Source organism: Oncorhynchus mykiss, chromosome 17 (genome assembly GCF_057628025.1).
Source record: "Oncorhynchus mykiss isolate SJ-2025 chromosome 17, ASM5762802v1, whole genome shotgun sequence".
Classification (NCBI taxonomy): Eukaryota; Metazoa; Chordata; class Actinopteri; order Salmoniformes; family Salmonidae; genus Oncorhynchus; species Oncorhynchus mykiss.
In genome coordinates this window covers 77620379-77764557 of record NC_143038.1, presented here as the reverse complement: position 1 = coordinate 77764557, position 144179 = coordinate 77620379, and the positions used below count along the sequence as shown (strand labels likewise).

Here is a 144179-nt window from a genome sequence, read left to right as displayed (position 1 = left end):
CCTGGTCACTGGGGCACAAAGCTGACCTATATCATGAAGCCTGGTCACTGGGACACAAAGCTGACCTATATCATGAAGCCTGGTCACTGGGGCACAAAGCTGACCTATATCATGTAGCCTGGTCACTGGGACACAAAGCTGACCTATATCATGAAGCCTGGTCACTGGGACACAAAGCTGACCTATATCATGAAGCCTGGTCACTGGGACACAAAGCTGTATTCTCTTCTATTCAAACGATGTATTCTTCTTCTTCTGTGTTCAGGATTTAAAATCAGTGCTTTACTTTTCTTCACTGGGTTGGAGTAGTTCAAAATGGAGAGTAAAATATTACAGTATGTTGTTATGCTTTAGATTGAGATTGTGTGAGTCGGAGTCTCCTGTTTTCCTGAGCATTTAAAGACTAATTAAACTAACACACACACACACACACTCACTCTCTGTTCTCACACGTCATCAAATCGCATCTGCTCTGAAACCTTGGGCTTTCGAAGTACAGTATGGGAGTGAACACCTCCGGGAATGAGGATTGTGTTTTCGTACGAGGTGAGGTATGCTTTTGGTTGTTCAGACTATTCAGGTTTCAAATCTTCCTAACATGCAAAGTTTAGTCTGATGTCCTCTCTATATGCAGGATGTGTCTGGGTGTTTTCACATGACACTGTGTGCACGTTTTTTGTAATGTGCCGAAACTGTCTGGCCTCATTTCAGATCAAAGAGAGATGGTCAGAGGTGACTGGCTGACTCATTGAATGGCTGACTGACTGACTCATTGGCTGACTGTCTGACTGGCTGAATGACTGGCTGGCTGGCTGACTGACTGACTGACTGACTAACTGGCTGGCTGGCTGGTTGACTGACTGACTGGCTGGCTGGCTGGCTGGCTGGCTGACTGACTGGCCCAATGACAGGTAAATCATGGGATGTGAAGTTGACATTGCTGCTTTTCAGATTAAGATTAATTATGCTCATTTACCATGAATGTGATTTCAGCAGGTGTTTCTGTCATTCAGCGGGTGTTTCTGTCATTCAGCAGGTGTTTCTGTCTTTCAGCAGGTGTTTCTGTCTTTCAGCAGGTGTTTCTGTCATTCAGCAGGTGTTTCTGTCTTTCAGCAGGTGTTTCTGTCTTTCAGCAGGTGTTTCTGTCATTCAGCAGGTGTTTCTGTCATTCAGCAGGTGTTTCTGTCTTTCAGCAGGTGTTTCTGTCATTCAGCAGGTGTTTCTGTCATTCAGCAGGTGTTTCTGTCATTCAGCAGGTGTTTCTGTCATTCAGCAGGTGTTTCTGTCTTTCAGCAGGCGTTTATGTCATTCAGCAGGTGTTTCTGTCTTTCAGCAGGTGTTTCTGTCTTTCAGCAGGTGTTTCTGTCATTCAACAGGTGTTTCTCTCATTCAGCAGGTGTTTCTGTCTTTCAGCAGATGTTTCTGTCATTCAGCAGGTGTTTCTGTCATTCAGCAGGTGTTTCTGTCATTCAGCAGGTGTTTCTGTCATTCAGCAGGTGTTTCTGTCTTTCAGCAGGCGTTTATGTCATTCAGCAGGTGTTTCTGTCTTTCAGCAGGTGTTTCTGTCATTCAGCAGGTGTTTCTGTCATTCAGCAGGTGTCGATGTTGTTCATCGACTACAGCTCAGCGTTTAACACCATAGTGCCCACAAAAGCTCATCACTAAGCTAAGGTTCCTGGGACTAATCACCTCCCTCTGCAGCTGGATCCTGGACTCTGCCCCCAGGTGGTAAGGGTAGGCAACAACACATCTGCCATGCTGATCCTCAACACTGGGGCCCCTCAGGGGTGCGTGCTTAGTCCCCTTCTGTACTCCCTGTTCACCCATAACTGCATGGCTAAGTACGACTCCCACACCATCATTACGTTTGCTGACGACACAACAGTGTTAAGACTGATCACTGACAACGATGAGACAGCCTATAGGGAGGAGGTCAGGGACCTGGCCGTGTGGTGTCAGGACAACAACCTCTCCCTCAATGATGAGACAGCCTATAGGGAGGAGGTCAGAGACCTGGCCGTGTGGTGTCAGGACAACAACCTCTCCCTCAACGATGAGGAAAAACAAAGGTGATGATCGTGGACTACAGGAAAAGGAGGGCCGAACAGGCCCCTATTAACATTGAAGGGGTTGAAATGGAGCGGGTCGAGAGTTTCAAGTTCCTTGGTGTCCACATCACCAACCATCTATCATGGTCCAAACACACCAAGACAGTTGTGAAGAGGGCACGACAACAACTTTTCCACCTCCGGAAACTGAAAAGATTTGGCATGGGTTCCCAGATCCTCAAAAAGTTCTGCAGCTGCAACATCGAGAGCATCCTAACTGGTTGCATCACTGCCTGGTATAGCAACTGCTTGGCATCTGACTGTAAGGCGCTACAGAGGGTTAGTGGGTACGGCCCAGTACATCACTGGGGCCAAGCTTCCTAACATCCAGGACCTATATACTAGGTGGTGTCAGAGGAATTCCCAAAATATTGTCAGACTCCAGTCAACCAAGCGGTACCGGAGTGTCAAGTCTAGGACCAAATGGCTCCTTAACAGATTCTACCCCCAAGCCATACATTTGCTGAACAATTGATCAAATGGCCACCGGACTATTTACATTACCCCCCCCCCCCCCCCCCCCCCCCCTTTGTTTTTACACTGCTGTTACTCGCTGTTTATTATCTATGCATAGTCACTTTACAAATTACCTCGACTAACCTGTACCCCTGCCCGCACATTGACTTAGTACCGGCACCCCCTGTATATAGCCTCGTTATTGTTGTGTGATTTTGTTGTGTTACTTTTTCTTTCTTAAAAAAAATGAATAAAATCCACTTCACTTTATTTAGTAAGTATTTTCTTAACTGTATTTATTGAACTGCATTGTTGGTTATGGGTTAGTAAGTAAGCGTTTCACAGTCTACAATGTGATCCAACAAGACTCCAGCTATAAATCCTTTGGCAGGTGCCCGGCTCCGAAGTTCCATTGTATCAAGTCGGACTTCGCCTGCATATTTTCTGCCATTTTCTTCAAATCTGAAAACGTTGTGAAGCCACGGCCATTTTCTGAATTGCATTATGGGCCCTAAAAGCACAGAAATAGTGTCCACTGCTTGTATACTTTGTACTTTGGCAAATGTAGAATGACATCCGGGAACTTTTGGCATGCTAACTCTATTCATACTATGACCAATAAGCATTATCTACATACTAAATTTATGTCACAAATAGTATTGTTAGTGTGGTTGGTATGAGTATTCGTACACAGCTTCGATTTGTATTGCTAGTACTCTATGGATTGAAATGTTGGTTAATTCTTTAGCTAGCTAGCTGGCTACATGTCTAAACAAAAGGCCCCAAGTTAAAGTATACGGTTAGCTCGCCTGCTAATGTTATGTGCATGATCTGTGTTGTAATATTATCTCAAAAAGCCCTTTCCATTGCTAGTTATAGCCTAATGTTAGCTAGATAATTAATATTAAACGTAGCTGGTTAGCTTTAGCTAGCTTTGACAATCGGTTTGTATTGCTAGTACTCTATGGGCTAAAGTGGTTAGATGTCCACACACAATGTGTTAGGCCGGGGTTAGAGTCAGGGTCATTGTTATTGTGTTATGGTTGTGACTGGGGTTAGAGTCAGGGTCATTGTTATTGTGTTATGGTTGTGACCAGGGTTAGAGTCAGGGTCATTGTTATTGTGTTATGGTTGTGACCAGGGTTAGAGTCAGGGTCATTGTTATTGTGTTATGGTTGTGACCAGGGTTAGAGTCAGGGTCACGGTTAGGTGTTATGATTGTGACCAGGGTTAGAGTCAGGGTCATGGTTAGATGTTATGGTTGTGACCAGGGTTAGAGTCAGGGTCATGGTTAGGTGTTATGGTTGTGACCAGGGTTAGAGTCAGGGTCATGGTTAGGTGTTATGGTTGTGACTGGGGTTAGAGTCAGGGTCATTGTTATTGTGTTATGGTTGTGACCAGGGTTAGAGTCAGGGTCATTGTGTTATGGTTGTGACCAGGGTTAGAGTCAGGGTCATTGTGTTATGGTTGTGGCTGGGGTTAGAGTCAGGGTCATTGTTATTGTGTTATGGTTGTGACTGGGGTTAGAGTCAGGGTCATTGTTATTGTGTTATGGTTGTGACTGGGGTTAGAGTCAGGGTCATGGTTAGGTGTTATGGTTGTGACTGGGGTTAGTCAGGGTCATGGTTAGGTGTTATGGTTGTGACTGGGGTTAGTCAGGGTCATGGTTAGGTGTTATGGTTGTGACTGGGGTTAGAGTCAGGGTCATGGTTAGGTGTTATGGTTGTGACTGGGGTTAGTCAGGGTCATGGTTAGGTGTTATGGTTGTGACTGGGGTTAGAGTCAGGGTCATGGTTAGGTGTTATGGTTGTGACCAGGGTTAGAGTCAGGGTCATTGTTATTGTGTTATGGTTGTGACTGGGGTTAGAGTCAGGGTCATGGTTAGGTGTTATGGTTGTGACTGGGGTTAGAGTCAGGGTCATGGTTAGGTGTTATGGTTGTGACCAGGGTTAGTCAGGGTCATGGTTAGGTGTTATGGTTGTGACTGGGGTTAGAGTCAGGGTCATGGTTAGGTGTTATGGTTGTGACTGGGGTTAGTCAGGGTCATGGTTAGGTGTTATGGTTGTGACTGGGGTTAGAGTCAGGGTCATGGTTAGGTGTTATGGTTGTGACCAGGGTTAGTCAGGGTCATGATTAGGTGTTATGGTTGTGACTGGGGTTAGTCAGGGTCATGGTTAGGTGTTATGGTTGTGACCAGGGTTAGAGTCAGGGTCATGGTTAGGTGTTATGGTTGTGACCAGGGTTAGAGTCAGGGTCATGGTTAGGTGTTATGGTTGTGACCAGGGTTAGAGTCAGGGTCATGGTTAGGTGTTATGGTTGTGACCAGGGTTAGAGTCAGGGTCATGGTTAGGTGTTATGGTTGTGACTGGGGTTAGTCAGGGCCATGGTTAGGTGTTATGGTTGTGACCAGGGTTAGAGTCAGGGTCATGGTTAGGTGTTACGGTTGTGACCAGGGTTAGAGTCAGAGTCATAGTTAGGTGTTATGGTTGTGACCAGGGTTAGAGTCAGGGTCATGGTTAGGTGTTATGGTTGTGACTGGGGTTAGAGTCAGGGTCATGGTTAGGTGTTATGGTTGTGACTGGGGTTAGAGTCAGGGCCATGGTTAGGTGTTATGGTTGTGACCAGGGTTAGAGTCAGGGTCATGGTTAGGTGTTATGGTTGTGACTGGGGTTAGAGTCAGGGTCATTGTTATTGTGTTATGGTTGTGACTGGGGTTAGAGTCAGGGTCATGGTTAGGTGTTATGGTTGTGACCAGGGTTAGTCAGGGTCATGGTTAGGTGTTATGGTTGTGACTGGGGTTAGTCAGGGTCATGGTTAGGTGTTATGGTTGTGACTGGGGTTAGTCAGGGTCATGGTTAGGTGTTATGGTTGTGACTGGGGTTAGAGTCAGGGTCATGGTTAGGTGTTATGGTTGTGACTGGGGTTAGTCAGGGTCATGGTTAGGTGTTATGGTTGTGACTGGGGTTAGTCAGGGGCCTGGTTAGGTGTTATGGTTGTGACCAGGGTTAGTCAGGGTCATGGTTAGGTGTTATGGTTGTGACTGGGGTTAGTCAGGGGCCTGGTTAGGTGTTATGGTTGTGACCAGGGTTAGTCAGGGTCACGGTTAGGTGCTATGGTTGTGACCAGAGTTAGAGCCAGGCACATTGTTAGATACTGTCGTGAGTGAAAAGCCCAGGAAGGTGGGGTACCTAATTAACTGCCATGTATGCATGTGCCACATGTAAAGTGTTTGTCTCATGTTACCTTGAGCTGAAATTTAAAAAAATCCCATATATTTTCCATTCGTATAAAAAGCTTATTTCTCTCAAATTTTGAACACAAATTTGTTTATCGCTGTTAGTGAGCATTTGCCAAGATAATTCATCCACTTGACAGGTGTGGCATATCAAGAAACGTATTAAACAGCATGATCATTACACAGGTGCACCTTGTTCTGGGGACATTAAAAGGCCACTTTAAAATATTATGTTTTGTCACACAACACAACAAGTTTTGAGGAAGTGTACAATTGGCATGCTGACTGCAGAAATGTCTGTAATAAACCCCTTTTGTGGGGAAAAACTCATTCTGATTGGCTGGGCCTGGCTGCCAAGTGGGTAGCCCTGTGTCCTTGTAGGCCCACCCATGGCTCCACCCCTGCCCAGTCATGAAAAATCCATAGAATAGAGCCAAATTCATTTATTTCAATAGACTGATTTCCTTATATGAACTGCAACTCTTTCAAATATTTTAAATTGTTGCATGTTGTGTTTATTTTTGTTCAGTATAGCAATACTGATACAGCATTCACTGAGTTCACCAAACATTAGGAACACCTTCCTGTGATGGACTAGACAAGACAGAATAGGGTTAACACTGCCATCTGCTGGTCATGTGGTGGTACGGACCTTCACTCAGAAGAGCCTCAATTCGTCAGCGCATGGACTCGACAAGGTGTTGAAAGCTTTCCAACATGAGATGCTGTCCCATGTTGACTCCAATGCTTCCCACAGTTGTCTAGTTGGCTGGATGTACGTTGGGTGGTGGACTGTTCTTGATACACACAGGAAATTGTTGAGCTTGAAAAACCCAGCAGCATTGCATTTCTTGACACTAACCGGTTCGCCTGGCCACTACTACCATACCCCGTTCAAAGGCACTTAAACCAGGGCCTCCCGGGTCTCATCCTTGTCTCGACTCCTGTGGTGGGCCAGGCGCAGTGCCCGCTAACCAAGGTTGCCAGATGCACAGTGTTTCCTCCGACACATTGGTGTGGCTGGCTTCCGGGTTGGAGGGCGCTGTGTTAAGAAGCAGTGCGGCTTGGTTGTGTTGTGTATCGGAGGACGCATGACTTTCAACCTTCGTCTCTCCCGAGCCCGTACGGGAGTTGTAGCGATGAGACAAGATAGTAGCCACTAAACAATTGGATACCACAAAAAAGGGGTTTAAAAAAAAAAGAAAGGCACTTAAACCTTTTGTCTTGCCCATTCACCCTCTGAATGACACATATACACAATCCATGTCTTGGGGCAGCAGGGTAGCCTAGTGGTTAGAGTGTAGAGGCGGCAGGGTAGCCTAGTGGTTAGAGTGTAGAGGCGGCAGGGTAGCCTAGTGGTTAGAGTGTAGAGGCGGCAGGGTAGCCTAGTGGTTAGAGTGTAGAGGCGGCAGGGTAGCCTAGTGGTTAGAGTGTAGAGGCGGCAGGGTAGCCTAGTGGTTAGAGTGTAGAGGAGGCAGGGTAGCCTAGTGGTTAGAGTGTAGAGGCGGCAGGGTAGCCTAGTGGTTAGAGTGTAGAGGCGGCAGGGTAGCCTAGTGGTTAGAGCGTTGGACTAGTAACCGAAAGGTTGCCCCTGAACAGGCAGTTAACCCACTGTTCCTAGACCAGTTAACCCACTGTTCCTAGACCAGTTAACCCACTGTTCCTAGGCCAGTTAACCCACTGTTCCGAGACCAGTTAACCCACTGTTCCTAGACCAGTTAACCCACTGTTCCTAGACCAGTTAACCCACTGTTCCTAGACCAGTTAACCCACTGTTCCTAGACCAGTTAACCCACTGTTCCTAGACCAGTTAACCCACTGTTCCTAGACCAGTTAACCCACTGTTCCTAGACCAGTTAACCCACTGTTCCTAGACCAGTTAACCCACTGTTCCTAGACCAGTTAACCCACTGTTCCTAGACCAGTTAACCCACTGTTCCTAGACCAGTTAACCCACTGTTCCTAGACCAGTTAACCCACTGTTCCTAGACCAGTTAACCCACTGTTCCTAGGCCGTCATTGAAAATAAGAATGTGTTCTTAACTGACTTGCCTCGTTAAATAAAGGTAAATAAAATAAATGTCTGAATGCTTAAAAATCCCTCTTTAACCTGTCTCTTCATCTACACTGATTTGAAGTGGCTTTAACAAATTCCATCAATAAATCCTCATGGATTCACCTGGTCAGTCTGTCAAGGAAAGAGCAGGTGTTCTTAATGTTTTGTATACTCCGTGTGTATGTGTATATATATTTACGGTTAAAGTCAGAAGTTCACATACACCTTAGCCAAATACATTTATACTCACGTAGCTAGCTAGCTATCTAACCAACTTTACAGTTTTTATCTCAATCTCTTCATTCAAAGACACAATCATGGACACTCTTACTGACAGTTGTGGCTGCTTTGCGTGATGTATTGTTGTCTCTACCTTCTTGCTCTTTGTGCTGTTGTCTGTGTCCAATAATGTTTGTACCCTGTTTTGTGCTGTTACCATGTTGTGTTGCTACGATGTTGTTGTCAGTCTGTGTTGCTACCATGCTGTGATGTCATGTGTTACTGCCATGCTATATTGTTGTTGTCTCAGGTCTCTCTTTATGTAGTGTTGTGTTGTCTCTCTTTATGTAGTGTTGTGTTGTCTCTCTTTATGTAGTGTTGTGTTGTCTCTCTTGTTGTGATGTGTGTTTTGTCCTATATTTTTATTTAATTTATTTAAATTTACAGTGCCTTGCGAAAGTATTTGCCCCCCTTGAACTTTGCGACCTTTTGCCACATTTCAGGCTTCAAACATAAAGATATAAAACTGTATTTTTTTGTGAAGAATCAACAACAAGTGGGACACAATCATGAAGTGGAACGACATTTATTGGATATTTCAAACTTTTTTAACAAATCAAAAACTGAAAAATTGGGCGTGCAAAATTATTCAGCCCCTTTACTTTCAGTACAGCAAACTCTCTCCAGAAGTTCAGTGAGGATCTCTGAATGATCCAATGTTGACCTAAATGACTAATGATGATAAATACAATCCACCTGTGTGTAATCAAGTCTCCGTATAAATGCACCTGCACTGTGATAGTCTCAGAGGTCCGTTAAAAGCGCAGAGAGCATCATGAAGAACAAGGAACACACCAGGCAGGTCCGAGATACTGTTGTGAAGAAGTTTAAAGCCGGATTTGGATACAAAAAGATTTCCCAAGCTTTAAACATCCCAAGGAGCACTGTGCAAGCGATAATATTGAAATGGAAGGAGTATCAGACCACTGCAAATCTACCAAGACCTGGCCGTCCCTCTAAACTTTCAGCTCATACAAGGAGAAGACTGATCAGAGATGCAGCCAAGAGGCCCATGATCACTCTGGATGAACTGCAGAGATCTACAGCTGAGGTGAGAGACTCTGTCCATAGGACAACAATCAGTCGTATATTGCACAAATCTGGCCTTTATGGAAGAGTGGCAAGAAGAAAGACATTTCTTAAAGATATCCATAAAAAGTGTTGTTTAAAGTTTGCCACAAGCCACCTGGGGGAGACACCAAACATGTGGAAGAAGGTGCTCTGGACAGATGAAACCAAAATGTAACTTTTTGGCAACAATGCAAAACGTTATGTTTGGCGTAAAAGCAACACAGCTGAACACACCATCCCCACTGTCAAACATGGTGGTGGCAGCATCATGGTTTGGGCCTGCTTTTCTTCAGCAGGGACAAGGAAGATGGTTAAAATTGATGGGAAGATGGATGGAGCCAAATACAGGACCATTCTGGAAGAAAACCTGATGGAGTCTGCAAAAGACCTGAGACTGGGACGGAGATTTGTCTTCCAACAAGACAATGATCCAAAACATAAAGCAAAATCTACAATGGAATGGTTCAAAAATAAACATATCCAGGTGTTAGAATGGTTAGAAAGTCAAAGTCCAGACCTGAATCCAATCGAGAATCTGTGGAAAGAACTGAAAACTGCTGTTCACAAATGCTCTCCATCCAACCTCACTGAGCTCGAGCTGTTTTGCAAGGAGGAATGGGAAAAAATTCTCGTCTCTCGACATGCAAAACTGATAGAGACATACCCCAAGCGACTTACAGCTGTAATCGCAGCAAAAGGTGGCGCTACAAAGTATTAACTTAAGGGGGCTGAATAATTTTGCACGCCCAATTTTTCAGTTTTTGATTTGTTAAAAAAGTTTGAAATATCCAATAAATGTCGTTCCACTTCATGATTGTGTCCCACTTGTTGTTGATTCTTCACAAAAAAATACAGTTTTATATCTTTATGTTTGAAGCCTGAAATGTGGCAAAAGGTTGCAAAGTTCAAGGGGGCCGAATACTTTCGCAAGGCACTGTAAATACCAGCCCCTGCGGGAGGCCTTTTGCCTTTTGGTTGGCCACCATAGTAAATAAGAATTTGTTCTTAACTGACTTGCCTAGTTCAATTAAAAAAAGACACACTGTATAGATAGGTAGCTTGTGATATTTCATTATCTTAGCTAGCTAACTTCATATTAGCTAGCTATCATAATGTATTGATCACTGTAAAACAAACTCCAAATGCATTTGTACATAGCTAGCGAACAGCCATGGTGGGTGAAAGGTTAGCAGCACCAACTGTCAAAGTGAGAGCTATTCCTGATAGGGCAGGCACTTGTGTAGTTCCTGTCCCTAGAAGTGACGACAGAGATAATAATAACATAATATTCAGTGCCGTCTAATTTGAGTATAATGAAGTCTGTTTCTTGTGATGTTTTCTGTCCCTCAGACACAGAGAGCTGTGAGAGCCTGTCTGCAGCAGTTCTCAGTCCTGGTTCTGGGGACTCAAAGGGGCATATTGTTGTTTTTGCCTCAGCACTGCACAGCTGATTCAAATGATCTACTCATCATCACGCTTCCAGTGGTATTTATGGTCCTTGATATGATCCTGTTATTGTCACATGCACATGTGTTGTGTGCACATGCATCTATCAATCCAATGTGATCATAATTTGTCATCAGGGATATTATACTTTAGTAATCCACAATGACCTGGTGATGTAAAAGTCTAATAATGACATTATCTTCCATATCCCTACAGATACTTTGCAACTGGAGATTCCGTCAAAACGATTGCCTACAGTTACCGCGTAGGGCACTGCAGGGTTGGGTACATTGCTGCGAGTGTTACCAGGGCCATTTGGGACTGCCTCATGGGGGAATTCAGGTGTGTGAAGGCTACCTGTGTCCTGCATAACTTCATGAGGATGGACACGAGGACCAGGAGAGGATCTGCAGCTCACCGCCGTGTGCCAGAGGAGAAGTCTGATGCTTCAGCACCTGCATTGCTTGCTGTTTGGGGTTTTAGGCTGGGTTTCTGTACAGCACTTTGAGATATCAGCTGATGTACGAAGGGCTATATAAATAAATTTGATTTGATTTTGACGCTCTACAGAATGTTTCAAGGATGGGGTCCATCAACGCAGCAAGAGAGTCAATCCGTGTGCGGAAGATCTTCACCTCCTACTTCTTCGAAGAGGGTGCTGTTCCCTGGCAACACCACAGACTACACTACGCACAACCAAAGGGCATTTTAAGAGCCAGTCACATTGCAATAAGAGTATTCTTCCATTTACTTACATTTTTTACTTTTTCACTGCCTCCCACGCCACATTTGCACCACCGGAAGCCGGGAGAGAAGCACCTTGGAAGATCTGCTCAGATATTGTCCTAGTACATAGTAGGGTGCCCAGGTATGTACATAGTAGGGTGCCCAGGTATATCCAAGTAGGCCTCAAAAGTTTAATCCGACCTGTTTTGTCTCCTTAAAAACTCTGTATGCAATATTGCACTATTGTCCAATGCGTTCACAGCCAGATGAAACAAAGGTAAATGGAGAAAAAAAAAACACAAAACATTTCAGCTACAAACACTGATAGACAAACTTGAGAAGTGGGTGTGTCTCAATTATGTGACTTTGCATATTATGTGACTTTGCATATCGAACTGGCTCCCAAGTGGGTAGGCCTATGGCCACCCATGGCTGCGCCCCTGCTCAGTCATGTGAAAGCCATAGATTATTGTAACTCAGTAAAATCGTTGAAATTGTTGCACGTTGCGTTAAATGTTTTGTTCAGTATAGATCCTCTATGAGGCTGTGCAGGGATCCAGATTGTGGATTTAAAAGAAAATATGATTTGTAAGCGTACAATGACACATTTGTTTTTAAGTCTGGGATTTTCTAGCCCCTTGATATTATTGTTGGATCTGATTTTAATGGCTATAATAAATAGATATGCTGATAGTGGACAACCTTGTTTTACTCCTCTTGACAGTTGAATATACTCATTTACTGCCTTTAAAAAAAAAACATAGCTCATATGGCTGACTTGCTTAAACAAATGTGGTGGATAAGAGGCAATACTTAATTTTGATTAAGGCATTACTGAGCAAGCTAAGACGGACATAGTCAATATAAACATTTGTTCAGCACTTTTGAAATGTACATTCTCCCTGTACACCAAGTCAGAACCATAGGAAAAACGGCGGCATATAAGCAGACAATGAAAGCTCTTACAATATTCAACAATTACATTTCTCTAAAACAAGCTATGGGCTACATGTGCACCACCAAGTCAGAACATTTGGCTAAATTCTGAGGGGGAAAGGGACCAAATGATTAGGGTGAAGCACATGGGATAGTAACAGCTTACTACACAACATACACTTCGTATGACTTTCTTAGCTACAGTATACATATCTCCCTGGCATATTACATAATTTATGCAGCAGCATACAAGACATGATTGGACTCCCCTGGAGGCGTGGCCGTCCTTCTTGTGGGTACATTTTCATCAAAGTCCGGCATTCTCTAGATTTATGGTGCTTTCAAGAATCATGATGACATCATTGATCTTCATGTCAGAGCTCTAGAAAGAGGCCCGAGTTCCCGACTTGGAATTCCGAGTTGGATGACCGTTCAAAACATATTTTCCCAGTCGGAGCTCGTTTTTTCAGAGTTCCCAGTTGTCTTGAACTCAATGAAGTCTGATATTTCCCAGTTCCGAGTTTCCAGTTGTTTTGAACTCGGCAGAAGTCAAGCTGGATTGAAAGCATGGCCAGTGTATTCAACCATTTCTTTTCATGTAAATGCTTATCCTTTACAGCTTGGAAAAGAGACTTTTTCAGATAGATGTTATAAAGCCAGACTTGGACCACACACCCTCTCCACCGAATAGCAGAAAGTGGAAGCAAAATAATGATTGCTTTGCGACACTTGCAGTTAGCCATTGATTCCTTCCAAACCACTCATTGTTGAATTTATGATTTACGACTTGTGTAATGTTTATGTCCAATGGCTGATGAGCAAATCAAATCAAATCAAATCAAATCAAATTTTATTTGTCACATACACATGGTTAGCAGATGTTAATGCAAGTGTAGCGAAATGCTTGTGCTTCTAGTTCCGACAATGCAGTAATAACAAGTAATCTAACTAACAATTCCAAAACTACTGTCTTGTACACAGTGTAAGGGGATAAAGAATATGTACATAAGGATATATGAATGAGTGATGGTACAGAGCAGCATAGGCAAGATACAGTAGATGGTATCGAGTACAGTATGTACAAATGAGATGAGTATGTAAACAAAGTGGCATAGTTTAAAGTGGCTAGTGATACATGTATTACATAAGGATACAGTCGATGATATAGAGTACAGTATATACGTATGCATATGAGATGAATAATGTAGGGTAAGTAACATTATATAAGGTAGCATTGTTTAAAGTGGCTAGTGATATATTTACATCATTTCCCATCAATTCCCATTATTAAAGTGGCTGGAGTTGAGTCAGTGTCAGTGTGTTGGCAGCAGCCACTCAGTGTTAGTGGTGGCTGTTTAACAGTCTGATGGCCTTGAGATAGAAGCTGTTTTTCAGTCTCTCGGTCCCAGCTTTGATGCACCTGTACTGACCTCGCCTTCTGGATGATAGCGGGGTGAACAGGCAGTGGCTCGGGTGGTTGATGTCCTTGATGATCTTTATGGCCTTCCTGTGACATCGGGTGGTGTAGGTGTCCTGGAGGGCAGGTAGTTTGCCCCCGGTGATGCGTTGTGCAGACCTCACTACCCTCTGGAGAGCCTTACGGTTGAGGGCGGTGCAGTTGCCATACCAGGCGGTGATACAGCCCGACAGGATGCTCTCGATTGTGCATCTGTAGAAGTTTGTGAGTGCTTTTGGTGACAAGCCAAATTTCTTCAGCCTCCTGAGGTTGAAGAGGCGCTGCTGCGCCTTCTTCACGATGCTGTCTGTGTCCGTGATTGACTGTAGACCCTGCCACATGCCTCTTGTGTCTGAGCCGTGGAATTGAGATTCTACTTTGTCTCTGTACTGGCGCTTAGCTTGTTTGATAGCCTTGCGGAGGGAATAGCTGCACTGTTTGTATTCGGTCATGTTACCAGACACCTTGCCCTGATTAAAAGCAGTGGTTCGCGCTTTCAGTTTCACACGAATGCTGCCATCAATCCACGGTTTCTGGTTAGGGAATGTTTTAATCGTTGCTATGGGAACGACATCTTCAACGCACGTTCTAACGAACTCGCACACCGAATCAGCGTATTCGTCAATGTTGTTATCTGACGCAATACGAAACATCTCCCAGTCCACGTGATGGAAGCAGTCTTGGAGTGTGGAGTCAGCTTGGTAGGACCAGCGTTGGACAGACCTCAGCGTGGGAGCCTCTTGTTTTAGTTTCTGTCTGTAGGCAGGGATCAACAAAATGGAGTCGTGGTCAGCTTTTCCGAAAGGGGGGCGGGGCAGGGCTTTATATGCGTCGCGGAAGTTAGAGTAACAATGATCCAAGGTCTTTCCACCCCTGGTTGCGCAATCGATATGCTGATAAAATTTAGGGAGTCTTGTTTTCAGATTAGCCTTGTTAAAATCCCCAGCTACAATGAATGCAGCCTCAGGATAAATCGTTTCCAGTTTGCAGAGAGTTAAATAAAGTTTGTTCAGAGCCATCGATGTGTCTGCTTGGGGGGGGATATATACGGCTGTGATTATAATCGAAGATAATTCTCTTGGTAGATAATGCGGTCTACATTTGATTGTGAGGAATTCTAAATCAGGTGAACAGAAGGATTTGAGTTCCTGTATGTTTCTTTCATCACACCATGTCACGTTGGCCATGAGGCATACGCCCCCGCCCCTCTTCTTACCAGAAAGATGTTTGTTTCTGTCAGCGCGATGCGTGGAGAAACGCGTTGGCTGCACCGCTTCGGATAGAGTCTCTCCAGTGAGCCATGTTTCAGTGAAGCAAAGGACGTTACAGTCTCTGATGTCCCTCTGGAATGCTACCCATGCTCGGATTTCATCAACCTTGTTGTCAAGAGACTGGACATTGGCAAGAAGAATGCTAGGGAGTGGTGCACGGTGTGCCCGTCTCCGGAGTCTGACCAGAAGACCGCCTCGTTTCCCTCTCTTTCGGAGTCGTTTTTTTGGGTCGCTGCATAGGATCCACTCCGTTGTCCTGTTTGTAAGGCAGAACACAGGATCCGCGTCGCAAAAAACATATTCTTGGTCGTACTGATGGTGAGTTGACGCTGATCTTATATTCAGTAGTTCTTCTCGACTGTATGTAATGAAACCTAAGATGACCTGGGGTACTAATGTAAGAAATAACACGTAAAAAAACAAAAAACTGCATAGTTTCCTAGGAACGCGAAGCGAGGCGGCCATCTCTGTCGGCGCCGGAAGTCAGCAGAGATACATTGTATCTATAACTTCTCTTGATATGACAAGGATTGAAAAGGATTTGCCAGTAGGTTGTCGACGTGATTCATGATGACAACTGCTTTTCTAGCTTGCTAGCTGAGATTTGTATGATGTTGACATCATCAGTCCAATCAAAGCTGTGGTAGATATAACGTGATTTGACGTCATTTTATCTGTGGCCAATGACCTTGAGACTTCTTGGATGGGCACTTCTAATGTAAATCTATGGCAGCACCTAAGGGGATTGAACTTTCTAGCTCTCCCTGTAGATTTTGCGGTGACGTAATGTCCCCATGAGTGACAGAACACTGAGCCAATCAGGCTGCAACTAGAGAAGATTACCAACCCCTACGCTCTGTATTTTCCGCTGGCTGCCCCACCACCACAGAAAGCACTGAGCTAGGCTGCAACACCTGCATTTTGGAGCTGCCTTAATTAAGAAAGATACCATGATTTTATGCAGCTTTATTAACTCATTGTTTGCACACTGATATGTGACATGAATGAATGCCAAAATAACATGCAAAATAACACCTTTTTAGCTAAACAGGTGGAGCTCAAAACAGGTGGGTGCCTGAATGACGAGGGACATTCCCCAAAACATGCAGGGACATATTTATTTCTGACAACAGGCGTAGTTTGAAACAGTTGTATAATTTTTAACTGTAGATTCATTTTAATCACAGCAATATGTCCTAACCAAGGGAGTGATACCACCCAGGGGAGTACATTCATTTTAATCACAGCAATATGTCCTAACCAAGGGAGTGATACCACCCAGGGGAGTAGATTCATTTTAATCACAGCAATATGTCCTAACCAAGGGAGTGAGAATGACAACCAACTAGTCAAATCATCCTTAATCTATTGCAAAATTGGATTCAGATTCGATTTAACCACATCATCATGACAGTATTGAACCCGTATTCCTAAATATTTAAACCCATTGTATGAGAGCTGAAAGGGTGATGTGACTGGATTTTCTGGGTTCCTACCAATGCCCAATGGCCACAGCTTTCACGGTTTATATTATACTCTGAGAAGGAACTAAATGAATGAAAGACCTCCAGGACAGCTGGGACAGACTCGTTTGGGTCATTCAAGAACAGTAATACATCATCAGCATATAATATATATTTTATGCTCCTTCTTTTTAGTCTCAATACCCTTGATGCTAGGATGGGTTCTGATGGCTTCTGCCAGGGGTTCTATGACTAGGGCAATTAGCATGTGGAAAAGGGACAGCCTGGTGATGTGCCCCTTCCCAGAGCGAAGGGGGCAGATGTTGTTCCATCAACCATAATAGTAGCCTTAGGGGAGGAGTACAGAAGTCTAACCCTGTCTATGAATGTTTTACTGAGAAACACATTGAATAAGTACGGCCACTCTATTCTGTCAAAAGCTTTCTCTATGTCGAGTGAGACTGTTTTAGCTAAGACCTGGGCAAGGATTCTCTCATCAACTTTCAAAAGGGAAATGGGCCTATAGGAAGAAAGCTTTTCCGGGTCTTTGTTTTTTGGGGGTATTAACGTACTTGAGGCATTCTGAAGAGTCGGAGGTAGTGATTCCACTAAGCGTGAGAATATATTCTGGTTAATAATGAGGCAAGGCAATTTCTAAATACTTCAAATACTTCTGGGGGAAACCCATCTGAAGATTTTCCAGAGGGTAATTAATCGATTTATTCAGCTACTTCCGTACTAGCTATTGGCATGTTCAAAATTGAGCTGCCATGCTCCAAGATCTGACAAAGTTTTAAGCATTTATCAACAAGGTAGTTATGGTTTGAGAATTGTAAAGAGTATAGTAATTTATAGAACTGAGTAAACATACTGTTAATCTCAGAGCTGAAACATTGGTTGCCTGATGCATCTTTAATGCATGCAACAGAGTTGTGATTAAGGCGACAACAACTCAGATTAGCTCAGAGACTTCCATATGCATTGCCATGCTCATAGATTAGCTAAGAGACTTCCATATTTATTACCATGCTCATAGATTAGCTCAGAGACTTCCATATTTATTACCATGCTCATAGATTAGCTAAGAGACTTCCATATTTATTACCATGCTCATAGATTAGCTACTACTAAATAGCTTTTTTATGCTCTTTGAGAAAGTAGTGTGTTAAGAGCTGTCCTTGCCACTGTTGTTCAATGCATTTCTATTGGCCAATAGCAGTAAAGCCAAATTCAATGTTTCATCCAATATTTTATTTTCTTTCAATATTTTTTTTTAAAACTTATCCTTGGTATGACCATCTTAAAACAATTCCATGTGTTAGCTTAGAGCTGTTGTTAGCCTAGTGGATAGAGCATTGGACTAGAAACCAAAAGGTTGCAAGGTTGAATCACCGAGCTGACAAGGAACAAATCTGTCGTTATGCCCCTGAACAAGGCAGTTAACCCACTGTTCCTGGACCGTCATTGTAAATAAGAATTAGTTGTTAACTGACTTGCCTTGTAAAATTAAAAAACAGGGCTTGGACTCTAGGGTTAAGAGCTCTCTTTGCCACCAGTTGTACATGGACGGTTGCTGTTTATGTTCCTGTTCTAAATGAGAAAGTTGTAATTCGCCTGGTTCACCAACTACTTCTCTGACAGAGTTCAGTGTGTCAAATCGGAGGGTCTGCTGTCCGGACCTCTGGCAGTCTCTATGGGGGTGCCACAGGGTTCAATTCTTGGACCGACTCTCTTCTCTGTATACATCAATGATGTCGCTCTTGCTGCTGGTGAGTCTCTGATCCACCTCTACGCAGACGACACCATTCTGTATACTTCTGGCCCTTCTTTGGACACTGTGTTAACAACCCTCCAGGCAAGCTTCAATGCCATACAACTCTCCTTCCGTGGCCTCCAATTGCTATTAAATACAAGTAAAACTAAATGCATGCTCTTCAACCGATCGCTGCCTGCACCTGCCTGCCTGTCCAACATCACTACTCTGGACGGCTCTGACTTAGAATACGTGGACAACTACAAATACCTAGGTGTCTGGTTAGACTGTAAACTCTCCTTCCAGACCCACATCAAACATCTCCAATCCAAAGTTAAATCTAGAATTGGCTTCCTATTTCGCAACAAAGCATCCTTCACTCATGCTGCCAAACATACCCTTGTAAAACTGACCATCCTACCAATCCTCGACTTTGGCGATGTCATTTACAAAATAGCCTCCAATACCCTACTCAACAAATTGGATGCAGTCTATCACAGTGCAATCCGTTTTGTCACCAAAGCCCCATATACTACCCACCATTGCGACCTGTAAGCTCTCGTTGGCTGGCCCTCGCTTCATACTCGTCGCCAAACCCACTGGCTCCATGTCATCTACAAGACCCTGCTACGTAAAGTCCCCCCTTATCTCAGCTCGCTGGTCACCATAGCATCACCCACCTGTAGCACGCGCTCCAGCAGGTATATCTCTCTGGTCACCCCCAAAACCAATTATTTCTTTGGCCGCCTCTCCTTCCAGTTCTCTGCTGCCAATGACTGGAACAAACTACAAAAATCTCTGAAACTGGAAACACCTATCTCCCTCACTAGCTTTAAGCACCAACTGTCAGAGCAGCTCACAGATTACTGCACCTGTACATAGCCCACCTATAATTTAGCCCAAACAACTACCTCTTTCCCTACTGTATTTATTTTATTTATTTTGCTCCTTTGCACCCCATTATTTTTATTTCTACTTTGCACATTCTTCCACTGAAAATCTACCATTCCAGTGTTTTACTTGCTATATTGTATTTACTTTGCTACCGTGGCCTTTTTTTTGCCTTTACCTCCCTTATCGCCTCATTTGCTCACATCGTATATAGACTTGTTTATACTGTATTATTGACTGTATGTTTGTTTTACTCCATGTGTAACTCTGTGTCGTTGTATGTGTCGAACTGCTTTGCTTTATCTTGGCCAGGTCGCAGTTGTAAATGAGAACTTGTTCTCAACTTGCCTACCTGGTTAAATAAAGGTGAAATAAATAAAATTCCAGATATCTTTGTTCAGACATAAAACATATATATATTTTGCACAATAATATGATACAGGCCACGCAAATAATCTTTGGTGGTTTTCAATAACATAGATGGATTAGTGTCGTCATTGTCATTCTCTTTTAATAAAAAGTATAATGTCTTTACGTATGCTCTCACGGAAGTCAGGACAGCGTGATAACAAAGCCAGTTTGCTCTTTGGGGAGTTGTGTTCTTAAGGACAAACTCCATAGAAATGCATGTGTGATCAGAAACATGGATTGACCCTATTGTACATCTCCTGACCATATTAACAAGGTGTAAAGAGAAATAAGTCCAACCTCCAATTTGAACCATGAGGGTTAGTGAACAATGAGAACGTAGTCTTGTCTCCAATATGAACCATGACGGTTAGTGAACAATGAGAACGTAGTCTAACCTCCAATATGAACCATGACGGTTAGTGAACAATGAGAACGTAGTCTAACCTCCAATATGAACCATGAGGGTTAGTGAACAATGAGAACGTAGTCTAACCTCCAATATGAACCATGAGGGTTAGTGAACAATGAGAACGTAGTCTACCCTCCAATATGAACCATGAGGGTTAGTGAACAATGAGAACGTAGTCTAACCTCCAATATGAACCATGAGGGTTAGTGAACAATGAGAACGTAGTCTACCCTCCAATATGAACCATGAGGGTTAGTGAACAATGAGAACGTAGTCTAACCTCCAATATGAACCATGAGGGTTAGTGAACAATGAGAAAGTAGTCTAACCTCCAATATGAACCATGAGGGTTAGTGAACAATGAGAACGTAGTCTAACCTCCAATATGAACCATGAGGGTTAGCGAACAATGAGAACGTAGTCTACTCTCCAATATGAACCATGAGGGTTAGTGAACAATGAGAACGTAGTCTAACCTCCAATATGAACCATGAGGGTTAGTGAACAATGAGAACGTAGTCTAACCTCCAATATGAACCATGAGGGTTAGTGAACAATGAGAACGTAGTCTACCCTCCAATATGAACCATGAGGGTTAGTGAACAATGAGAACGTAGTCTACCCTCCAATATGAACCATGAGGGTTAGTGAACAATGAGAACGTAGTCTACCCTCCAATATGAACCATGAGGGTTAGTGAACAATGAGAACGTAGTCTAACCTCCAATATGAACCATGACGGTTAGTGAACAATGAGAACATAGTCTACCCTCCAATATGAACCATGAGGGTTAGTGAACAATGAGAACGTAGTCTAACCTCCAATATGAACCATGAGGGTTAGCCTTTGGTTGAGGGATGCGTTAAATGTTAAATATCAACCAGCCCTGTATTAAAACATAGCAACCCTCCTAATCAGTCATTTTCTCCACGTATACAGTGCCTTTGGAAAGTGTCCAGACCACCTGATTTTTCCACATTTTGCCTTATTCTAAAATGTATTTAAGAAAAATGTATACGCATATTCCTCATCAATTTACACACAATCAAAAACAGGTTTGTAGAATTTTTTGCTAATTTATTAAAAAAAAAAAAACGGGAATATCACAATTACATAAGTATTCAGACCCCTTACTCAATACTTTGTTCAAGAACCTTTGGCAGCGATTACAGCTTCGAGTCTTCTTCGGTTTGACGCTACCAGCTTGGCACACCTGTATTTGGGGAGTTTCTCCTATTCTTCTCTGCAGATACACTCAAGCTCTGTCAGGTTGGATGGGGAGCATTGCTGCACAACAATTTTCAGGTCTCTCTAGAGATGTTTGATTGGGTTCAAGTCCGGGCTCTGGCTGGGCCACTCAAGGACATTCAGAGACGTGTCCCGAAGCCACTCCTGCGTTGTCTTGGCTGTGTGCTTAGGGTTGTTGTCCTGTTGGAAGGTGAACCTTCACCAGAGTCTGAAGTCCTGAGCGCTCTAGAGCAGGTTTTCATCAAGGATCTCCCTGTACTTTCCTCCGTTCATCTTTGCCTCGAGCCTGACTAGTCTCCCAGTCCCTGCCGCTGAAAAACATCCCCACAGCATGATGCTGCCACCACCATGCTTCACCGTGGGGATGGATCCAGGTTTCCTCCAGACGTGACGCTTGGCATTCAAGCCAAAGAGTTCAATCTTGGTTTCATCAGACCAGAGAATCTTGTTTCTCATGGTCTGAGAGTCCTTTAGGTGCTTTTTGGCAAACTCCAAGCAGACTGTTATGTGCCTGTTACTGATGAGTGGCTTCCTTCCGTCTGGCCACTCTACCATAAAGACCTGATTGGTGGAGTGCTGCAGAGATGATTGTCCTTCTGGAAGATTCTCCCATCTCCACAGAGGAACTCTGTCAGAGTGACCATCGGGTTCTTGGTCACCTTCCTGACCTGGGCTCTTAGCCCCCGATTGCTCAGTTTGGTCGGCCAGCTATAGGAAGAGTCTTGGTGGTTCCAAACTTCTTCCATTTAAGAATGATGGAGGCCACTGTGTTTTTGGAGACCTTCAATGCTGCACCCTTCCCCAGATCTGTGCCTTAACACAATCCTGTCTCGGAGCTCTACGGACAATTCCTTGGACCTCATGGCTTGGTTTTTTCTCTGACATGCACTGTCAACTGTGGGACATTATATAGACAGGGGTGTGCCTTTCCAAATCATGTCCAATCAATTGAATTTACCACAGGTGGACTCCAACTTGTTGAAACATCTCAAGGATGATCAATGGAAACAGGATGCACCTGAGCTCAATTTCGAGTCTCATAGCAAAGGGTCTGAATACTTATGTAAATATTTCAGTTGTTAATTTTTAAAATACATTTTGTTTGTCATTATGGGGTATTGTGTGTAGATTGATAAGGAATGTTGTTTATTTAATACACTTTAGAATAAGGTTGTAACGTAACAAAATGTGGAAAAAGTCAAGGGGTCTGAATAATTTCTGAAAGCACTGTATGAGAGTTGAATGAAACAATGATCTACTATCATACCGGCAGTAATTTACTTTATGAGAGAATATCTTTATCCATAATAAGACCATATAGCCTTGTACTCCAGTTATTTCATTTGTTTGTTTGTTTCACACATGGGCATTATGATCCGTTCTGCGTGTAGGCTGCTGCAAACTATGAGATAGGCCTTATCATGCCCACAAGTGAGTCATTACTTACCCATGCAGAGTTGGTTTGATGGAATTGTTGTAATAGGCCTAGGTCTGGTAATAGGTCTTGATGGTTAAGAAAGGTTTTGGTAGTTCCTTGGAAAGTGATGATCAGGGCAGGGGTGGCAGGGGTGAATTAGCCCGTTCTGGATTTCTGCCTCACGTAGGTGCGTTCTGATATGATTGAACAGGGCTCTCTTTCTGGACATTTCGACGGTCATGTCGGGAAAGAACTTTACCTTCATCCCACGAAAGTTCATAGCTCCTTTTTTCCTTAACAGCTGTATGATTGGATGTTTGGATTTGGTACCTCTGCTTCCTCACGATCAAGGGGTCTGTCAGCATGTCTAGATGGTTTCGGTCCAATTCGATGTGCATTCTCCACGGCTGGTTCACCAGGAAGATCCTCAGCTTGGATAAGTTCTGTTAGAAAAGTTGTCATGTAAACCTTCGGATTTCCTTGTTAGATGTCATTATCAACTCCTATGACACGAAGATTACATTACCGACTGTGCATTTCCAAAACGTCAAGCTTGTCGCGAAGTTTGGCGTTTTCTTCTGAGAAAAGCATGGGATTCTTTAAATTCAGACACCCTGTCACCCACTTTAGAAATTGCTTTATCGACTATGGCTGTATTCTCATTACACTCCACGACTGATATTGTAGTGGTTTCCAGGCTTGGTTGGAGCTTGTTGTCTATTGCTGTCAGGGGTGAAAGCAGATGTAATTTCTTAGGCAACAGCCTAGAGTTTTTTAGGCGTGTTGTATTCATTGTTTTACCAGTACGGCATACCTCCACCATTACTTTTACTGGGATGCGGAACAGGTGTTGTGCCGAAAAGTTTCCCCTTGCCGGTTCGGTAGGCAAGAATATAGCCCTGCCGAAATCCTACCTCTCATTCTAATTTCCTTAATTTTGTGGCTAGAGACAAATAGTTTCTGTGAAACACATCAGAGTCAAATACTTTCCATAGAACAAACTTCATGTCATGATAGGCCACCGAAATGAATAATTAATGTATGTGTGTATATTAAACATAGGAGGGAGTAAAATGTAGACAAGCAATAAACATTTCAGAACAACTACTAGTCGAATAAGATATGGGAGAGATGACATTTATTTATAGACCAATACACCTGAAACAAATAGCCAAACCGAAAACTGCAGACATTACTAGTGTGCCTCCTCGTGATCAAACCGACCTAAAAAATAAAATGAAACGCAGCCTAACGTGATCAGAAATCTCAACTAGCAAGCAAGTCGTAGCAATGAAGAATAGAGTGAGTTCGCATTCACGCGAAGGGGGGGGGGAGCTTTTCGGTACAACCACCGGACCATACCACCTTACCACCCGACCATACCACCTTACCACCGGACCATACCACCTTACCACCATACCACCGGACCATACCACCATACCACCGGACCATACCACCTTACCACCGAACCATACAACCATACCACCTTATCACCAGACCATACCACCATATCACCGGACCATACCACCATACCACCTTACCACCGGACCATACCACCTTACCACCGGACCATACCACATTACCACTGGACCATAGCACCTTACCACCGGACCATACCACCATACCACTGGACCATATCAGCACTGGACCATACCACCATACCACCAGACCATACCACCTTACCACCGGACCATACCACCATACCACAAAACCACCGGACCATACCACCTACCACCGGACCATACCACCTTACCACCGGACCATAACACCATACCACCGAACCATACCACCTTACCACCGAACCATACCATATTACCACTGGACCATACCACCTTACCACCGGACTATACCACCTTACCACCGGACCATACCACCATACCACCGGAACATACCACCTTACCACCATACCACCGGACCATACCACCATACCACCGGACCATACCACCTTACCACCGGACCATATCATCATATCTCCGGACCATACCACCTTACCACCGGACCATACCACCTTACCACCGGACCATACCACCTTACCACCGGACCATATCACCACTGGACCATACCACCTTACCACCGGACCATACCACCTTACCACCGGACCATATCACCACTGGACCATACCACCATACCACCGGACCATACCACCATACCACTGGACCATACCACCTTACCACCAGACCATACCATCATACCACCATACCACCGGACCATACCACCATACCACACCACCATACCACCGGACCATACCACCATACCACCATAACACCGGACCATACCGCCATACCACCTTACCACCGGATCATACCACCATACCACCGGACCATACCACCATACCACCGGACTATACCACCATACCACCGGACTATACCACCTTACCACCGGACCATACCACCTTACCACCGGACCATACCACCTTACCACCGGACCATACCGCCTTACCACCTTACCATACCGCCTTACCACCGGACCATACCACCTTACCACTGGACCATACCACCTTACCACCGGACCATACCACCTTACCACCAGACCATACCACCATACCACCTTACCACCGGACCATACCACCATACCACCGGACCATACCACCTTACCACCGGACCATACCGCCTTACCACCTTACCATACCACCATACCACCGGACCATACCACCTTACTGGACCATACCGCCTTACCACCGGACCATACCACCGGACCATTCCGCCATACCACCTTACCATACCACCTTACCACCGGACCATACCACCATACCACCGGACCATACCACCATACCACCTTACCACTGGACCATATCACCTTACCACCGGACCATACCACCTTACTGGACCATACCGCCTTACCACCGGACCATACCACCGGACCATTCCGCCATACCATCTTACCATACCAACTTACCACCGGACCATACCACCATACCACCTTACCACCGGACCATACCACCATACCACCTTACCACTGGACCATATCACCTTACCACCTTACCATACCACCTTACCACCGGACCATACCACCATACCACCTTACCACCGGACCATACCACCATACCACCTTACCACCGGACCATACCACCTTCACCCTTGATTGCTGTGTCTATCTTTTCACTTACGATAGAGCGGATTCATTCAGCTCATGTTCTCCCCCTGCAAATTGTAAACCAGATTCGGTGCACGCCATTGTATCGACAGTGCAGTTTCTCCGTTTTCTCGCTGATCTTTGTTCTTTCTTCTGTTTGTCCCGTGTACACGAGTGGGCATCACCACATAAACTTGTTAATGTTACCTAAATTAAGATAACGAAAGATTAGTTTAGAATATTCTTGTAAATTCTAATTTAAGCGGGGGGAGGTCAACATTCCGTGCTCACTCCCATCTTCTTAAAATATAACCCTAACCTTAAATTAAAACCAAAAAGCACATTTTTGATCTCATACATTTTTTTTGTTGTTGATTTAGCCAAGTGTGACTTTGTGCTTGTGGTAACTAGTGACAACGGAAAACCAGAAGCATGCACTGCAGCGTGTCATTAATGTCTATTTTGATTGGACCCCAGGTTGTAAATCTGTTTGTCAAGTTCCCGCCTCCAATGACGTTTTGGGCATGTCGCGGACGCTATTGGCGGTTGCGCTGTCCGGTCGTTTGGTGTATATTGTTATGAGTATGGCGGCGGATACTAACGGACGACGGCAAGTTGTTAGAAATGTTCAGTTCAACTGAAGAAAGCTTTAATTTAAAAACTTTTTTTTTTGTGGTCGATAGTGTTTCGAGTGACATTTCTAACATCGACGCAACACAGTTTTAATTTTCTTTCTTGGGACTATTCAGAAGATTACTGGACAGGTGATGCTGCAGTCAAACCTGTCTCCGTTTCCCGAGTCTGCTCTGTCAGTCACCGAACTACCTAGTCTTTCCTATCTAACTCTTTCCGACTCGGCTAACGTTAACTTTTGCAATGAGACCAGTTTATTGTCTACTTGTTTTTTTGAGTTACTTGTCAAAAATAACACAAGTTTACCTGAGGTAACACCATTACACCCGTTCCAGAGCTAGTTGATCACGACTTTTCACCCGAAGAGGCCCGACTCCTATTCCAGCTAAATGACAAGTTCTCAGCGCGTTAGCTTAACTAGCCATATAGCTAATTACTCTTTATAACAGTGTTATTGCTCAAGGCCTGTCCAGCTCTACTTACCTCTACAATAGTCGTTTTAAGGCGTGTGTCTTTGAACCTGTTTGGAACATTATGCTTCACGATTAGAAGGATGTGTTGCTGGGACCCTGAAAGTAAATATTAGCCTGCTAGCCTTCCTAAATCGGGAGTGGCTAGAAGTTGCATTAGCTAGTTAAACATTTAGCTAGCAAACAACTTCAGATACTCACTCTTTAGCACCCGTCCATAGTGAGTATGATAAACAACTTAATGTTAACTCAGCCTCTATGGGGGAAAAAAAACACTTATTGATGACATATTAAACCACGGTCAAATTGTCAGCGGGTGTGTTTCAATGGCCAGCCGTATCATCAGCAGGCACAGGGATAGGAAACCGTGCAATGGTCAGATTGTGTAATATAGCTATCTGGATTTATCCGATGGGCTAAAGATTAGCTGCCTGCCGCTAACTTGCGCGGCATAATAACGCTTCTCTCGCTATACATTTTGATGGACGTGGGAAGATATTTTCTAGATTGCTACTGTTGCTATTGTCAAATGGTTTTGGCTGTACTGTATTGTGGCCTGTACGTAATCGTATTTAGTCATTCACTGGACGTAATGTAGCTCTGTAGAAAGATACCATAAATACATATTTATTTTGTATTTTTTTTTACATGAATACAGGAGGTTTTACGTGTCTCTTTGAATCAAAATAAGAAAACACGTCCATATGAATGGCTAGCTAGCAGTGCCTAACTTAAAATAGAAGAGCCAGACAGACAGCGAATAGCCAGGTTACATGGTTTATTAACACAACAGCCGAGGATTTAAGACTGAAGTTAGTCATTCTGGATCAAGAAACCTTGTCTTTCGTCGCTGATTGGAGTAACACTCCCAAGCCATCATCAATGCCTTCAGCACTGGCCGCCTTCTCCTGCCGCCCGAATTCACACCCTTTTCAGGAACGTCATGTCTACCTGGACGAGCCAGTCAAGATCGGGCGCTCTGTGGCACGATGCCGACCGGCTCAGAACAACGCCACGTTCGACTGCAAGGTTCTGTCACGGAACCATGCCCTGGTCTGGTTTGATCACAAGACGGGCAAGGTGAGTCTGACTCTCAACCATTCGGCTAACTACTAGCTTTTACTTTGCATGGTCATTGTAAAAATGTTTATTTCACCTTTTATTTAACCAGGTAGGCCAGTTAAGAACAAGTTCTCATTTACAACTGCAACCTTGCCAAGAATAAAGCAAAGCAGTGCAACACAACCAAAAACACAGAGTTACACATAACACAATGTAGAAAATCTATATAAGGTGTGTGCAAATGAGGTAACATTAGGGAGGTAAGGCAACAAATAGGCCGTAGTGGCAAAGTAATTACAATATAGCAATTAAACACAGGAGTGATAGATGTGCAGAAGATGAATGTGCAAGTAGAGATACTGGGGTGCAAAAAAATAGCAATATGGGGATGAGGTAGTTGGATGGGCTATGGACAGGTGCAATGATCTGTGAGCTGCTCTGACAGCTGGTATTTAAAGTTAGTGAGGGAGATATAAGTCTCCAGCTTCAGGGATCTTTGCAATTCGTTCTAGTCATTGGCAGCAGAGTACTGGAAGGAAAGGCGGCCAAAGGAGGAATTGGCTTTGGGGATGACCAGTGAAATATATCTGCTGGAGCACATGTTACAGTGACCAGTGAGCTGAGATAAGGCAGGGCTTTACCTAGCAAAGACTTATAGATGACCTGGAGCCAGTGGGTTTTCCTACGAGTATGAAGCGAGGGCCAGCCAACGAGAGCATCCAGGTTGCAGTGGTGGGTAGTCAAATCAAATCAAATGTATTTATATAGCCCTTCTTACATCAGCTGATATCTCAAAGTGCTGTACAGAAACCCAGCCTAAAACCCCAAACAGCAAGCAATGCAGGTGTAGAAGCACTGTGGCTAGGAAAAACTACCTAGAAAGGCCAAAACCTAGGATAAACCTAGAGAGGAACCAGGCTATGAGGGGTGGCCAGTCCTCTTCTGGCTGTGCCGGGTGGAGATTATAACAGTACATGGCCAAGATGTTCAAATGTTAACAGTTGTAAGGGTCAAGATTTAGCAACTCTCAGATCATCAGCTATCTGGATTTGGGTGAAGGAGAAATGGGGAAGGATTGGGCAAGTTGCTGTGGGGGGTGCAGAGCTGTTGACCGGGGTAGAGGTAGCCAGTTGGAAAGTATGGCCAGCAGTAGAAAAATGCTTATTGACATTCTCAATTATCGTGGCTATATTGGTGGTGACAGTGTTTCCTAGCCTCAGTGCAGTGGGCAGCTGGGAGGAGGTGCTCTTATTCTCCATGGACTTTACAGTGTCCCAGAACTTTTTACAGGATGAACATTTCTATTTGAAAAAGTTATCCTTAGCTTTCCTAACTGCCTGTGTATATTTTTGGTTCCTGACTTCCCTGAAAAGTTGCATATCATGGGGGCTATTTGATGCTAATGCAGTACGCCACAGGATGTGGAGAATTTGTTTTTAATTAACTGACTTGCCTAGTTAAATAAAGGTTGAATAAATGGTGGTCTCCTTCAATTACTCCCCTCCCCCTTCTTCCCCGTCAGGTCTGTCCGACAGTCTTCCTCAATAGCAAGGCTGTGGTCACTGAGTCTGTACATAGTCAAAGATTTCCTTAAGTTTGGGTCAGTCACAGTGGTCAGGTATTCTGCCACTGTGTTCTCTCTGTTTAGGGCCAAATAGCATTCTAGTTCGTTCTGTTTTTTTTGTTAATTACTTGACACATTGGAAATAATTATCTTTTTGTTTTCTCGTGATTTGGTTGGGTCTAATTGTGTTGTTGTCCTGGGGCTCTGTAGGACCTGCTTGCTTAGGGGACTCTTCTCCAGGTTCATCTCTCTGTAGGGGATGGCTTTGTTATGGAATGTTTGGGAATCGCTTCCTTTTAGGTGGTTGTCGAATTTAACCGCTCTTTTCTGGATTTTGATAATTAGTTCTGCTCAGCATGCATTATTTGGTGTTTTACGTACACAGGATATTTTTGCAGAATTCTAAATTTGGTGTTTGTTCCATTTTGTGAATTCTTGGTTGGTGAGCAGACCCCAGATTCTATAACTGATTCAAGTATTTTTAGCCAGATCCTAATTGGTATGTCAAATTGTATGTTCCTTTTGATGGCGTAGAAGGCCCTTCTTGTCTTGTTTCTCAGTTGGTTCACAGCTCTGTGGAAGTTACCTGTGGCGCTGATGTTTAGGCCAAGGTATGTATAGTTTTTGTGTGCTCTAGGGCAACAGTGTCTAGATGGTATTTGTATTTGTGCACCTGGCATCTGAACCTTTTTTGGAATACCATTATTTTTGTCATACTGAGATTTACTGTCAGGGCCCAGGTCTGGCAGAATCTGTGCAGAAAATCTAGGTGCTGCTGTAGGCCCTGCTTGGTTGGTGACAGAAGCACCAGATCATCAGCAAACAGTAGACATTTGACTTCAGATTCTAGTAGGGTGAGGCTGGGTGCTGCAGACTGCTCTCTCTCTCTCTCTCCCTTTCTCTCTCTCCTGCCTGAACAGTCACTGCCAGACAGGCATGTTGAACAGGCTTGTAATCAGCTGCAAACCAGGTAACTCCATGGAATCGGTCAGTCTGCCACCTTTTGCGAAATAATGGATTATAGCTGCAGGGTTGACACACAAGGACAGCTATGGCAACTGTACTGAGATGGAATATGAAGCCATTGGTCGAAGTTCTGTTTTGTATAGGGTTATAGGACAGTGCTATTTGTGTCTACTTGTCTGTCTCAAATCAAATTCTATTTGTCAAATGCTTCGTAAACAATAGTCTGACTAACAGTGAAATGCTTACTGACAGGTCCCAACAATGCAGAGAAAAATAATAGAAAGTAAACGTGATAATAAATACACAATAATATGGTACCAGTATTGACTCAATGATAACTAGGCTATATACAGGGTACCAGTACTGAGTCAATAATAACATGGCTATATACAGGGTACCAGTACTGATTCAATAATAACTGAGTCAATAATAACATGGCTATATACAGGGTACCAGTACTGACTCAATGATAACTAGGCTATATACAGGGTACCAGTACTGAGTCAATGATAACATGGCTATGCACATAGTACCAGTACTGAGTCAATAATAACAGGGCTATATACTGGGTACCAGTACTGAGTCAATAATAACAGGGCTATATACAGGGTACCAGTACTGAGTCAATAATAACATGGCTATATACAGGGTACCAGTACTGAGTCAATAATAACATGGCTATATACAGGGTACCAGTACTGACTCAATAATAACAGGGCTATATACTGGGTACCAGTACTGAGTCAATAATAACATGGCTATATACAGGGTACCAGTACTGACTCAATGATAACTAGGCTATATACAGGGTACCAGTACTGAGTCAATGATAACATGGCTATGCACATAGTACCAGTACTGAGTCAATGATAACATGGCTATGCACATAGTACCAGTACTGAGTCAATAATAACAGGGCTATATACAGGGTACCAGTACTGATTCAATAATAACAGGGCTATATACAGGGTACCAGTACTGAGTCAATAATAACATGGCTATACACAGGGTACCAGTACTGAGTCAATAATAACATGGCTATATACAGGGTACCAGTACTGAGTCAATAATAACATGGCTATACACAGGGTACCAGTACTGAGTCAATAATAACATGGCTATATACAGGGTACCAGTACTGAGTCAATAATAACATGGCTATATACAGGTTACCAGTACTGATTCAATAATAACTGAGTCAATAATAACATGGCTATATACAGGGTACCAGTACTGACTCAATGATAACTAGGCTATATACAGGGTACCAGTACTGAGTCAATAATAACATGGCTATATACAGGGTACCAGTACTGAGTCAATAATAACATGGCTATACACAGGGTACCAGTACTGAGTCAATAATAACATGGCTATATACAGGGTACCAGTACTGAGTCAATAATAACATGGCTATATACAGGGTACCAGTACTGAGTCAATAATAACATGGCTATACACAGGGTACCAGTACTGAGTCAATAATAACATGGCTATATACAGGGTACCAGTACTGAGTCAATAATAACATGGCTATATACAGGTTACCAGTACTGATTCAATAATAACTGAGTCAATAATAACATGGCTATATACAGGGTACCAGTACTGACTCAATGATAACTAGGCTATATACAGGGTACCAGTACTGAGTCAATGATAACATGGCTATGCACATAGTACCAGTACTGAGTCAATAATAACAGGGCTATATACTGGGTACCAGTACTGAGTCAATAATAACAGGGCTATATACAGGGTACCAGTACTGAGTCAATAATAACAGGGCTATACACAGGGTACCAGTACTGAGTCAATAATAACATGGCTATATACAGGGTACCAGTACTGAGTCAATAATAACATGGCTATACACATGGTACCAGTACTGAGTCAATAATAACATGGCTATATACAGGGTACCAGTACTGATTCAATAATAACTGAGTCAATAATAACATGGCTATATACAGGGTACCAGTACTGACTCAATGATAACTAGGCTATATACAGGGTACCAGTACTGAGTCAATGATAACATGGCTATGCACATAGTACCAGTACTGAGTCAATAATAACAGGGCTATATACAGGGTACCAGTACTGATTCAATAATAACAGGGCTATATACAGGGTACCAGTACTGAGTCAATAATAACATGGCTATACACAGGGTACCAGTACTGAGTCAATAATAACATGGCTATATACAGGGTACCAGTACTGAGTCAATAATAACATGGCTATACACAGGGTACCAGTACTGAGTCAATAATAACATGGCTATATACAGGGTACCAGTACTGAGTCAATAATAACATGGCTATATACAGGTTACCAGTACTGATTCAATAATAACTGAGTCAATAATAACATGGCTATATACAGGGTACCAGTACTGACTCAATGATAACTAGGCTATATACAGGGTACCAGTACTGAGTCAATGATAACATGGCTATGCACATAGTACCAGTACTGAGTCAATAATAACAGGGCTATATACTGGGTACCAGTACTGAGTCAATAATAACAGGGCTATATACAGGGTACCAGTACTGAGTCAATAATAACAGGGCTATACACAGGGTACCAGTACTGAGTCAATAATAACATGGCTATATACAGGGTACCAGTACTGAGTCAATAATAACATGGCTATACACATGGTACCAGTACTGAGTCAATAATAACATGGCTATATACAGGGTACCAGTACTGATTCAATAATAACTGAGTCAATAATAACATGGCTATGCACATGGTACCAGTACTGATTCAATAATAACTGAGTCAATAATAACATGGCTATGCACATGGTACCAGTACTGAGTCAATAATAACATGGCTATATACAGGGTACCAGTACTGCTTCAATAATAACTGAGTCAATAATAACATGGCTATGCACATGGTACCAGTACTGAGTCAATAATAACATGGCTATACACAGGGTACCAGTACTGAGTCAATAATAACATGGCTATACACAGGGTACCAGTACTGAGTCAATAATAACATGGCTATATACAGGGTACCAGTACTGAGTCAATAATAACATGGCTATACACAGGGTACCAGTACTGAGTCAATAATAACATGGCTATATACAGGGTACCAGTACTGAGTCAATAATAACATGGCTATATACAGGGTACCAGTACTGAGTCAATAATAACATGGCTATGCACAGGTTACCAGTACTGATTTCAATAATAGCTGAGTCAATAATAACATGGCTATACACAGGGTACCAGTACTGAGTCAATGTGCAGGGGTACGACTTAATAACTTGGCTATATACATGGGGAAACTGTACTGAGTGTGTGTGTAGGGGTATGAGGTAATTGAGGAAGATGCTGTATGTACAGTTGAAGTCGGAAGTTTACATACACCTTAGCCAAATACATTTGAACTGCGTTTTTCACAGTTCCTGACATTTAATCATAGTAAAAATTCCCTGTCTTAGGTCAGTTAAGATCACCACTTTATTGTATGTTTATTGAATGTAAAATGTCAGAATAATAGTAGAGAGAATGATTTATTTCAGCTTTTATTTCTTTCATCACATTCCCAGTGGGTCAGAAGTTTACATACACTCAATTACAATTTGGTAGGATTGCCTTTAAATAGTTTAACAAGAAATTGGTGGAGTGGTTGAAAAACGAGTTTTAATGACTCCAACCTAAGTGTATGTAAACTTCCGACTTCAGCTGTACATATAACTAGGAATAAAGTGGCCAGTCAACAGGATGGATAACGAACAGTACCAACAGCTTATGTGATGAGTCAAAGTTAGTGCAAAAAGGGTCAATGCAAATAGTCCGGATAACTATGTAGCAGTTTTATGGCTTGGGGTTAGAAGCTGTTCAGGATCCTCTTATTTATACACTTAGTGCATCGGTACCACTTGCCGTGTGGTAGCAGAGAGAACACTCTATGACTTGGGAGGCTGCAGTCTTTGACATTTTTTAGGGCCTCCCTCTGACACCGCCTGGTATTGAGGTCCTGGTTGACAGGGCGCTCGGCCCCAGCAATTTACTGGTCCGTACGCGCTACCCTCTGTAGCGCCTTGCGGTCGGATGCCAAACAGTTGCCATACCAAGTGGTGATGCAGCCAGTCAAGATGCTCTCAATGGTGCAGCTGTATAACTTTGAGGTCTGAGAGCCCAGTCAAATCTTTTCAGCCTCCTGAGTGGAAGAGGCGTTTTTGTATTTTTTTAAATTCACAACTGTTGGTGTGATAGATCCTTAGGGATTTGGACACTGAGGAGCTCTCAACCTGCTCCACTACAGCCCTGTCAATGTGACTGGGGTGTGCTCAGCCCTCCGTTTCCTGTAGTCCAAGATCTGCTCTTTTGTCTTGCTGACGTTGAGGGAGAGGTTGTCCTGGCACTACACTGCCAAGCCTCGGTGATGAGGTTGTTGTGTTGTCTGCCAATTAAATGATGGTGTTGGAATCGTGCGCGGCCGTACAGTCTTGAGCGGAGTACAGGAGGGGACTAAGCACGCTTGCCTACCCTCACCACCTGGGGGTGGTCTGTAAAAGTCCAGGATCCATTTGCAGAGAGTGGTGTTCAGTCCCAGGGTCCTTGACTTAGTGATGCGCTTGGTGGGACCTGTGGTGTTGAACACTGAGCTGAAGTCAATGAACAGCATTCTCACGTAGGTGTTCCTTTTGTCCAGGTGGGAAAGGGCAGTGTGGAGTGCAATAGAGATGCGTCATCTGTGGATCTTTTGGGGCAGTATGTGAATTGGATTGGTCTGGGATGATGGTGTTGATGTGAGCCATGACCAGCCTTTTAAAGCATTTCATGGCCACAGATGTGCGTGCTATGGGGTGATGGTGATTTAGATAGGTTACCTGGGTATTCTTGGGCACGTGGCTGTCAACTGTTGGCGAGTAAATAATCCACCTCAACCCTCCATTCTATTGGCGAACGTATGATCACCGGAGAACAAACTGGATGAGCTCCGTTCAAGACTCTTACCAACGGGACCTGAAGAACTGTAATATCCTATGATTCTCTGAGTCGTGGCTGAACAAGGAAATGGATAATGTTCATCTAGCTCGCTTTTCAATGCATCTTCAAGACCGTACAGCAGCGTCGGGTAAGGTTAGGGTAAGGGGTGTTAACAACAGCTGGTGCACAATCTCTAATATTTAGGTCTCGATGTTCTGTTCGCCTGAGATAGAATACCTCATGATAAACTGTAGACCATACTATACTGAACAAAAATATAAACGCAACGTGACGTGTTGGTCCCATGTTTAATGAGCTGAAATAAAAGATCCCAGGAATGTTCCATATGCACAAAAAGCTTATTTCTCTCAAACTTTGTGTGCAATTTGCAGTGGTATTCAAAGACAGATTCACCAAAATATGTGACAATTTTGTTGGCACTCTATTCCCCATAGGGCTCTGGTCTAAAGTAGTGCACTATGTAGGGAGTAGGGTGCCATAGGGCTCTGGTCAAAAGTAGTGCATTATTTGTGACCACACCCCAAATCTAATGAGATGACCTTAACTATAAATGTAGGTTTTTGTCATCAGCCATTGACCTTAAATTAATTGCGTTTAAATCAATTAACAAAATGAAAAGGAACCAATAAATACATTTACTCAAAATTGTCACATATTTTGGCGACTCTGTCTTTGAATACCACTGCAAATTGCCTGGGTCACAGTTGATAGGACATCTCAGGAAGCTAATGAGCTTCAATAAAGACTGTTAATGCAAGACCCACACACAAAACAGACGCACCCCCCCCCCCCCCCCCCCCCCCCCCCCAGCTGTCTGCTAGATTGACAACTCAAGACGGCACCCCACACTACGTGCGTTACATACCTCCCCCAAGGCCTTTCTCATGTACCCACATGCACATCGATCCAGTTCTGTAGTAGAATCAGCACGTTTCCTTGATGAAAAGGTTGTCGTGTTGTCAGGAGGTAATGTTTTTAGGTTACTTACACAGGGCAGTGTTGTGAGTGGAAAGTTAGAGGGCTGGAATTGGTTCATCTCACCGGACCTCCTGTTCAACTGAGAAACCCATCAGATCAGTGAGTCCTGGACTGGGTACAGTATAGCACAGTTGGCACAAACCAGCCTACCTGAGAAACCCACTAGGTCATGTGTCAGGGGTTCAATGTGATTAAAACTTTGACAGACAGATAATGTGTGGATTTCTCTGGATGTTTACCAAACCAGTTACTGTCCTCCGCCCTCTCCATATCAGTAGGCCTACAGTACATCATGAACTAGTAAGTTTGCTAAACTGATTTCGGTGCTGCTGTAACCAGTCCTCTCTCTCCCTTAAATCCCTGGAGAACTAAATGGCTGTTTTATAAGCTAGGTGTCTATGTTGTGCTTCCTGTTGCTATTAACCAGGCCTCTCTGAACGTTTTAGTTTGACCAGCGTTATAGTTGCAGCAGGCAGCGTCTGGAGTTGAATATAGTCAGACACACCCCTTACTTGAAATGCAGCCCGGTTCTTCCTGCTTGTACTAATACACTACATCCCCTACTCGCTGCTTGAAGGACAAACCAGATCGTGCTGATAAAGCAGCGGGTGTCCGTCCTATCTTCCCTGACCACTGAACATCAGCCGTAACGTCCTATCTTCCCTGACCACTGAACATCAGCCGTAACGTCCTATCTTCCCTGACCACTGAACATCAGCCGTAACGTCCTATCTTCCCTGACCACTGAACATCAGCCGTAACGTCCTATCTTCCCTGACCACTGAACATCAGCCGTAACGTCCTATCTTCCCTGACCACTGAACATCAGCCGTAACGTCCTATCTTCCCTGACCACTGAACATCAGCTGTAACGTCCTATCTTCCCTGACCACTGAACATTAGCCGTAACGTCCTATCTTCCCTGACCACTGAACATCAGCCGTAACGTCCTATCTTCCCTGACCACTGAACATCAGCCGTAATTCTATACTGAACAAAAATATAAACACAACATGTAAAGTGTTGGTCCCATGTTTCATGAGCAAAGATAAAAGTTTCCTCTAAAATGTTCCATACGCACAAAAAGCTCTTCTCATTTTGTGCACATTTGTTTACGTCCCAAAGCATTTCTTCTTTGCCAAGATATGCCACTCCTGTCAGTTGGATGGATTATCAAGAAACTGATAACACAGCATGATCATTAAACATGTGCACCTTGGGGCCTCCCGGGTGGCGCAGTGGTTAAGGGCGCTGTACTGCAGCGCCAGCTGTGCCACCAGATACTCTGGGTTTGCGCCCAGGCTCTGTCGTAACCGGCCGCGACTGGAAGGTCCGTGGGGCGACGCACAATTGGCCTAGCGTCGTCCGGGTTAGGGAGGGTTTGGCCGGTAGGGATATCCTTGTCTCACCAGCGACTCCTGTGGCGGGCCAGGCTCGGTGCACGCTAACCAAGGTTGCCAGGTGCACGGTGTTTCCTCCGACACATTGGTGCGGCTGGCTTCCGGGTTGGATGCGCGCTGTGTTAAGAAGCAGTCCGGCTTGGTTGGGTTGTGTATCGGAGGATGCATGACTTTCAACCTTCGTCTCTCCCGAGCCCGTACGGGAGTTGTAGCGATGAGATAAGGTGGTAACTACTAAACAATTGGATACCACGAAATTGGGGAGAAAAAGGGGTTAAATTAAATACAAATATTTTTAAAAAATGTGCACCTTGTGCTGCGGGGGGGAAAAGGCCACTCTAAAATGTGTGGTTTTGTCAACAAAATGCAAATGGCATGTTGACTGCAGGAATGTCCACCAGAGCTGTTGCCGGAGAATTGCATTTAAATTTCTCTTCCACAAGCTGCCTCCTATGTCGTTTTAGAGAATTTGGCAGTAAGTCCAACCGGCCTCACAACCGCAAACCACGTGACCTCCTCATCCGGCTTCTTCACCTGCGGGATCGCCCACGCTCCAGCAGGTATATCTCACTGGTCATCCCCAAAGCCTTTCCTTCCAGTTCTCTGCTGCCAATGACTGGAACGAATTGCAAAAATCACTGAAGTTGGAGACTTAGATCTCCCACACTAACTTCAAGCAATGGCTGTCAGAGCAGCTTACTGATCGCTGCAGCTGTACACAACCCATCTGTAAATAGCCCATCCAACCAACCACCTACCTCATCCCCATATTTGTTTAGTTTTTTTCTGCTCTTTTGCACACCAGTATTTCTACTTTCACAGGGTAAATTGATAAATTGTAATTACTTCTCCACTATGGCATATTTATTGCCTTACCTCCTTACTACATTTGCACACACTGTATACAGATGTTCTATTGTGTTAGTTGACTGTACGTGTGTTTATCCCATGCGTAACTGTTGTGTTATTGACTGTACGTGTGTTTATCCCATGTGTAACTGTTGTGTTATTGACTGTGTGTTTATCCCATGTGTAACTGTTGTGTTATTGACTGTACGTGTGTTTATCCCATGTGTAACTGTTGTGTTATTGACTGTACGTGTGTTTATCCCATGTGTAACTGTTGTTTTTGTCGCATTGCTTTGCTTTGTCTTGGCCACATTGCAGTTGTAAATGAGAACTTGTTCTCAACTGGCCTAACTGGTTTAATAAAGGTGAAATAAAACATTTAAGTCTGAGGGGGGTGGGTGCTGAGGAGTATTTCTGTCTGTATTAAAGCCCTTTTGTTGGGATAAACTCATTCTGATTGGCTGGTCCTGGCTCCCCAGTGGGTGGGAATATGCCCAACCATGGCTGTGCCCCTGCCTCGTCATGTGAAATCTATAGATTAAGGCCTAATGAATTTATTTCAGTTAACGGATTTCTTTATATGAACTGTATCTCAGTATATTCTTTGAAGTTTTGCATGTTGCATTTATATTTTTGTTCAGTATATTTCCAAATGTGTGCTCTCTTGTCCCTCTGCAGCAGACCTATGGTGAGCAATGTGTTTGGAACATCGCAATGCACATAGTTGTGAAAATCGCAATGCATATTGTATCGGCACCATAATATCGTGATAATATCGTATCGTAAGGTCACTGGCAATTCCCAGCCCTAAACTATAGTAACTGTAACTGCGTATTCCTCTTCTCTGTATTTCAGTTCTACCTGCAGGACACGAAGAGTAGTAATGGGACGTTCATCAACAGCCAGCGTCTGAGCCGGGGGTCCGAGGAGAGTCCTCCCTGTGAGGTCCTCTCTGGTGACTTCATCCAGTTCGGTGTGGACGTCACAGAGAACACCCGTAAAGGTACACACAACGATGATGTCCGCTGTACAGTTGAAGTCGGAAGTTTAAATACACTCAGGTTGGAGTCATTAAATTGTTTTTCAACCACTCCACAAATTTCTTGTTAACAAACTATAGTTTTGGCAAGTCGGTTAGGACAAGTATCTATAACCACAGTAAAACGAGTCCTATATCGACATAACCTGAAAGACCGCTCAGCAAGGAAGAAGCCACTGCTCCAAAACCGCCATAAAAAAGCCAGACTACGGTTTGCAACTGCACATGGGAACAAAGATGGTACTTTTTGGAGAAATGTCCTCTGGTCTGATGAAACAAAAATAGAACTGTTTGGCCATAATGACCATTGTTATGTTTGGAGGAAAAAGGGGGCGTCTTGCAAGCCGAAGAACACCATCCCAACCGTGAAGCACGGGGGTGGCAGCATCATGTTGTGGGGGTGCTTTGCTGCAGGAGGGACTGGTGCACTTCACAAAATAGATGGCATCATGAGGACGGAAAAGTATGTGGAAGTTGAAGCTTGGTCACAAATGGGTCTTCCGAATGGACAATGACCCCAAGCATACTTGGCGGCGGCAGCGTAGCCAAGTGGTTAGAGCGTTGGGACTAGTAACCGAAAGGTTGCAAGATCTAATCCCCGAGCTGACAAGGTACAAATCTGTCGTTCTGCCCCTGAACAAGGCAGTTAACCCACTGTTTCTACACCATCATTGAAAATAAGAATTTGTTCTCAACTGACTTGGCTTAAGAACAGCAAAGTCAAGGTATTGGAGTGGCCATCACAAAGCCCTGACCTCAATCATATAGAAAATTTGTAGGCAGAACTGAAAAGCATGTGTGAGCAAGGAGACCTACGAACCTGACTCAGTTACACCAGCTCTGTCAGGAGGAATGGGCCAAAATTAACCCAACTTATTGTAGGAAGCTTGTGGAAGGCTACCCGAAATGTTTGACCCAATTTAAACAATTTAAAGCAATACTACCAAATACTTATTGAGTGTATGTAAACTTCTGACCCACTGGGAATGTGATGAAAGAAATAAAAGCTGAAATAAAACATTCTCTACTATTATTCGGACATTATTCGGACCTAAAACATAATTTTTACTAGGATTAAATGTCAGGAATTGTGAAACTTGAGTTTAAATCTATTTGGCTAAGGTGTATGTAAACTTCCGACTTGTATGTGTGTTGTGTGTTATGGGTACAGAGTTGGAAAGAGCCCCCTAATAATGGCTTCTCCTGTGACAGCACGGGCAGGGCCTTATTCGTAAACAAACCAATAACTGTGCTGGACTTTGTGTAGTCTAAAAGCCTTCAATAGTGCTAGTACGTCCATCTCAGTGGTACACCTAGGGGGCCTACAAAACATGGCCTGCATCCCAATTATCTGTACTTCCTCCCAAAGTGTGCACTCGTTCACTGATTCGAAAGGAAATGACTGATATAAGAAAAGGTGAAAATTCCCCTTTTTATTACACCACCAATCCAATTATTTTAGATTTGTGAAAAGTAGTGAACGACTGGAGTGTGCAATTCAGGAGAAAGGAGCCATTATTGGGTGGGTTTTGAGGTTAGTTTGCCCTGCAGGTTGATGCCAATAGCGATGTGATAGAACTTGCCATCAGCTTTTTTGTCCCACGCAGCATTCAATCTGATCACTCTTTGTTGGCTTTGTGTTGTTTTTAAAGGTAATTTCCGATTGAGCTATGAGGTGTTTTTACTGTTTAACCTGTTGATCCTACTTGAGACGCAGACGTCTCAACTAGGCACCTCGAAATGCAAATGCGCTACGCTAAATGCGAAATGTACTCGTTAAAACTCAAACGTTCATTAAAACACACATGCAGGGTATTGAATTAAAGCTACACTCGTTGTGAATCTAGCCAACAAGTCAGATTTTTAAAATGCTTTTCGGCGAAAGCATGAGAAGCTATTATCTGAAAGCATGCAACACCCCAATATACCTGAAGGGGACGTAAACAAAATAATTAGCGTAGCCGGCGCTACACAAAACGCAGAAATAAAATATAAAACATTCATTACCTTTAATGATATTCTTTGTTGGCGCTCCTATATGTTCCATAAACATCACAATTGGGTCTTTTTCCCGATTAAATCCGTCCATGTATGCCCAAAATATCCATTTGAATAGCCTGTCTGGTTCAGGAAAAAAGCTCTCTTCCAACACGCAACGTCATTTTTAAAAATTATATAAGTTGCCTATATTCTTTGACAAAACACTTCAACCTATTTTTGTAACCCAACTTTAGGTATTTGTAAACGTTAATAAGCGATCAAATTGATCACTGGGCGATCTGTATTCAATAGCAGCTACTCAAGAAAACAATGTCCCTTTTTCTCTCTTCCAAAATCGATTGCTGCATGCTGGATGGAATGACGGATCTATTTGTCATGACACAAAGGATTTTTGTCAATGAAAATGACGTTTTTGGCTACATCGTGTGGAAGCTGTAGGAATTGCAATCTCGGCCCTATTAATTTGGTGCCCCTTAAACAATACATGCAAGTGGCGCATGGATATTTTTTTCAGTTTTCAGTGACCAGTTTTTCTTGCGCTTTTCGATGAAACACACGCTCTGTTATAGTCACAGCCGTGATTTAACCAGTTTTTAGAAACTTCAGAGTGTTTTCTATCCACACATACTAATCATATGCATATAGTATATTCCTGGCATGAGTAGCAGGACGCTGAAATGTTGCACGATTTTTAACAGAATGTTCGAAAAAGGAGGGGGTAGACTTAACAGGTTTAAAGGGATCGTTCAGGGTTAGCATGCTAGCAGATAAGCATAGACTTCCAGTCATTGCGCTAACGCTAGTTAGCATCGGCTCTTGAAACTACCTCTAACTTCCTTCACACTGGACACGGAGACATATAAATGGTATCAACTGTTCATCTGACTCTGGGGAACGTGAAGCTTCCAAGCTCTGCACATTAAACTGAAATGTCTGGACGGGAGCCCACTAGAATGTTTAGATGTCTGGACGGGAGCCCACTAGAATGTTTAGATGTCTGGAGGTGAGCCCACTAGAATGTTTAGATGTCTGGAGGGGAGCCCACTAGAATGTTTAGATGTCTGGAGGGGAGCCCACTAGAATGTTTAGATGTCTGGACGGGAGCCCCCCCCCCCCCACCCCTTAACTCTCTCTCTCACACACACACACACACACACACACACACACACAGTTTTGATGGTTGCGATCTAAAAATGGATACAAATGCTTTCATTTTTATTTTCTACTGTTAAATGAAGCGCTCCTCCCATTTGCCATTCAAGTGCATAGGCAACAGTAGGCAGGCTATCAGTGAGTTGGAGGCTGTATGCTTTTTGAAAACATACTGTACATATACAGTACCAGTCAAGTTTGGACACCTACTTATACCAGGGTTTTTCTTTATTTTTTAAAACTTTTTTCTACATTGTAAAATATTAGTGAAGACCTCAAAACTATGAAATAACACATTTGGAATCATGCAGTAACTAACAAAAGTGTTAAACAAGTATATATTTTACATTTGAGATTCTTCTAAGTAGTCACCATTTGCCCTGATGACAGGTTTGCACACTCTTGGAATTCTCTCAACCAGCTTCATGAGGTAGTCACCTGGAATGCATTTCAATTAACAGGTTTGCCTTGTTAAAGGTCATTTGTGGAATTTATTTTCTCCTTAATGCGTTTGAGTCGATCAGTTGTGTTGTGACAATGTTGGGGTGGTATACAGAAGATAGCCCTGTTTGGTGAAAGACCAAGTCCATGTTATGGCAAGAACAGCTCAAATAAGCAAAGAGAAATGAGAGCCAGTTTCATCATAGTGCTTGGTCTTTGCGACTGCACTTAAAGAAACGTTCAGTTCTTGAACTTTTTCGGATTGACCACTACTAAAGAAACCACTACTAAAGGACATCAGTAAGAAGAAGAGACTTGGTTGGGCCAAGAAACACGAGCAATGGACATTAGACCGATGGAAATCTGTCCTTTGGTCTGATGAGTCCAAATTTTTGATTTTTGGTTCCAACCGCCGTGCCTTTGTTAGACAGAGTAGGTGAACGGATGATGTCCACGTGTGTGGTTCCCACCGTGAAGCATGGAGAAGATGGTGTGGGGGTGCTTTTCTGCTGACACTGTCAGTGATTTATGTAGAATTCACTTAACCAGCATGGCTACCACAGCATTCTGCAGGGATACGCCATCCCATCTGGTTTGGGCTTAGTGGGAATATCATTCGTTTTTCAACAGGACAATGAACCAAACACATCTCCAGGCTGTGTAAGGGCTGTTTGACCAATAAGGAGAGTGATGGAGTGCTGCATCAGATGACCTGGCCTCCACAATTCCCTGACCTCAACTCAATTGAGAGGGTTTGGGATGAGTTGGACTGCAGAGTGAAGAAAAAGCAGCTAACAAGTTCTCAGCACATGTGAGAACTCCTTTAAGACAGTTGGAATTGCATTCCAGGTGAAGCTGGTTGAGAGAATGCCAAGAGTGTGCAAAGCTGTCAAAGGCAAAGGATGGCTACTTTGAAGAATCTCAAATCTAAAATACATTTTGATTTGTTTAACACTTTTTTTGGTGCGTGTTATGCTGCTGGCAATTTTAAAATGCACGGTTAGGCTATGATGTAAGCATCTTGGCAGGGAGTCAAGGGTGTGTGTGTGTACACGTGCACTCTCTGAGGAGAGGAGTGTTTTGGAGAGTTGACAGACTGCAGTAGTGTCTGATTGCAGCTGTGCTGAAACGAGAACACATGAAATGGCTGCTTTCTTCATGATGCAACAATAGCTTCTTATCAACTCAACTACACTATATTAGCTTTTTGGTGCTATCCAGATTTCCATACCGTTTCTGGACCATTCCGGGGTATACGATATTACCTAATGTGCACACAAGAGATGCTATTTTGGCAACAGGGATCTTGATCCAGGAAGGGTTTGAATGTCTCTGCTGTAACCAAGAAGCTTGACATTAATATCTAGCCATTTAGCTAGCAAGTTAGCAAACCAAATGTATAGCAGGAGCCCTTAGCTGGATATAATTTGACACTTTTTAGATTTCTTATATAGTTACACTTCATAGTTATAAGCAGTTCTGTAGCATGCACACTGCCTCAAATGTATTTATTATTTTAAACGGTATTGTCAATTTTGAAATCCCCTGGTGTATGATTAAACAGTATATTGCCCAAGCCTACACTATTTCATCACAGCTTCTTGGTAACTGACGGGTGAAGTCTGCATCAGTGTGGTTGTTTCTCCACTATGAATAAATTAGCCAAACCCAACATGTATACAGTTGAATTTGGATGTTTGCATACACCTTAACCAAATACATTTAAACTCAATTTTTCACAATTCCTGACATTTAATCCTAGTAAAAATTCCCTGTTTTAGGTCAGTTAGGAACACCACTTTATTTTAAGAATGTGAAATGTCAGAATAATAGTAGAGTGATTTAATTTTTTTCATCACATTCCCAGTGGGTCAGAAGTTTATATACACTCAATTAGTATTTGGTAGCATTGCCTTTAAATTGTTTAACTTGGGTCAAATGTATCGGGTAGCCTTCCACAAACTTCCCACAATAAGTTGGGTGAATTTTGACCAATTTCTCCTGACACAGCTGGTGTAACTGAGTCAGGTTTGTAGGCCTCCTTGCTCACACACGCTTACAGTTCTGCCCACACATTTCCTATAGGATTTTCCTCCAAACATAACAATGGTCATTATGGCCAAACAGTTCTATTTTTGTTTCATCAGACCAGAGGACATTTCTCCAAAAAGTACCATCTTTGTCCCCATGTGCAGTTGCAAATCATAGTCAAGTTTTTTATGGCGGTTTTTGAGCAGTGGCTTCTTCCTTGCTGAGCAGCCTTTCAGGTTATGTCGTATAGGACTCGTTTTACTGTGGATATAGATCATTTTGTACCTGTTCCCTCCAGCATCTTCACAATGTCCTTTACTGTAGTTCTGGGATTGATTTGCACTTTTCGCACCAAAGTATGTTCATCTCTAGGAGACAGAACAAGTCTCCTTCCTGAGCGGTATGACAACTGCGTGGTCCCATGGTGTTTATACTTGCGTATTATTGTTTGTACAGATGAGTGTGGTGCTTTCAGGTGTTTGGAAATTGCTCCGGAGGATGAACCAGACTTGTGGAAGTTTACCTTTTTTTTCTGAGGTCTTGAATGATTTCTTTAGATTTTCCCATGATGTCAGGCAAGAGGCACTGAGTTTGAAGGTAGGCCTTTAAATACATCCACAGGTACACCTCAAATGGACTCAAATGATGTCAATTAGCCTATCAGAAGCTTCTAAAGCCATGACATCATTTTCTGGAATTTTCCAAGCTGTTTAAAGCCACAGTCAACTTAGTGTATGTAAACTTCTGACCCACTGGAATTGTGATGCAGTGAAATAATCTGTCTGTAAACAATTGTTGGAAACATTACTTGTGTCATGCACAAAGTAGATGTCCTAACCGACTTCCCAAAACTATTGTTTGTTAACAAGAAATTTGTGGAGTGGTTGAAAAATGAGTTTTAATGACTCCAACCTAAGTGTATGTAAACTTCCGACTTCAACTGTATAGACACTGTTATAGATCCGTCTCCCCTTACAGCCCTTTTTGGAGTACTGCCCGTAGATACTCCCCTGTCAAGAATTCAGTCAGACAATTCTTTTAGCTAGACGGCTAATACTCCAGAAATGGAAGGTTGCAGCTCCCCCATCTTCTAAATATTGGGTGGGAGATGTGTTGTGCTCTCTGAAATTAGAAACATTTTTTATTCAATATACGTGGGAACCCCAAACTGTTTTGAGGCTTGGGCTCCATTCTGGTCTTACTTTGAACAGTCCATCCTCGGATGGAATTCTTATTAAAACCACAGTAAGTCTGTATTTGTCTCCCCGGTGACTTAAGGGCTGGATGAGGGGGGGGGGGGCATCAAGGTTAATGATGTGTCTTTTGATTCTTATTGAATGTGACATGCGGATGCATTGTTCATCTTGCCTTGTCAGAGACTAATGTGAGCTTGTTTTGCCCTGTTTTTAAATTTAGTTTACACTTGTATAAAAAAAATGAAAGATATGTATATACCTGCAAACATTTCTAATAACATGTTTTAACTTTGTCATTGTGGAGTATTGTGTAGACTGATGAGAAAATAACAATATAATCTATTTTAGAATAAGGTTGTGACGTAACAAAATGTGGAAAACGTCAAGGGGTCTGAATACTTTACTGTAGGAATGGGTCGTGCCATGAGGGTGTATAATGACACGTGTGTTCTGTGGGTGTGTTGCAGTCACCCATGGCTGCGTAGTGTCTACAATCAAGCTGTTTCTACCGGACGGCATGGAGGCTCGACGACGGTCAGAGTAAGTACTTAGTTACATTGGGAATACTAGTGAGGCAAACAACCAGGAAAACAGATAATTCCCAATGTCTGCCCATTCTGCCCAGATGTAAAATACATTTTACACAGTCAAATATGATTCTCCATGTACTGAGAATTCAGTGGGGTCTTTCTGTGACATGTAATTAACATTTATATCCAGAAAGTCATATTTCGTAACCTAATACATCCGATTAATTTGCACCATCTCTGACATTTTTCAGGATTTACATGTTGTGGTCGTCTGCTAAGTTCTTTCTATGTTTCGCAAAAAGCCAAATGAACATGAAATTAACCGAATTACATGGACCAAAACAGATTAATTAAAACATTTATATATTTACCCAGCAGAGTTAAATGGGGAAAAAACTTATAAATTAATACGACACGAACTGAATTACATGGAGAAACATCTAAATTAACATGACACAAACTGAATTACATGGAGAAACATCTCAATTAACATGACAAACTGAATTACATGGAGAAACATCTATATTAACATGACACAAACTGAATTACATGGGGGTATAAACTTCCAATTCAACCTGACAAGCTGGATTACATGTATAAAAAACAACTGCCAATTGTGATGACTGGCTCGATTATGGAGCAACATTTGAAGTGTTATTTTTTACATTGGATAAAAGTAGAGACTCAGAGCTAGAAAATGGTATCGTACACTGTAGTCGAGGAACAATGGGGAAAGTCATTCTGCCTTGATAGTTGATAAACTTGTAAACCCACTTTTGAGAAAATGTCCTTTTAAATATTTTGGTACACCTACTGGTGAGCTTTTTGTCTACACTCATTCAGCATTGTTCACACCCTGTTAAGCTTTAGCTCCACCCATCTCTTTAAAGATTCACATGTGAGGCTAAACGACCAAAGATTTCAAGACTAAAGGCTGGTTTATACTACGGGTGTGTTCATTCTGGAGTGCCAGTGTGTGCTCAGAGTGTGTTCAGAGTGTGTTCTGGGTGTTCGTAAACTCGGAGCGTTTCGCTCTCGGAGCATTCAGAGAGCACACTGGACGCTCTGGCTGAGGAGTAGGGTTGATCTGAGCGTTCTGACCTAACAGCACCCAAGCTAACTGGCTAACGTTTGCTAGCTACTTCCAGACAAATGAGGGAACAGCTCACACTGACCATTTTACTCGCTCAAGCAGAGCTGGTTAACTGTTTTTACATTATCCGGAGGGTTGGTGACTGCAACTGTGCTGCTGGCAAAAATTTGAATTAAACTGGATAAGGTCTCCTCTCCTCTTAGAGCCCATCTGTAGTACGGTAGACTGGATGAGGTCTCCTCTTAGAGCCCTTCTGTAGTACAGTAGACTGGATGAGGTCTCCTCTTAGAGCCCATCTGTAGTACAGTAGACTGGATGCGGTCTCCTCCTCTTACAGCCCATCTGCAGTACAGTAGACTGGATGAGGTCTCCTCTTAGAGCCCATCTGTAGTACAGTAGACTGGATGAGGTCTCCTCCTCTTACAGCCCATCTGCAGTACAGTAGACTGGATGAGGTCTCCTCTTAGAGCCCATCTGTAATACAGTAGACTGGATGAGGTCTCCTCCTCTTACAGCCCATCTGCAGTACAGTAGACTGGATGAGGTCTCCTCTTAGAGCCCATCTGTAGTACAGTAGACTGGATGAGGTCTCCTCTCCTCTTACAGCCCATCTGTAGTACAGAGACTGTTTAAGGTTGTGTGTTTGTTTGCTTGTCTTTGCAAGGTGTGTGTGTGGTTATGGGACACATGACTTCCCCACAGAATGTTTGGCAGACCAGACCTCACGCCCCCCACCCCTTCTCACTCACCCTCTCTCTCTCTTCTTCTCCCCCCCCCCCTCTCTCTCTCTCTTCCTCTACATGGAAACAGTGTGGAAACAGGCCAGCCACTCAGCCAGCAGGTTATGGAGTAGAGAGAAATCATACCCACGCAGGACCGCAATCTATAAAGACCTTTATGACATGAGCCTCAGGAAAACCATGTGTTGTTGTTGGTTTAATTATTTATTTATCTGTTAACTAAATAATAACATAGAATAAAAATACAGCCTTAATAAATGAGAAAAAGGTCCCTAGCGGACTGACACAACATATAGCAGCTTGTTACACAATGCGAGGGAGAGAGAAAAGAGAGACTTATCATTGATACATTTTTAGAAACTATTCTCACAGTAATCATATACTTTGCACACGAACCACCACCTGTTTTGAAGTAAGAAATCATGAATGTATTTAACGTTGCGTATGAATGCCTTCGTTCTGTGTTTATCTCTGTCGGAATCAGCCCTTAGGAAGGTTGTTGGCCTTTCAGCTGCACACTTGGATGGCTCTGATTGTCCTAAAGGGTCTTTCCTGTCTTCTACTGTTGTTCACTCTGGAAAATAGCTAGCCAGTCATGTTGACGGTTCCCATTGGTGTTAAGAGTAGTAGGATGGTCCAACTTAAATTCCCTTTTCTAGACTTAGAACAGCTAATCAGCCGTACCAGTGATTGTCCGAGAGGGGAGTTCTCTCCACCTCGGGTTGATAGTCAGAGTTTGAACCACTTTACACGTGCAGCTGCAGCCTGGCGATGTTCTGGTCTAGTCTGGGAGGTGAATTTATTTTCTAAACCTCGTGTTGAGGTTCAAAGTTCCAACCATTTCAAACGTGTAGTCTTTTCTGGTCTAGTGTTTAATTCTCCACCAATCCTTTGATGCACTCTGAAGGGGACTGCTCTATCAGTCTGACACGCTCTCTGGCCTCACTTGGGACGTGGCTACTTACTATGCACAGTTTTAGGAGATAGATTATCTCATGGCTTCTAATATCACATTCCTATTTTAACAAGAATACTTTAACAGTTTCCCATATTTTATATACAATGTTAAGGATGGAAACTTGACAGATAGGCTTTTAGTTTTAGAAATATTTAGGGCTAACTTACTCCTTGCCACCCATTCTGAAACTAACTGCAGCTCTTTGTTGAGTGTTGCAGTCATTTCAGTCGCTGCAGTAGCTGAAGTGTATAGTGTTGAGTCATCCACATACATAGACACTCTGGCTTTACTCCGTCAGTGGCATGTCGTTAGTCAAATTGAAAAAAAGCATGGGGCCTAAACAGCTACTCTGTGGAATTCCTGATTCTAACTGGATTATATTTGAGAGGTTTCCATTGAAGAAGAATGTTCTGTGAAACATGTAACTCTTTATCCACATTATAGAGTTACCTCTGCTGCAGAAGATACGTTCATTAGTTACCAGCTTCAGAAATTGCAGCCCAAATAAATATTTCAGAGTTCAATTAACAGACACATCTCAACATCAACTGTTTCAGAGGAGACTGCGTGAATCAGGCCTTCATGGTCGAATTGCTGCAAAGAAACCACTACTAAAGGATAGCAATAAGAAAAGACTTGCTTGGACCAAGAAACGCGAGCGGTGGACATTAGACCGGTGGAAATGTGTCCTTTTGGTCTGTAGTCCAAATGGGTGATTTTCATCTTTGTGAGACTCTGTGTGGGTGAGCTGATACCCACATGTGAATTTCCCACTGTGAAGCAGGGAGGAGAAGGTGTGATGTTGTGGGGGTGCTTTGCTGTGAGTGATTTATTTAGAATTCAAGGCACACTTAACCAGTAGGCTACCACAGCATTCTCTAGCGATATGCCGTCCGGTTTGGGCTTAGTGGGACTGTCATTTGTTTTTCAGCAGGACAATGACCCAACACCGTTTCAGGCTGTGTAAGGGCTATTTTTACTAAGATGGAGAGTGATGGAGTGCTGCAACAGATGACAAGGCCTCCACAATCCCCCACCTCAACCAACTTGAGATGGTTTGGGATGAGTTGGACTGCAGAGTGAAGGAAAAGCAGCCATCAAGTTCTCAGCATATGTGGGAACTCCTTCAAGACTGTTGGAATTCCTGGTGAAGCTGGTTGAGAGAAGGCCAAGAGTGTGCAAAGGGTGGTTGTTTGAAGAATGTCAAATATAAAATATATTTTGATTTGTTTTACACTTTTTTGGTTACATGATTCCATATGTGTTAGTTAATAGTTTTGATGTCTTCACTATTAATCTACAATGTGGAAAAAAAAATAAAAATAAGAAAAATCCTTGAATGAGTAGGTGTTCTAAAACTTTAGACCGGTAGTGTTTCAAACAGACCACCGTGATCCCTGTGTTCAAGAAGGTAACCTGCCAAAATGACTTCCGCCATGTAGAACTCACATCATGAAGTGCTTTGAAAGGCAGGTCATAGCCCACATCAACACCATCATGCCGGAAACCCTGGACCCACTCCAATTAGCATACCACCCCAACAGATCGACAGATTACACAATCTCAATCGCGCTCTGCACTGCCCGTTCCCACCTGACCTGGACAAAAGGAACAACTACGTGAGAATGCTGTTAATTGACTACAGCTCAGCATTCAACACCATAGTTCCACCAAACCTCATCACTAAGCTAAGGACCCTGGGACTAAACACCTCAGTCTGCAAATGGAGGGCCGAACAGGCCCCTATTAACATCGACTGGGCTGAAGTGGAGCGGGTCGTGGAGCGGGTCGAGAGTTTCAAGTTCCTTGGTGTCCACATCACCAACAAACTATCATTGTCCAATCATACCAAGACAGCTGTGAAGTGGGCACAACAAAACCTATTCCCACCTCAGGAGACTGAAAAGATTTGGCATGGGTCTCCAGATCATCAAAGTTCTTCAGCTGCACCATCGAGAGCATCCTGACCGCTTGCATCACTGCCTGGTACTGCAACTGCTCGGGCGCCGACGGCAAGGCACTGCAGAGGGTAGGGGGTACGGCCCAGTACATCACTGGGGCCAAGCTTCCTGACATTCGGGACAACTAAACCAGGCGGTGTCAGAGGAAGGCCCAAAAAATTGTTGGGAGACTCCAGTCACCCTAGTCATACACTGTTTCTCTACTACGCACGGCAAGCGATACCGGAGCGCCAAGTCTAGGACCAAAAGGCTCCTTAACAGATTCTACCCCCAAGCCATAAGACTGTTGAACAATTCATTAAATGGCCACCAGACTATTTACATATATTTACTGACCCCCCCCCCCCCCTCCCACCTTTTTGTTTTTACACTGCTGCTACTCACTGTTTATAATGAATGGATAGAGAACCAGAGCTGTTTTGCTATTCACTGTTATTATCTATTATCTATGCATAGTCACTACAAATTACCTCAACTAACCTGTACCCCCGCACATTGACTCTGTACCGGAAACCCTGTATATACAGTTGAAGTTGGAATTTTACATACACCTTAGCCAAATACGTTTAAACTCAGTTTTTCACAATTCCTGACATTTAATCCTAGTAAAGTAAAGTTTTCTGTCTTAGGTCAGTTAGGAACACCACTTTATTTTAAGAATGTGAAATGTCTGAATAATAGTAGAGTGATTTATTTATTTCATCACATTCCCAGTGGGTCAGAAGTTTACATACACTCAAGTAGTACTTGGTTGCATTGCCTTTAAATTGTTTAACTTGGGTCAAACGTTTTTGGGTAGCCTTCCACAAGCTTGCCACAATAAGTTGGGTGAATTGTGGCCCATTCCTCCTGACAGAGCTGGTGTAACTGAGTCAGGTTTGTAGGCCTCCTTGCTCGCACACACTTTTTCAGTTCTGCCCACAATTGTCTATGAGATTGAGGTCAGGGCTTTGTGATGCAGTGGCTTGTGAGGCCGGTTGGATGTACTGCCAAATTCTCTAAAACGACAATTGAGGCGGCTTATGGTAGAGAAATGAACATTCAATGCTCTGGTGGACATTCCTGCAGTCAGCATGCCAATTGCATGTTCCCTACATTTGAGACATCTGTGGCATTGTGTTCTGTGACAATTGAGTGGTCTTTTACTGTTCGCAGCACAGGTTCACCTGTGTAATGATCATGCTGTTTAATCACTGGAATTTTTTTTTGCAAAGGAGAAATGCTCACTAACAGGGATGTAAAGAAATGCACAGAATGTGAGAGAAATTCCCTTTTTGTGCATTTGGACCATTTCTGGGATCTTTTTATTTCAGCTCATGAAACAACACTTTACATGTTGCGTTTTCTATTTTAGTTCAGTGTTGAATAGCCATTCAGACACAGACTGTTATGTTAAACGTTGAATTATTGTTGTATGTTATAGAGGTCGACCGATTTATGGTTTTTCGATACCGATACCGATTATTGGAGGACCAAAAAAAGCCGAACCCATTAATCGACTGATTATTTTTTTTATTTGTAATAATGATAATTACAACAATACTAAATTAACTCTTATTTCAACGTAATATAATACATCCATACAAATCAATTTAGCCTCAAATAAATAATGAAACATGTTCAATTTAATTTAAATAAGGCAAAAACTAAGTGTTGCTCAGAACATGAGAAGATATGAAAGCTGGTGGTTCCTTTTAACATGAGTCTTCAATATTCCCAGTTAAGAAGTTTTAGGTTGTAGTTATTATAGGAATTATAGGACTATTTCCCTCTATACCATTTGTATTTCATTAACCTTTGACTATTGGATGTTCTTATAGGCACTTTAGTATTGCCAGTGTAACAGTATAGCTTCCGTCCCTCTCCTCGCTCCTACCTGGCTGTTGCATACACCCTGACTCTGCGTACAATGACACAATTTCACCTGGTTAATATTGCCTGCTAACCTGTATTTCTTTTAGCTAAATATGCAGGTTTAAAAATATATACTTCTGTGTATTGATTTTTAGAAAGGCATTGATGTTTATGGTTAGGAGCAACGACAGTCCTTTTTCTGCGAATGCGCACCGCATTGATTATATGCAACGCAGGAACGCTAGATAAACTAGTAATATCATCAACCATGTGTAGTTAACTAGTGATTATGATTGTTTTTTATAAGATGTTTAATGCAAGCTAGCAACTTACCGTGGCCTCTTACTGCATTCGCGTAACAGGCAGTCTTGGAGTGCAATGAGAGGCAGGTGGTTAGAGCGTTGGACTAGTTAACTGTAAGGTTGCAAGATTGAATCCCCGAGCTGACAAGGTAAAGAGCTGTCGTTCTGCCCCTGAACAAGGCAGTTAACCCACCGTTCCTAGGCCGTCATTGAAAACAAGAATGTGTTCTTAACTGACTTGCCTAGTTAAATAAAGGTGTAAAAAAAAAAATCGTCCAAATTGGTGTCCAAAAATACCGATTTCCGATTGTTATGAAAACTTGAAATTGCCCCTAATTAATCGGCTATTCCGATTAATCGGTCGACCTCTAGTATGTTATAAACTGTTGAATGAGCTTTATCCTCCTTCTGAACTGAACTCTGATCTCTGTCCTCTCCACAGTGTCATCCAAGAACCTTTACCACTTCCTGTTGATAAGGTAGGCGGATTCGTCTGTCTGTCCGTCCATCTGTGGTGACATGTGTGTGTGTGTTTGAGATGTGCATCACACCTTGTCTGCATCAGACGTATGTTTGTTGTTGTTGAAACGTTGAAACCTGAACTACAGACCTCAGTTAAATCTGCTTTGAAATACTTTTATTTTGGATTCTACGGCTCTGTTGGGCTAAATTGTTGTGAGCGCTACTGTCTGTCACGGGATCCTGCCAGTTTCCGCATAGGGGGAGAGACGTGAAAGCCTGCCTGACTCACCGGTCTCAAATGGAGGTCGCTATTGAACGTTTCCAGCGCTGCAGGAGCTGTGTTTACTTTGCTTTGTTCCGGGACAATGTGGACCGCGCTGACTTTCAATGTAGCAACTACTTGCTTGCACAGGACTATGTGAGCAAAGTGGCTAATCTTAGCAAGCAAGTAGCAATCCTACAGAAGCTACTGGGAACCCGCATACCTTTTCTTTTACCCCAGTAGCCGGACGGCGCTCTGGTCTGGTGGAAGTTTTGCCGCCGTGTCGGCTCTCTACAGCCAACTGGCTGGCAGGGTTCCATCCCCAAAGGGGGCTCCCCCCTTTCAACGGAGCTGTTCTCCACCCAACCAAACCAGTCATGGAGGTACGTCACTCGCTTTGGAAGTCGAAGAAAGCATCCTCTGGCAACGGGGGGCCCTTGATCCAGAGGTTCTGGCGCCTACTTCCTTGGGGGCTTCCCATTCAAGATCGGATCCGGAGGTACCTGCGTCTTCGTCCTCGGTTCTGTCTCCTTCTCCGGTGACTTCTACCTTGGGTTCAGATCCTCTGAGTTCCCAGCCTCACCAGACCGTGAGGCTACCTGAGAGACCGGCCCATTCAACATCACCAGCTGTCATCATAGTCAGCACTATGGTGAGAAACATCTCTGTCCCCAAGGCAATAACACTGTGCTACCCAGGAGCACGAATACATAACAAGGCTGCTTCCGACTGTTCTACCCCGGTTTCCTGGAGCTGACACTGTGGTATCCCTTGTGATGTCGTTTGACCCCACATGGACTCAGAACATTTTGAAAGGGATTTTAAATAACTGATTTTAGCACTAAAAGACAACAAAAAAAGGCCAATAACTTCAGGTCCAATACCCTTGTTTGGCCGCGGGTGTGAAAGATTCAGCAAACTGCTGGTGTTACACATCTGGCTGAAAGACTACTGTAGCTCTGTAGACTACTGTAGCTCTGTAGACTACTGTAGCTCTGCTGGACTCCCTTTTATTGATAACTTTGACACCTTCTGACATGCCAGCAACAAATGCTGACGCCACATCCAAGTATATATCGGACCAAATTATGAAAGACAAGAATTGTACTTTTGAATTCCGTAAAGTCAGTGTGGAAGAGGTGAAAAAATTGTCTATCAACTATGACAAGCCCCCGGGATCTTACAATCTGGATGGAAAATTACTGAGGATAATAGCAGACGATATTGCCACTCCTATTTGCCACATCTTCAATTTAAGCCGACTAGAAAGTGTGTGCCCTCAGGTCTGGAGGGAAATTGGTCATTCCGCTACCCAAGAATAGTAAAGCCCCCTTTACTGGCTCAAGTAGCCGACCAATCAGCCTGTTACCAACCCTTAGTAAACTTATAGAAAACATTGTTTGACCAGATACAATGCTATTTCACAGTAAACAAATTGACAACAGACATTTTTAGCACGCTTATAGGGAAGGACACTCAACAAGCACAGCACTTAAACAAATGATTGATTGTCTGAGAGAAATTGATGATAAAATGGTTGTGGGGGCTGTCTTGTTACATTTCAGTGCGGCTTTTGAAATTGTTGATCATAATCTGCTGTTGGAAGAACGTAAATGTTACGGCTTTACACCCCCTGCTATAATGTGCATATTGAGTTACCTGTCTAACAGAACACAGAGGGTGTTCTTTAATGGAATCTGCTCCAACATAATTCAGGTAGAATCAGGAATTCCCCAGGGCAGCTCTCTAGGCCCCTTTTTCAATTTTTACTAACGACATGCCTCTGGCTTTGAGTAAAGCCAGTGTCTATGTATGTGGATGACTCAACACTATACACGTCAGCTACTACAGCAACTAAAATGACTGCAACACTTAAAGAGCTGCAGGTAGTTTCAGAATGGTTGGCAGGGAATAAATTAGTCCTAAATATTTCAAAAACTAAAAGCATTGTATTAGGGATAAATCATTCACTAAACCCTACACCTCAACTAAATCTTGTAATAAATCATGTGGAAATTGAGCAAGTTGAGGTGACTAAACTGCTTGGAGTAATCCTGGATTGTAAACTGTCCTTTTCAAAACATATTGATACAACATTAGATAAGGGGAGATATGGGGAGAAGTCTGTCCTTAATAAAGCCCTACTCTGCCTTAACAGCACTATCAACAAGGCAGGTCCTGCAGGCCTAGTTTTATTCTCACATCTGGACTACTGTTCAGTCATGTGGTCAGGTGCTACAAAGAGGGACTTTTGCAATTGGCTCAGATCAGGGCAGCACGGCTGGTCCTTGGATGTACACATATAGCTAATGTTAATCATATGCATGTCCATCTCTCCTGGCTCAGAGTGGAGGAGAGATTGACTTCATCACTACTTGTATTTGTGAGAGGTATTGACATGTTGAAAGCATAGAGCTGTCTGTTGTTTAAAAAACAATCACACAGCTCAGACACCCATGCATACCCCACAAGACATGCCACCAGAGGTCTCTTCACAGTCCCCACGTCCAGAACAAACTATGGGAGGTGCACAGTTCTACATAGAACCATAACTACATGGAACAGCGTTCCACATCAAGTAACTCATGCAAACAGTAAAATCAGATTATTATTATTTTTAAAAACAACCTTATGGAACTGCAGGGACAGTGAAGTAACACATAGGCACAGACGCATTCATACGCACACAATAACATAGGCACTATACACACACGTACACATGGATTTTTTGTTGTAGATATGTGATAGTGGCCTATGGGCCTGAGGACACACACTCGGTGTGTTGTGAAATCTGTTCTGAATATATTGTATTGTTTTTAAAGTTGTTTAACTGCCTTAATTTTGCCGGAACCAAATAAGAGTAGCTGCTGCCTTGACAAGAACTAATGGGGATCCATAATAAACCCCAGGAAGAGTAGCTGCTGCCTTGACAGGAACTAATGGGGATCCATAATAAACCCCAGGAAGAGTAGCTGCTGCCTTGGCATGAACTAATGGGGATCCATAATAAACCCCAGGAAGAGTAGCTGCTGCCTTGACAGGAACTAATGGGGATCCATAATAAACCCCAGGAAGAGTAGCTGCTGCCTTGGCATGAACTAATGGGGATCCATAATAAACCCCAGGAAGAGTAGCTGCTGCCTTGGCAGGAACTAATGGGGATCCATAATAAACCCCAGGAAGAGTAGCTGCTGCCTTGGCAGGAACTAATGGGGATCCATAATAAACCCCAGGAAGAGTAGCTGCTGCCTTGACAGGAACTAATGGGGATCCATAATAAACCCCAGGGAGAGTAGATGCTGCCTTGACAGGAACTAATGGGGATCCATAATAAACCCCAGGAAGAGTAGCTGCTGCCTTGGCAGGAACTAATGGGGATCCATAATAAACCCCAGGAAGAGTAGCTGCTGCCTTGGCAGGAAGTAATGGGGATCCATAATAAACCCCAGGAAGAGTAGCTGCTGCCTTGACAGGAACTAATGGGGATCCATAATAAACCCCAGAAGAGTAGCTGCTCCCTTGGCAGGAAGTAATGGGGATCCATAATAAACCCCAGGAAGAGTAGCTGCTGCCTTGACAGGTACTAATGGGGATCCATAATAAACCCCAGGAAGAGTAGCTGCTGCCTTGACAGGAACTAATGGGGATCCATAATAAACCCCAGGAAGAGTAGCTGCTGCCTTGACAGGAACTAATGGGGATACATAACAACGTCTACATTCTCTTGTCATTGTGTGAACAAGCACCACATGACTGCTGACTACCGTTAAGTTTCTTAATGAAACATTTGACAGGTGAAGTGTAGAACGCAATCTAATCTCCTAACGTAACGTGTTGCACAACATTCTAAGAAATTGTTTTGACACTATTGAAAAACCATCCTGTGGCTATTTCCAAATACCCCGGCATACTGCCCTGCTCTATACATACATGGTAAACTGCTCAAACCTGCTCTATACATACACGGTATATTGCCCTGTTCTATACATACATGGTATACTGCTCAAACCTGCTCTATACATACATGGTATACTGCCCTGTTCTATACATACACGGTATACTGCCCTGTTCTATACATACACGGTATACTGCCCAAACCTGCTCTATACATACATGGTACACTGCCCTGTTCTATACATACTGCCCTGTTCTATACATACACGGTATACTGCCCTGCTCTATACATACATGGTACACTGCCCTGTTCTATACATACTGCCCTGCTCTATACATACACGGTACACTGCCCTGCTCTATACATACATCAAGGCACATATTGCCTGGAACAGTGACATCCAGCTAGTCAGGAAAATTCTCAGTGCCCTACCTATTTATCATAATCCATCCAAATTCACTTGTTATTATTTCACTCTGAGTAGGTTGTGAGCATGTCGTGAACTCGCTGCCCTTTCCAGTTGATGAGCCTAGGTCGTAGGCTGCCTGATAAGGTGTATGTGTGTGCATAGACCCAGTGTTCCTGTCTAACCTGATGTCCTGGCGTGTGTGTGTGTCTCTTCACCTGCAGGTTGCGGCCAACACCCCCATTATGTACTCTCAGGAACTCTTCCAGCTCTCCCAGTATCTGCAGGTATGTAAGCAACAACAGTGACACCTACTGGCCACACACTGCTACTGCATGGCACTGTGCTATTATTATTATGCTGATTTAACTTTTTGAAAATTTGAACTGTTTGCTCTTGCGATCAACGCTGTCTTATGCTGACTGACCCTACGTATTATTATGCTGACTGGGACCCTACGTATTATTATGCTGACTGGGACCCTACGTATTATTATGCTGACTGGGACCCTACGTATTATTATGCTGACTGGGTCCCTACGTGTTATTATGCTGACTGGTACCCTACGATGCTAACTGGGACCCTACGTATTATTATGCTGACTGGGACCCTACGTATTATTATGCTGACTGGGACCCTACGATGCTGACTGGGACCCTACGTATTATTATGCTGACTGACCCTACGTATTATTATGCTGACTGGGACCCTACGTATTATTATGCTGACTGGGACCCTACGTATTATTATGCTGACTGGGACCCTACGTATTATTATGCTGACCGGGACCCTACGTAGTATTATGCTGACTGGGACCCTACGTATTATTATGCTGACTGAGACCCTACGTATTATTATGCTGAATGGTACCCTACGATGCTGACTGGGACCCTACGTATTTTTATGCTAACTAGGACCCTACGTATTATTATGCTGACTGGGACCCTACGTATTATTATGCTGACTGGGACCCTACGTATTATTATGCTGACTGGGACCCTACGTATTATTATGCTGAATGGGACCCTACGATGCTGACTGGGACCCTACGTATTATTATGCTGACTGGGACCCTACGTATTATTATGCTGACTGGGACCCTACGTATTATTATGCTTTACATGGACCCTTTGATTCTGACTGGGACCCTATGATGCTGACTGGGACCCTGCGTAGAGCCTGGCTACCTGACCTGATTATGCGTAGAGCCTGGCTACCTGGCCTGATTATGTGTAGAGCCTGGATACCTGGCTTGATTATGCGTATCGCCTGGCTACCTGGCCTGATTATGCGTAGAGCCTGGCTACCTGGCCTGATTATGTGTAGAGCCTGGCTACCTGGCCTGATTATGCGTAGAGCCTGGCTACCTGGCCTGATTATGCGTAGAGCCTGGCTACCTGGCCTGATTATGCGTAGAGCCTGGCTACCTGGCCTGATTATGTGTAGAGCCTGGCTACCTGGCCTGATTATGTGTAGAGCCTGGCTACCTGGCCTGATTATGCGTAGAGCCTGGCTACCTGGCCTGATTATGCGTAGAGCCTGGATACCTGGCCTGATTATGCGTAGAGCCTGGCTACCTGGCCTGATTATGCGTAGAGCTAGGGTACCTGGCCTGATTATGCGTAGAGCTAGGGTACCTGGCCTGATTATGCGTAGAGCCTGGCTACCTGGCCTGATTATGCGTAGAGCCTGGCTACCTGGCCTGATTATGCATAGAGCCTGGCTACCTGGCCTGATTATGCGTAGAGCCTGGCTACCTGGCCTGATTATGTGTAGAGCCTGAATACCTGGCCTGATTATGCGTAGAGCCTGGCTACCTGGCCTGATTATGCGTAGAGCTAGGGTACCTGGCCTGATTATGCGTAGAGCTAGGGTACCTGGCCTGATTATGCGTGGAGCTAGGGTACCTGGCCTGATTATGCGTAGAGCCTGAATACCTGGCCTGATTATGCGTAGAGCTAGGGTACCTGGCCTGATTATGCGTAGAGCTAGGGTACCTGGCCTGATTATGCGTAGAGCCTGGCTACCTGGCCTGATTATGCGTAGAGCCTGGCTACCTGGCCTGATTATGCGTAGAGCTAGGCTACCTGGCCTGATTATGTGTAGAGCCTGGCTACCTGGCCTGATTATGTGTAGAGCCTGGCTACCTGGCCTGATTATGTGTAGAGCCTGGCTACCTGGCCTGATTATGTGTAGAGCCTGGCTACCTGGCCTGATTATGCGTAGAGCTAGGCTACCTGGCCTGATTATGTGTAGAGCCTGGCTACCTGGCCTGATTATGTGTAGAGCCTGGCTACCTGGCCTGATTATGCGTAGAGCTAGGCCTAGTATCAGATCCCCAAATGGGCACATTTGTATTTTTCTCATTGTTCTTCACTCACCATCACCTTGGCGCTTCTCAAAGTAATTTTATCTTTGCTTCAAACAGCAAGTAAACAAAGTGTTTTTTTATTTTTGACATCCATTGAGAATGACAATAGTTCCTCAATGTGGGAGGGAGTGAGGGAGAGAGAGGATCGCGGCAGACAGTCGGAAACATGCTCATAATTCAGTGCCTCTTTGCCTGACGTCATGGGAAATCAAAATAAATCAGCCAAGAGGAATTTCCAAATGCCTGAAGGTACCACATTGAACTGTACAAACAATAGTACGCAAGAATAAACACCATGGGACCATGCAGCCGTCATACTGCTCAGGAAGGTGACGCGTTCTGTCTCCTAGAGATGAACGTACTTTGGTGCGAAAAGTGCAAATCAATCCCAGAACAACAGCAAAGGACCTTGTGAAGATGCTGGAGGAAACAGGTACAATAGTATCTATATCTACAGGAAAACAAGTACTATATCAACATAACCTGAAAGGCCGCTCAGCAAGGAAGAAGCCACTGCATCAAAAAGCCCCGATCTCAAAATATTGTGGGAAGCTTGTGGAAGGCTACACAAAATGTTTGACCCAAGTTAAACAATTTAAAGGCAATGCTACCAATTACCAATTGAGTGTATGTAAACTTCTGACCCACTGGGAATGTGATGAAAGAAATAAAAGCTTAAATAAATCATTCTCTACTATTATTCTGTCATTTCACATTCTTCAAATAAAGTAGTGATCCTAACTGACCTAAGACAGGGAATATTTACTAGGATTAAGTGTCATGAATTGTGAAACTGAGTTTAAATGTATTTGGTTAAGGTGTATGTAAACTTCCGATTAACTATGTATGTGCCATGTTATGTTTCCTCATGGTTATGCCTTATTCACTGTATATTTATGTATGTGCATTTCACCATTAGTGTACACACCTGTTTACAAAGCATATGACATAACGATTCGATTTCAAATCACATTGTATTGGTCATGTAATTAGCAGATGTTACTCCAGGTGTAGCTAAATGCTTGTGTCCTTAACTCCGACTGCAGTTATATCTAACATCTCACAACAATACACACACCTAAAACTAGAATACATTGAATTAAGTCAAATATAAATATTAGGACGAGCAATGTTGGAGTGGCATTGACTTAATACAGTAGAACAGAATGCCGTATGTACATATGAGATGAGTAAAGCAGTATGTAAACATTATTATAGTGACTAGTTAGTAAATACAGTAGAACAGAATACCGTATATACATATGAAATGAGTAAACATTATTAAAGTGACTAGTTAGTAAATACAGTAGAACAGAATACCGTATATACATATGAAATGAGTAAACATTATTAAAGTGACTAGTTAGTGACTAGTTAGTAAATACAGTAGAATAGAATACCGTATATACATATGAAATGAGTAAACATTATTAAAGTGACTAGTTAGTGACTAGTTAGTAAATACAGTAGAACAGAATACCGTATATACATATGAAATGAGTAAAGCAGTATGTAAACATTATTAAAGTGACTAGTTAGTAAATACAGTAGAATAGAATACAGTATATACATATGAGATGAGTAAACATTATTAAAGTGACTAGTTAGTAAATACAGTAGAACAGAATACCGTATATACATATGAAATGAGTAAACATTATTAAAGTGACTAGTTAGTAAATACAGTAGAACAGAATACCGTATATACATATGAAATTAGTAAAGCAGTATGTAGACATTATTAAAGTCACCAGTGATTCCATGTCTATGTATACAGGGCAGCAGCCTCTATGGTTCAGGGTTGAGTAACTGTGTGGGTAGCCGGCTAGTGATGGCTATTTAACAGTCTGATAGCCTTGACATAGAAGCTGTTTTTCAGTCTCTCGGTTCCAGCTTTGATGCACCTGTACTGACCTCGCCTTCTGGATGATAGCGGGGTGAACAGGCAGTGGCTCGGGTGGTTGTCATTGATCTTTTTGGCCTTCCTGTGACATCAGGTACTGTCGGTGTCCTGGAGGGTTAACACTCTTAAATGTCTTACTCACTTCGGCCACGGAGAACGAGATCCCACAGTCCTTGGGAGTGGATCGCGTCGGTGGCACTGTGTTATCCTCAAAGCGGGTGAAGGTGTTTAGCTTGTCCGGAAGCAAGACGTCGGTGTCCGCAATGTGGCTGGTTTTCCTTTTATAATCCGTGATTGTCTGTAGACCCTGCCACATATGTCTTGTGTCTGAGCCATTGAATTGCGACTCCACTTTGTCTCTGTACTGACATTTTTCCTGTTTGCTTGCCTTACAGAAGGAATAACTACACTGTTTGTATTCAACCATATTACCAGTCACCTTGCCACGGTTAAATACGATGGTTCTCACTTTGTTTTGCATGAATGTTGCCATCTATCCACAGTTTCTGGTTTGGGTAGGTTTTAATAGTTTCTTTACCTCGCCTCCCTCCCTCCCTCTCGCCCCGCTCTCCCCTCGGCCCGTCCTCTCTCTTTCTCTTCCCCGCTCCCCCAACCTCTTTCCCTCGCCCCTCCCTCTTGCCCCGCTCCCTCCCTCTCGCCCCGCTCTCCCCTCGGCCCGTCCCCTGTCTCTCTCTTCCCCTCTCTCTCTCTTCCCCGCTCCCCCAACCTCTTCCCCATGCCAAACCTCTTTCCCTCGCCCCTCCCTCTTGCTCTCCTCTCTCCCTCCTTCCCTCTCCTCTCTCGCCCTTTCTCTCCACTCGCTCTCCCCGCTCTCCCTTTCTCTCCCGGTCTCCTTCTCTCCTTTCTCTCCTCTCCCCCTCGTTCTCTCTGCTCTCTCGCCCTTCCTCTCCTATCGCTCTCCCTTCCTCTCCTATCGCTCTCCCTTCCTCTCCTGTTGCTCCCTCGCCCCTCTCTCCTCCCGGCAGGAGGCCCTACACAGGGAGCAGATGTTGGAACAGAAGTTGGCAACGTTGCAGTGCCTACTGGCCACCACACAGGAGGCTTCAGAGAGCAGCTGGCAGGTACAATTACAGTGTTTTGGAATTATTTGTAAATATTTGTAAATATTTGTAAATATTAGCTGGTGCACGGTATCTAAGGAAGTCTCAAGGTTTTTCTCGCCTGATGTAGAGTATCTCATGATGAGCTGTAGACCACACGATATACCTAGAGCGTTTATCTGTATTTTTCGTAGCTGCTTACATACCATCACAGTCAGAGGCTGGCACTAAGACGGCATTGAATGAGCTGTATTCCGCCATAAGCAAACAGGAAAACGCTCACCCAGAGGTGGCGCTCCTAGTGTTCTGGGACGTTAATGCAGGGAAACTCAAATCAGTGATACCACATTTATGTCGGCATTTTAAATGTGCAACCAGAGGGAAAAAAATTCTAGACCACCTATACTCCACACACAGAGACGCATACAAAGCTCTCCCTCGCCCTCCATTTGGTAAATCTGACCATAATTCTATCCTCCTGATTTCTGCTTACCAGCAAAAACTAAAGCAGGAAGCACCAGTGACTCGCTCAATACGGAAGTGGTCAGATGAAGCAGATGCTAAACTACAGGACTGTTTTGCTGTCACAGACTGGAACATGTTCTGGGATTCTTCCAATGGCATTGAGGAGTACACCACGTCAGTCACTGGCTTTATCAATAAGTGCATTGAGGATGTCGTCCCCACAGTGACTGTACGTACATACCCCAACCAGAAGCCATGGATTACAGGCAACATACGCACTGAGCTAAAGGTTTGAGCCGATGTGAGTAAGACGTTTAAACAGGTCAACATTCACAAGGCCGCGGGGCCAGATGGATTACCAGGACGTGGACTCAAAGCATGCACTGACCAACTGGCAAGTGTCTTCACTGACATTTTCAATCTCTCCTTGACTGAGTCTGTAATGCCTATATGTTTCAAGCAGACCACCATAGTCCCTGTGCCCAAGGAAGCGAAGGTGTAAGCTGCCTATATGACTACTGATCCGTAGCACTCACTTCGGTAGCCATGAAGTGCTTCGAAAGGCTGGTCATGGCTCACATCAACAGCATCCTCCCGGATACCCTCTATAGCAGAATAGCCGCACACAAGCCTAAAATCACCATGCGCAATGTCAAGCGTCGGCTGGAATGTTGTAAAGCTCGCCGCCATTGGACTCTGGAGCAGTGGAAACGCATTCTCTGGAGTGACGAATCACTCTTCACCATCTGGCAGTCCTGACGGACGAAACTGTTTGGCGGATGCCAGCAGAACGCTACCTGTCCGAATGCATAGTGCCAACTGTAATGTTTGGTGGAGGAGGAATAATGGTCTATGGCTGTTTTTCATGGTTCGGGCTAGGCCCCTTCCAGTTTAGGGAAATCTTAAAGCTACAGCATACAATGACATTCTAGATGATTCTGTGCTTCCAACATTGTGGCATCAGTTTGGGGAAGGCCCTTTCTTGTTTCAGCATGACAATGCCCCCGTGTACAAAACGAGGTCCATACAGAAATGGTATCGAGATCGATGTGGAAGAACTTGACTGACCTGCACAGAGCCCTGACCTCAACCCCATCGAACACCTTTGGGATGAATTGGAACGCCGACTGCGAGCCAGGCCTAATCGCCTAACATCAGTGCCTGACCTCACTAATGCTCTTGTGGCTAAATGGAAGCTAGTCCCCGCAGCAATATTCCATCATAGAGTGGAAAGCCTTCCCAGAAGAGTGGAGGCTGTTATAGCAGCAATGTTCCAACATCTAGTGGAAAGGCTTCCCAGAAGAGGGAAGGCTGTAATAGCAGCAATGTTCCAACATCTAGTAGAAAGCCTTCCCAGAAGAGTGGAGGTTGTTATAGCAGCAATGTTCCAACATCTAGTGGAAAGCCTTCCAAGAAGAGTGGAGGCTGTTATAGCAGCAAAGTTCCATCATCTAGTGGAAAGCCTTCCCAGAAGAGTGGAGGCTGTTATAGCAGCAATGTTCCTACATCTAGGGGAAAGCCTTCCCAGAAGAGTGAAGGCTGTAATAGCAGCAAAGGAGGGACCAACTAAATAGTAATGGCCATGATTTTTGAATGAGATGTTCGACGAGCACGTGTCCACATACCTTTGGCCATGTAGTGTATGTAAAACACAGGAAAATCACATCTTTGACTGCACTGGGCCTTAATCTCAAGAGAAGACAGGTTAAAGGTTCAATGTTCTCTTACATATAGGCCTAGACAATGTCCAAAACCACACACCAAATTCAATGTTCAGTCATTTTAATTGTAAAGTCATGTATTTCTACCACAACACATTTTTTCCAAGAGGTAAACTCGATAAAGAATTCAATAATTTTGCCTAATTTTGCCTGGAATCAAGACATTTAGAATGTACCCAAAACAACCCCCCCCCCCCCCCCCCCCCCTTCTCTCTGTACTTCTGGTTATGGTGTTTATGGTTAGGTTATGGTTAGGTTATGGTGTTTATGGTTAGGTTATGGTGTGCTGACCTTTCTCTCTCTCGCTCTCTTCCAGGCTCTGATAGATGAGGACCGGCTTCTCTCCAGACTAGAGGTGATGGGCAGCCAGCTGCAGTCCTACTCTAAAGTAAGAACATTTACAAATATTTTGTCATGTATTTGGTTAGGAGTTGTTTTGAGGGGACGTCTTTTTCTCTCTCCCTCTCTTTCTCTTCAGAACCAAACAGAGAATGGTATGCGTAACGAGCTGGTAACTCTGCAGGAAGACAAGTACAACTATGAGATTACTGCCAAAGAGTCCCTGAGGAGGGTCCTGCAGGAGAAGATAGAGATGGCCAGGAAGCTGTCAGAGGTTGAGGTGAGACTGGCCTATCTGTTCAATCCACCTCATTTTCTAACAGTTTTAAAACACTGAAGCCAAACGTGGAAACAATGGATTCAACTTCCTCCATGCTTATGTATTGTTTTAATGAATATGCGCCTCTAGAAATCCCTGCATTAGTATGTTTCTGTTAGCTGATACGCCGTATTGTTTCTGTTAGCTGATACGCCGTATTGTTTCTGTTAGCTGATACGCCGTATTGTTTCTGTTAGCTGATACGCCGTATTGTTTCTGTTAGTTGATACGCCGTATTGTTTCTGTTAGTTGATACGCCGTATTGTTTCTGTTAGCTGATACGCCGTATTGTTTCTGTTAGCTGATACGCCGTATTGTTTCTGTTAGCTGATACGCCGTATTGTTTCTGTTAGCTGATACGCCGTATTGTTTCTGTTAGCTGATACGCCGTATTGTTTCTGTTAGTTGATACGCCGTATTGTTTCTGTTAGCTGATACGCCGTATTGTTTCTGTTAGCTGATACGCCGTATTGTTTCTGTTAGCTGATACGCCGTATTGTTTCTGTTAGCTGATACGCCGTATTGTTTCTGTTAGCTGATACGCCGTATTGTTTCTGTTAGCTGATACGCCGTATTGTTTCTGTTAGCTGATACGCCGTATTGTTTCTGTTAGCTGATACGCCGTATTGTTTCTGTTAGCTGATACGCCGTATTGTTTCTGTTAGCTGATACGCCGTATTGTTTCTGTTAGCTGATACGCCGTATTGTTTCTGTTAGCTGATACGCCGTATTGTTTCTGTTAGCTGATACGCCGTATTGTTTCTGTTAGCTGATACGCCGTATTGTTTCTGTTAGCTGATACGCCGTATTGTTTCTGTTAGCTGATACGCCGTATTGTTTCTGTTAGCTGATACGCCGTATTGTTTCTGTTAGCTGATACGCCGTATTGTTTCTGTTAGCTGATACGCCGTATTGTTTCTGTTAGCTGATACGCCGTATTGTTTCTGTTAGCTGATACGCCGTATTGTTTCTGTTAGCTGATACGCCGTATTGTTTCTGTTAGCTGATACGCCGTATTGTTTCTGTTAGCTGATACGCCGTATTGTTTCTGTTAGCTGATACGCCGTATTGTTTCTGTTAGCTGATACGCCGTATTGTTTCTGTTAGCTGATACGCCGTATTGTTTCTGTTAGTTGATACGCCGTCTTGTTTCTGTTCGCTGATACGCCGTATTGTTTCTGTTAGCTGATACGCCGTATTGTTTCTGTTAGCTGATACGCCGTATTGTTTCTGTTAGCTGATACGCCGTATTGTTTCTGTTAGCTGATACGCCGTATTGTTTCTGTTAGTTGATACGCCGTATTGTTTCTGTTAGCTGATACGCCGTATTGTTTCTGTTAGTTGATACGCCGTATTGTTTCTGTTAGCTGATACGCCGTATTGTTTCTGTTAGCTGATACGGCGTATTGTTTCTGTTAGCTGATACGCCGTATTGTTTCTGTTAGCTGATACGCCGTATTGTTTCTGTTAGCTGATACGCCGTATTGTTTCTGTTAGTTGATACGCCGTATTGTTTCTGTTAGCTGATACGCCGTATTGTTTCTGTTAGTTGATACGCCGTATTGTTTCTGTTAGCTGATACGCCGTATTGTTTCTGTTAGCTGATACGCCGTATTGTTTCTGTTAGCTGATACGCCGTATTGTTTCTGTTAGTTGATACGCCGTATTGTTTCTGTTAGCTGATACGCCGTATTGTTTCTGTTAACTGATACGCCGTATTGTTTCTGTTAGCTGATACGCCGTATTGTTTCTGTTCGCTGATACGCCGTATTGTTTCTGTTCGCTGATACGCCGTATTGTTTCTGTTAGCTGATACGCCGTATTGTTTCTGTTAGCTGATACGCCGTATTGTTTCTGTTAGCTGATACAGCGTATTGTTTCTGTTAGCTGATACGCCGTATTGTTTCTGTTAGCTGATACGCCGTATTGTTTCTGTTAGATGATACGCCGTATTGTTTCTGTTAGATGATACGCCGTATTGTTTCTGTTAGCTGATACGCCGTATTGTTTCTGTTAGCTGATACGCCGTATTGTTTCTGTTAGCTGATACGCCGTATTGTTTCTGTTAGCTGATACGCCGTATTGTTTCTGTTAGCTGATACGCCGTATTGTTTCTGTTAGCTGATACGACGTATTGTTTCTGTTAGCTGATACGCCGTATTGTTTCTGTTAGCTGATACGCCGTATTGTTTCTGTTAGCTGATACGCCGTATTGTTTCTGTTCGCTGATACGCCGTATTGTTCCTGTTAGCTGATACGCCGTGTTGTTTATGTTAGCTGATACGCCGTATTGTTTCTGTTAGTTGATACGCCGTATTGTTTCTGTTAGCTGATACGCCGTATTGTTTCTGTTAGCTGATACGCCGTATTGTTTCTGTTAGATGATACGCCGTATTGTTTCTGTTAGATGATACGCCGTATTGTTTCTGTTAGCTGATACGCCGTATTGTTTCTGTTAGCTGATACGCCGTATTGTTTCTGTTAGCTGATACGCCGTATTGTTTCTGTTAGCTGATACGCCGTATTGTTTCTGTTAGCTGATACGCCGTATTGTTTCTGTTAGCTGATACGCCGTATTGTTTCTGTTAGCTGATACGCCGTATTGTTTCTGTTAGCTGATACGCCGTATTGTTTCTGTTAGTTGATACGCCGTATTGTTTCTGTTAGATGATACGCCGTATTGTTTCTGTTAGCTGATACGCCGTATTGTTTCTGTTAGCTGATACGCCGTATTGTTTCTGTTAGCTGATACGGCGTATTGTTTCTGTTAGCTGATACGCCGTATTGTTTCTGTTAGCTGATACGCCGTATTGTTTCTGTTAGCTGATACGCCGTATTGTTTCTGTTAGTTGATACGCCGTATTGTTTCTGTTAGCTGATACGCCGTATTGTTTCTGTTAGCTGATACGTCGTATTGTTTCTGTTAGCTGATACGCCGTATTGTTTCTGTTAGCTGATACGCCGTATTGTTTCTGTTAGCTGATACAGCGTATTGTTTCTGTTAGGTGATACGCCGTATTGTTTCTGTTAGCTGATACGCCGTATTGTTTCTGTTAGCTGATACGCCGTATTGTTTCTGTTAGCTGATACGCCGTATTGTTTCTGTTAGTTGATACGCCGTATTGTTTCTGTTAGCTGATACGCCGTATTGTTTCTGTTAGTTGATACGCCGTATTGTTTCTGTTAGCTGATACGCCGTATTGTTTCTGTTAGCTGATACGCCGTATTGTTTCTGTTAGCTGATACGCCGTATTGTTTCTGTTAGTTGACACGCCGTATTGTTTCTGTTAGCTGATACGCCGTATTGTTTCTGTTAGCTGATACGCCGTATTGTTTCTGTTAGTTGATACGCCGTATTGTTTCTGTTAGCTGATACGCCGTATTGTTTCTGTTAGCTGATACGCCGTATTGTTTCTGTTAGTTGATACGCCGTATTGTTTCTGTTAGTTGATACGCCGTATTGTTTCTGTTAGTTGATACGCCGTAGCAAAAACCACGAGGCACGCAAAAACCACGAGGCACGCAAAAACCACGAAGCACGCAAAAACCACGAGGCACGCAAAAACCACGAAGCACGCAATGACTTGTAGAAGATGTGCAGGCTAAACAGCTACATTTAAATAGGTTGTATATTAATAGGCCTACATTTACATTGAGGTATTATGTGCAGTTGTCACTATGATAATGAACACACCCTGAAAGCACCGAATAGTCGGAACCAGTATCTGTGTTTTATAGACCCCATGAATGGTCTGAACCACTATCTGTGTGTTAGAGACCTCCTGAATGGTCTGAACCAGTATCTGTGTGTTAGAGACCTCATGAATGGTCTGAACCAGTATCTGTGGGTGAGAGACCTCATGAATGGTCTGAACCAGTATCTGTGTGTTAGAGACCTCATGAATGGTCTGAACCACTATCTGTGTGTTAGAGACCTCATGAATGGTCTGAACCACTATCTGTGTGTTTTATAGACCCCATGAATGGTCTGAACCAGTATCTGTGGGTGAGAGACCTCCTGAATGGTCTGAACCACTATCTGTGGGTGAGAGACCTCCTGAATGGTCTGAACCAGTATCTGTGGGTGAGAGACCTCCTGAATGGTCTGAACCAGTATCTGTGTTTTATAGACCTCATGAATGGTCTGAACCAGTATCTCTGTGTTTTATAGACCTCATGAATGGTCTGAACCAGTATCTGTGGGTGAGAGACCTTATGAATGGTCTGAACCAGTATCTGTGTGTTTTATAGACCTCATGAATGGTCTGAACCAGTATCTGTGTGTTTTATAGACCTCATGAATGGTCTGAACCAGTATCTGTGTGTTTTATAGACCTCATGAATGGTCTGAACCAGTATCTGTGGGTGAGAGACCTCATGAATGGTCTGAACCAGTATCTGTGTGTTTTATAGACCTCATGAATGGTCTGAACCAGTATCTGTGGGTGAGAGACCTCCTGAATGGTCTGAACCAGTATCTGTGTGTTTTATAGACCTCATGAATGGTCTGAACCAGTATCTGTGTGTTTTATAGACCTCATGAATGGTCTGAACCAGTATCTGTGTGTTAGAGACCTCCTGAATGATCTGAACCAGTATCTGTGTGTTAGAGACCTCATGAATGGTCTAAACCAGTATCTGTGTGTTAGAGACCTCCTGAATGGTCTGAACCAGTATCTGTGTGTTTTATAGACCTCATGAATGGTCTGAACCACTATCTGTGTGTTAGAGACCTCCTGAATGGTCTGAACCAGTATCTGTGTGTTTTATAGACCTCCTGAATGGTCTGAACCAGTATCTGTGTGTTTTATAGACCTCATGAATGGTCTGAACCAGTATCTGTGTGTTTTATAGACCTCATGAATGGTCTGAACCAGTATATGTGTGTTTTATAGACCTCATGAATGGTCTGAACCAGTATCTGTGTGTTTTATAGACCTCATGAATGGTCTGAACCAGTATCTGTGTGTTTTATAGACCTCATGAATGGTCTGAACCACTATCTGTGTGTTAGAGACCTCCTGAATGGTCTGAACCAGTATCTGTGGGTGAGAGACCTCATGAATGGTCTAAACCACTATCTGTGTTTTATAGACCTCATGAATGGTCTGAACCAGTATCTGTGGGTGAGAGACCTCCTGAATGGTCTAAACCACTATCTGTGTGTTAGAGACCAACATGAATGGTCTGAACCAGTATCTGTGTGTTAGAGACCTCATGAATGGTCTAAACCACTATCTGTGTTTTATAGACCTCATGAATGGTCTGAACCAGTATCTGTGGGTGAGAGACCTCCTGAATGGTCTAAACCAGTATCTGTGTGTTTTATAGACCTTATGAATGGTCTAAACCACTATCCGTGTGTTAGAGACCTCCTGAATGGTCTAAACCACTATCTGTGTGTTAGAGACCAACATGAATGGTCTGAACCAGTATCTGTGGGTGAGAGACCTCCTGAATGGTCTGAACCAGTATCTGTGTGTTTTATAGACCTCATAAATGGCCTGAACCAGTATCTGTGTGTTTTATAGACCTCATGATTGGTCTGAACCAGTATCTGTGTGTTAGAGACCTCATGAATGGTCTGAACCTGTATTTGCGGGTGAGAGCCCTCCTGAATGGTCTGAACCAGTATCTGTGTGTTTTATAGACCTTATGAATGGTCTGAACCAGTATCTGTGTGTTTTATAGACCTCCTGAATGGTCTGAACCAGTATCTGTGTGTTTTATAGACCTCCTGAATGGTCTGAACCAGTATCTGTGTGTTAGAGACCTCCTGAATGGTCTGAACCAGTATCTGTGTGTTTTATAGACCTCCTGAATGGTCTGAACCAGTATCTGTGTGTTTTATAGACCTCATGATTGGTCTGAACCAGTATCTGTGTGTTAGAGACCTCATGAATGGTCTGAACCTGTATTTGCGGGTGAGAGCCCTCCTGAATGGTCTGAACCAGTATCTGTGTGTTTTATAGACCTTATGAATGGTCTGAACCAGTATCTGTGTGTTAGAGACCTCCTGAATGGTCTGAACCAGTATCTGTGTGTTTTATAGACCTCCTGAATGGTCTGAACCAGTATCTGTGTGTTAGAGACCTCCTGAATGGTCTGAACCAGTATCTGTGTGTTTTATAGACCTCCTGAATGGTCTGAACCACTATATGTGTGTTAGAGACCTCCTGAATGGTCTGAACCAGTATCTGCATGTTTTATAGCCCTCCTGAATGTTCTGAACCAGTATCTGTGTGTTTTATAGACCTCCTGAATGGTCTGAACCAGTATCTGTGTGTTAGAGACCTCCTGAATGGTGTGTTGTGTAGTTTATCATGCTCGTTATTGGCTTGGTGGATGGCTCCGGGACTTAACTCTAGCACAACTAAGGTTATTATTATCAGAACAGGACTACTAGTTCAGTGGTTCTTCCTTTATAAAAGTTGTCGTACTGCAGCTCAGCTTGTGGGCTGCCGCAAAACTATATTCTGTCATTCAGTTCCCTATTGTCCTGCTGATAGTTGAAAAAAACATCAGCATTTTGAAAGAGTATTTTTATCATTATTTTATTAACAAATGCATAAATACTGTACAGTATGTGGTTGATCCGACATTTGTGCGGTTGCATAAGGTTTGGAGTTAGAAATGTAAACCTTTAGAGTACTTGATACATTCCAAGTTGGGGGACTACAGTAGCCGAGCTATTAGACTATCCTCTTGTAAAGGTTGAAGAGTCTATTGTCCTGCTAATAGCTCATCATGCAAACGTTGTTTGCAGAATTCACAGCCTGCTACGCTAGTGAAAAACAAAATGCCACGAGCTGTCATCACTACTGTAAATAAAAACACTGCATCTAGTGGTACAAATATATTATTGTATTTGATTTTTTTTTTAAATGACGCACATAATTTAAAAATGTTTCCTAACAAGTGGTTGCCATGGTAGATAATCCATTAATAATTGGTATGACACGGCTCTCGGAACTCATTAAGAAAATACTGGCAGATCAATAAAATGTCCCTTTAGATCTAATTACATTTTGAGGATTGGAGGATTCTAAATTAATATCCAAGGGGCAAATCTGGTCTGTGATATTGATTTAGAAATGTAAAACCCTACAGAGAATATCTAAGGGGAGTTTATATAATTATAATGCAGGGTTAATAATAATAATGGTTGGATAACAGATCGGCTCTCTGAACTCATTAGGAGGCGGCTTCTATCTTCAGTACAATCGTTAATTCAGAAGGTTAAACACATAGGTGTTAGGCCTGCAGTAGGTTATAATAATCTGCCTTCTGGGAATGTTAAAAAATCAAAGGTATGGGTGGAGTTAGACATTTGGCTGTCCAGAACTATTAAAATCAACCAATGTCTGCCTTTTAAATGCTTTATTATCCAAATGTTTAAAGTGCGTGTGGACGACAGAGAGAAACAAAATGGTGCTGTTTGAGGCCCTGAGGCAGAGTGATGCTGGAGATAAAATGAGTACAAAAAAGAGGAAATGAAGCTTGCATCTGATTATTCATTCTTAATTGTAACCATAATGTCATAAATAATTGAACACCCACATGAGCAGATTAACTTGGTCAAAACATTTCTTTATTCAAGACTATCAGAAAGAATGTTGGTACTTAATTATTTTGATCCAAAGCCAAGAATGAGGGAGTCACTCAAATCCTCGCTGGACTCTTTCATTCAGTTTCTTCTGTACATCAGCAAAGAAGGACTCCGTTTCAGAAACTCACTTTTTATATAGAGGGGCTATCACTCTTTCACTCTGGTAAATACAGACAGTTTGTTATTTAAAATGATTTCTTTCTGTTTTTAGTGGGAGAGAAACCAAAAGCACACAGTGCCTATTTTTCAAAAATCGTCAATCCACATGTCAAGTGACATTCCCCCATTTGTATTTACCCAAGCTCTGTCTTAATTCCAGGACCACCCACACTTTTTGTTATTGTTGCCTGATGCAGGACTCTAGTGCCAGAAGAGAGATTCTCATACTGAAAACACCTCCATTAATTTCTGAAAATATAATTTGTTCCACAGTTTAGACTACCGCTAGATCAGCGTTATAACTCCCCTGTGTGATAGTGTGGTGCAGAGACAGAATGCCACCATCTACCACTAACGGTCGCGGCATAAACTCAAAACATTTTCAAGCCAACTTCAATTCAATTATTATAAAATGACACTTAGACTTGTATACTTGACCTTTTATAGTCTAGACTTTCTAATAATTGACTCTGGCAAGTTTGCCACTGGCACTGCAGTAAGGAAGTAAAGCAGAAGTCGAATCCATTGCATCTGTTGTTTGGCTGTGCCCACAGCCATGTTCCAAAATGAGCTAGATAGGGTTAGATTGGAGACGAGGTAGAGGTGGTCAGGAAGCTGTCAGAGGTCGAGGTGAGACAGACCTTCATACCTGGCTGGGGCCTGTTCAGTACAGCACAACGTTGCTAAACATTTTAAAACATTTGTCTATTAGACATGGTAAAATACATGATTCAACTAGTCCTGTCTGACTGTAGGCTGGGTGGAGGGGTTAAATACATGATTCAACTAGTCCTGGCTGACTGTAGGCTGGGTGGAGGGGTTAAATACATGATTCAACTTGTCCTGGCTGGGTGGAGGGGTTAAATACATGATTCACCTAGTCCTGGCTGACTGTAGGCTGGGTGGAGTGGTTAAATACATGATTCAACTTGTCCTGGCTGACTGTAGGCTGGGTGGAGGGGTTAAATACATGATTCAACTTGTCCTGGCTGACTGTAGGCTGGGTGGAGGGGTTAAATACATGATTCAACTAGTCCTGGCTGACTGTAGGCTGGGTGGAGGGGTTAAATACATGATTCAACTTGTCCTGGCTGACTGTAGGCTGGGTGGAGGGGTTAAATACATGATTCAACTTGTCCTGGCTGACTGTAGGCTGGGTGGAGTGGTTAAATACATGATTCAACTAGTCCTGGCTGACTGTAGGCTGGGTGGAGTGGTTAAATACATGATTAAACTAGTCCTGGCTGACTGTAGGCTGGGTGGAGTGGTGGTTAAATACATGATTCAACTTGTCCTGGCTGGGTGGAGTGGTTAAATACATGATTCAACTTGTCCTGGCTGACTGTAGGCTGGGTGGAGGGGTTAAATACATGATTCAACTAGTCCTGGCTGACTGTAGGCTGGGTGGAGGGGTTAAATACATTATTAAACTTGTCCTGGCTGACTAGGCTGGGTGGAGGGGTTAAATACATTATTAAACTTGTCCTGGCTGACTAGGCTGGGTGGAGTGGTTAAATACATTATTAAACTTGTCCTGGCTGACTAGGCTGGGTGGAGTGGTTAAATACATTATTAAACTTGTCCTGGCTGACTGTAGGCTGGGTGGAGTGGTTAAATACATTATTAAACTTGTCCTGGCTGACTAGGCTGGGTGGAGTGGTTAAATACATTATTAAACTTGTCCTGGCTGACTAGGCTGGGTGGAGTGGTTAAATACATGATTCAACTTGTCCTGGCTGACTGTAGGCTGGGTGGAGGGGTTAAATACATGATTAAACTAGTCCTGGCTGACTGTAGGCTGGGTGGAGTGGTGGTTAAATACATGATTCAACTTGTCCTGGCTGACTGTAGGCTGGGTGGAGTGGTGGTTAAATACATGATTCAACTTGTCCTGTCTGACTGTAGGCTGGGTGGAGGGGTTAAATACATGATTCAACTAGTCCTGGCTGACTGTAGGCTGGGTGGAGGGGTTAAATACATGATTCAACTTGTCCTGGCTGACTGTAGGCTGGGTGGAGTGGTTAAATACATGATTCAACTTGTCCTGGCTGACTGTAGGCTGGGTGGAGGGGTTAAATACATGATTCAACTTGTCCTGTCTGACTGTAGGCTGGGTGGAGTGGTTAAATACATGATTCAACTAGTCCTGGCTGACTGTAGGCTGGGTGGAGTGGTGGTTAAATACATGATTCAACTTGTCCTGTCTGACTGTAGGCTGGGTGGAGGGGTTAAATACATGATTCAACTAGTCCTGGCTGACTGTAGGCTGGGTGGAGTGGTGGTTAAATACATGATTCAACTTGTCCTGTCTGACTGTAGGCTGGGTGGAGGGGTTAAATACATGATTCAACTAGTCCTGGCTGACTGTAGGCTGGGTGGAGTGGTTAAATACATGATTCAACTTGTCCTGGCTGACTGTAGGCTGGGTGGAGTGGTTAAATACATGATTCAACTTGTCCTGTCTGACTGTAGGCTGGGTGGAGTGGTTAAATACATGATTCAACTTGTCCTGGCTGACTGTAGGCTGGGTGGAGGGGTTAAATACATGATTCAACTTGTCCTGGCTGACTGTAGGCTGGGTGGAGTGGTTAAATACATGATTCAACTTGTCCTGGCTGACTGTAGGCTGGGTGGAGGGGTTAAATACATGATTCAACTTGTCCTGGCTGACTGTAGGCTGGGTGGAGGGGTTAAATACATGATTCACCTAGTCCTGGCTGACTGTAGGCTGGGTGGAGTGGTTAAATACATGATTCAACTTGTCCTGGCTGACTGTAGGCTGGGTGGAGTGGTTAAATACATGATTCAACTAGTCCTGGCTGACTGTAGGCTGGGTGGAGTGGTTAAATACATGATTCAACTTGTCCTGGCTGACTGTAGGCTGGGTGGAGTGGTTAAATACATGATTCAACTAGTCCTGGCTGACTGTAGGCTGGGTGGCGTTCCATATTGATGATGATAATCGGTCTCCTTTTTTTCCCTTCCTTTTAGCGAAGCCTCAGTAACACGGAGGATGAGTGTTCCCACCTGAAGGAGATGAATGAGAGGAACCATGAAGAGCTCAGAGAACTGGCTAATAAATACAACGGTGCTGTCAATGAGATCAAGGACCTCACTGACAAGATAAAGGTGAGGGTCAGAGGACTCTATCTCAATTAGCTTTATTCTTTAATCTCCTCGCCTCCTTCTCACCTGTACTGGAGAAGGTACAGGGTCCCTCCCCTCTGTGACCACCTCCAATAAGGTACAGGGTCCCTCCCCTCTGTGACCACCTCCAATAAGGTACAGGGTCCCTCCCCTCTGTGACCACCTTCAATAAGGTACAGGGTCCCTCCCTCTGTGACCACCTCCAATAAGGTACAGGGTCCCTCCCCTCTGTGACCACCTCCAATAAGGTACAGGGTCCCTCCCCTCTGTGACCACCTCCAATAAGGTACAGGGTCCCTCCCTCTGTGACCACCTCCAATAAGGTACAGGGTCCCTCCCCTCTGTGACCACCAATAAGGTACAGGGTCCCTCCCTCTGTGACCACCTCCAATAAGGTACAGGGTCCCTCCTCTCTGTGACCACCTCCAATAAGGTACAGGGTCCCTCCCCTCTGTGACCACCTTCAATAAGGTACAGGGTCCCTCCCCTCTGTGGCTACCTCCAATAAGGTACAGGGTCCCTTCCCTCTGTGACCACCTCCAATAAGGTACAGGGTCCCTCCTTTCTGTGACCACCTCCAATAAGGTACAGGGTCCCTCATCTCTGTGACCACCTCCAATAAGGTACAGGGTCCCTCCCCTCTGTGACCACCTCCAATAAGGTACAGGGTCCCTCCCCTCTGTGACCACCTTCAATAAGGTACAGGGTCCCTCCTTTCTGTGACCACCTCCAATAAGGTACAGGGTCCCTCATCTCTGTGACCACCTCCAATAAGGTACAGGGTCCCTCCCCTCTGTGACCATCTCCAATAAGGTACAGGGTCCCTCCTCTCTGTGACCACCTCCAATAAGGTACAGGGTCCCTCCCCTCTGTGACCACCTCCAATAAGGTACAGGGTCCCTCCCCTCTGTGACCACCTTCAATAAGGTACAGGGTCCCTCCCCTCTGTGGCTACCTCCAATAAGGTACAGGGTCCCTCCCCTCTGTGACCATCTCCAATAAGGTACAGGGTACCTCCCCTCTGTGACCACCTCCAATAAGGTACAGGGTCCCTCCCTCTGTGACCACCTCCAATAAGGTACAGGGTCCCTCCCCTCTGTGACCACCTCCAATAAGGTACAGGGTCCCTCCCCTCTGTGACCACCTCCAATAAGGTACAGGGTCCCTCCCTCTGTGACCACCTCCAATAAGGTACAGGGTCCCTCCCCTCTGTGACCACCTCCAATAAGGTACAGGGTCCCTCCCCTCTGTGACCACCTCCAATAAGGTACAGGGTCCCTCCCCTCTGTGACCACCTTCAATAAGGTACAGGGTCCCTCCCCTCTGTGACTACCTCCAATAAGGTACAGGGTCCCTCCCCTCTGCGACCATCTCCAATAAGGTACAGGGTACCTCCCCTCTGTGACCACCTCCAATAAGGTACAGGGTCCCTCCCCTCTGTGACCACCTCCAATAAGGTACAGGGTCCCTCCCCTCTGTGACCACCTCCAATAAGGTACAGGGTCCTTAACCTATGATCTTCTCCAATTGGTTTTGAGATAGAGGCGAGGAGATGGGATCCAGGAAACGGAGTAAGGATTCCTTGAGAAAAGTGCCAGTGGTTGGGGATGTGGAATAAGCCTTGACTTGGTGTGGCAGAGATGAGTGATATTGCTATTTAGTGACCATCCCAACCAAAAGTACCCATAGCATAATTGTGTGTGTGTGTGTGTGTGTGTGTAGCTGGCAGAGGGTCGTCAGGAGGAGTTGACTCAGAAGGGTCAGATGGAGAAGAAGGAACTGCAGCTTTGTATTGATGAGATGGAGGAGAAGGAACAGGCTCTACAGGCCCGCTTTGAGGCCTTACAGGCTGATAACGACTTCTCTAACGAACGCCTCACTGCCCTGCAAGGTAATATAACACACACACACATACTGGTGCTGCAGCCTTTTGCTGCGTAGGTTATCGGTCCATCTCCTCTCGATTTATGACTCTACCCCTGAGATGTCACTGTGTGGGGAAGAGTTTTCCCTAACCGAACCCCAGCAGGGGAAACGGGTCATCTAGGATTGGCTTATTTTAGTCACTCCACATCCTCTCTAATCTATTGTCGTTGTTTCCAGTTGGTTTAGAACAGCTGCAGGAGAAAAGCATCAAGGACAACAACAGTTTAGGTGAGTGGTGGTCTGGCGGTCTGGTTGGTCTGGGTGGGCTGGTGGGCTGGCGGTCTGGGTGGGCTGGAGGTCTGGGTGAGTGGCGGTCTGGGTGAGTGGTGGTCTGGGTGGGCTGGGTGGGCTGGCGGTCTGGGTGGGCTGGCGGTCTGGGTGGGCTGGCGGTCTGGGTGGGCTGGCGGTCTGGGTGGGCTGGCGGTCTGGGTGGGCTGGGCGGTCTGGCAGTCTGGGTGGGCTGGCGGTCTGGGTGGGCTGGTGGTCTGGGTGGGCTGCCTGTCTGGGTGGGCTGGGCGGTCTGGCAGTCTGGGTGGGCTGGCGGTCTGGGTGGGCTGGCGGTCTGGGTGGGCTGGCGGTCTGGGTGGGCTGGCGGTCTGGGTGGGCTGGTGGGCTGGCGGTCTGGGTGGGCTGGCGGTCTGGGTGGGCTGGGTGGGCTGGCGGTCTGGGTGGGCTGGAGGTCTGGGTGGGCTGGCGGTCTGGGTGGGCTGGCGGTCTGGGTGGGCTGGAGGTCTGGGTGGGCTGGCGGTCTGGGTGGGCTGGCGGTCTGGGTGGGCTGGTGGGCTGGCGGTCTGGGTGGGCTGGTGGGCTGGTGGTCTGGCGGTCTGGGTGGGCTGGCGGTCTGGGTGGTCTGGCGGTCTGGGTGGGCTGGAGGTCTGGCGGTCTGGGTGGGCTGGCGGGCTGGAGGTCTGGGTGGGCTGGAGGTCTGGGTGGGCTGGCGGTCTGGGTGGGCTGGCGGTCTGGGTGGGCTGGAGGTCTGGGTGGGCTGGCGGTCTGGGTGGGCTGGCGGTCTGGGTGGGCTGGTGGGCTGGCGGTCTGGGTGGGCTGGTGGTCTGGCGGTCTGGGTGGGCTGGCGGTCTGGGTGGGCTGGCGGTCTGGGTGGGCTGGAGGTCTGGCGGTCTGGGTGGGCTGGCGGTCTGGGTGGGCTGGCGGTCTGGGTGGGCTGGCGGTCTGGGTGGGCTGGAGGTCTGGCGGTCTGGGTGGGCTGGCGGGCTGGAGGTCTGGGTGGGCTGGAGGTCTGGGTGGGCTGGTGGTCTGGGTGGGCTGGCGGTCTGGGTGGGCTGGCGGTCTGGGTGGGCTGGCGGTATGGGTGGGCTGGCGGGCTGGGTCGGCTGGCGGTCTGGGTGGGCTGGCGGTCTGGGTGGGCTGGAGGTCTGGGTCGGCTGGCGGTCTGGGTTAGTGGCGGTCTGGGTGGGCTGGAGGTCTGGGTGGGCTGGAGGTCTGGGTCGGCTGGCGGTCTGGGTGGGCTGGAGGTCTGGGTGGGCTGGCGGTCTGGGTGGGCTGGCGGTCTGGGTCTACCTTGCATAACTCCTCCATGTTATAATCTACTGACATAATTGACTCTTCCTTCCGTTGCTTGTTGTTCTTTGTTCCGTCCCAACGTCCGTTTCCGTCTTGCTTCTTGTGTTCTGGGTGAACAGTAGCTAGCTGCTGGTTACTGGAGATACTGTGTGTTCATCAAGCATGTAAGAATCCTGCTGTACCCAGGCTCTGTGGTTCTGTGTTGGGAGATCTGATACTGTATGGGATGTGCAGTAGCAGTAAACACCATACTGTATGAGATGTGCAGTAGGAGTAACCACCATACTGTATGGGATGTGCAGTAGCAGTAACCACCATACTGTATGGGATGTGCAGTAGGAGTAACCAGGATACTGTATGGGATGTGCAGTAGGAGTAACCACCATACTGTATGGGATGTGCAGTAGGAGTAAACACCATACTGTATGGGATGTGCAGTAGGAGTAACCACCATACTGTATGGGATGTGCAGTAGGAGTAACCAGGATACTGTATGGGATGTGCAGTAGGAGTAACCACCATACTGTATGGGATGTGCAGTAGGAGTAACCAGGATACTGTATGGGATGTGCAGTAGGAGTAACCACCATACTGTATGGGATGTGCAGTAGGAGTAACCACCATACTGTATGGGATGTGCAGTAGGAGTAACCACCATACTGTATGGGATGTGCAGTAGGAGTAACCAGGATACTGTATGGGATGTGCAGTAGGAGTAACCACCATACTGTATGGGATGTGCAGTAGCAGTAACCACCATACTGTATGGGATGTGCAGTAGCAGTAAACACCATACTGTATGGGATGTGCAGTAGCAGTAAACACCATACTGTATGGGATGTGCAGTAGGAGAAACACCATACTGTATGGGATGTGCAGTAGGAGTAACCAGGATACTGTATGGGATGTGCAGTAGGAGTAACCACCATACTGTATGGGATGTGCAGTAGGAGTAACCAGGACACTGTATGGGATGTGCAGTAGGAGTAACCACCATACTGTATGGGATGTGCAGTAGGAGTAACCAGGATACTGTATGGGATGTGCAGTAGGAGTAACCACCATACTGTATGGGATGTGCAGTAGGAGTAACCAGGATACTGTATGGGATGTGCAGTAGGAGTAACCACCATACTGTATGGGATGTGCAGTAGGAGTAACCAGGATACTGTATGGGATGTGCAGTAGGAGTAACCACCATACTGTATGGGATGTGCAGTAGGAGTAACCAGGATACTGTATGGGATGTGCAGTAGGAGTAACCACCATACTGTATGGGATGTGCAGTAGGAGTAACCAGGATACTGTATGGGATGTGCAGTAGGAGTAACCACCATACTGTATGAGATGTGCAGTAGGAGTAAACACCATACTGTATGGGATGTGCAGTAGGAGTAAACACCATACTGTATGGGATGTGCAGTAGGAGTAACCAGGATACTGTATGGGATGTGCAGTAGCAGTAAACACCATACTGTATAGGATGTGCAGTAGGAGTAACCACCATACTGTATGGGATGTGCAGTAGGAGTAACCACCATACTGTATGGGATGTGCAGTAGGAGTAACCAGGATACTGTATGGGATGTGCAGTAGGAGTAACCACCATACTGTATGGGATGTGCAGTAGGGGTAACCACCATACTGTATGGGATGTGCAGTAGGAGTAAACACCATACTGTATGGGATGTGCAGTAGGAGTAACCACCATACTGTATGGGATGTGCAGTAGGGGTAACCACACTTAAGGTTGTTAACTATTTTGATTTACTACATTGAAAAACAATATAAACACAACGTGAAGTTTTGGTCCCAAGATACATGAGCTGAAAAAAAAGATCCACTAAATTTTGCAGTAGCACAAAAACCTTTGTTTACATCCCTGTTAGTGAGCATTTCTCCTTTGCCAAGATAATCCATCCACCTGACAGGTGTGGCATATCAAGAAGCTAATTTAACAGCATGATCATTACACAGGTGCACCTTGTACTGGGGACAATTGAAGGCCACTCTAAAATGTGCAGTTTTTACAAAACAATGCCACAATGTCTCAAGTTGAGGGAGCGTGCAAATGGCATGCTGACTGAAGGAATGTCCACCAGAGCTGTTGCAAGAGAATTTGTTCATTTCTCTACCATAAGCCGCCTCCAACGTTGTTTTAGAAAATGTAGCAGTACGTCCAACCGGCCTCACAACCGACCTCCACGTCTGGCTTCAAAACCTGTGGGATCGTCTGGTGATGGGAATAAAGCCCTTTGTTTAAAAAAACTTGTTCTGATTGGCTGGGCCTGGCTTCCAAGTGGTGGGCCTATAGCTGCGTCCCTGCCCAGTCATGTCAAATCTATAGCTTAGAGCCTAATATATTTATTTAAATTCACTGATTTTCTTGTATGAACTGTAAAATCTTTAAAATCGTTGCATGTTGCATTGATTTTTGTTGAGTATTGCATACTAATATAGGTTCTGCAATAGGATGTTTTAATAGGGTTCTGCTTGTCTAGACTTAGGTACTGTATACTAATATAGGGTTCTGCTGGTCTAGACTGGGGTACTGTATATTAATATAGGGTTCTGCTGGGGTACTGTATACTAATATAGGGTTCTGCTGGTCTAGACTGGGGTACTGTATATTAATATAGGGTTCTGCTGGTCTAGAATGGGGTACTGTATATTAATATAGGGTTCTGCTTGTCTAGACTTGGGTACTGTATACTAATATAGGGTTCTGCTGGGGTACTGTATATTAATATAGGGTTCTGCTGGTCTAGACTGGGGTACTGTATACTAAAATAGGGTTCTGCTGGGGTACTGTATATTAATATAGGGTTCTGCTGGTCTAGACTGGGGTACTGTATACTAATATAGGGTTCTGCTGGTCTAGAATGGGGTACTGTATATTAATATAGGGTTCTGCTGGTCTAGACTGGGGTACTGTATATTAATATAGGGTTCTGCTGGTCTAGACTGGGGTACTGTATATTAATATAGGGTTCTGCTAGGGTACTGTAAACTAATATAGGGTTCTGCTGGTCTAGACTGGGGTACTGTATATTAATATAGGGTTCTGCTGGGGTACTGTATACTAATATAGGGTTCTGCTGGTGTACTGTATACTAATATAGGGTTCTGCTGGTCTAGACTGGGGTACTGTATACTAATATAGGGTTCTGCTGGGGTACTGTATATTAATATAGGGTTCTGCTGGTCTAGACTGGGGTACTGTATACTAATATAGGGTTCTGCTGGGGTACTGTATATTAATATAGGGTTCTGCTGGCCTAGACCACATTACTGTATATTAATATAAGGTTCTGCTGGTCTAGACCGGGGCACTGTATATTAATATAGGGTTCTGTGGTTCTAGACCGCGTTACTGTATATTAATATAGGGTTCTGCTGGTCTAGACTGGGGTACTGTATACTAATATAGGGTTCTGCTGGTCTAGACCGGGGTACTGTATATTAATATAGGGTTCTGCTGGTCTAGACCGGGGTACTGTATATTAATATAGGGTTCTGCTGGTCTAGACCGGGGTACTGTATATTAATATAGGGTTCTGTGGTTCTAGACCGCGTTACTGTATATTAATATAGGGTTCTGCTGGTCTAGACCGGGGTACTGTATACTAATATAGGGTTCTGCTGGTCTAGACCGGGGTACTGTATATTAATATAGGGTTCTGCTGGTCTAGACTGGGGTACTGTATATTAATATAGGGTTCTGCTGGTCTAGACTGGGGTACTGTATATTAATATAGGGTTCTGCTGGGGTACTGTATACTAATATAGGGTTCTGCTGGTCTAGACTGGGGTACTGTATATTAATATAGGGTTCTGCTGGGGTACTGTATACTAATATAGGGTTCTGCTGGTGTACTGTATACTAATATAGGGTTCTGCTGGTCTAGACCGGGGTACTGTATATTAATATAGGGTTCTGTGGGTCTAGACCGGGGTACTGTATATTAATATAGGGTTCTGCTGGTCTAGACTGGGGTACTGTATATTAATATAGGGTTCTGCTGGTCTAGACCGGGGTACTGTATATTAATATAGGGTTCTGCTGGTCTAGACCGGGGTACTGTCTATTAATATACGGTTCTGCTGGTCTAGACTGGGGTACTGTATACTAATATAGGGTTCTGCTGGGGTACTGTATATTAATATAGGGTTCTGCTGGTCTAGACTGGGGTACTGTATACTAATATAGGGTTCTGCTGGTCTAGACTGGGGTACTGTATATTAATATAGGGTTCTGCTGGGGTACTGTATACTAATATAGGGTTCTGCTGGTCTAGACTGGGGTACTGTATATTAATATAGGGTTCTGCTGGTCTAGACTGGGGTACTGTATACTAATATAGGGTTCTGCTGGTCTAGACTGGGGTACTGTATACTAATATAGGGTTCTGCTGGTCTAGACTGAGGTACTGTATACTAATATAGGGTTCTGCTGGTCTAGACTGGGTTACTGTATATTAATATAGGGTTCTGCTGGGGTACTGTATACTAATATAGGGTTCTGCTGGTCTAGACTGGGGTACTGTATATTAATATTGGGTTCTGCTGGGGTACTGTATACTAATATAGGGTTCTGCTGGTCTAGACCGGGGTACTGTATATTAATATAGGGTTCTGCTGGGGTACTGTATATTAATATAGGGTTCTGCTGGTCTAGACCGGGGTATTGTATATTAATATAGGGTTCTGCTGGGGTACTGTATATTAATATAGGGTTCTGCTGGTCTAGACCGGGGTATTGTATATTAATATAGGGTTCTGCTGGGGTACTGTATATTAATATAGGGTTCTGCTGGTCTAGACCGGGGTACTGTATATTAATATAGGGTTCTGCTGGTCTAGACCGGGGTATTGTATATTAATATAGGGTTCTGCTGGTCTAGACCGGGGTACTGTATACTAATATAGGGTTCTGCTGGTCTAGACCGGGGTACTGTATACTAATATAGGGTTCTGCTGGTCTAGACCGGGGTACTATATACTAATATACGGTTCTGCTGGTCTAGACTGGGGTACTGTATACTAATATAGGGTTCTGCTGGGGTACTGTATATTAATATAGGGTTCTGCTGGTCTAGACCGGGGTACTGTATATTAATATAGGGTTCTGCTGGTCTAGACCGGGGTACTGTATATTAATATAGGGTTCTGCTGGGGTACTGTATACTAATATAGGGTTCTGCTGGTCTAGACCGGGGTACTGTATATTAATATAGGGTTCTGCTGGTCTAGACCGGGGTACTGTATATTAATATAGGGTTCTGCTGGGGTACTGTATACTAATATAGGGTTCTGCTGGGGTACTGTATATTAATATAGGCCGCAGGTGCATGTTCATTAAATTGTTTATGGTTCATTGAACAAACATGGTAAACAGTATTTAAACACTTTACAATGAAGATCTGTGAAGTTATTTGGATTTTTAAGAATGCTCTTTGAAGACAGGGTCCTGAAAAGGGGACGTTTACTATCCAGTCTCTCTTGGCTCAGAGTTGAGGAGACACTGACTGCATCACTTCTTATTTTTATTAGAAACATTGTGTTGAAAATTCTAAATAGTTTGCATAGTCAACTTACACACAGCTCTGACACACACACACACACACACTCACCCCACCAGACGTGCCACCAGGGGTCTTTTCACAGTCCCCAAATCCAGAATAAATTAAAGAAAGCGTACGGTATTATATTTAGCCATTATTGCATGGAACTCCGTACCTTCTCATATTGCTCAGATTAACAGCAAACCTGGTTTAACAAAACAGATAAAGCAACACCTCACAACGCCTCTCCCCTATTTTACCCAGATAGTTTGTGTATATATTGATATGTAGGCTACGTGTTCCTTTTTTAAAGACAATATATTTTTAATGTATGTAGTTCTGTCCTGGAGCTGTTCTTGTCTATTAATGTTCTGTATTATGTCATGTTCTGTGTGGAACCCAGGAAGAGTAGCTGCTGCTATCGCAACAGCTAATGGTAGATCCATAATAAAATACCAATGTACCGTGATGATAGAACCAGTGTTCTACTGTTGTCAAGGGAACTGCAGTGTTCTAAGGGTTATCCTCGCTCAGTGCATCTGAGGCCAGGCTACTGGAGGGGTTCAACGGTGTAGGAGTCCCCAGAAATGAAGTCGTCCTTTCATTATCACAAACATGCTTTCCCCATTTTTTTCATTGTGGTTTATTTCTTATTTTTTCTTCATATAATTGCATAAGCTTGTTCTCTTCTGTTGAGACATTCACAATCGCACATCGTTTTCTGCACGCCAACCACACCTTTCTAGCTTTTTACCAGATATTATTAGCCTTAACGGTTTGGTTCCTCTCTTGTACTGTCAGGGGTGTTTAACTTCCCTGTTGCCTGTTTGGTGCTGTAGTTTATCTGCTAACGGTGACACCACCTGTTCTCTCTGCACCGGTCTGTAGCACTACATTCAGACTGCTTTGTGTCATGTTCAGGAGAGAATTATAGCATGATGAATTACTTTGGATAATTAATCCATGATCAAGTGATTGCCCTGAGCCATGACTGTAGACCTCACCATATAGACTACAGCCATTTCACAGGCCATGATAAACATTATTATTGTTTTGCTGTTCTTATTAAAATGACTACCTACTGCTCCTCAGAAGCTGTCTAGAGGTAACATGTCAGATACTGCTCCTCAGAAGCTGTCTAGAGATATCATGTCAGATACTGCTCCTCAGAAGCTGTCTAGAGATATCATGTCAGATACTGCTCCTCAGAAGCTGTCTAGAGATATCATGTCAGATACTGCTCCTCAGAAGCTGTCTAGAGATATCATGTCTAGACATGTCAGATACTGCTCCTCAGAAGCTGTCTAGAGATATCATGTCAGATACTGCTCCTCAGAAGCTGTCTAGAGATATCATGTCTAGACATGTCAGATACTGCTCCTCAGAAGCTGTCTAGAGATATCATGTCAGATACTGCTCCTCAGAAGCTGTCTAGAGGTATCATGTCTAGACATGTCAGATACTGCTCCTCAGAAGCTGTCTAGAGATATCATGTCAGATACTGCTCCTCAGAAGCTGTCTAGAGATATCATGTCAGATACTGCTCCTCAGAAGCTGTCTAGAGATATCATGTCTAGACATGTCAGATACTGCTCCTCAGAAGCTGTCTAGAGGTATCATGTCAGATACTGCTCCTCAGAAGCTGTCTAGAGATATCATGTCAGATACTGCTCCTCAGAAGCTGTCTAGAGGTATCATGTCTAGACATGTCAGATACTGCTCCTCAGAAGCTGTCTAGAGATATCATGTCAGATACTGCTCCTCAGAAGCTGTCTAGAGATATCATGTCTAGACATGTCAGATACTGCTCCTCAGAAGCTGTCAAGAGATATCATGTCTAGACATGTCAGATGTCATGATGTTGATCCTTTATTTTTCTTTTGTATCACACTGCAGCTGTGAAGCAGTTGAAAGAAGCAGTGGGATCGTCGTTGCACAGGCTGGCTAACTTTGATGGTAAGTTACGTGTGTCTCTAAGGCAGGGGTTGGCAACCTTTTTTGTGTGGAGTGCCAATTTACAATTTATCCTAACATTTCTAATGATCTGCAAGCAAGTTCTGATTTTCATATGTGGATTACAGCTAATTGTGTCTATTGAATGTCTAATTTCCCACAAACTGAATAATTCTATAGCTCGCTAAACAGAGGCGCTGTCCATTACCATGACTGACTTGATCCTGGAACACAGATTCTCTTGGTGAATGATAGTGACATTTTACCACAGGGTGGCCAAGCTTATCTTCATTCAGCTCTGAGAATCCTTTGTTTCCACACCATAGTGGGGGAATGTCAGTTGTAATAGCGAATATGTTTTTAATATTGACACCGCTCTCCTCAAAATGATCTGTGAAGGCTTTTGCATCTAGTAGTACCATGCATTGGTTTTAAACAAGGCAGCTCATCACATACCTGCTCTGAGTCACAGTGGGTTTTAAACAAGGCAGCGCCTCACATACCTGCTCTGAGTCAGTGGGTTTTAAACAAGGCAGCTCCTCATGTACCCGCTCTGAAAACCAGTGGGTTTTAAACAAGGCAGCTCCTCAAGTACCTGCTCTGAGTCACAGTGGGTTTTAAACAAGGCAGCTCATCACTTACCTGCTCTGAGTCAGTGGGTTTTAAACAAGGCAGCTCCTCATGTACCTGCTCTGAAAACCAGTGGGTTTTTAACAAGGCAGCTCCTCATGTACCTGCTCTGAGTCAGTGGGTTTTTAACAAGGCAGCTCCTCACATACCTGCTCTGAGTCACAGTGGGTTTTAAACAAGGCAGCGCATCACATACCTGCTCTGAGTCAGTGGGTTTTAAACAAGGCAGCTCCTCATGTTCCTGCTCTGAAAACCAGTGGGTTTTAAACAAGGCAGCTCCTCACATACCTGCTCTGAGTCAGTGGGTTTTTAACAAGGCAGCTCCTCACATACCTGCTCTGAGTCACAGTGGGTTTTAAACAAGGCAGCTCCTCACATACCTGCTCTGAGTCACAGTGGGTTTTAAACAAGGCAGCTCCTCACGTACCTGCTCTGAGAACCAGTGGGTTTTAAACAAGGCAGCTCCTCACATACCTGCTCTGAGTCAGTGGGTTTTAAACAAGGCAGCTCCTCATGTACCTGCTCTGAGTCAGTGGGTTTTTAACAAGGCAGCTCCTCACATACCTGCTCTGAGTCACAGTGGGTTTTAAACAAGGCAGCTCCTCACATACCTGCTCTGAGTCACAGTGGGTTTTAAACAAGGCAGCTCCTCACGTACCTGCTCTGAGAACCAGTGGGTTTTAAACAAGGCAGCTCCTCACGTACCTGCTCTGAGTCACAGCTGGCAGGGGATGCCATGATTCATGATAAACTGGACTCAATAGTATGTAGTGGGTATGAGCCTGGTCGTTCCCACTGGTATGTAGTGGGTATGAGCCTGGTCGTTCCCACTGGTATGTAGTGGGTATTAGCCTGGTCGTTCCCACTGGTATGTAGTGGTATGAGCCTGGTCGTTCCCACTGGTATGTAGTGGGTATGAGCCTGGTCGTTCCCACTGGTATGTAGTGGTATGAGCCTGGTCGTTCCCACTGGTATGTAGTGGGTATTAGCCTGGTCGTTCCCACTGGTATGTAGTGGGTATGAGCCTGGTCGTTCCCACTGGTATGTAGTGGGTATGAGCCTGGTCGTTCCCACTGGTATGTAGTGGGTATGAGCCTGGTCGTTCCCACTGGTATGTAGTGGGTATGAGCCTGGTCGTTCCCACTGGTATGTATTGGGTATGAGCCTGGTCGTACTATGTTAGTAACAGAATCTCCATGTCTTTGTCAGAGGTGATAGATGCCCACCTGCAGAACAGCCAGACAGCAGCAGGAGACCGCTTTGCCAATCCTGACAAACTCAAAGGTAAGGGAAGCTTTTGGTTCAACAACAATCAGCAGGTAGCCTAGTGGGGCTATAGTGGTTAGAGCTTTGGGCTAAGAACCAATCAGCAGGTAGCTTAGTGGGGCCATAGTGGTTAGAGCTTTGGGCTAAGAACCAATCAGCAGGTAGCCTAGTGGGGCCATAGTGGTTAGAGCTTTGGGCTAAGAACCAATCAGCAGGTAGCCTAGTGGGGCCATAGTGGTTAGAGCTTTGGGCTAAGAACCAATCAGCAGGTAGCCTAGTGGGGCCATAGTGGTTAGAGCTTTGGGCTAAGAACCAATCAGCAGGTAGCCTAGTGGGGCCATAGTGGTTAGAGCTTTGGGCTAAGAACCAATCAGCAGGTGGCCTAGTGGGGCCATAGTGGTTAGAGCTTTAGGCTAAGAACCAATCAGCAGGTGGCCTAGTGGGGCCATAGTGGTTAGAGCTTTGGGCTAAGAACCAATCAGCAGGTAGCCTAGTGGGGCCATAGTGGTTAGAGCTTTGGGCTAAGAACCAATCAGCAGGTAGCCTAGTGGGGCCATAGTGGTTAGAGCTTTGGGCTAAGAACCAATCAGCAGGTAGCCTAGTGGGGCTATAGTGGTTAGAGCTTTGGGCTAAGAACCAATCAGCAGGTAGCCTAGTGGGGCCATAGTGGTTAGAGCTTTGGGCTAAGAACCAAAAGGTTGCTGGTTGGAATAACCTGTCTGTGCCCTTTGGCAAGGCACTTAATCCTAATTTGTGCCGTCCTACTTTGGCTGACCCTGTAAAACCACACATTACACTGCACCTATCATACTACTATGACTGACCCTGTACAACAACACCTATCATACTACTATGACTGACCCTTTAAAACAACACATTACACTGTACCTATCATACTACTATGACTGACCCTGTAAAACAACACATTTCACTGCACCTATCCGGTGTATGTGACAATACATCATCTATAGATTAGCTCCAGTATGTGTCCAGCAGCACCACCCTGTGGAAATACCAGATATAGCCTGTGTCATGTCTTTACCATCATTAAATTGAAGACATAGTTTTATCAAAGATTGGATGTAATAACCAACGAGTAATCTAGCTAACAATTCCACAACTACTACCTTAAGGGGATAAAGAATATGTACATAAAGATATATGAATGAGTGATGGTACAGAGCGGCATAGGCAAGATACAGTAGATGGTATTGAGTACAGTATGTACAAATGAGATGAGTATGTAAACAAAGTGGCATAGTTAAAGTGGCTAGTGATACATGTATTACATAAATATGCAGTAGTTAATAGAGTACAGTATATACGTATACATATGAGATGAATAATGTAGGGTATGTAAACATTATATTAGGTAGCATTGTTTAAATTGGCTAGTGATATATTTTACATCGTTTCCCATCAATTCCCATTATTAAAGTGGCTGGAGTTGAGTCAGTGTGTTGGCAGCAGCCACTCAATGTTAGTGGTGGCTGTTTAACAGTCTGATGGTCTTGAGATAGAAGCTGTTTTTCAGTCTCTCGGTCCCAGCTTTGATGCACCTGTACTGACCTCGCTGTACTGACCTCGGCTCAGGTGGTTGTTGTCCTTGATGATCTTTATGGCCTTCCTGTGACATCGGGTGGTGTAGGTGTCCTGGAGGGCAGGTAGTTTGCCCCCGGTGATGCGTTGTGCAGACCTCACTACCCTCTGAAGAGCCTTACGGTTGTGGGCGGAGCAGTTGCCGTACCAGGCGGTGATACAGCCCGACAGGATGCTCTCGATTGTGCATCTGTGGAAGTTTGTGAGTGCTTCTGGTGACAAGCTGAATTTCTTCAGCCTCCTGAGGTTGAAGAGGCGCTGCTGCGCCTTCTTCACGATGCTGTCTGTGTGGGTGGACCAATTCAGTTTGTCTGTGATGTGTACGCCGAGGAACTTAAAACTTACTACCCTCTCCACTACTGTTCCATCGATGTGGATAGGGGGGTGTTCCCTATGCTGTTTCCTGAAGTCCACAATCATCTCCTTAGTTTTGTTGACGTTGACACCACACTCCGAGGGCCCTCACCTCCTCCCTGTAGGCCGTCTCATCGTTGTTGGTAATCAAGCCTACCACTGTTGTGTCGTCCGCAAACTTGATGATTGAGTTGGAGGCGTGCGTGGCCACGCAGTCGTGGGTAAACAGGGAGTACAGGAGAGGGCTCAGAATGCACCCTTGTGGGGCCCCAGTGTTGAGGATCATATATTTACGCTCAGTGTGTCGTCTTGATCGCTGGTGAAAAGTTAATTTCTTTTGCAGAATTGTCCGTTTCTCTCCCTCTCTCGGTTGTGGTTAGAGGGGATTGTTTCGGTGTTTGTCGTTCTCCTTGTTCAATGATGCCGAATTCCTAGCTGCAGACTAGTAATTAGTACCAAATAATTATTCTTATTCTGTCGGTATCGATAGTCTAAGAGTTTTAACCACCTGGTATGGTTAAAAGATTCAGCAATGGTCTACAACCTTCAGTCCCTCTCCTACTGGAGAAAAACATAGTCTACTGATAATTTCTCAAAGTTGGGTTTTATTCAGAGTGGCAGAAGAGTGCTGTCCCAGGATGTCTGTCCCTAACTGGGCTCAGGGGCGGTCCAGGATGTCTGACCCTAACTGGGCTCAGGGGCGGTCCAGGATGTCTGACCCTAACTGGGCTCAGGGGCAGTCCAGGAGGTCTGGCCCTAACTGGGCTCAGGGGCAGTCCAGGATGTCTGGCCCTAACTGGGCTCAGGGGTGGTCCAGGATGTCTGACCCTAACTGGGCTCAGGGGCAGTCCAGGATGTCTGACCCTAACTGGGCTCAGGGGCAGTCCAGGAGGTCTGACCCTAACTGGGCTCAGGGGCAGTCCAGGATGTCTGGCCCTAACTGGGCTCAGGGGCGGTCCAGGATGTCTGACCCTAACTGGGCTCAGGGGCAGTCCAGGAGGTCTGACCCTAACTGGGCTCAGGGGCGGTCCAGGATGTCTGACCCTAACTGGGCTCAGGGGCAGTCCAGGAGGTCTGACCCTAACTGGGCTCAGGGGCGGTCCCAGGATGTCTGACCCTAACTGGGCTCAGGGGCGGTCCAGGATGTCTGACCCTAACTGGGCTCAGGGGCAGTCCAGGATGTCTGGCCCTAACTGGGCTCAGGGGCAGTCCAGGATGTCTGACCCTAACTGGGCTCAGGGGCAGTCCAGGATGTCTGACCCTAACTGGGCTCAGGGGCGGTCCAGGATGTCTGACCCTAACTGGGCTCAGGGGCAGTCCAGGAGGTCTGACCCTAACTGGGCTCAGGGGCGGTCCAGGATGTCTGACCCAGGGGCGGTCCAGGATGTCTGACCCTAACTGGGCTCAGGGGCAGTCCAGGATGTCTGACCCTAACTGGGCTCAGGGGCGGTCCAGGATGTCTGACCCTAACTGGGCTCAGGGGCGGTCCCAGGATGTCTGACCCTAACTGGGCTCAGGGGCAGTCCAGGATGTCTGACCCTAACTGGGCTCAGGGGCGGTCCAGGATGTCTGACCCTAACTGGGCTCAGGGGCAGTCCAGGATGTCTGACCCTAACTGGGCTCAGGGGCAGTCCAGGATGTCTGGCCCTAACTGGGCTCAGGGGCAGTCCAGGATGTCTGACCCTAACTGGGCTCAGGGGCGGTCCAGGATGTCTGACCCTAACTGGGCTCAGGGGCGGTCCTCTGATTTAGTTCAAATCAAAAGGGAATTGTACTTTTCTTCATCCACAATCATATTACACCATTATACAAACAGTATCATCCTCACTCATTCATCTTATACAACAATTAGATGTGAACCTCATATCTGAGACTATTATATAAACAGAGTTATGGTAATGTGGCCGCACCGTCTCCCATGAGCTTCCCAAGTTGTGCCAAACGGACCAGTTCGTAGCTGGATTCTTCACCGATCTTTTACACTTTCTCTGAACATGAAATTTGTTCGTACCTCAGTTCTGTGAGGTGGAAGGATTTCCTTTGTCTCCATGAAAACTACTCTCTATAACTGTGTCCATGAGGCAGGGTCTTCCTTAGGAATTTACGACCTCACTCTGCCCACAGAGTCTGGTTGTAGAAGCAGAGAGCGGGGGATGGTGGTCGCTGTACTCAAAGAGGGCAACATCATGACACCTGACACAGTGTTGTTTAGTTGCAGCTGTAATCTCTTTGGCCTGGGTCCATACGAGCAAAAGCTTTTTCTCTCAAATTTTGCGCACAAATTTGTTTACATCCTTGTTTAGTGAGCATATTTCCTCTGTTCCCCTTATCAAACTGAATCACATCACTCTGTCCCCCTTATCAAACTGAATCACATCACTTTGTTCCCCTTATCAAACTGAATCACATCACTCTGTTCCCCTTATCAAACTGAATCACATCACTCTGTTCCCCTTATCAAACTGAATCACATCACTCTGTTCCCCTTATCAACTGAATCACATCACTTTGTTCCCCTTATCAAACTGAATCACATCACTTTGTTCCCCTTATCAAACTGAATCACATCACTTTGTTCCCCTTATCAAACTGAATCACATCATTTTGTTCCCCTTATCAAACTATCAAACTGAATCACATCACTTTGTTCCCCTTATCAATCTGAATCACATCACTTTGTTCCCCTTATCAAACTGAATCACATCACTCTGTTACCCTTATCAAACTGAATCACATCACTTTGTTCCCCTTATCAAACTGAATCACATCACTTTGTTCCCCTTATCAAACTGAATCACATCACTCTGTTCTCCTTATCAAACTGAATCACATCACTCTGTTCCCCTTATCAAACTGAATCACATCACTTTGTTCCCCTTATCAAACTGAATCACATCACTCTGTTCCCCTTATCAAACTGAATCACATCACTCTGTTCCCCTTATCAAACTGAATCACATCACTCTGTTCCCCTTATCAAACTGAATCACTTCACTTTGTTCCCCTTATCAAACTGAATCACATCACTCTGTTCCCCTTATCAAACTGAATCACATCACTCTGTTCCCCTTATCAAACTGAATCACATCACTCTGTTCCCCTTATCAAACTGAATCACATCACTCTGTTCCCCTTATCAAACTGAATCACATCACTCTGTTCCCCTTATCAAACTGAATCACATCACTCTGTTCCCCTTATCAAACTGAATCACATCACTTTGTTCCCCTTATCAAACTGAATCACATCACTCTGTTCCCCTTATCAAACTGAATCACATCACTCTGTTCCCCTTATCAAACTGAATCACATCACTCTGTTCCCCTTATCAAACTGAATCACATCACTCTGTTCCCCTTATCAAACTGAATCACATCACTCTGTTCCCCTTATCAAACTGAGTTGCACCAAATGATTTACAACTAAAACGTATGGTTCCTGTATGTTGTCAGAGCCCATCTACACTGAACAACAATATAAACACAACATGTAAAATGTTGGTCCCATGTTTCATGAGCTGAACTTTTCCATACGAGCAAAAGCTTTTTTCTCTCAAATTTTGCGCACAAATTTGTTTACATCCTTGTTTAGTGAGCATATTTCCTTTGCCAAGATAATCCATTCACCTGACAGGTGTGGCATATCAAGAAGCTGATTAAACAGCATGATCATTACACAGGTGCACCTTGTGCTGGGCACAATAAATGGCCACGCTAAAATGTGCAATTTTGTCACATCACAATGCCACAGATTTCTCAAGTTTTTAGGGAGTGTGCAATTAGCATGCTGACTGCAGGAATGTTCACCAGAGCTGTTGCCAGATTGTTGAATGTTCATTTCTCAACCATCAGCCGCCTCCAACTTTGTTTCAGAGAATTTGGCAGTATGTCCAACCGGCCTCAGTACCTCAGACCATGTGTAACCACGCCAGCCCAGGACCTCCACATCTGGCTTCTTTACCTGTGGGATCGTCTGAGACTAGCCACCCGGACAGCTGATTAAACTGATTTTACACAACCAAAGATTTCTGCACAAACTGTTAGAAACCGTCTCAGGGAAGCTCTTCTGCGTACTCGTCGTCCTCACCAATTCAGCGTTGTAACAGACTTCAAATGCTCAGCTTCGATGGCCACTGGCACAGTTGAGACGTGTGCTCTTCACGGATGAATCCCGGTTTCAACTGTTCCTGGCAGTATGGCGTCGTGTGTGCGAGTGGTTTGCTGATGTCACCGTTCTGAACAGAGTGCCCCGTGGTGGTGGGGTTAAGCTACGGACAACAAACACAATGGCATTTTTCAATGGTCATTTGAATGCACAGAGATACCGTGATGAGATCCTGAGGCCTATTGCTGTGCTGTTCATCTGCCGCCATCACCTCATGTTTCAGCATGATAAAGCACGGCCCCATGTCACAAGGATCTGTACACAATTCCTGGAAGCTGAAAATTTCCAAGTTCTTCCATGGCCTCCATACTTACCAGACATGTCACCCATTGAGCATGTTTGGGATGCTCTGGATGGACCTGTACGACAATGTTCCAGTTCCCGCCCAATACCCAGCAACTTCACAGAGCCATTTAAGAGGAGTGGGACAACATTCCACATGTTATTTCATGTGATTTATTTGAAGTTCAGTGTTCTGAGAGTGTTTTATAGTAGTTGTCCCCTGTTGTAAGTTGTATCTTCTTGTCGCTCTGTAGAAAACCAAATGGATGCTAAAGACTCTGAAATGTCAGATACACTGAGCCCCAGCCAGAACCGCAGCAGTGACGACACGTCAGGTAACATCAGAAATAGTCAAATGTTTAAATATATAAACAAGCCATCTTTTTGGCTAAAATATTAACAATTGTGAAATTGTCAGAGGTATGTAGATATTTCCTATTCATTTATGAGGACTGAAAAAGTGAAATAATTTGACTTTGTGTATTAATTCATGAAGTTAATGAATTAGTCTTCATGTTTATGAACTGAAAACATGTCCATAGGCGTACGATATTAACATTGTAACTATGTAAATGTGTTGTTGTATTATTTGAACCCTGAATGAGGAAATGATATAAGCAGTGTTGTGTCCAGAACATGGAATAAATATAGGTTTACTGTCACTCGTTTAGTTGTTTGTCCTGGTCTGGTCCTAGCTCACTGTTCAATCCTCTTCCTCTCCCTGTTCACTCTTTCTCTCCTCCCTCCTCTTCTTCTCATCTCTCCTCTACCTCTCCTCTCTCCGTCTCCTCTCTCCTCTTCTCTCTCCTCTCTCCTCTACCTCACCTCTCTCCTTCTCCTCTTCCTCTCCTCTCTCCTCTTTCTCTCCTCTCCTCTACCTCTCCTCTCTCCCTCTCCTCTCTCTTCTACCTCTCCTCTTCTCTCTCCTCTCTCCTCTACCTCTCCTCTCTCCTTCTCTTCCTCTCCTCTCTCCTCTCCTCTCTCCTCTTTCTCTCCTCTCTCCTCTGCCTCTCCTCTCCCTCTCCTTCTCCTCTTCCTCTCCTCTCTCCTCTCCTCTTCCTCTTCTTTCTCTCTGTCTCTGTATGTGTGTGTAGATGGAAACATGGATGATCGTGAGCTGAACGAGCCACAGAACAGGGTTGCCCTGCTCAAAGGTAATACATATTTAATGTTTTATTGCGTCTTATTGCCATAAAATCTGTTGTCAAGAGAGGTAGCTGGATGGATCAACAGTGCCAAACCTGGCTGAATATATATATATATATATATATATATATATATACACCTGGCTGATTCCTGGCGGACTATTGAATATATATGAAGCTTTAGGGATGGGGAGGCCAAACCTGGCTGGTGCCTGGGGGACTATTGAATATATATGGAGCTTTAGGGATGGGGAGGCCAAACCTGGCTGGTTCCTGGGGGACTCCATTGAATACACTACCGGTCAAAAGATTTAGAACACATACTCATTCAAGGATTTTTCTTAATTTTTTTTATTTCCTACGTTGTGAAATAATAGTGAAGACATCAACACTATGAAATAACACAAATGGAATCATATAGTAACCAAAAAAGTGTTTAGCAAATCAAAATATATTTTATATTTGAGATTCTTCAAAGTAGCCACCCTTTGCCTTGTTGACAGCTTTGCACACTCTTGTCATTCTCTCAACCAGCTTCACCTGGAATGCTTTTCCAACAGTCTTGAAGGAGTTCCCAAATATGCTGAGCACTTGTTCGCTGCTTTTCCTTCACTCTGCGGTCCGACTCATCCCAAACCACCTCAATTGGGTTGAGGTCGGGGGATTGTGGAGGCCAGGTCATCTGATGCAGCACTCCATCACTCTTCTTCTGGGTCAAATATCCCTTACACAGCCTAAAGGTGTGTTGGGTCACTGTCCTGTTGAAAAACAAATGATAGTCCCACTAAGCACATACTAGATGGGATGGCGTATCGCTGCAGAATGATGTGGTAGCCGTGCTGGTTAAGTGTGACTTGAATTCTAAATAAATCACAGACAGTGTCACCAGAAAAGCTCCATCACACCTCCTTTAACAAATACAATGATATTTCTCTGTAAACAAATTAACAGACTTTCAGCAAGCTTATAGAGAAGGGCACTCAGCATGTACTGCACTGACACAAATGACTGATGATTGGTTGAAATAAATTGATAATAAGATGATTGTGGGAGCTGTACTGTTAGATTTCAGTGCAGCCTTTCATATTATTCACCATAACCTGTTGTTGAGAAAACATATGTGTTATGGCTTTTCAACCTCTGCCATATTGTGGATTCAGAGCTATTTATCTAATAGAACTCAAAGGGTTTTCTTTAAGACAGTCACAACAACATGCCATTGCATTAGTCAGGGTGCTAGAATAGGTCTTATACCTTCAGTATCAACAGCTGTCACCTTGTTCTGGAATAGATCTTATACCTTCAGTATCAACAGCTGTCACCTTGTTCTGGAATTGGTCTTATACCTTCAGTATCAACAGCTGTCACCTTGTTCTAGAATAGATCTCATACCTTCAGCATCAACAGCTGTCACCGTGTTCTGGAATAGATCTTATACCTTCAGTATCAACAGCTGTCACCTTGTTCTGGAATAGATCTCATACCTTCAGCATCAACAGCTGTCACCGTGTTCTGGAATAGATCTCATACCTTCAGCATCAACAGCTGTCACCGTGTTCTGGAATAGATCTTATACCTTCAGTATCAACAGCTGTCACCTTGTTCTGGAATAGATCTTATACCTTCAGCATCAACAGCTGTCACCTTGTTCTGGAATAAATCTTATACCTTCAGCATCAACAGCTGTCACCTTGTTCTGGAATAGATCTCATACCTTCAGTATCAACAGCTGTCACCTTGTTCTGGAATTGGTCTTATACCTTCAGTATCAACAGCTGTCACCTTGTTCTAGAATAGATCTTATACCTTCAGCATCAACAGCTGTCACCTTGTTCTGGAATAGACCTGGGGGTGGTGGACCCTGACAGAGTGGCTGCTGGAAGGATTAGGGTTGGGGTGGTAGACCCTGACAGAGTGGCTGCTGGAAGGATTAGGGTTGGGGTGGTAGACCCTGACAGAGAGGCTGCTGGAGGGACTAGGGTTGGGGTGGTGGACCCTGACAGAGTGTCTGATGGAGGGGGTAGGGTTGGGGTGGTGGACCCTGACAGAGTGACTGCTGGATTGGGTAGGGTTGGGGTGGTGGACCCTGACAGAGTGGCTGCTGGATTGGGTAGGGTTGGGGTGCTGGACCCTGACAGAGTGGCTGCTGGATTGGGTAGGGTTGGGGTGGTGGACCCTGACAGAGTGGCTGCTGGATTGGGTAGGGTTGGGGGTGGTGGACCCTGACAGAGTGGCTGCTGGAGGGGGTAGGGTTACAGGGGGGGTGGAAACGTTCTTCCAACATTTTCCCCAAGTGCAAAACATGTAAGAATGGGCTGGTCAAGGAGTGGGTCCCCATCTGAAAGGACTTAAAATTCTCCCACGTGAACCAGTATTAATTAGGGACTGAGGCCGAGCCGTGGTTGGTTGTTCGTCACTGTAGTGTGTCACAAATCCTTTGAGTAGCAGGCAGCCAGCCACATGTGGTGGGTATACAGATACGGTACAGATGTCCATATCAAGGTGTGGTGATATAACGTATGCTGGGGTATTTGGAAATACCGACGCCTCGCAGAGATGTTTGCTACGCCAATGCATTCAACTATTAAGTGAAGTATAACTAAGAAGTGTGAAATTATCCAGCTCAGGGCTCCAGCTATGCATGTGATTTGCTAACTTGCTAGCTGTCAAGATCAAGCTTCTTGGTAATAGCTGAGACATTCAACCCCCTCCTGGATCCAGATCCAGGTTTTATTTTAAATAGCGCTTCTTCTGTGCACATTGGGGAATACCATATACCCCTGTATGGTACATAAACGGTATGAACATCTGCATGCTGCCCAACCCTATCCATAACTTCCTGATCAATTATGAAAACATAAATACACAACTGACTTTGATAAGTTTTTCTGTGGCCTTTCAATCTAAGCTCCAGCCTCTGCATCACATGTACTTTGTACAGCTGCCAGCATGGGTTCAGATCCCACCCACCGCTCCAGCACCCTCATCTCCTTCCTTTCCTTTATGCCTATATCTAACTATATCCCACCTGTCTGTCCTGGTCTAGATGAGCTGCGGATGGCCAACCTGCAGCCTGGGGACAGAGAGCAGGTGATTCACCACCTCCACAGAGAGCTGCTGGAGGCCCAGGAGTTGGCCAACACAGGCAAGCAGAAGTGTCTGGAGCTCCAGGCCTTACTGGAAGAGGAGAGGAGGAGTAACAGGCAGCAGACTGAGGAGTCAGCCAAGCAGATCCAGTACCTACAGAGTGAGTATAGTACCGATCAGTACCTACAGGCTGAGGAGTCAGCCAAGCAGATCCAGTACCTGCAGAGGGAGGATGGTACCGATCGGTACCTGCAGAGGGAGGATGGTACCGATCGGTACCTGCAGAGAGAGGATGGTACCGATAGGTACCTGCAGAGGGAGGATGGTACCGATCGGTCCCTGCAGAGGGAGGATGGTACCGATCGGTTCCTGCAGAGGGAGGATGGTACCTATCGGTACCTGCAGTGGGAGTTAACTAGAGTTAACCTTGGGGCGGCAGGGTAGCCTAGTGGTTAGACCGTTAGACTAGTAACCGAAAGGTTGCAAGATCGAATCCCCGAGCTGACAAGGTAAAAATCTGTCGTTCTGAACAAGGCAGAAGGCCCACTGTTCTCAATTGGCCCAGCGTCGTCCGGGTTTGGCTGGGGTAGGCGGTCATTGTAAATAACAATTTGTTCTTAACTGACTTGCCTAGTTAAATAAAGGTAAAATAAAAAAAAAACTATGACTTGGATCACATATACACACACACACACACCTTTTTGTTTCTGCACCATTGCCTGTTAGTAAGCATTTCATTAAGGTAGGAAGTGCAACTTGACTCCATAGACACTGTGTATTCTGTGTATAAACTTTGATTATACCTGTTGTATTTGGGGCACGTGATGAGAAATAAATACTAATTGTAGAATAAGGCATGGGTAACAAAATGTGGAAAAAGCTGAGGGGTCTGAATACTTTCCGAAGTATTTCCGATGAGACTGTAAAACGGCGGCAATCTCCTCCAGGAACATCAAAATGACAAAGCAAATACATGTTTTTAGATATTTTTGCAAATGTTTCCATTGATATTCCTTAAGGTGTTGCTACAACTTGATTGGAGTCCACTTGTGGTAAATTTAATTGATTGGACATGATTTGGAAAGGAAAACCCATGTTTATATAAGGTCACACAGTTGAAGGTGCGTGTCAGAGCTAAAACCAAGCAAGGGGATTGAAGGAATTGTCCGTAGAGCTCCGAGACAGGATTGTGTCGAGGCACAGATCTGGGGAAGGGTACCAAAAAATATCTGCAGCATTGAAGACACAGTGGCCTCCATCATTCTTAAATGGAAGAAGTTTGAAACCACCAAGACACTTCCTAGATCTGGCCGCCCGTCCAAACTGAGCAATCGGGGTAGAACGGCCTTGGTCTGGTAACCAAGAACCAGATGGTCACTCTGACAGAGCTCCAGAGTTCCTCTGTGGAGATGGGAGAACCTTCCAGAAGGACAACCATCTCTGCAGCACTCCAGCAATCAGGCCTTTATGGTAGAGTGGCCAGACGGAAGCCACTCATCAGTAAAAAGGCACATGACAGCCCGCTTGGAGTTTGCCTAAAGATTCTCAGAAACAAGATTCTCTTGTCTAATGAAACAAAGATTGAACTCTTTGGCCTGGATGCCAAGTGTCACATCTGGAGGAAACCTGGCCCCATCCCTACGGTGAAGCATGGTGGTGGCAGCATCATGCTGTGGGGATGTTTTTAGACTAGGAGACTAGGCAGGATCGAGGGTCAGATGAACAGAGCAAAGTACAGAGAGATCCTTGATGAAAACCTGCTCTAGAGCGCTCAGGACTTCAGACTCTGGTGAAGGTTCACCTTCCAACAGGACAACGACCCTAAGCACACAGCCAAGACAGCGCAGCAGTGGCTTCGGGACATGTCTCTGAGTGGCCAAACCAGAGCCCTGACCAGAACCCAACCGAACATCTCTAGAGAGACCTGAAAATGCCGTGACGCTCCCCATCCAACCTGACAGCGCTTGAGAGGATCTGCAGAGAAGAATGGGAGAAACTCCCCAAATACAGGTGTGCTAAGCTTGTAGCGTCATACCCAGGAAGACTCTAGGCTGTAATCATTGCCAAAGGTGCTTCAACAATGTACTGAGTAAAGGGTCTGAATACTTATGTAAATTATTTTTCAGTTTAGTATTTTTATAAAACAATTATACATTTCTGCCATGCTAGAGTCTGTAAGTGCTGTTATTGTGAAGTCTAGGAGCAACAACGGCTCAGCTGTGAAGTGGTAGGCCACACAAACTCACTGAACTGGACCACTGAGTTCTGAAGCGCGTAGCTCGTAATAATTGTTTGTCTTCGGGTTGGAACACTCACTACCGAGTTCCAAACTGCCTCGTGCTGACGTTGCCTACAAATAATTGTTTGTTGGGAGCTTCATGAAATGAGTTTCCTTGGCCGAGTATCCGCACACAAGCCTAAGGTCACCATGCGCAATGCCAAACGTTGGCTGGAGTGGTGTAAAGCTCGCCGCCATTGGACTCTGGAGCAGTGGAAACGCGTTCTCTGGAGTAATGAATCACTCACCATCTGGCAGTCCGACGGACGAATCTGGGTTTGGAGAACGCTACCTGCCCGACGGCATAATGCCAACTATGAAGTTTGGTGGAGGAGGAATAATGGTCTGGAGCTGTTTTTCATGGTTCGGGCTAGGCCCCTTAGTTCCAGGGAAGGGCAATTTTAACGCTTCAGCATGAAATTATATTCTAGACGATTCCATGCTTCCAACTTTGTGGCAACAGTTTGGGGAAGACCCTTTCCTGTTTTAGGATGTCAATGCCCCTGTGCACAAAGTGAGGTTGTCTAGTGGAAAGCTGAAGAGTGGAGGCTGTTATAGCAGTAAAGGGGGGACCAATTGTATGTTAATGCCCAAGATTTTGTAATGAGATGTTCGAAGAGCAGGTGTCAACATATTTTTGGCCATGTAGTGTACACTGAGTATACAAAACATTAAGGACACCTTCCTATTAATGAGTTGCACTCAGAACAACCTGAATTAGTCGGCATGGACTCTATAAGGTGTCAAGCGTTCCACAGGGATGCTGGCCCCTTTTGACTCCAATGCATCCCACAGTTGTCAAGTTGGCTGGATGTCCTTTGGGTGGTGGACCATTCTTGATACACACTAGAAACTGTTAAGTGTTATATACCCAGTAGCGCTGAAACAAACCGGTTTGCCTGGTACCTACTACCATACCCCGTTCAAAGGCACTTAAATCTTTTGTCTTGCCCATTCACCCTCTGAATGGCACATATACACAATCCATGTCTCAATTATCATAAGGCTTTAAAATCCTTCTTTAACCTGTCTCTTCCCCTTCATCTACACTGATTGAAGTGGATTTAACAAGTGACATCAATAAGGGATCATATCTTTCACCTGGTCAGTCTGTCATGGAAAGAGTTATTCCATTATATAGTGTATATGAAAGTATATACCATCTGTTTCCAGGTCAGTTGGGGGAGAGATGTTCTATATTATATAATGTATATGAAAGTATATACCATCTGTTTCCAGGTCAGTTGGGGGAGGGATGTTCTATATTATATAATGTATATGAAAGTATATACCATCTGTTTCCAGGTCAGTTGGGGAAGCTAGCGGTAGACATGGAGGAGCTGAAGGAGAGAAGAGAGAGCAGCGTCAGCAGCACACAGGAGGAGCTGTACTCTGCTCAGGAGGAAGTGCTAGTTCTCCACCACGCCATGGAGGCCGCCAGGGCCGAGAGGGAGCGAGACATCGCCGCCCTGCAGAGGGACCTGGGAGGTGTCACGGCCGAGCTGGAGAAGTGGCGTCAGGCTGCGTCGAAATACGAACAGGAGATGAACTCCCTGCAGGCCACCATCCAACAGCAGAGCCTGCACAGGCACCAGCAGAAAACTAACGATCTACAAGGTACGATACTATACTAAACCTAATCACTGACCCCTAACCCTTCCAACAGCAGAGCCTGCACCAGCACCAGCAGAGAACTAACGATCTACAAGGTACGATACTATACTAAACCTAATCACTGACCCCTAACCCTTCCAACAGCAGAGCCTGCACCAGCACCAGCAGAGAACTAACGATCTACAAGGTACGATACTATACTAAACCTAATCACTGACCCCTAACCCTTCCAACAGCAGAGCCTACACCAGCAGAGACCTCCTGAACTACAAGGTACATTGCCATACTATGTTAATCTAACTTGGAAATGAACTTCTTTTCATTGGGAGCACTGGAGCTCCTAGAAGAAAGGCTGTAAGGCTTGGAGCACCAAAAATAAAAAACTGCAAATGACGATCCTGACATTTTTAATTGTCATCAGTTGTTCAGTTTGCAGTTGCACTTTTAAATAAAATAAAGGTTGTTTGAATCACCTGTATAAATGTTTGCTGTTGCACTTTTCAAAACGACGATTAAACGTTTTGTCTGGCTCACTCTCGTGATGATGAACACGTCGATTGACTCTCTAGCGGTGTAGAACACGTCGTCGCTAGACTCTCTAGTGGTGATGTAGAACACGTTGTCGCTAGACTCTAGTGGTGATGTAGAACACGTCGTCGCTAGACTCTCTAGTGGCGATGTAGAACACGTTGTCGCTAGACTCTCTAGTGGTGATGTAGAACACGTTGTCGCTAGACTCTCTAGTGGCGATGTAGAACACGTTGTCGCTAGACCCTGGCGATGTAGAACACGTCGTCGCTAGACTCCGGCGATGTAGAACACGTCGTCGCTAGACTCCGGCGATGTAGAACACGTTGTCGCTAGACTCTAGTGGCGATGTAGAACACGTCGTCGCTAGACTCTCTAGTGGCGATGTAGAATACGTCGTCGCTAGACTCTCTAGTGGTGATGTAGAACACGTTGTCGCTAGACTCTAGTGGTGATGTAGAACACGTCGTCGCTAGACTCTAGTGGTGATGTAGAACACGTTGTCGCTAGACTCTAGTGGCGATGTAGAACACGTCGTCGCTAGACTCTAGTGGCGATGTAGAACACGTCGTCGCTAGACTCTCTAGTGATGTAGAACACGTCGTCGCTAGACTCTGGGGAGGGGTTAAAGAAGGCTTTGATTCCACCGCGTTTCGTTGTTCTTGATAGCTAGCTAAGAAATGGAAAAAGTTCTGAGGGAAAACGCGAAAAGGAATTGGTTGTGCCTGGCATGTGATTGGTTTAATTAGCTACATGTAAACATTTGTAGCATTTTGATTGGTTACGATTTGTAAACCATGTATTAGCCTTTCTGGTTTGAGCAGTGAAGAGTGGTGAAATATTGAGCCCTCCCCTAAAACTTCCAACTGCAGAACCAGCACCAGCAGAGAGCTACAAGTCACGTTAGGATAATATACTAAATCTTTATTTATTTATTTTATTTCACCTTTATTTAACCAGGTAGTCGAATTGAGAACAAGTTCTCATTTACAACTGCGACCTGGCTAAGATAAAGCAAAGCAGTTCGACACATACAACAACACAGAGTTACACATGGAATAAACAAGCGTACAGTCAATAATACAGTAGTTTCCAAACCTCAGATTTTCCACTTCCTGGTTGGATTTTTCTCAGGTTTTTGCCTGCCATATGAGTTCTATTATACTCACAGACATCATTCAAACAGTTTTAGAAACTTCAGAGTGTTTTCTATCCAATACTAATAATAATATGATTATATTAGCATCTGGAACAGAGTAGGAGGCAGTTCACTCTGGGCACGCTATTAATCCAAAAGTGAAAATGCTTCCCCCTATCCCAAAAAGGTTAACAAACCTCCAGACGAGCTTCAATGCCATACAACTCTCCTTCTGTGGCCTTCAACTGCTCTTAAACGCTAGCAAAACGAAATGCATGCTTTTTAACCGATAGCTACCCGCATCCGCCCGCCCGACTAGCATTACTACTCTAGACGGTTCTGACTTAGAATATGTGGACAACTACAAATACCTAGGTGTCTGGCTAGACTGTAAACTCTCCTTCCAGAGTAATATTAAGCATCCTCAATCCAATATTAAATCTAGAATTGGCTTCCTATTTCACCACAAAGCCTCCTTCACTCACGCTGTCAAACATACCCTCGTAAAACTGACTATCCTACCGATCCTCGACTTCGGCGATGTCCTTTACAAAATGGCCTCCAACACTCTGCTCAACAAATTGGATGCAGTCTATCACAGTGCCATCTGTTTTGTCACCTAAGCCCCTTATACTTCCCACTACTGCGACCTGTATGCTCTTGTTGGCTGGCCCTCGCTTCATACTCGTCGCAAACTCACTGGCTCCAGGTCATCTACAAGTCTTTTCTAGGTAAAGCTCCGCTTTGTCTCAGCTCACTGGTCACTATAGCAACACCCATCCGTAGCACGCGCTCCAGCGCGCCAATGACTGGAACGAATTGCAAAAATCATATCTCCCTCACTAACTTTAAGCATCAGCTATCTGAGCAGCTCACAGATCGCTGCAGCTGTACACAGCTGTAAAAAGCCCACCTTCGATACTGCTATGCTTTATCTTGGCCAAGTTGCAGTTGTAAATGAGAACTTGTTCTCAACTGGCCTACCTGGTTAAATAAAGGGTTAGGGTTATATAGATGAACACATGACAATACAGCATGGTAGCAGCACAGCATGGTAGCAGCACAATATGGTAGCAGTACAACATGGTAGCAACACATGACAATACAGCATGGTAGCAGAACAATATTGTAGCAGCACAACACGATAGCAGCTCAACATGGTACAAACACCTACTACCATTTTGCCTTCATCCTGTCTGTTACATGTGAACTAATGGCTCGAGAAGAATTTATGAATGTTTAAGGCTCAGTACAATGACTGTTCAGTGAGAATCAGCTGTTGTAACCTGTTCACATCTCTCTGTAGGGGAGTTTGAGCGTCTTCAGAAGGACTGTCCCAGTCTGCAGCAGGAATGTGAGTGTCTCCGTTCTGAGAAGACGACCCTGGTGAACAGACTACACGGACTGGAGACGGACCTGGACAGGTGGGTACACCATAGCCGTCACACTAGACATGTTAGGTGGTGGGTTGAGGTCACTCCCACCCCTGCCTGTACAATGACATCCAACTAAAGGAAGTGGTCAGTTCTGCAAAGTGTTGCTTTTTCAGTGTTTTATAGTCACATGTACAGGGTTGCAGGTGTGATTGCAGTGTTTTATAGTCACATGTACAGGTTTACAGGTGTTATTACAGTGTTTAATAGTCACATGTACATGGTTACAGGTGTTATTACAGTGTTTAATAGTCACATGTACATGGTTACAGGTGTTATTACAGTGTTTAATAGTCACATGTACATGGTTACAGGTGTTATTACAGTGTTTAATAGTCACATGTACAGGGTTGTAGGTGTTATTACAGTGTTTAATAGTCACATGTACAGGGTTACAGGTGTTATTACAGTGTTTAATAGTCACATGTACAGGGTTACAGGTGTTATTACAGTGTTTAATAGTCACATGTACAGGGTTGTAGGTGTTATTACAGTGTTTAATAGTCACATGTACAGGGTTACAGGTGTTATTACAGTGTTTAATAGTCACATGTACAGGGTTACAGGTGTTATTACAGGGTACAGTGTTTAATAGTCACATGTACAGGGTCACAGGTGTTATTACAGTGTTTAATAGTCACATGTACAGGGTTACAGGTGTTATTACAGGGTACAGTGTTTAATAGTCACATGTACAGGGTTACAGGTGTTATTACAGTGTTTAATGTCACATGTACAGGGTTACAGGTGTTATTACAGGGTACAGTGTTTAATAGTCACATGTACATGGTTACAGGTGTTATTACAGTGTTTTATAGTCACATGTACAGGGTTACAGGTGTTATTACAGTGTTTAATAGTCACATGTACAGGGTTACAGGTGTTATTACAGGGTACAGTGTTTAATAGTCACATGTACAGGGTAGCAGGTGTTATACAGTGTTTAATAGTCACATGTACAGGGTTACAGGTGTTATTACAGGGTACAGTGTTTAATAGTCACATGTACAGGGTAGCAGGTGTTATACAGTGTTTAATAGTCACATGTACAGGGTAGCAGGTGTTATTACAGTGTTTTATAGTCACATGTACAGGGTTACAGGTGTTATTACAGTGTTTAATAGTCACATGTACAGGGTAGCAGGTGTTATACAGTGTTTAATAGTCACATGTACAGCGTTACAGGTGTTATTACAGTGTTTTATAGTCACATGTACAGGGTTACTGGTGTTATTACAGGGTACAGTGTTTAATAGTCACATGTACAGGGTAGCAGGTGTTATACAGTGTTTAATAGTCACATGTACAGGGTAGCAGGTGTTATTACAGTGTTTTATAGTCACATGTACAGGGTTACAGGTGTTATTACAGTGTTTAATAGTCACATGTACAGGGTAGCAGGTGTTATACAGTGTTTAATAGTCACATGTACAGGGTTGCAGGTGTTATTACAGTGTGTAATAGTCACATGTACAGGGTTACAGGTGTTATTACAGGGTACAGTGTTTAATAGTCACATGTACAGGTTTACAGGTGTTATTACAGTGTTTAATAGTCACATGTACAGGGTTACAGGTCTTATTACAGGGTACAGTGTTTAATAGTCACATGTACAGGGTTACAGGTGTTATTACAGTGTTTTATAGTCACATGTACAGGGTTACAGGTGTTATTACAGTGTTTAATAGTCACATGTACAGGGTTGCATGTGTTATTACAGTGTTTAATAGTCGCATGTACAGGGTTACAGGTGTTATTACAGTGTTTAATAGTCACATGTACAGGGTTACAGGTGTTATTACAGTGTTTTATAGTCACATGTACAGGGTTACAGGTGTTATTACAGTGTTTAATAGTCACATGTACAGGGTTACAGGTGTTATTACAGTGTTTAATAGTCACATGTACAGGGTTACAGGTGTTATTAGTGTTTTATAGTCACATGTACAGGGTTACAGGTGTTATTACAGGGTACAGTGTTTAATAGTCACATGTACAGGGTTGTAGGTGTTATTACAGTGTTTAATAGTCACATGTACAGGGTTACAGGTGTTATTACAGTGTTTAATAGTCACATGTACAGGGTTACAGGTGTTATTACAGTGTTTAATAGTCACATGTACAGGGTTACAGGTGTTATTACAGTGTTTAATAGTCACATGTACAGGGTTACAGGTGTTATTAGTGTTTTATAGTCACATGTACAGGGTTACAGGTGTTATTACAGGGTACAGTGTTTAATAGTCACATGTACAGGGTTGTAGGTGTTATTACAGTGTTTAATAGTCACATGTACAGGGTTACAGGTGTTATTACAGTGTGTAATAGTCACATGTACAGGGTTACAGGTGTTATTACAGTGTGTAATAGTCACATGTACAGGGTTGTAGGTGTTATTACAGTGTTTAATAGTCACATGTACAGGGTTACAGGTGTTATTACAGTGTTTAATAGTCACATGTACAGGGTTACAGGTGTTATTACAGTGTTTAATAGTCACATGTACAGGGTTACAGGTGTTATTACAGTGTAATAGTCACATGTACAGGGTTACAGGTGTTATTACAGTGTGTAATAGTCACATGTACAGGGTTACAGGTGTTATTACAGTGTTTAATAGTCACATGTACAGGGTTACAGGTGTTATACAGTGTTTAATAGTCACATGTACAGGGTTGCAGGTGTTATTACAGTGTGTAATAGTCACATGTACAGGGTTACAGGTGTTATTACAGGGTACAGTGTTTAATAGTCACATGTACAGGGTTACAGGTGTTATTACAGTGTTTAATAGTCACATGTACAGGGTTACAGGTGTTATTACAGTGTTTTATAGTCACATGTACAGGGTTACAGGTGTTATTACAGTGTTTAATAGTCACATGTACAGGGTTGCATGTGTTATTACAGTGTTTAATAGTCACATGTACAGGGTTACAGGTGTTATTACAGTGTTTAATAGTCACATGTACAGGGTTGCATGTGTTATTACAGTGTTTAATAGTCGCATGTACAGGGTTACAGGTGTTATTACAGTGTTTAATAGTCACATGTACAGGGTTACAGGTGTTATTACAGTGTTTTATAGTCACATGTACAGGGTTACAGGTGTTATTACAGTGTTTAATAGTCACATGTACAGGGTTACAGGTGTTATTACAGTGTTTAATAGTCACATGTACAGGGTTACAGGTGTTATTAGTGTTTTATAGTCACATGTACAGGGTTACAGGTGTTATTACAGGGTACAGTGTTTAATAGTCACATGTACAGGGTTGTAGGTGTTATTACAGTGTTTAATAGTCACATGTACAGGGTTACAGGTGTTATTACAGTGTTTAATAGTCACATGTACAGGGTTACAGGTGTTATTACAGTGTTTAATAGTCACATGTACAGGGTTACAGGTGTTATTAGTGTTTTATAGTCACATGTACAGGGTTACAGGTGTTATTACAGGGTACAGTGTTTAATAGTCACATGTACAGGGTTGTAGGTGTTATTACAGTGTTTAATAGTCACATGTACAGGGTTACAGGTGTTATTACAGTGTGTAATAGTCACATGTACAGGGTTACAGGTGTTATTACAGTGTGTAATAGTCACATGTACAGGGTTGTAGGTGTTATTACAGTGTTTAATAGTCACATGTACAGGGTTACAGGTGTTATTACAGTGTTTAATAGTCACATGTACAGGGTTACAGGTGTTATTACAGTGTTTAATAGTCACATGTACAGGGTTACAGGTGTTATTACAGTGTAATAGTCACATGTACAGGGTTACAGGTGTTATTACAGTGTGTAATAGTCACATGTACAGGGTTACAGGTGTTATTACAGTGTTTAATAGTCACATGTACAGGGTTACAGGTGTTATACAGTGTTTAATAGTCACATGTACAGGGTTGCAGGTGTTATTACAGTGTGTAATAGTCACGTGTACAGGGTTACAGGTGTTATTACAGGGTACAGTGTTTAATAGTCACATGTACAGGGTTACAGGTGTTATTACAGTGTTTAATAGTCACATGTACAGGGTTACAGGTGTTATTACAGTGTTTTATAGTCACATGTACAGGGTTACAGGTGTTATTACAGTGTGTAATAGTCACATGTACAGGGTTACAGGTGTTATTACAGGGTACAGTGTTTAATAGTCACATGTACAGGGTCACAGGTGTTATTACAGTGTTTAATAGTCACATGTACAGGGTTACAGGTGTTATTACAGGGTACAGTGTTTAATAGTCACATGTACAGGGTTACAGGTGTTATTACAGTGTTTAATGTCACATGTACAGGGTTACAGGTGTTATTACAGGGTACAGTGTTTAATAGTCACATGTACATGGTTACAGGTGTTATTACAGTGTTTTATAGTCACATGTACAGGGTTACAGGTGTTATTACAGTGTTTAATAGTCACATGTACAGGGTTACAGGTGTTATTACAGGGTACAGTGTTTAATAGTCACATGTACAGGGTAGCAGGTGTTATACAGTGTTTAATAGTCACATGTACAGGGTTACAGGTGTTATTACAGGGTACAGTGTTTAATAGTCACATGTACAGGGTAGCAGGTGTTATACAGTGTTTAATAGTCACATGTACAGGGTAGCAGGTGTTATTACAGTGTTTTATAGTCACATGTACAGGGTTACAGGTGTTATTACAGTGTTTAATAGTCACATGTACAGGGTAGCAGGTGTTATACAGTGTTTAATAGTCACATGTACAGGGTTACAGGTGTTATTACAGTGTTTTATAGTCACATGTACAGGGTTACTGGTGTTATTACAGGGTACAGTGTTTAATAGTCACATGTACAGGGTAGCAGGTGTTATACAGTGTTTAATAGTCACATGTACAGGGTAGCAGGTGTTATTACAGTGCACCTCCATTCAGAGCTGTTTCCCACAGCACCTCCTCCATTCAGAGCTGTTTCCCACAGCACCTCCTCCATTCAGAGCTGTTTCCCACAGCACCTCCTCCATTCACAGCTGTTTCCCATAGCACCTCCTCCATTCAGAGCTGTTTCCCACAGCACCTCCTCCATTCAGAGCCGTTTCCTACATCTCCATTCAGAGCCGTTTCCCACAGCACCTCCTCCATTTAGAGCTGTTTCCCACAGCACCTCCTCCATTCAGAGCTGTTTCCCACAGCACCTCCTCCATTCAGAGCCGTTTCCCACATCTCCATTCAGAGCCGTTTCCCACTGCACCTCCTCCATTCAGAGCCGTTTCCCACAGCACCTCCTCCATTCAGAGCCGTTTCCCACAGCACCTCCTCCATTCAGAGCTGTTTCCCACAGCACATCTCCATTCACAGCTGTTTCCCACAGCACATCTCCATTCACAGCTGTTTCCCACAGCACATCTCCATTCACAACTGTTTTCACAGGTAGGACAGTTTGTCCAGGTTTGGCACCGTCTCTGCTCTTCATGAACCAGGTTTTAGTGCGGGCGGTTTAACTTCTAGTTTCACATCAGATGTCCACTTCCCTGTATACAGACACACTGGGAAGAGTAAAAGGGACTTTTGCTGCCTCTGCTCTCTGTCAGTCCCCAAGTCTCTGCTGACACAACACCGTCCTGTCAGGACTGTTTCTCCTTCAATATAGTACTATCTCAATCTGGGGGGTAGTAGTGCTAGCTTGGCACTGAGGTGGCTGGGCTAGCAGGTATTTAACTGTCTGGGTGTGAGGTAGAGGTGGCTGGGCTAGCAGGTATTTAACTGTCTCGTGTGGGGAAGAGGTGGCTGGGCTAGCAGGTATTTAACTGTCTCGTGTGGGGTAGAGGTGGCTGGGCTAGCAGGTATTTAACTGTCTCGTGTGGGGTAGAGGTGGCTGGGCTAGCAGGTAGTGACAGTCTGGGTGTGGGGAAGAGGTGGCTGGGCTAGCAGGTAGTGACAGTCTGGGTGTGAGGTAGAGGTGGCTGGGCTAGCAGGTATTTAACTGTCTCGTGTGGGGTAGAGGTGGCTGGGCTAGCAGGTATTTAACTGTCTCGTGTGGGGTAGAGGTGGCTGGGCTAGCAGGTAGTGACAGTCTGGGTGTGGGGAAGAGGTGGCTGGGCTAGCAGGTAGTGACAGTCTGGGTGTGGGGAAGAGGTGGCTGGGCTAGCAGGTAGTGACAGTCTGGGTGTGGGGAAGAGGTGGCTGGGCTAGCAGGTAGTGACAGTCTGGGTGTGAGGTAGATGTGGCTGGGCTAGCAGGTATTTAACTGTCTCGTGTGGGGTAGAGGTGGCTGGGCTAGCAGGTAGTGACAGTCTGGGTGTGAGGTAGAGGTGGCTGGGCTAGCAGGTATTTAACTGTCTCGTGTGGGGTAGAGGTGGCTGGGCTAGCAGGTATTTAACTGTCTCGTGTGGGGTAGAGGTGGCTGGGCTAGCAGGTAGTGACAGTCTGGGTGTGGGGAAGAGGTGGCTGGGCTAGCAGGTAGTGACAGTCTGGGTGTGAGGTAGAGGTGGCTGGGATAGCAGGTATTTAACTGTCTCGTGTGGGGTAGATGTGGCTGGGCTAGCAGGTATTTAACTGTCTCGTGTGGGGTAGAGGTGGCTGGGCTAGCAGGTAGTGACAGTCTGGGTGTGGGGAAGAGGTGGCTGGGCTAGCAGGTAGTGACAGTCTGGGTGTGGGGAAGAGGTGGCTGGGCTAGCAGGTAGTGACAGTCTGGGTGTGGGGAAGAGGTGGCTGGGCTAGCAGGTAGTGACAGTCTGGGTGTGGGGAAGAGGTGGCTGGGCTAGCAGGTAGTGACAGTGTGGGTGTGAGGTAGATGTGGCTGGGCTAGCAGGTATTTAACTGTCTCGTGTGGGGTAGAGGTGGCTGGGCTAGCAGGTAGTGACAGTCTGGGTGTGAGGTAGAGGTGGCTGGGCTAGCAGGTATTTAACTGTCTCGTGTGGGGTAGAGGTGGCTTGGCTAGCAGGTAGTGACAGTCTGGGTGTGGGGAAGAGGTGGCTGGGCTAGCAGGTAGTGACAGTCTGGGTGTGAGGTAGAGGTGGCTGGGCTAGCAGGTAGTGACAGTCTGGGTGTGGGGAAGAGGTGGCTGGGCTAGCAGGTAGAGACAGTCTGGGTGTGGGGAAGAGGTGGCTGGGCTAGTAGGTAGTGACAGTCTGGGTGTGGGGAAGAGGTGGCTGGGCTAGCAGGTTGTGACAGTCTGGGTGTGGGGAAGAGGTGGCTGGGCTAGCAGGTAGTGACAGTCTGGGTGTGAGGTAGATGTGGCTGGGCTAGCAGGTATTTAACTGTCTCGTGTGGGGTAGAGGTGGCTGGGCTAGCAGGTAGTGACAGTCTGGGTGTGGGGAAGAGGTAGCTGGGCTAGCAGGTATTGACAGTCTGGGTGTGAGGTAGAGGTGGCTGGGCTAGCAGGTAGTGACAGTCTGGGTGTGGGGAAGAGGTGGCTGGGCTAGCAGGTATTTAACTGTCTCGTGTGGGGTAGAGGTGGCTGGGCTAGCAGGTAGTGACAGTCTGGGTGTGAGGTAGAGGTGGCTGGGCTAGCAGGTATTTAACTGTCTTGTGTGGGGTAGAGGTGGCTGGGCTAGCAGGTAGTGACAGTCTGGGTGTGGGGAAGAGGTGGCTGGGCTAGCAGGTAGTGACAGTCTGGGTGTGAGGTAGAGGTGGCTGGGCTAGCAGGTAGTGACAGTCTGGGTGTGGGGAAGAGGTGGCTGGGCTAGCAGGTAGAGACAGTCTGGGTGTGGGGAAGAGGTGGCTGGGCTAGCAGGTATTGACAGTCTGGGTGTGAGGTAGAGGTGGCTGGGCTAGCAGGTAGTGACAGTCTGGGTGTGGGGAAGAGGTGGCTGGGCTAGCAGGTATTTAACTGTCTCGTTTGGGGAAGAGGTGGCTGGGCTAGCAGGTAGTGACAGTCTGGGCGTGGGGAAGAGGTGGCTGGGCTAGCAGGTAGTGACAGTCTGGGTGTGGGGAAGAGGTGGCTGGGCTAGCAGGTAGTGACAGTCTGGGTGTGGGGAAGAGGTGGCTGGGCTAGCAGGTATTTAACTGTCTCGTTTGGGGAAGAGGTGGCTGGGCTAGCAGGTAGTGACAGTCTGGGTGTGGGGAAGAGGTGGCTGGGCTAGCAGGTAGTGACAGTCTGGGTGTGGGGAAGAGGTGGCTGGGCTAGCAGGTAGTGACAGTCTGGGTGTGGGGAAGAGGTGGCTGGGCTAGCAGGTATTTAACTACCTCTTATGGGGAAGAGGCTGCTGGGCTGACAGGTAGTGACAGTCTGGGTGTGGGGAAGAGGTGGCTGGGCTAGCAGGTAGTGACAGTCTGGGTGTGAGGTAGAGGTGGCTGGGCTAGCAGGTAGTGACAGTCTGGGTGTGGGGAAGAGGTGGCTGGGCTAGCAGGTAGTGACAGTCTGGGTGTGGGGAAGAGGTGGCTGGGCTAGCAGGTAGTGACAGTCTGGGTGTGGGGAAGAGGTGGCTGGGCTAGCAGGTATTTAACTGTCTCGTGTGGGGTAGAGGTGGCTGGGCTAGCAGGTAGTGACAGTCTGGGTGTGGGGAAGAGGTGGCTGGGCTAGCAGGTAGTGACAGTCTGGGTGTGGGGAAGAGGTGGCTGGGCTAGCAGTTATTTAACTGTCTGGGTGTGAGGTAGAGGTGGCTGGGCTAGCAGGTAGTGACAGTCTGGGTGTGGGGTAGAGGCGGCTTGGCTAGCAGGTATTGGAAGGGGAGTGTGTTCACTTTGCAAAATGAGATCAAAGTACCTCTCTCTGAGATACAACATTTGCAACGACTTCAGACTTCCGTCCGTATCCTGACATGATCTTCTGCTGTCCTCCTCTTGTCTTCCAGGGAGCCGACTGCCAGTCAGCAGCAGACTGATATGTTTCAGAAGATCCACCCTGTCTGGACTTCTGGACATGGTTTTATATTGTCTCTTTGTCCCCCTCAGTTCCAGGAAGCAGACTGCCAGTCTGAGCAGCAATCTGCAGAGTTTGGAGAAGTCCCAGGGAGAGATGCAGAGTAGACTGGGCTCACTGCAGGACCAACACCTCCAGGACGCTAACAAGCTGCAGTCACAGTTAACCCAGGCTGCTAGCAGCACACAGAGCCTGCAGAGAGAGGTATGATACATGTCCCCGAGAGAGAGGTATGATACATGTCCCCCAGAGAGATGTGTGATACAGGTCCCCCAGAGAGAGGTATGTTACAGGTCCCCTAGAGAGACGTATGATACAGGTCCCCCAGAGAGATGTGTGATACAGGTCCCCTAGAGAGAGGTATGATACAGGTCCCCTAGAGAGAGGTATGATACAGGTCCCCTAGAGAGAGTTATGATACAGGTCCCCCAGAGAGAGGTGTGATACAGGTCCCCTAGAGAGGTATGATACAGGTCCCCTAGAGAGGTATGATACAGGTCCCCCAGAGAGAGGTATGATACAGGTCCCCCAGAGAGAGGTATGATACAGGTCCCCCAGAGAGAGGTATGATACAGGTCCCCCAGAGAGAGGTATGATACAGGTCCCCCAGAGAGAGGTATGATACAGGTCCCCAGAGAGGTATGATACAGGTCCCCCAGAGAGAGGTATGATACAGGTCCCCCAGAGAGAGGTATGATACAGGTCCCCCAGAGAGAGGTATGATACAGGTCCCCAGAGAGGTATGATACAGGTCCCCCAGAGAGAGGTATGATACAGGTCCCCTAGAGAGGTATGATACAGGTCCCCCAGAGAGAGGTATGATACAGGTCCCCCAGAGAGAGGTATGATACAGGTCCCCCAGAGAGAGGTATGATACAGGTCCCCCAGAGAGAGGTATGATACAGGTCCCCCAGAGAGAGGTATGATACATGTCCCCTAGAGAGGTATGATACAGGTCCCCCAGAGAGAGGTATGATACAGGTCCCCTAGAGAGGTATGATACAGGTCCCCCAGAGAGATGTGTGATACATGTCCCCTAGAGAGGTATGATACAGGTCCCCCAGAGAGAGGTATGATACAGGTCCCCTAGAGAGAGGTATGATACAGGTCCCCCAGAGAGGTATGATACAGGTCCCCCAGAGAGAGGTATGATACAGGTCCCCCAGAGAGAGGTATGATACAGGTCCCCTAGAGAGGTATGATACAGGTCCCCCAGAGAGAGGTATGATACAGGTCCCCCAGAGAGAGGTATGATACAGGTCCCCTAGAGAGGTATGATACAGGTCCCCCAGAGAGAGGTATGATACAGGTCCCCCAGAGAGAGGTATGATACAGGTCCCCTAGAGAGGTATGATACAGGTCCCCCAGAGAGAGGTATGATACAGGTCCCCCAGAGAGAGGTATGATACAGGTCCCCTAGAGAGGTATGATACAGGTCCCCCAGAGAGAGGTATGATACAGGTCCCCTAGAGAGTTATGATACAGGTCCCCCAGAGAGAGGTATGATACAGGTCCCCCACAGAGGTATGATACAAACACGTATCTCACTTTCTGTTGCTTTTATCTCTCTCCCCCCCTTCTCTGCCTCTCTATCTGTCTATTCCCCCATAGTATGAGGACACTCAGAACTTGCTGTGTGATCTGAGGAAGTGTTGTGAGAGGACTGAGCAGGAGAAACGCTCCATCAACGAGGAGCTGGAACAGTGTAAAGTTAACCTCAAACTGCTGCAAGACAAGGGCCAGAATGTGAGTAGTGACCCCCTGACCCTACACAGAGGCCACCAATCTCTCTTGTCTTTGGTTCAGAGCCTGTACTGGATATGCTAAAGGAATCACAATGGGTGCTCTGGGACATCTATGTCTGTTATGAGAACCATTCATGATGTTCCCAATTTAATGTTATTTTTTGCAAGACATTTGACTGTGAGTCTTGGACAAGTCAGCATTGCCTGAGACAGATTGTCCCATAGGGCATTTGATTGTAATTTATTTCAATCAGTCAATCACACATATATATACCTTTTATGCGATCTACAAAGAGAGAAAGTAGCTGTCCAGAGTGTTGGGATGCCAAAGACTATATACCACTACCACCATTTAGAGTTTCCAGTCTGAGGGAGAAATGACCAGAATAACAAACATGAATAAATATGATATAACTACCTCTAGCCTGGGCTACATCCACCCTAATGGTGTAATGAATAAATATGATATAACTACCTCTAGCCTGGGCTACATCCACCCTAATGGTGTAATGAATAAATATGATATAACTACCTCTAGCCTGGGCTACATCCACCCTAATGGTGTAATGAATAAATATGATATAACTACCTCTAGCCTGGGCTACATCCACCCTAATGGTGTAATGAATAAATATGATATAACTACCTCTAGCCTGGGCTACATCCACCCTAATGGTGTAATGAATAAATATGATATAACTACCTCTAGCCTGGGCTACATCCACCCTAACAGTGTAATGAATAAATATGGTGGAACTACCTCTAGCCTGGGCTACATCCACCCTAACAGTGTAATGAATAAATATGATATAACTACCTCTAGCCTGGGCTACATCCACCCTAACAGTGTAATGAATAAATATGATACAACTACCTCTAGCCTGGGTTACATCCACCCTAACAGTGTAATGAATAAATATGGTGGAACTACCTCTAGCCTGGGCTACATCCACCCTAACAGCATAATGAATAAATATGATATAACTACCTCTAGCCTGGGCTACATCCACCCTAACAGTGTAATGAATAAATATGGTGGAACTACCTCTAGCCTGGGCTACATCCACCCTAACAGTGTAATGAATAAATATGATATAACTACCTCTAGCCTGGGCTACATCCACCCTAATGGTGTAATGAATAAATATGATATAACTATCTCTAGCCTGGGCTACATCCACCCTAACAGTGTAATGAATAAATATGATATAACTACCTCTAGCCTGGGCTACATCCACCCTAACGGCATAATGAATAAATATGATATAACTACCTCTAGCCTGGGCTACATCCACCCTAACGGTGTAATGAATAAATATGATATAACTACCTCTAGCCTGGGCTACATCCACCATAACGGCATAATGAATAAATATGATATAACTACCTCTAGCCTGGGCTACATCCACCCTAACGGCATAATGAATAAATATGGTGGAACTACCTCTAGCCTGGGCTACATCCACCCTAACAGTGTAATGAATAAATATGATATAACTACCTCTAGCCTGGGCTACATCCACCCTAACAGTGTAATGAATAAATATGGTGGAACTACCTCTAGCCTGGGCTACATCCACCCTAACGGTGTAATGAATAAATATGATATAACTACCTCTAGCCTGGGCTACATCCACCCTAACGGCATAATGAATAAATATGATATAACTACCTCTAGCCTGGGCTACATCCACCCTAACAGTGTAATGAATAAATATGATATAACTACCTCTAGCCTGGGCTACATCCACCCTAATGGTGTAATGAATAAATATGATATAACTACCTCTAGCCTGGGCTACATCCACCCTAACGGCATAATTAATAAATATGATATAACTACCTCTAGCCTAGGCTACATCCACCCTAACAGTGTAATGAATAAATATGGTGGAACTACCTCTAGCCTGGGCTACATCCACCCTAACAGTGTAATGAATAAATATGATATAACTACCTCTAGCCTGGGCTACATCCACCCTAACGGCATAATTAATAAATATGATATAACTACCTCTAGCCTGGGCTACATCCACCCTAACAGTGTAATGAATAAATATGATATAACTACCTCTAGCCTGGGCTACATCCACCCTAACAGTGTAATGAATAAATATGGTGGAACTACCTCTAGCCTGGGCTACATCCACCCTAACAGTGTAATGAATAAATATGATATAACTACCTCTAGCCTGGGCTACATCCACCCTAACGGCATAATTAATAAATATGGTGGAACTACCTCTAGCCTGGGCTACATCCACCCTAACAGTGTAATGAATAAATATGATATAACTACCTCTAGCCTGGGCTACATCCACCCTAACAGTGTAATTAATAAATATGATATAACTACCTCTAGCCTGGGCTACATCCACCCTAACAGTGTAATTAATAAATATGATATAACTACCTCTAGCCTGGGCTACATCCACCCTAACGGCATAATGAATAAATATGATATAACTACCTCTAGCCTGGGCTACATCCACCCTAACGGCATAATGAATAAATATGATATAACTACCTCTAGCCTGGGCTACATCCACCCTAACGGCATAATGAATAAATATGATATAACTACCTCTAGCCTGGGCTACATCCACCCTAACAGCATAATGAATAAATATGATATAACTACCTCTAGCCTGGGCTACATCCACCCTAACGGCATAATGAATAAATATGATATAACTACCTCTAGCCTGGGCTACATCCACCCTAACGGCATAATTAATAAATATGATATAACTACCTCTAGCCTGGGCTACATCCACCCTAACAGTGTAATGAATAAATATGATATAACTACCTCTAGCCTGGGCTACATCCACCCTAACAGTGTAATGAATAAATATGGTGGAACTACCTCTAGCCTGGGCTACATCCACCCTAACAGTGTAATGAATAAATATGATATAACTATCTCTAGCCTGGGCTACATCCACCCTAACAGTGTAATGAATAAATATGATATAACTACCTCTAGCCTGGGCTACATCCACCCTAACGGCATAATGAATAAATATGATATAACTACCTCTAGCCTGGGCTACATCCACCCTAACAGCATAATGAATAAATATGATATAACTACCTCTAGCCTGGGCTACATCCACCCTAACGGCATAATTAATAAATATGGTGGAACTACCTCTAGCCTGGGCTACATCCACCCTAACAGTGTAATGAATAAATATGATATAACTACCTCTAGCCTGGGCTACATCCACCCTAACAGTGTAATTAATAAATATGATATAACTACCTCTAGCCTGGGCTACATCCACCCTAACAGTGTAATTAATAAATATGATATAACTACCTCTAGCCTGGGCTACATCCACCCTAACGGCATAATGAATAAATATGATATAACTACCTCTAGCCTGGGCTACATCCACCCTAACGGCATAATGAATAAATATGATATAACTACCTCTAGCCTGGGCTACATCCACCCTAACGGCATAATGAATAAATATGATATAACTACCTCTAGCCTGGGCTACATCCACCCTAACAGTGTAATGAATAAATATGATATAACTACCTCTAGCCTGGGCTACATCCACCCTAACAGCATAATGAATAAATATGATATAACTACCTCTAGCCTGGGCTACATCCACCCTAACAGTGTAATGAATAAATATGATATAACTACCTCTAGCCTGGGCTACATCCACCCTAACGGTGTAATGAATAAATATGATACAACTACCTCTAGCCTGGGTTACATCCACCCTAACAGTGTAATGAATAAATATGGTGGAACTACCTCTAGCCTGGGCTACATCCACCCTAACAGTGTAATGAATAAATATGATATAACTACCTCTAGCCTGGGCTACGTCCACCCTAACAGCATAATGAATAAATATGATATAACTACCTCTAGCCTGGGTTACATCCACCCTAACAGCATAATGAATAAATATGATATAACTACCTCTAGCCTGGGCTACATCCACCCTAACGGCATAATGAATAAATATGGTGGAACTACCTCTAGCCTGGGCTACATCCACCCTAACGGCATAATTAATAAATATGATATAACTACCTCTAGCCTGGGCTACATCCACCCTAACAGTGTAATGAATAAATATGGTGGAACTACCTCTAGCCTGGGTTACGTCCACCCTAACGGCATAATGAATAAATAGGATATAACTACCTCTAGCCTGGGCTACATCCACCCTAACAGTGTAATGAATAAATATGATATAACTACCTCTAGCCTGGGCTACATCCACCCTAATGGTGTAATGAATAAATATGATATAACTACCTCTAGCCTGGGCTACATCCACCCTAACAGTGTAATGAATAAATATGATATAACTACCTCTAGCCTGGGCTACATCCACCCTAATGGTGTAATGAATAAATATGATATAACTACCTCTAGCCTGGGCTACATCCACCCTAATGGTGTAATGAATAAATATGATATAACTACCTCTAGCCTGGGCTACATCCACCCTAACGGCATAATGAATAAATATGATATAACTACCTCTAGCCTGGGCTACATCCACCCTAACGGCGTAATGAATAAATATGGTGGAACTACCTCTAGCCTGGGCTACATCCACCCTAACAGCATAATGAATAAATATGATATAACTACCTCTAGCCTGGGCTACATCCACCCTAACAGTGTAATGAATAAATATGATATAACTACCTCTAGCCTGGGCTACATCCACCCTAACAGTGTAATGAATAAATATGGTGGAACTACCTCTAGCCTGGGCTACATCCACCCTAACGGCATAATGAATAAATATGATATAACTACCTCTAGCCTGGGCTACATCCACCCTAACAGTGTAATGAATAAATATAGTGGAACTACCTCTAGCCTGGGCTACATCCACCCTAACAGTGTAATGAATAAATATGATATAACTATCTCTAGCCTGGGCTACATCCACCCTAACAGTGTAATGAATAAATATGATATAACTACCTCTAGCCTGGGCTACATCCACCCTAACAGTGTAATGAATAAATATGGTGGAACTACCTCTAGCCTGGGCTACATCCACCCTAACGGCATAATGAATAAATATGGTGGAACTACCTCTAGCCTGGGCTACATCCACCCTAACAGTGTAATGAATAAATATGATACAACTACCTCTAGCCTGGGCTACATCCACCCTAATGGTGTAATGAATAAATATGGTGGAACTACCTCTAGCCTGGGCTACATCCACCCTAACGGTGTAATGAATAAATATGGTGGAACTACCTCTAGCCTGGGCTACATCCACCCTAACAGTGTAATGAATAAATATGATATAACTACCTCTAGCCTGGGCTACGTCCACCCTAATGGTGTAATGAATAAATATGGTGGAACTACCTCTAGCCTGGGCTACATCCACCCTAACAGTGTAATGAATAAATATGATGTAACTACCTCTAGCCTGGGCTACATCCACCCTAATGGTGTAATGAATAAATATGATATAACTACCTCTAGCCTGGGCTACATCCACCCTAATGGTGTAATGAATAAATATGGTGGAACTACCTCTAGCCTGGGCTACATCCACCCTAACAGTGTAATGAATAAATATGGTGGAACTACCTCTAGCCTGGGCTACATCCACCCTAATGGTGTAATGAATAAATATGATATAACTACCTCTAGCCTGGGCTACATCCACCCTAATGGTGTAATGAATAAATATGGTGGAACTACCTCTAGCCTGGGCTACATCCACCCTAACGGCGTAATGAATAAATATGATATAACTACCTCTAGCCTGGGCTACATCCACCCTAACGGCATAATGAATAAATATGGTGGAACTACCTCTAGCCTGGGCTACATCCACCCTAACGGCATAATGAATAAATATGATATAACTACCTCTAGCCTGGGCTACATCCACCCTAACAGTGTAATGAATAAATATGATATAACTACCTCTAGCCTGGGCTACATCCACCCTAACAGTGTAATGAATAAATATGATATAACTACCTCTAGCCTGGGCTACATCCACCCTAACGGCATAATTAATAAATATGATATAACTACCTCTAGCCTGGGCTACATCCACCCTAACAGTGTAATGAATAAATATGATATAACTACCTCTAGCCTGGGCTACATCCACCCTAACAGTGTAATGAATAAATATGGTGGAACTACCTCTAGCCTGGGCTACATCCACCCTAACGGCATAATGAATAAATATGATATAACTACCTCTAGCCTGGGCTACATCCACCCTAACAGTGTAATGAATAAATATGGTGGAACTACCTCTAGCCTGGGCTACATCCACCCTAACGGCATAATGAATAAATATGATATAACTACCTCTAGCCTGGGCTACATCCACCCTAACGGCATAATGAATAAATATGGTGGAACTACCTCTAGCCTGGGTTACGTCCACCCTAACGGCATAATGAATAAATATGGTGGAACTACCTCTAGCCTGGGCTACATCCACCCTAACAGTGTAATGAATAAATATGATATAACTACCTCTAGCCTGGGCTACATCCACCCTAACAGTGTAATGAATAAATATGATATAACTACCTCTAGCCTGGGCTACATCCACCCTAACAGTGTAATGAATAAATATGGTGGAACTACCTCTAGCCTGGGCTACATCCACCCTAACGGCATAATGAATAAATATGATATAACTACCTCTAGCCTGGGCTACATCCACCCTAACAGTGTAATGAATAAATATGGTGGAACTACCTCTAGCCTGGGCTACATCCACCCTAACAGTGTAATGAATAAATATGATATAACTACCTCTAATCTGGGCTACATCCACCCTAACGGTGTAATGCTTTTATATCTAAGATGGCGGGTGAGCAAGCATACACCTCAGGGAGTTATAACTGGTTCTCACTGTTACTAGACCTCCCTGAACAAAAATTACACCTCTGTTCAGCTTCTAGATGTGGTGTGACATGTATCTATACGTTTGTTTCCCCCTCCTGCCTCCCGTTGTCCCCCTCCTGCCTCCAGTTCCCCCCTCCTGCCTCCAGTTCCCCCCTCCTGCCTCCAGTTCCCCCCTCCTGCCTCCAGTTCCCCCCTCCTGCCTCCCGTTCCACCCCCCCCTGCCTCCCATTCCCCCCCTCCTGCCTCCAGTACCCCCCTCCTGCCTCCAGTCCCCCCCCCCCCTGCCTCCAGTACCCCCCCTCCTGCCTCCAGTACCCCCCCTCCTGCTTCTAGTTCCCCCCCCCCTGCCTCCCGTTCCCCCCCTCCTGCCTCCAGTACCCCCCTCCTGCCTCCAGTTCCCCCCCCCCTGCCTCCCAATACCCCCTTCCTGCCTCCAGTACCCACCCTCCTGCCTCCAGTACCCACCCTCCTGCCTCCAGTCGCCCCCCCCTTCCTCCAGTCCCCCCCCTCCTGCCTCCAGTCCCCCCCCCTCCTGCCTCCAGTTTCCCCCCCCTCCTGCCTCCAGTCCCCCCCTCCTGCCTCCAGCCCCCCCCCCTCCTGCCTCCAGTTCCCCCCCCCCTCCCCTCCTGCCTCCAGACCCCCTGCCTCCAGTCCCCCCCCCCTGCCTCCAGTCCCCCCCTCCTGCCTCCAGTTCCCCTGCCTCCAGTTTCCCCCCCTCCTGCCTCCAGTCCCCCCCTCCTGCCTCCAGCCCCCCTGCCTCCAGTCCCCCCCTCCTGCCGCTACTTTCCCCATGGCCCCTCCATTCAGGTTTTTTTGTTTATTGATTCGTTTTCATTCTTTCTTTGTTTTAATTTCTTTGATTAGTTGAAAATATTGGTTATTCTATTTAATTATTCTCTCTGATCCCTCCCTCCTTCAGCCACCCATATTGCAGCCTGTCCAGGCCATTTTCATCGGCCTTATCCCGGCCTTGCTGTATTGGTGGTTCAGCCAGTTGTGGTAGAAAGGTACACCGTGTTCCTGTTGTGTTGTCTGTCATCTGTCTGTCATCTTCATCAGTATCATCCTCTCTAACCAATCAATCAAATGTATTTATAAAGCCCTTCTTACATCAGCTGATGTCTCAAAGTGCTGTACAGAAACACAGCCTAAAACCCCAAACAGCAAGCAATGCAGGTGTAGAAGCACGGTGGCTAGGAAAAACTCCCTAGAAAGGCCAAAACCTAGGAAGAAACCTAGAGAGAAACCAGGCTATGTGGGGTGGCCAGTCCTCTTCTGGCTGTGCCGGGTGGAGATTATAAACCTAGAGAGGAACCAGGCTATGTGGGGTGGCCAGTCCTCTTCTGGCTGTGCCGGGTGGAGATTATAACAGAACATGGCCAAGATGTTCAAATGTTCATAGATGACCAGCAGGGTCAGATAATAATAATCACAGTGGTTGTAGAGAGTGCAACAGGTCGGCACCTCAGGAGTAAATGTCAGTTGGCTTTTCATAGCCGATCATTGAGAGTTAGAGACAGCAGGTGCATAGCTGTGCCACCAGAGACTCTGGGTTCGCTCCCAGGCTCTGTCGCAGCCGCCCGCGACCGGGAGGTCCGTGGGGCGACGCACAATTGGCCTAGCTTCGTCAGGGTAAGGGAGGGTTTGGCCGGTAGGGATATCCTTCTCTCATTGCGGACTAGCGACTCCAGTGGTGGGCCGGGCACAGTGCGCGCTAACCAGGTCGCCAGGTGCACGGTGTTTCCTCCGACACATTGGTGCAGCTGGCTTCCGGGTCTGATGCGCGCTGTGTTAAGAAGCAGTGCGGCTTGGTTGGGTTGTGTTTCGGAGGACGCATGGCTCTCGACCTTCGTCTCTCCCGAGCCCGTACGGGAGTTGTAGCGATGAGACAAGATAGTAACTATTAACAATCGGATACCACGAGGGGGGTAAAGTAAAATAAAAATACTAGAGACAGCTGGTGCGGTAGAGAGTCCAAAACAGCAGGTCTGGGACAGGTAGCATGTCCGGTGAACAGGTCAGGGTTCCATATCCGCAGGCAGAACAGTAGAAACTGGAGCAGCAGCATGACCAGGTGGACTGGGGGAAGCAAGGAGTCATCATGCCAGGTAGTCCTGAGGCATGGTCCTAGGGCTCAGGTCCTCTGAGAGAGAGAAAAAAAGAGAGAATTAGAGAGAGCATACTTAAATTCACACAGGACACCGGATAAGACAGGAGAAGTACTCCAGATATAACAAACTGACCCTAGCCCCCGACTCATAAACTACTGCAGTATAAATACTGGAGGCTGAGACAGGAGGGGTTAGGAGAAATTGTGGCTCTAACTACCTTCATCATCTATCTTCATCAGTGTCTTCCTCTCTAACTGCCTTCGTCTGTGTCTTCCTCTCTAACTGCCTTTGTCGGTGTCTTCCTCTCTAACTGCCTTCGTCAGTCTTCCTCTCTAACTGCCTTCGTCGGTGTCTTCCTCTCTAACTGCCTTCGTCAGAGTCTTCCTCTAACTGCCTTCGTCAGTCTTCCTCTCTAACTGCCTTCGTCGGTGTCTTCCTCTCTAACTGCCAGCCCTGCACTAAACTAATAACTAGCATTATCTAAACTGATAACTAGCATTATCAGTCTATATTATCACAGTTGACCAGCCCCCTAAACTAACCTGTTGGCATTTCAGTCTATATTATCACAGTTGACCAGCCCTGCACTAAACTAACCTGTCAGCATTATCAGTCTATATATTATCACAGTTGACCAGCCCCCTAAACTAACCTGTCAGCATTATCAGTCTATATATTATCACAGTTGACCAGCCCACTAAACTAACCTGTCAGCATTATCAGTCTATATATGATCACAGTTGACCAGCCCTGCATTAAACTAACCTGTTAGCATTATCAGTCTATATATTATCACAGTTGACCAGCCCACTAAACTAACCTGTCAGCATTATCAGTCTATATTATCACAGTTGACCAGCCCCCTAAACTAACCTGTCAGCATTATCAGTCTATATTATCACAGTTGACCAGCCCCCTAAACTAACCTGTCAGCATTATCAGTCTATATATTATCACAGTTGACCAGCCCCCTAAACTAACCTGTCAGCATTATCAGTCTATATTATCACAGTTGACCAGCCCCCTAAACTAACCTGTCAGCATTATCAGTCTATATTATCACAGTTGACCAGCCCTGCACTAAACTAACCTGTCAGCATTATCAGTCTATATTATCACAGTTGACCAGCCCCCTAAACTAACCTGTCAGCATTATCAGTCTATATTATCACAGTTGACCAGCCCACTAAACTAACCTGTCAGCATTATCAGTCTATATTATCACAGTTGACCAGCCCACTAAACTAACCTGTCAGCATTATCAGTCTATATTATCACAGTTGACCAGCCCCCTAAACTACCCTGTCAGCATTATCAGTCTATATTATCACAGTTGACCAGCCCACTAAACTAACCTGTCAGCATTATCAGTCTATATTATCACAGTTGACCAGCCCACTAAACTAACCTGTCAGCATTATCAGTCTATATTATCACAGTTGACCAGCCCACTAAACTAACCTGTCAGCATTATCAGTCTATATTATCACAGTTGACCAGCCCCCTAAACTACCCTGTCAGCATTATCAGTCTATATTATCACAGTTGACCAGCCCACTAAACTAACCTGTCAGCATTATCAGTCTATATTATCACAGTTGACCAGCCCACTAAACTAACCTGTCAGCATTATCAGTCTATATTATCACAGTTGACCAGCCCCCTAAACTAACCTGTCAGCATTATCAGTCTATATTATCACAGTTGACCAGCCCACTAAACTAACCTGTCAGCATTATCAGTCTATATTATCACAGTTGACCAGCCCCCTAAACTACCCTGTCAGCATTATCAGTCTATATTATCACAGTTGACCAGCCCCCTAAACTAACCTGTCAGCATTATCAGTCTATATTATCACAGTTGACCAGCCCTGCACTAAACTAACCTGTCAGCATTATCAGTCTATATATTATCACAGTTGACCAGCCCACTAAACTAACCTGTCAGCATTATCAGTCTATATTATCACAGTTGACCAGCCCTGCACTAAACTAACCTGTCAGCATTATCAGTCTATATATTATCACAGTTGACCAGCCCACTAAACTAACCTGTCAGCATTATCAGTCTATATTATCACAGTTGACCAGCCCCCTAAACTAACCTGTCAGCATTATCAGTCTATATTATCACAGTTGACCAGCCCTGCACTAAACTAACCTGTCAGCATTATCAGTCTATATATTATCACAGTTGACCAGCCCACTAAACTAACCTGTCAGCATTATCAGTCTATATTATCACAGTTGACCAGCCCTGCACTAAACTAACCTGTCAGCATTATCAGTCTATATTATCACAGTTGACCAGCCCTGCACTAAACTAACCTGTCAGCATTATCAGTCTATATTATCACAGTTGACCAGCCCACTAAACTAACCTGTCAGCATTATCAGTCTATATTATCACAGTTGACCAGCCCTGCACTAAACTAACCTGTCAGCATTATCAGTCTATATATTATCACAGTTGACCAGCCCCCTAAACTAACCTGTCAGCATTATCAGTCTGCTGAGCCTTCTGAAAGTATTCAGACCCTTTGACTTTTTCCACATTTTGTTACATTACAGCCTTATTCTGAAATGGATTAAATACATGTTTTTCCCTCATCAATCTACGTACAATACCCCATAATGACAAAGCTACATGTTTTGCAAATATATTAAAAATAAAAAACAGAGATGAGACTTGAAATGGAGCTCAGGTGCATCCTGTTTCCATTGATCATCCTTTACATGTTTCTACAACTTGATTGGAGTCCAGCTGTGGTAAATTCAATTGATTGAACATGATTTGGGAAGAAACACACCATGATTCTTCGATGGAGGAAGTTTAGAACCACCAAGACTCTTCTTAGAGGTTGACACCTGAGCAAACTGCGCAATCGGGGGAGAAGGGCCTTGCTCAGGGTGGTTCCAGAGTTCCTCTGTGGAGAGAACCTTCCAGGAGGACAACCATCTCTGCAGCACTCCAGCAATCAGGCCTTTATGGTAGAGTGGCCAGACGGAAGCCACTCATCAGTAAAAGCCACATGACAGCCCACTTGGAGTTTGCCAAAAGGCACCTAAAGGACTCTCCGACCATGAGAAACAAGATTCTCTGGTCTGATGAAACCAAGATTTAACTCTTTGGCCTGAATGCCAAGCGTCACGTCTGGAGGAAACCTGGCACCATCCCTACGGTAAAGCATGGTGTTGCAGCATCATGCTGTGGGGATGTTTTTCAGCGGCAGTGACTGGGAGACTAGTCAGGATCAAGGGAAAGATGAGTGGAGGAAAGTACAGAGATTCTTGATGAAAACCTGCTCCAGAGCGCTCAGGACCTCAGACTGGGGTGAAAGTTCACCTTCCAACAGGACAATGACCCTAAGCACACAGCCAAGACAACGCAGGAGTGGCTTCGGGACAAGTCTCTGGAATGTCCATGAGTGGCCCGGACTTGAATCCGATCAAACATCTCTGGAGAGACCTGAAAATAACTGTGCAGTGACGCTCCCCATCCAACCTGACAGAGCTTGAGAGGATCTGCAGAGAAGAATGGGAGAAACTCCCCAAATACAGTTGTGACAAGCATGTAGTGTCATACCCAAGAAGACTTGAGGCTGTAATCACTGCCAAAGGTGCTTCAACAAAGTACTGAGTAAAGGGTCTGAATATTTATGTAAATGTTATTTCAGTTTTGTAGTTTTTTTTATTATCAATTTGCCAAAATGTTAATCTGTTTTTGCTTTGTCATGGAGTATTGTGTGTAGTTTGACAGAATAAAAAAAATGTAATCCATTTTAAAAGGAGGCTGTAAAGTCAATGGTCTGAATACTTTCCGAATGTACTGTATATATTATCACAGTCATTGATGCCCTCTGTCTGTCTTGGATCACTCTATACTCATTGATGCCTTCTGTCTGTCTTGGATCACTCTATACTCATTGATGCCTGTCTGTCTGTCTTGGATCACTCTATACTCATTGATGCCCTCTGTCTGTCTTGGATCACTCTATACTCATTGATGCCCTCTGTCTGTCTTGGATCACTCTATACTCATTGATGCCCTCTGTCTGTCTTGGATCACTCTATACTCATTGATGCCTGTCTGTCTTGGATCACTCTATACTCATTGATGCCTGTCTGTCTTGAATCACTCTATACTCATTGATGCCTGATGCCTGTCTGTCTTGGATCACTCTATACTCATTGATGCCTTCTGTCTGTCTTGGATCACTCTATACTCATTGATGCCTTCTGTCTGTCTTGGATCACTATACTCATTGATGCCTGTCTGTCTTGGATCACTCTACTCATTGATGCCTGATGCCTGTCTGTCTTGGATCACTCTATACTCATTGATGCCTTCTGTCTGTCTTGGATCACTCTATACTCATTGATGCCTGTCTGTCTTGGATCACTATACTCATTGATGCCTGTCTGTCTTGGATCACTCTACTCATTGATGCCTTCTGTCTGTCTTGGATCACTATACTCATTGATGCCTGTCTGTCTTGGATCACTCTACTCATTGATGCCTGATGCCTGTCTGTCTTGGATCACTATACTCATTGATGCCTGTCTGTCTTGAATCACTCTATACTCATTGATGCCTGATGCCTGTCTGTCTTGAATCACTCTATACTCATTGATGCCTGGTGTCTGTCTGTCTTGGATCACTCTATACTCATTGATGCCTGATGCCTGTCTGTCTTGGATCACTCTATACTCATTGATGCCTGATGCCTGTCTGTCTTGGATCACTCTATACTCATTGATGCCTGTCTGTCTTTGATCACTCTATACTCATTGATGCCTGTCTGTCTTGGATCACTCTACTCATTGATGCCTGATGCCTGTCTGTCTTGGATCACTTGGAAACTCCCCAAATACAGTTGTGACAAGCATGTAGTGTCATACCCAAGAAGACTTGAGGCTGTAATCACTGCCAAAGGTGCTTCAACAAAGTACTGAGTAAAGGGTCTGAATATTTATGTAAATGTTATTTCAGTTTTGTAGTTTTTTTTATTATCAATTTGCCAAAATGTTAATCTGTTTTTGCTTTGTCATGGAGTATTGTGTGTAGTTTGACAGAATAAAAAAAATGTAATCCATTTTAAAAGGAGGCTGTAAAGTCAATGGTCTGAATACTTTCCGAATGTACTGTATATATTATCACAGTCATTGATGCCCTCTGTCTGTCTTGGATCACTCTATACTCATTGATGCCTTCTGTCTGTCTTGGATCACTCTATACTCATTGATGCCTGTCTGTCTGTCTTGGATCACTCTATACTCATTGATGCCCTCTGTCTGTCTTGGATCACTCTATACTCATTGATGCCCTCTGTCTGTCTTGGATCACTCTATACTCATTGATGCCCTCTGTCTGTCTTGGATCACTCTATACTCATTGATGCCTGTCTGTCTTGGATCACTCTATACTCATTGATGCCTGTCTGTCTTGAATCACTCTATACTCATTGATGCCTGATGCCTGTCTGTCTTGGATCACTCTATACTCATTGATGCCTTCTGTCTGTCTTGGATCACTCTATACTCATTGATGCCTTCTGTCTGTCTTGGATCACTATACTCATTGATGCCTGTCTGTCTTGGATCACTCTACTCATTGATGCCTGATGCCTGTCTGTCTTGGATCACTCTATACTCATTGATGCCTTCTGTCTGTCTTGGATCACTCTATACTCATTGATGCCTGTCTGTCTTGGATCACTATACTCATTGATGCCTGTCTGTCTTGGATCACTCTACTCATTGATGCCTTCTGTCTGTCTTGGATCACTATACTCATTGATGCCTGTCTGTCTTGGATCACTCTACTCATTGATGCCTGATGCCTGTCTGTCTTGGATCACTATACTCATTGATGCCTGTCTGTCTTGAATCACTCTATACTCATTGATGCCTGATGCCTGTCTGTCTTGAATCACTCTATACTCATTGATGCCTGGTGTCTGTCTGTCTTGGATCACTCTATACTCATTGATGCCTGATGCCTGTCTGTCTTGGATCACTCTATACTCATTGATGCCTGATGCCTGTCTGTCTTGGATCACTCTATACTCATTGATGCCTGTCTGTCTTTGATCACTCTATACTCATTGATGCCTGTCTGTCTTGGATCACTCTACTCATTGATGCCTGATGCCTGTCTGTCTTGGATCACTCTATACTCATTGATGCCTGATGCCTGTCTTGGATCACTCTATACTCATTGATGCCTGATGCCTGTCTTGGATCACTCTATACTCATTGATGCCTGTCTGTCTTGGATCACTCTATAATCATTGATGCCTGTCTGTCTTGGATCACTAACACAATGCCACCAACGCTTATTCTTTGGTTTCAAGTTTTTTTTGTTTTTGTTTGTTGTCATTATTGCTTTATGACCATCATACTTCTGCAGCTTTTAAATGTTTTCCTGTTTTTAAACCAAATGAGCATGTATTTGTCCTTGTTCCCTCAGTCAGAACAGTCGTGTTTGATTTTCTGATTATTTTTCTCCCGTGAGGTAACTTAACTGGCTCTCTCCCAGTAACTGTGCCACACTGTTTCTCACTTTCCTACACCCCATCCCCCCTCTATATCTCTCTCTCTCTCCAACCTGTACCTGTGGCCTCAATCTCAGCCCCTGTGTAGGCTAGCTGACGGCCTAGACTAACCCAGTCGTTCTCTCTCTGTGTCCTTCTGTCTCCTGCAGGCCGGTTGGAGCCCCTGGATGCCAGTTGTAGCAGTGATGGTAGCAGTGACTGCTGCGGTGCTTTATCCCAACTTCTCCAAGAGCACCTCCACCTGAGAACTTACCTACTACATGTCCTCTACCACGTCTTCTTCTGGCATCTCTACCTCTGCCCACACCAATCCCCTGCCCATTTTTTGATTGATTCATTAATCCATTAATTAATCTATTGATTAATTTATTACCTCTGGTCGGTTCCCCTACAGAAAGTCCCTCTGCTTTAAACTGTACAAAGGATAACTGTATATATATATAGAGAGAGAGAGAGAGAGAGAAGTAGTATTTCTACCGTAGATATAGGACTATTTCTACCGTAGATATAGGACTATTTCTACCGTAGATATAGGACTATTTCTACCGTAGATATAGGACTATTTCTACTGTAGATATAGGACTATTTCTACCGTAGATATAGGACTATTTCTACCGTAGATATAGGACTATTTCTACCGTTTATATAGGACTATTTCTACCGTAGATATAGGACTATTTCTACCGTAGATATAGGACTATTTCTACCGTAGATATAGGACTATTTCTACCGTAGATATAGGACTATTTCTACCGTAGATATAGGACTATTTCTACTGTAGATATAGGACTATTTCTACCGTAGATATAGGACTATTTCTACCGTAGATATAGTATTTATCAGCTGTTCTTAATCAGTTTGATGATGGGAATATTGGTATTATTGTTAAAGTGGCCTAAACTAGGCTTTGGTTTAGTTTTTCTGATGGGTACCTAACCTTTATTTTTGTATTATGTCTCCAGGTTGTTTTAGCTGAGTTGACTTCCTGTGTGGTTGGTTTAGCTGAGTTGACTTCCTGTGTGGTTGGTTTAGCTGAGTTGACTTCCTGTGTGGTTGGTTCACCAGGTTGGGGTGTTAATGTTCCATTACATAACAGGGTTTATTATTAAAGCCTAATCATCAATCTGATTATTCTGAGTTCACGTCCCAAATTACACCCAGTTTACTGTGTAGTGCCCTCGGCCCTGGTCAAAAGTAGTGCACTATATAGGGAATAGGGTGCCATTTGGCTGGTGTAAAGTAGTGCACTATATAGGGAATAGGGTGCCATTTGGCTGGTGTAAAGTAGTGCACTATATAGGGAATAGGGTGCCATTTGGCTGGTGTAAAGTAGTGCACTATATAGGGAATAGGGTGCCATTTGGCTGGTGTAAAGTAGTGCACTATATAGGGAATAGGGTGCCATTTGGGAATCATCTGATGTTCATTGTGCACAAGGGGTTAAGTGCCTATGGTAAGGAACAGCAGAGATGTGTTTGTGAAGACAGTGCCACTCCTACAGAGGCAGTTATTGAACTAAAACAACAACCCAGTAATCACTTAAATAACATTGTTGGTAGATGACTATGTTCAGAATAACTTTTATACACCACATGATGGTGCTGTATGTCTGTACTACTGTCTTGTCTCAGCTGTGTGTTGTAAACAACTAGGACTAAATCATCAGAATGTTTTCAAGAGAACACTACAGAACATAGATGTGTCATTAAAATGGAAAGTTTGATGTGCTACTTCCATGATTTTTTTGGTCATTTTGGAGCTTGTTGACTTGAACACAGTTTGTGTTCACTGGTTTGAGACAGTGGACACTGGAAGACATTATGGCCCACAAACCCCTTCAGGTTGAACGTCTGTAAAGGCTCTAGTGGACTGAACCAATTGTCTGTCTATGCTTTAAACTCTAGCCTTCTAACTCTGCTTTCTTGTCTCTGGGTTCTAGGCTTTCTGAACTCTATCGGTTCTAGTCCCAAGCCTCTGCTCGCAGTACTTGTTGGGTTCTATTCCCAGACTGTTCTCTGTACTCTGGGTTCTAGTCCCAGACTCTAGTCCCAAACTCTGTTCTCTGTACTCTCTGGGTTCCAGTCCCAGACTCAGTTCTCTGCAGTCTCTGGGTTCTAGACCCATACCAGTATGTTGTTGGTTTGTGTCCCCAGCCAGCCCATAGAAAGCCCTCTGTAGCTCGGATCAGATCACTACTACAAACTCATCAAAGGCTCTGGGATGATTCTGCTGCCTTACCTGTCCATGACACGGAGTCTACCTGTCTGTCTACCTACCTGTCTGTCTGTTGGTTTCGTATCATTGTGATCCTACCCCTACTAAGGACAGATCAATATTCACTGAAACCAGTGTGGTTTATAATGGGGTGAAAGGGCAGAGGTGAACCTCTTGTGTAGAGAGACTGGATCTGATGAATGGGTTATGATGCTGAATGTGAATCAGGAGGTGGTTGAGAGGAAGACAACCGGATGAACTGTGGGGTGAAGGAAGGCTTATGGCTTCACCTCCTGTGTGCAGACTGAGTGCTGCCATCTCCTTTGTTCTCACTGGTTGTCTGGTTTTACCACATTACTGCCCGCGCTGTTTCTGTAAATAAACACTGAGTCAGTCCAAGAATAAACAAGCTATTCATCATATTCCATCAATACATTGTCAACACTTTAACCTGACCCTGATCTGAACTTTTTCCTGTTGAGTCACCACCAAGCACTGAACTATTATATCCACAGGAGGGAAGACAAAACTACTCTCAAGTAGACCGGAGGATGTAACTATTAAGGTTAACGCGTCAGTCCTTTAACAGCCAGCAGTCCAACTTGAACAAGAGCCCTGTATGTTATTCACAGTGACACCTGCAGCGTTCACGTGCCTGTCAGAACTAGGGAACGCTGACTTCCTAACTAGTTGAACGCAGCACGTGTATAACTACAACCAGTTAGTTAGTAAGTTGGACATTTCGCAGTTTCCTAGTTCCGACTAGTACGCGAACACAGAGGCGTCCCTCAGTAATTGTGTGCTTCATCGCCAGATCATCTGAAGGACAAGACAAAATATTTCCTTTCCATGCTTTTTGAAATGTGATGTTTTAACACTGCTGCTATTGCTATACTATGGAGAATAATTCAGATGTAAATCAGACACAATGTTTATATGTGTAAATATAGACATTCTAGACACAAAATAAAAGTTGAGTAAGTGGTATTGGTGATCAGTAACAGTGGTATTGGTGATGAGTAACAGTGGTATTGGTGATGAGTAACAGTGGTATTGGTGATGAGTAACAGTGGTGTTGGTGATGAGTAACAGTGGTATTGGTGATGAGTAACAGTGGTATTGGTGATGAGTAACAGTGGTATTGGTGATGAGTAACAGGCTGCTGGAGGGAGTAACAGTGGTATTGGTGATGAGTAACAGTGGTATTGGTGATGTCCAACAGGCTGCTGGAGGGAGTAACAGTGGTATTGGTGATGAGTAACAGTGGTATTGGTGATGAGTAACAGTGGTATTGGTGATGAGTAACAGTGGTATTGGTGATGAGTAACAGTGGTATTGGTGATGAGTAACAGTGGTATTGGTGATGAGTAACAGTGGTATTGGTGATGAGTAACAGTGGTATTGGTGATGAGTAACAGTGGTATTGGTGATGAGTAACAGTGGTATTGGTGATGAGTAACAGTGGTATTGGTGATGAGTAACAGTGGTATTGGTGATGAGTAACAGTGGTATTGGTGATGAATAACAGTGGTATTGGTGATGAGTAACAGTGGTGTTGGTGATGAGTAACAGTGGTATTGGTGATGAGTAACAGTGGTGTTGGTGATGAGTAACAGTGGTATTGGTGATGAGTAACAGTGGTATTGGTGATGAGTAACAGTGGTATTGGTGATCAGTAACAGTGGTATTGGTGATGAGTAACAGTGGTATTGGTGATGAGTAACAGTGGTGTTGGTGATGAGTAACAGTGGTGTTGGTGATGAGTAACAGTGGTGTTGGTGATGAGTAACAGTGGTATTGGTGATGAGTAACAGTGGTATTGGTGATGAGTAACAGTGGTATTGGTGATGAGTAACAGTGGTATTGGTGATGAGTAACAGTGGTGTTGGTGATGAGTAACAGTGATATTGGTGATGAGTAACAGTGGTGTTGGTGATCAGTAACAGTGGTATTGGTGATGAGTAACAGTGGTATTGGTGATGAGTAACAGTGGTATTGGTGATGAGTAACAGTGGTATTGGTGATGAGTAACAGTGGTGTTGGTGATGAGTAACAGTGATATTGGTGATGAGTAACAGTGGTGTTGGTGATCAGTAACAGTGGTATTGGTGATGAGTAACAGTGGTATTGGTGATGAGTAACAGTGGTATTGGTGATGAGTAACAGTGGTATTGGTGATGAGTAACAGTGATATTGGTGATGAGTAACAGTGGTATTGGTGATGAGTAACAGTGGTGTTGGTGATCAGTAACAGTGGTATTGGTGATGAGTAACAGTGGTATTGGTGATGAGTAACAGTGGTATTGGTGATGAGTAACAGTGGTGTTGGTGATGAGTAACAGTTGTATTGGTGATGTCCAACAGGCTGCTGGAGGGAGTAACAGTGGTATTGGTGATGAGTAACAGTGGTATTGGTGAAGAGTAACAGTGGTATTGGTGATGAGTAACAGTGGTATTGGTGATGAGTAACAGTGGTGTTGGTGATGAGTAACAGTGGTATTGGTGATGTCCAACAGGCTGCTGGAGGGAGTAACAGTGGTATTGGTGATGAGTAACAGTGGTATTGGTGATGAGTAACAGTGGTATTGGTGATGAGTAACAGTGGTATTGGTGATGAGTAACAGTGGTATTGGTGATGAGTAACAGTGGTATTGGTGATGAATAACAGTGGTATTGGTGATGAGTAACAGTGGTGTTGGTGATGAGTAACAGTGGTGTTGGTGATGAGTAACAGTGGTGTTGGTGATGAGTAACAGTGGTATTGGTGATGAGTAACAGTGGTATTGGTGATGAGTAACAGTGGTATTGGTGATGAGTAACAGTGGTATTGGTGATGAGTAACAGTGGTATTGGTGATGAGTAACAGTGGTGTTGGTGATGAGTAACAGTGGTATTGGTGATGAGTAACAGTGGTGTTGGTGATGAGTAACAGTGGTGTTGGTGATGAGTAACAGTGGTATTGGTGATGAGTAACAGTGGTATTGGTGATGAGTAACAGTGGTATTGGTGATGAGTAACAGTGGTATTGGTGATGAGTAACAGTGGTGTTGGTGATGAGTAACAGTGATATTGGTGATGAGTAACAGTGGTGTTGGTGATCAGTAACAGTGGTATTGGTGATGAGTAACAGTGGTATTGGTGATGAGTAACAGTGGTATTGGTGATGAGTAACAGTGGTATTGGTGATGAGTAACAGTGGTGTTGGTGATGAGTAACAGTGATATTGGTGATGAGTAACAGTGGTGTTGGTGATCAGTAACAGTGGTATTGGTGATGAGTAACAGTGGTATTGGTGATGAGTAACAGTGGTATTGGTGATGAGTAACAGTGGTATTGGTGATGAGTAACAGTGATATTGGTGATGAGTAACAGTGGTATTGGTGATGAGTAACAGTGGTGTTGGTGATCAGTAACAGTGGTATTGGTGATGAGTAACAGTGGTATTGGTGATGAGTAACAGTGGTATTGGTGATGAGTAACAGTGGTGTTGGTGATGAGTAACAGTTGTATTGGTGATGTCCAACAGGCTGCTGGAGGGAGTAACAGTGGTATTGGTGATGAGTAACAGTGGTATTGGTGAAGAGTAACAGTGGTATTGGTGATGAGTAACAGTGGTATTGGTGATGAGTAACAGTGGTGTTGGTGATGAGTAACAGTGGTATTGGTGATGTCCAACAGGCTGCTGGAGGGAGTAACAGTGGTATTGGTGATGAGTAACAGTGGTATTGGTGATGAGTAACAGTGGTATTGGTGATGAGTAACAGTGGTATTGGTGATGAGTAACAGTGGTATTGGTGATGAGTAACAGTGGTATTGGTGATGAGTAACAGTGGTATTGGTGATGAGTAACAGTGGTATTGGTGATGAGTAACAGTGGTATTGGTGATGAATAACAGTGGTATTGGTGATGAGTAACAGTGGTGTTGGTGATGAGTAACAGTGGTGTTGGTGATGAGTAACAGTGGTGTTGGTGATGAGTAACAGTGGTATTGGTGATGAGTAACAGTGGTATTGGTGATGAGTAACAGTGGTATTGGTGATGAGTAACAGTGGTATTGGTGATGAGTAACAGTGGTATTGGTGATGAGTAACAGTGGTGTTGGTGATGAGTAACAGTGGTATTGGTGATGAGTAACAGTGGTATTGGTGATCAGTAACAGTGGTATTGGTGATGAGTAACAGTGGTATTGGTGATGAGTAACAGTGGTGTTGGTGATGAGTAACAGTGGTATTGGTGATGAGTAACAGTGGTGTTGGTGATGAGTAACAGTGGTGTTGGTGATGAGTAACAGTGGTATTGGTGATGAGTAACAGTGGTATTGGTGATGAGTAACAGTGGTGTTGGTGATGAGTAACAGTGGTATTGGTGATGAGTAACAGTGGTATTGGTGATGAGTAACAGTGGTATTGGTGATGAGTAACAGTGGTGTTGGTGATGAGTAACAGTGGTATTGGTGATGTCCAACAGGCTGCTGGAGGGAGTAACAGTGGTATTGGTGATGAGTAACAGTGGTATTGGTGATGAGTAACAGTGGTATTGGTGATGAGTAACAGTGGTATTGGTGATGAGTAACAGTGGTATTGGTGATGAGTAACAGTGGTATTGGTGATGAGTAACAGTGGTATTGGTGATGAGTAACAGTGGTATTGGTGATGAGTAACAGTGGTATTGGTGATGAATAACAGTGGTATTGGTGATGAGTAACAGTGGTGTTGGTGATGAGTAACAGTGGTGTTGGTGATGAGTAACAGTGGTGTTGGTGATGAGTAACAGTGGTATTGGTGATGAGTAACAGTGGTATTGGTGATGAGTAACAGTGGTATTGGTGATGAGTAACAGTGGTATTGGTGATGAGTAACAGTGGTATTGGTGATGAGTAACAGTGGTGTTGGTGATGAGTAACAGTGGTATTGGTGATGAGTAACAGTGGTATTGGTGATCAGTAACAGTGGTATTGGTGATGAGTAACAGTGGTATTGGTGATGAGTAACAGTGGTGTTGGTGATGAGTAACAGTGGTATTGGTGATGAGTAACAGTGGTGTTGGTGATGAGTAACAGTGGTGTTGGTGATGAGTAACAGTGGTATTGGTGATGAGTAACAGTGGTATTGGTGATGAGTAACAGTGGTGTTGGTGATGAGTAACAGTGGTATTGGTGATGAGTAACAGTGGTATTGGTGATGAGTAACAGTGGTATTGGTGATGTCCAACAGGCTGCTGGAGGGAGTAACAGTGGTATCGGTGATCAGTAACAGTGGTATTGGTGATGAGTAACAGTGGTATTGGTGATCAGTAACAGTGGTATTGGTGATGAGTAACAGTGGTATTGGTGATGAGTAACAGTGGTATTGGTGATGAGTAACAGTGGTATTGGTGATCAGTAACAGTGGTATTGGTGATGAGTAACAGTGGTGTTGGTGATGAGTAACAGTGGTGTTGGTGATGAGTAACAGTGGTGTTGGTGATGAGTAACAGTGGTGTTGGTGATGAGTAACAGTGGTATTGGTGATGAGTAACAGTGGTATTGGTGATGAGTAACAGTGGTGTTGGTGATGAGTAACAGTGGTATTGGTGATGAGTAACAGTGGTGTTGGTGATCAGTAACAGTGGTATTGGTGATGAGTAACAGTGGTATTGGTGATGAGTAACAGTGGTATTGGTGATGAGTAACAGTGGTATTGGTGATGAGTAACAGTGGTATTGGTGATGAGTAACAGTGGTATTGGTGATGAGTAACAGTGGTATTGGTGATGAGTAACAGTGATATTGGTGATGAGTAACAGTGGTATTGGTGATGAGTAACAGTGGTATTGGTGATGAGTAACAGTGGTGTTGGTGATGAGTAACAGTGGTGTTGGTGATGAGTAACAGTGGTATTGGTGATGAGTAACAGTGGTATTGGTGATGAGTAACAGTGGTATTGGTGATGAGTAACAGTGGTATTGGTGATGAGTAACAGTGGTATTGGTGATGAGTAACAGTGGTGTTGGTGATGAGTAACAGTGGTATTGGTGATGAGTAACAGTGGTATTGGTGATGAGTAACAGTGGTATTGGTGATGAGTAACAGTGGTATTGGTGATCAGTAACAGTGGTATTGGTGATGAGTAACAGTGGTATTGGTGATGAGTAACAGTGGTATTGGTGATCAGTAACAGTGGTATTGGTGATGAGTAACAGTGGTGTTGGTGATGAGTAACAGTGGTGTTGGTGATGAGTAACAGTGGTGTTGGTGATGAGTAACAGTGGTATTGGTGATGAGTAACAGTGGTATTGGTGATGAGTAACAGTGGTGTTGGTGATGAGTAACAGTGGTATTGGTGATGAGTAACAGTGGTGTTGGTGATCAGTAACAGTGGTATTGGTGATGAGTAACAGTTTTATTGGTGATGAGTAACAGTGGTATTGGTGATGAGTAACAGTGGTATTGGTGATGAGTAACAGTGGTATTGGTGATGAGTAACAGTGGTGTTGGTGATGAGTAACAGTGGTATTGGTGATGAGTAACAGTGGTGTTGGTGATCAGTAACAGTGGTATTGGTGATGAGTAACAGTGGTATTGGTGATGAGTAACAGTGGTATTGGTGATGAGTAACAGTGGTATTGGTGATGAGTAACAGTGGTGTTGGTGATGAGTAACAGTGGTATTGGTGATGAGTAACAGTGGTATTGGTGATGAGTAACAGTGGTATTGGTGATGAGTGTTTCTCCATGTTCTCATGTTATAAAATACAGTTCTGTTTAGATTTTATTATTACCTGCCCTCTGACTACCAGGTAAGTGTGAATAACCATGAATGGACATGAAATATGAACACACGGATCGGGCCCTCCACCCCACACGGATCGGGCCCTACACCCAACATGGAACTTGCCCTCCACCCTACACGGATCGGGCCAGATAAGAGAGACGGCCACAGAAGAGGGGCAGATAAGAGAGACGGCCACAGAAGAGGGGCAGATAAGAGAGACGGCCACAGAAGAGGGCAGATAAGAGAGACGGCCACAGAAGAGGGCAGATAAGAGAGACGGCCACAGAAGAGGGCAGATAAGAGAGACGGCCACAGAAGAGGGCAGATAAGAGAGACGGCCACAGAAGAGGGCAGATAAGAGAGACGGCCACAGAAGACACTGTTGCCTAATGGGCAGGAGTTCAAGCAATTCATTGTGGATATATGCCAGCTAAATCTGGGGTGATTTTTTTGTGCAGGAAACGTGGCTCAAACCGAATGTGAAGTTTATCGTACAGGGATACAGTGCGGCAAAAAAGCATTTAGTCAGCCACCAATTGTGCAAGTTCTCCCACTTA

General features: G+C 44.4%; 1 protein-coding gene across 5 annotated transcripts; it reads left to right on the top strand.

Annotated features, from left to right (window-relative positions):
* Positions 1-26224: 26224 nt before the first annotated feature.
* On the top strand, positions 26225-137277 carry LOC110494844 (sarcolemmal membrane-associated protein). 5 transcript variants are annotated; one of them, XM_036950984.2, is made up of 22 exons: positions 26259-27888; positions 39468-39615; positions 46940-47012; positions 54353-54389; positions 59160-59222; positions 64196-64291; positions 66773-66844; positions 66935-67075; positions 77874-78011; positions 79752-79920; positions 80133-80183; positions 88937-88996; positions 90833-90907; positions 97543-97623; positions 98383-98442; positions 101480-101680; positions 105104-105415; positions 108385-108502; positions 117380-117551; positions 118959-119093; positions 126907-126994; positions 134807-136387. In XM_036950984.2, exons 1-21 carry the CDS (start codon positions 27691-27693, stop codon positions 126988-126990), a joined length of 2484 nt encoding a protein of 827 aa, XP_036806879.2. In that variant the 5' UTR covers positions 26259-27690; the 3' UTR covers positions 126991-126994; positions 134807-136387. The 5 variants fall into 5 exon arrangements, 4 of the variants coding, with proteins under 4 accessions (XP_090062646.1, XP_036806879.2, XP_036806878.2 ...); XM_090206520.1 differs by lacking the exon at positions 80133-80183 and having other exon boundaries at positions 26225-27888; XM_036950983.2 differs by lacking the exon at positions 126907-126994 and having other exon boundaries at positions 134807-137277.
* The last annotated feature ends 6902 nt before the right edge of the window (positions 137278-144179 follow it).

Bases quoted from the DNA above. Each gene is read 5' to 3' on its own strand.
- LOC110494844 (XM_036950983.2), top strand. From the start codon at position 27,691: ATGCCTTCAGCACTGGCCGCCTTCTCCTGCCGCCCGAATTCACACCCT. The intron at 64,292-66,772 runs GTACAATTACAG...GCTCTCTTCCAG, and splicing joins CTTCAGAGAGCAGCTGGCAG to GCTCTGATAGATGAGGACCG. The intron at 117,552-118,958 runs GTATGATACATG...ATTCCCCCATAG, and splicing joins CACAGAGCCTGCAGAGAGAG to TATGAGGACACTCAGAACTT.